Genomic DNA, 144,179 nt, shown 5'->3' with positions numbered 1-144,179 from the left:
CTGTGGGATTTGTGGGAACAGGGTTATAATGAGCTGTCGGGAGTGGGAGAAGAAGGAAAAGGATGAAAATGAGATGAGGCCCGGAGCAGAAGTAAGATCCTGAATAATGATGTGTTTTGTCTCTCTCTCTCTCTTCTGTCTCACCTCTGTGTTTGAGGAGCGGAGATGAAAAAAAAAATGGAGGTGAAAAAAAAAAGAGACAGCTGCCACGGCTGAATGTGGAAAATCTGCGCCATCCTTGCGCGCATACTGTGGCATTTATGAGATGAAATGAATCTCGTCAAATTAGCGCTCCAAAGAGGATCAAGTCAAATTACGCTGCGATTCGGCTCAAAGGCCAACTGTGTGTGTTTTCCCCCTATACGGACACAAGGAGCCGCAGGGAGCCAGTTACGACTGCACGCCAGCATTGGGCAAAAAAACCCGACAACAATCCGTTAAAGAAATCCCACATGAAGAAGCCAAGAAATGACAAATTTATGGTTAAATGGAATAAATGTTGATGCCAAACGTGTGGTTCCAGCAGCTTTAGAAGTTATAGTTTGCACCTTAGATAAGAAAGCTGCCAGCGGATTAAGAAAGTGGTAAATTGCCCGCGTGGATCACGGCCGTTCACCGGCTGGTTCCTAACCTTGGCTGTCCCTGCCGGCGTCGGCGGTGGCTCCGGTAGTGTTCTGGGCGTCGTTGAGGTACTTCAACGCGGCGGGCGGGATCCTCCAGTCCAGAGCCTGGAGTCGCTCCTGAACGGCGGCGTCCTGCAGGATCTCCATCTGCCTCGCCAGCAGACGCTCCAGCTGCATCTGATGGGACACATGAGATATGACCCTTTTATTAAAAACTGTCTCAAAACTGATTTGACTCGACTCAGATGTGAAAATTGGCATCGGCATCGTTTTCAATGTTTACGGTATCTGGTTGGAAAAGATTGACTCTTATATACATTATTAAAAATTACTTTTACGAATTAACAGCATCCAACTAATCCGGTTAGTGAGCATTAACGTTGAGAAGGAACGGAGGTAGTAGACTGGCAGTTGACACGTCAATTTTTTATCCAAACTGGAGCCGAAATGTTCAGGAATTAAAGACAGCGTTGACGTCTGGTCATTGTCAGCCTGCACAGTCGCTGTCAGTTCAAATTTTTATGGGATGTTTAGAAGGCGGGCGGTGTGAACGCAGCCATGAAATCTCTTCTTCTCCCGAATGCGATTTTCTGGGAATCGCATCGGAATGACAAGTGTAACTGCAGCCACGGGAAACGCCAAGCGATCAGCCCGAATGCACAAGGCATATGTTCGCCGTGCACAAAGAAGTCAAGGGGGCAAACGCACACACACAGTCAACGTGGATGTGTTTTCTGGGTAATGAGTTATCATAAAGCTCTCCTCCCACACTCTGACTCTAATTGGGAACAAGCCGCAGCAGCATGGAAACCAATAAAGACCATTAACTGGGATCAAACTGGATCCTGCTGCCGCAAACACCTGCCGACATGGAAATATGTCGCCGTGGCTGCTAATGAGGAACCTTTCAACTCCACAGCTGAGGAGCATTTGTCTGAGCGTTGAATCAAAACTGTGTGTTTTGCCTCTGATTGTCATCGCTCTGCATCGGAACACCTTATCACAGCTAAGAGATGACGTTTGATGCTTAAATTACTCGTGGGAAACAAAAGAAATTAGGGGAAAATTCTATTCTTGACCTTGAAAACAGTGGTGTGACAAAAGGGGGCGTGCCAGTACAGCCAGTTCTGTAGTTGAAAACTTTAGTGGAAAGACAGTGTGCTAATGAGCATATCCATAACGTCATTGCGTTGTATTTACATTGTCAGCTGGTTCCCGCCCTTCATCTGTTTCCTTCTATGCTGCACGTAAACGCCCCCGATGATCTCACAGTGGGGAAACTTCCAAAATCGACTGGCCGACCAATCGTGTACCTTCAGTCAGTTTTTATAAATATTCCCATGCTCGTTCACACCTTTTTTGCTTTGTGCAGCCTTGATGGAAGTATGAATCAGCTTTGTGTCTGCTTCAGCTCATAGCGTACCACTAGATCATAGCAACACCTACTGTCGTTAAAGAAAACACACTGTATGTCCTGGATGACATTTACAGCGATAAGGAAAACAGCTGTTTCAAAGATTCCAAACCATGGTGTTTTTGCACGCTCCTACAGCTCGCCGCTGACGACCTGAATCGCAGCTGTGGGTCCAACAGTTTGGGGTTTTTTATTGCGTCCGTCCGCTCACCTGCAGATTCCGCCCAACGGTCTCCTCTCCTTTCAACTTAGCGCAGGCCAGCTGCTCCCTCAGCATCTCCTGTCTCATGTGGATGGCCTGCAGCGCCTCCTGGATATCGAAGAAGTTCTCCTGCGGGTGTGGAAAAGACAAGAGGAAACGTGGTGTTATATTTCATATAAAGGTGAAGTCAAAGGGTTCAGGGTTGTTTTTTTTTTTTTACAATATTCAATTTATTTTTCTAATAAAATAACTGACAAACAAACTGGGTTTTTGGGGGAGTTTTGTTTCTGCAGTTTCCTTCAAGTGAATTTGAACCCTTCAGGGTTTCAGGGTTGTGTTAGTGGGCAGGTGTCGGTTCATCTGCAGCTCTTTGTCGTGGTTACAATCCCCGCAGAGATCGCAGCCGCCACATGTTCTCAATCACCGGTTTACAAACTAAGAGAAGCCATTCAGAGCTCAAAGACAACTCTCAGCCAAGTGTGTCAGAAGATGAACAGCGGGAGATCACACTGTGCTCTGTTCATTCATGTTTCTGGACCGCGTCTTTACATTTCAGACTTTTTTTCAGTGCTGAAAATCAACCATCAGTAAATGCTTCGGATATTTGCACGGCATTGTTATGAGCAGCCCAAAGTGCACGAGGTCGAAGATTACACGGCAAAGACTTGTGTATATGTAACCAAACGCAGCATTTCACATCGGATTCATAAATCACGGTATACACGTATAAAGGCTTAAATTCTGATGTAGAAATCCCAAAACCATTTGTGTAGTTTTTGTCACCATTTCACATCTTTATTCTGATCGTTGACCGTACTGTACCTCTGTTTTTATCCTTTTTGGCGACGGCTCGTCTCTGTCTCCACAGCGAGACCTGCAGAGAAACATCAGGGGATACACTCTATCAACTCATACACAACAACTCAAGAGGACCACTTTGTATCTTTGATGTAAATGACACATGACCTGCCCCAATAAAAAAAGACACTCGTGGGACAGATCGGTTCACCCATATGGAGAAGTTTGAGAGAAAAATTACGTCAAACAGACAGTGTGTGCACTGTATCTCTTACTTGCTGGTGCGGTAGGTGTATTTGTAGGTGACTTCTCTGGAAATCTGCCGGGCGAGTCCGAACAGCTCGTCTCGACGCGTCAGCAGAGCCATGTCCCTCATACAGAGCTGAGCCGCGGCCTCGTTCACTGTCAGCTACACATCACACACACACAGGAGAGGATTTAGCCCAGGAAAAACACACTGAGGACAAATTCATACTACAAGAACTTCAGTAAAAAGTATGTTTCATCAACCTCGTGCAGCGTCAGGTGTTTGCCGTCCCTCCTCTTGGAGTCAAAGCGTCCGTAGATGGCGCTGTATTTACGGATCTCCTCCTCCCTGCGCGGGTCATCGTCGCCCATTTCGAAGATGTGTCCAATCATCTTTGCTAACTTTTTGTTGTTCTTTAGTTGCTCTTTGACCTCGGCCAGGTCTGTTTTGGGGAGTCCCGGCGCCATCCTGTCCACGCACTCCAGGACCGACTGGACGGCCGCGGCATCCAGAGCCTCCAGAGCGTCTCTGGGTGAGGACGGGGAGCCGAGGTCGGACGGCGACAGGCTGTGCTCGCTGTCGTTGCTGTGGCCCGACCAGAACCGCGCCTCGCTGCTGCCCTGCAGGGGCGACCCGGCCGACACCTTGTCCCGCGCCACGTCCAGCTTACCCGGATCTGAGCAGGCGGCCGCGACCGCTTTGGGCATCTTAACACTGGCCGTGTTGGCTCGGTCCTGAGCGCCGAGCAGTGTGGGCGAGCCCTCGGGCAGCTTGTAGACGGGGATGCTGCAGACGGGCAGCGAGGTGAGCGGCTGGTTGAAGATAGCCGGGTTGGTGACCCAGTCGCGCAGCGCCTTCTGCAGGCGGCGCACATGCAGTGGCTTGCTGGCCATGCCGACGAGGGCCATGATCTCCAGGAACTCCTCCTCGCCGGCCTCGCACAGCTGCTGCACGTCGTCGCCGCCCTGCTGGATGAAAGCCTCGTAGTAGTACAGCAGGTTCGCTCGCTGCAGGATCCTGTAGAGCTGCAGCTCGCCCAGGGTCCTCGGCAACACCGCCGCCATACCTGAAGCAGGTACACACATTTTTAATTTATTTAAAGGAATATTCTGACATTTTAGAAAAGGAGCTCATTTATAGTTTCATGCTGAGGGTTACTACTCTCCTGTGTGCACAGTGCTTTGTGGCCACTCTCATGCACAGACATGAGAGTGGCCACAAAGCACTGTGCACACAGGACTCCCACTCCAAGATGATCATATCTGAATTTTTTTTACTGTTACGAAACAATATGAAAAGCCTAACAAAACTTAGAATGTAACTTCGCCCCAGAAATTATATCGGTACTGTGCACACTATTCAGGAGCAAGAAAAGTGCAGAACATTTTTTGCCTGACGAGATGTTCTGCAAAAGATTTTTGCTTTGCCCCTACTTTAGAAATATATCTTTTTTTGTTTTGAATGTGTAAAGGTAAAAATATCCATGTGTGGAATAATCACACAGAATGAGACTATGCAGGTGAATGATTAACGTTGACTGCAGAACTGCCAATTATAGGGCTAATTCAGTCCTTCTTCTACTTGACCTACAATTGAGGGAAGATATTTCTTCCAGTGATTTAATTTCATTAGCTGCTTGAATGCACACAGTGATAAAATGCAGAAAAGGTGGGATTTTTATAACTGAGAATTTAAGGCGTCAATACACGTATGGTATTCCACATCAGCAGACCCCTTTTTTCTGTTCCGGACGATTTGGAGTCTATGGCCCTGAAAGCCCCTCAGATTGGTATTTATCTTTCAAAGCCACGTTGTCTATAATATAAGCAGCAGCAGCGGAGAATCTGAGAGAGGCTTGTTTCGGGAACTCTTCCTATGTGCAATGCGAGGCCCGGCGGAAGCCCCGGCTAACAGAGGAGTGGCAGTCAGCAGGCCTTGGGTTGCTGGGAGGACCACATGCCTCTCTCCACCCCTGCAGGATGTGTAGGTGGTGGGCTCGCCTCGCCCAGAATAGGCCCAGAGAGCCTCGGCGCAGGGAGCCAGGCAGGCCTCGACTCAGCCTCGGTGAGCCGCGAAAAAAAAAAGGCAAACGAAACAGTGACAGAGAGGAGACGGTGACTAAAAATCACTAAATTACCATAAACTTCAAATACTACTACTGCGTTTACAACCAACTTACCCTGTTGCTGATGCTCATAGCGATTTTGTTGTTGCACTGATCTGCAAGCAGCAACTATCACATATTGTCAGCGTACGTCGCAATGTCAGTTGCAGTCGTTTGCTATATCCATAATATCAGATCAACCTCTTTATCAAACGCTCTTTTCAATATTTTCCTTCAAAAAAACAAGGTTGAATCATTCTGTTGAACTGCTGACCTCTTACCTACAAAGGGCTTGTGAGAATTTAATTTAATTATTTTTTTTTTTCTCAAATTCACCATCCCCATCTCGACCTAAAGGAGCAAACCACACGGCGACACAAGAGATGAGTCACTTGGCAAACCTGTGATCTCATCCAGAACAGCTCAACCTGCCGAATTTTCCATCTACGTCTACGTCAGCCGGTGTCTTGTTTACAACAAACCAGAGCGAGAGCAGTGACAAGAGAAAATGGTCACCGGCAAAGTCGGTGCGGGAAAATAAAATCGCGCGCAAAAGGAGAGGAAGATCATCATGCGCCGCGCAACGTCCAACACATCCGAAAACGAATGTAAAAAGTGACATTTGACATTCAGACACAAATTATTGGGGAAATTCGGTCTGAAACTAATTCCCCAATTTGAAAAACAAACCACACTACTGTTGTGAACATGTAGTGACACTTTCCACAATTTATCCTGCGAACTTAATAAACTCAATATTATACCTCGATGTACACACAACATTTAGTCTCTGCAGAGACTGTCTCTCAAAGTTTTGACAGAGTCAGAAGTTTTGCACCACGAGGTGTAAAGAACACCGGACAAGATCAACATACAGATATGTCAGCGATACAGTACAGTACCTCTATATTGTGGATGGTATACCGAATTAATGTTTGTCTGCACATTCTTTATTAATGAATTGATGAGAGACGTGAAACCTCTACTGTGAAACTAAGGGCACAAAAAGGTGAGAGAGCCAGGTAGACGCACCGATGTCAGTGTCGATTAGTGAGATTCTTGGGATGTAGGGTTTTCTTTTTTTGCGTAGAGAAGTAGAGAAAACAGCGCACACCTTCGGAAAATCTTTTCTCCAAAGCATTCGTGGCGCTGCATGTGCAAGAAGGCTACAGAAGTAGTAGCCTGAATTGAGTGAAAAAAGGACGCTTAGGTGAGAAGCTTAAATTATTTAAAACTCAAGTTTCTTATTCATTGTCAGATGATGCTGACAATGCATGAAGTTTATTTGTATGTTCAACTTTCTGTAAACTATGCAGAGTATTAATAATGCATCAAGTGCTGCAGAGGACAGAGAGAGATGTTTCATACTCAAGAGTTGCTCAGTGTGAAAACGAAGCTCTCGGCTTGCTGCCCTCTATGATCCGTGAAGTTTTCAGAAACTTTTATCGACTTTGCTGCTGCTTGAGGCAAACGTTACTCATCTAAGACGTTAAAACTGAGCAGTGATGCTTCCTACAATCGTCAGGAATGTACACGACCTTCTGTCATTGTTCCACTATGCGGCGTGCAACATACACAACAAACGAAAAGAAACGAGAAGATGTGAAACCTGAAAAGAAACTACGATATCTCCTCTGAATGTGTCAGAGTCACTCGTCAATCAGTGATATCTCTCAGAGCATCTTCGCTTACGATGCTTTAGAAAGTTTCTAAGATCTCAGCCTAAAAGATGCTTTTGGTATACGCGGTTTCGGCCAATCGCTGCGCAGACACCTCCGATTGCCAGATTGCCCATTTCCTAAAGGTGAAAAAGTTTGCCTCCTCAATTCTTAAGTGTGCGACGGTTTCAGACGCCGTCGGGACGCTCTCAGATTGACGTTTATCGTGCAATCTGACAGGCCTCGGAATTGATTGTGTACAGTCCGAGGTACATCTTCCGAGACTTCAAAGGACACATTTTGTACAGTGTAAATCTGCGAGATCATAGTTGAGGTGCATTTAGCTGGTGGGATATTCTGATAATGAATTAGTCATTTTCAGGCAAAAATTACAAGTACTCCCTTCAATGTGAGGATTTGATGCTTTTTCTTTATGACAGATGTTTATAAATTGAGTAACCTTGGGATCTGAACTGAAACAAACAATGCAAATATGTCACACACTTATTAATAATGAAAAATACTTGGCAGATGAGACAACAGCGAGAGAACTTGTTAGTCGCAGCCCGGCGTATGACAAACGAACTGAACAACTATATTTAGCTGCAATTTAAACGTAGACGGCTGTACTGTAGTACTGTGCGTGTGTAGCAGGTAGAATTGTCCATCAACTGCCAAGACAAACCTCTGTCTGGAGAATTAAAAAAAAAACTGGCAGCAGCAGCAGATATCTGAGACACTGGTCAATTTTACTAAACTGTTGTTGTTTTTTTGGTCTTTAAGAGAAAAAAAATGGCTTCAATCATGCTCTTTGTGTGTGTGTGTGTGTGTGTGTGTGTGTGGGTGTGTGTGTGTGTGTTAGTTCATCATCCATCTGCACAAACTGATATCTAACAGCCTGCCTTCTTACTCCAGTTTTATCCTCACAGAAGTGAGTGTGTGTGTGTGTGTGTGTGTGTGTGAGTGTGTGTGTGTGTGTGTGTGTGTGTGTGTGCTTGTGTGGGTGTCCTGGGTGTAATAGGCGGTTGTGAATGGCAGACTCTAAATGAAACCCTGCTTCACAAAGCGAGTTGAGCAAGTTCAGCTTTTCACCTGGAGAAGCAGGGCCTGCATGCGTTGGCACAATGGCACCAATAGCGGGCACACACACACACACACACACATTCACTGACGCATACACACACACAGACATTCATGTGCACACACACACATTTAAAGGGTGAAGTGTTTTCCAGGTGAATTTCCACACAGGGTTATCTCAGCCCTCCTTAAGGAAAAGAAATTGAGGAATACTGTGATTCAAAGGGAATTTTCCAGTTTCTCGGAGCACAACAGTAATGTTGTTAATCATCACAGTGACCTGGCAACCATGATTTCATACAGCATATGAGTATGTGTGTGTGTGTGTGTGTGCATGCGTGTTTGCGCGTGCTTACAACATGACATTTGACGAGTAGCTTCTGCTGAGAAATGTCCTCACAGAACTTGAGAATATATGAACATGAACGATCCGACCGGCACCGCTGACATAGACACACAAGTGAAAAAAATTATATCACAATTCCTTGGTGTTAAACAATGAAACCCTCCGTGGTACTTTAACACATATAATATTGATATAATATACATGTATCATGCACAGGAGGGGCTAGAATATATTTCTACAGTGGGCATCACTGTCTGTTTACGCGGCTCAGTGATAAGTGATGTAATATTCCTTTAAGGTATTTTTTTTTGTCTACTGTCTTGGCTAGTATAGTTCATGTCTTATTCATAAAACATCCATAAATCCTGCACAGGAGTGACGATGGTTTCTGCTTCACGGTATTTTCAAGTGGTTATTCCCGCATAGAGACTTACAGTGTGTCCATGCTGCTCAGCAGTGAGTTAATAATGGCATGTGGCGCGTTGAGCTATTTTTAAACAAGATTTAATATTTCTTTCAGGTATTTCCACCTCTTAAAAGGATGCCAGTGCTATTCAAACAGAGGCAGAGTCTGCACATGGTGAATACAATGAGAGTTTTAGCGCATAAGTGATTCCTATAATATTCTTGTATCAGCATCTGCTGGATTCATGATCTTTGCGAAAACATGACTTTTATGGACAAAAGGCATCATGATCATCATCAGCAGCAGCAGCAGCAGGTAACGTGCAGTATTAAATCTGAGTCTGATTTGGCCTACCTGGTGAGTGTTTGGCCCCCTTTGGCTCGCCCTGGTCCGGCTCCTCTTTATTCTCTGTTGTCTGTCTCCTTCTCCTTCTTCCTCGCAGTTTATCCCGGGGGTCGACTTGAGGTCCCACAGCGAGAACCGGGCGCGCGTCAAATTAAAAATTAAAAAAAAAAATAAGGAAAGAAATCTGGGAAGTGAAGTAATTCAAAATGAAGAAATAAATCAAATTCCAAGATGCGAAAAGGAAGAAGCCAAAGAGCGCTCGCTTGTCTCTGCGTGCTCACACCGGGCGACACCTCCTCTCCTCTCCCTTCTCTTTCTGGAAAAACTTTTTCTCTTTCTCCTGTCGTTGAGAGAAGAAAAAGGCGCAGAGTATCGGTGAGAAGACTCTGACCTTCGTGCGTCTTCGGTGCGTCTTCCCCCCCACCCCCCCACAAGTGTGTGTGTGTGTGTGTGTGTGTGTGTTGCTGCGTGTGTGCCCGCGTCTACTCAGTGCGTGTGTGCGCTTGTGAGTGTGTGTGAGTGTTTGAGTCCTCCTCTCCACTCCCCCTCTACGAGTCACCGCCGCCAATGCACACGCAGCCGCGCACGCACCTTCCGCCAGACGTGACAAAATAAAAGCACTGGCCTTGAGCGCGCAGAGGAAGGTTTTGGGAATCCCCCGTATTTTATCCACAGAGTTTAAATATTCAATTTTGTAATCATACTGTGAAAATGAATCACACAATGTTGTTTTTTTCTACTACATTCTACTTGGACCGCAACATTAAAGGTACGTTCTCCTTGGCACTTCTTGGTTGTGTGTTCGGACTGTGGGTCCAAAACACGTTCACCGTCGCAAGTTTGCCACCAACAACAATGCCAAGACTGAAATGCATAAAAAAAATGATTAAAAGGTGCAGAGATATATTGCAGAGATATTGTAATTAGAATTACTGCATTAATAACTCTACAAATACAAATGCAATATCATCAGTATAAGTACTTGTTTCTGCAGATGATATATGTATATTACTCCAGCAATATTATTGCTGATGCATTCACATGTTGGTGGAGGGAGGACGTCTTGGCGGACATTTAAATCTTTAATGCTTAATGATCATCATATGTTGAAGTAGTTGTTTGTTGAAGCGGAGTCAAAAACGAAAACGCCGCATTTGGTTTGCAATGAACCTTTACTTGCTAATTGAATATTTCCGTTCAACATAATATTTCAAAACTGCACTGGGACTACTTTTTCTCACTTTAAACTTACCTTTATTAGACGTTCAGATTAAAGGTCAAACGCTTTTATTTTGTCCACACGTCACTGTCTGCCGCGTGCTCGCCGCGCGCAGCTTGACGCGCCAGCAGAAATAAAGTGGGATATTCCGCGCGGTTGCCACAGAGCCTCCTTCTCTCTCTCTCCCTCTCTCTCTCTCTCGCCCACGCTGCTCCCTGCGTGACGCAAATCCGCGCGTGGGCGGACACACGGGGCGTGGGAGGCTTTCTGCACGGAATACCAAACACAGGCAGGTTCAACACCCACAGAGACACAGCAGTTTGCACACTCCATGTTCTCAAACTCAATAATTATTGTGGATCGCATTTCATTATTTGATCCCCGCAATATTATTCAGTATAGATGTTGACACGGAGTTTTACAAGTTATATCAGATTTAAAACTTTGTTTTTTTTGCGTTGACCCCGCTTTCATCTTTATCCATACAATGTACTTTTCATATCTGTCAAATGTGAATATTTAAGAAATATAACTATATTTTGCATGTACAATGTTTTGAGATGTCTTTTTTCTTCATGAACAATGTATATGTGTATATACAGTATGTATGTGTGCAATATACCTGTAAAATATTATGGAATATAAGCACAATGCATATATACATATGTATGTGTGCAAACAATTAATATGTGTGTTGATAACTATATTCATTAATATTTTGTTTGTACAATGTCTCCATGTGTATTGTCTTATTGTAAAATGTGTGCATGTTTGCTGACAACATTCAATGTTAGCAAATTTCTTCATATAAATATAATTCATATCAATACGTTGTTTATTGGGAGATATATTTTGTGTACAATGGGGCCACGTGAATATTTCCATCATCTAAAAATGTGCAGATTAAGCCTACCTAGCCTACCTCAGAGTGAACAATAGCATATGTCTCAATATAAATCCATTTTATATGTATATATTTTCTTTTAAAAATATGCTTTTGTGTACAGTGTGGTGTCTGAATTTGCATATTTTTTATATGTAAAATGCTTTTAATGGTACATATATGTTTTACACAAGTCAATCCAATATATTCAAAATATTTTTTTAAATTGTGTTTCCGGGTATATATTTCATATGCACAATCTTTTTGTATGTGTATTTGTCATTATACTTTTATAGTTTGCTCTAAAGGAAATTCAGTTAAAACTTCCGAGTCCATTTTTACAAGAAGAACCTTTCAAATGAAAAAAGAAAAAAAGAAATCCAACATAGCCCCAACATCTGATAACAGCGATGACCAGAGTTTCCCCTAACACTTTCAAACATTTTGCTTTCATGTTTCAAGGATGTCTGCATCACACTACGAATATGACAAAGCAGTATGCGGCACTTATGACCGAGTGGTATCCGTACACGCAGCTCTGGTCACGCGCGGGTCTGTAGAGTCGAGTGCATCACTGAAACGGGGGCCTGGATGCAAATTCTCTATTCAGATGTCACACGTTTACAATGTGACAGGGCACGCAACAAGTTTCCAGCACGGGGACATGGGAGGCGGGGAGGCCTCCGCACAGCGAGTGACCCAGTAATATTTATCGGAATATATGTATATATGAATCAGTGGATTCAAATATAGTTGTTTTTTACCACTACAACTCCCACTTACACTATAACAAATATGACTGCTAGTACTGGTACAAAGACATACAACCGTTTCAATTACTACAGGTTTTACTCACACTTCAACAACCTCAGTACATCTTTTAGTCAGGATGTTACTACAACTACTGCTAGTGCAGATACTGCTATTATTATATCTGGCAAGTACGAAGACATAGATTTACAGATGTTACTACTATCAGTGCTACTACTAATTGTACTTCTGATACTAGTAGTGCTGGTACCAATTCCACCGTACTACAGTACTTATATCACTACTTATAATGGCACTGCAACCACTAGTACTACTGGTACAATGTTTATTACCATTGTTACAATTACGACTACAGTTACAGTTACTACTAACACTACTAATAATACCACTAGTACTGCTACTACTTGTATTAACTACTAGTATTTTATAGTTACACTCATGTCTTTGTTGCACACCATGGCCTTTGATCTACTTATATATATATAATATAATATTATATTACAATGCTACTACTATGCAGTGAGGTTAGTCAGTGTGCTTAGGGCAAACACACACTCACATCTGGCTGAAACTTTAATTTACATGTAAGATGAAGCCCAGAGGACTAAATGGTTCTGTCCTGGCTCGCTTGCTGCTGAGCGACGCCCTCGGCGCTCGTCAGAGCCGCCGGCGGCTCGAAAATCAAATCTCCACGCGATCACTTCCACTCTGCTCGATTCCCCATCAATGAGCTATTTTGGGGAATTAGGCCAGCTGCCACCAGTGCAGCACCGCGGGGACGGAACCAGAGCGGCTTTTGTCAAACCCCCCGCCCCGAAGAAACCATGCGCCCACCACCGACATCCACCTCCACTGCCTACAGACCCCCAGAACACAGCAGCAATAAACTGAAAAAATCACAACACGATAAAACAAGTACAAATCAATCCCGGGCACTGCAGCTCCTTTTATGTGTCTTCAAAAGCCCAAATGATGAGAAAACTAGTATTTGGAGAGTGTGCATCTCTGCGTTTGTCTGTGTCTGTGTGTGTGTCTGTGTGGGGGAGGACGGGGTGGAACTGCTTTTCTGATCCTCTAATTAATTTCAGAAGGAGACTAAAACAAATATCAAAGGAAAACTGCAGATTATGTGAAAAATATTAAAATCCTACAGGAATATTATGATGATGATGCCCAAGAGTAAAAAAGAGCACAAAAATCCAACATATAAACTTAAAGTACAACACATGTTATAGATATAGGTATAAGGGTTAATAAGGGGGATGAATATGAGGTAATAATACCTTACAGGTTATTATACAAAGGTATTAGGTGGCTGCAAATTTAGATAAATTAAAAATACACCCAACCTATTTTTGCATTACAACTTCAGACATTGGAGGCATCACAGTCAAAAATGAAGGATGCTGCTGTTGCTCATTGACTGAGTTGTACCATTAACTTTCACTTTGAAACTTCATATGTTGGAGTATGAAGTAGCTAATGAAAGAGGATCGGTCTACAGGCAGCGGTATCACATTGTCACAAATGTAGGTTTTATGAGGAAGCAAATGTCAAAGTGTTTATTTTAGCTCCAACGTTAAGTTCAGTTTCTCTGTTTTGAGGTGGAAATGAAATTTGCGCTCTGACTTTAAGCCGTCACAGATGATAAGTCCTTGAAAGACTGCGGGTGAACCCTTGAGAGTTCGCACATCACCACGTTCGTTCTGGTGGCAAGCGATCTGCCGTCGAAGACCGTGTCATATGGTTGACGGCTCTGGGAAAAGCTCATAAAGGAAGTTGCAGCCCGAGCTGACACGGTTATGTCACATCGTGTACGTCTGAGGTCAACGGCGAACTTTCACGCGACCGTCTGCCGTGTGATGTATTTTCCAAACGCGCACATGAGAGCAGGTAGCAGGTAGGATTCCAGTCCGCCCACCTTCAGTCCATAAATCTGCGTCTGCCTGCTGCGCGCGTGTGTGTGCGTGTGTTATTATGCAGATATGACCTTGGATGGATCAGCCTCCGAGCAGACGGGGATCAAATCAGATTCTGAAAGAAACAGGGAGGAGAAGGAGTATCAGCTCAATGTCTCTCTTTTGTTTTTGATCTCCCTCCTCCCCTACCTCACCCCCACTTCCCTCTTCTCCTCTCACCTACACACACACACACACACACACACACACACACACACACACACACTGTACTCACTAACTAACAACAAGAACCAAACAAGAGCAAATTAGAATGAGAGCGCCGGCAGGAAATAGGATGTCCACCCACACTCTGAGGTAGGTCGACACCCAGGCTGCGTGTTCCCACAAGTTCCAGTTTACCCAATTTTTTTACACCGCTGCCCTGTTTCTTAACATGCCTACTGCTTCTTTTTTTCTAGACAGTAGTTCATTCGCGAGTTTATTTAAGTCGGCTCGTGTTCATCGGCCACTATCGCATCATGTCCAGTAAATATAAGGCTACAGCCTGGCTCAGTGTAAAGGTAAGGTTAGGAACATAAACTCCAGTGAGCCTCTAGGCTTTGGTTTTTGAGTTTCTGTACAAGCACCTATGATGCATAATGATATGGAAGTATTGTGCATATTTTCAAATAACCCATTTTGGACATATTAAGGTTTTGCACCCCTCTACGTGAATGTCTCAGCAATTTAACATATCTGTGTCATGTCTGAACAAGCACCCTGGTCAATTTTCCATAAAAATGTTTGTAAGCTTTGTCCTGTTATTCCAATTGGACCAACTAAATTTTCAAGGTCTCACTGGTACCTTAGACAAGAACGCCCCACCAGTGTGTCGCAGTTTCAGTCCCACTGACTCGCAGTGTCTAATACACACACCTGCCATATGGGTTAATAACAATTAAAGTGAAAGATGCAGGTTTCCAAAGGTTTCCCACAAACACTTCACTCATCTGTCAATTTAGTCCTAAATATATATATAGATATTTTTTAAAAACAAAGGAAGAGCCACAAGGTTTTCGCATGACATCTGCAATCTGCTTAATGCCATCCTGTCAATCATTCTCAAAGAGTAGGCGTCACTCTTTAGTTATTTATTTATATGTGTGCCCCCCCCCTCACCCAACCTCACACACATACACACACACACGTCATATTTCACTATTCAGTACAGTAGACGCCTGTTCGTTTAATCTCTGCAGCGGCTCGCTTCTGTCTCTACTTCTTCTTCTCCTTCTCCCATTCCCTGCAACCCCCCCCCCCCCCCCCCCCCCCCCCCCCCCCCCCTCTCGACCCCCAGCCCCCCCGGTGTAGAAACACATTTCAATGACACGCCCACGCCTGGGCCTGTCAGCCCCTCGCCCTGTCATAGCGCCCACGCTGCTCTGCTCCCCTTCTCCCCATCTCCCCATCTCCCTCCCATCTGTCTCCTCCCCTCCCCTCCCCTCTCCCACCAACCCACATCCTCAACACTTTGCGCTCTAAAAAAGCAGCTCTTTTCATCCAACTTCCTCTTTTGGAGGAAGAAAAAAAAGAAAGGAAAAAAGAGAGGAGGAACAACAGAGCGGCATGATTCAGTCTCCAGGCGGTGGTAGTGCTTGTCATGGAGTGTCCCTTTTCATTTGGAGGGAATATGGGTTACAGCATGGCTGCGATGCCAAAAACAACAGTTAAAACATTTCAGTAATCTCATAAAAAAAACCCAGCAAACACTCCTTTCGTCGTCTGGAGTTTGGTGACTCCCATTGTCTACTCCACCCAGTGTTGTGTTGCCGTTTTGGGTGGCAGATGCATTTTGGTCTGGCGTGGATGTGACTTCACGAGAGGGAAAATAAATGCTGTGAAATCAAAAAAAGAAAAAAGATCTGGAAAGAAGGCAGGTTTTCTTTCTATAAAGAAAAGCAAACAACATATTTGTTTTTGAGTTTACGATGCCGTATGAGGCCACAGCTTGTGTGTATTGGGAAAATTTGTGTGTGTGCGTGTGTGTGTGCGAACGTGCAGGGCTAAAGCTGGTGTTTTTGCACAGGCTCTGTCTTACTTTGTGTCTGTTGAGAAAGTGTGGGATGGTATGAGCGGCTTATGTCTGACTGAACACGTGTGTGCCTGCGTGGGCGGGGACTGTGCATAGGGGCGATATGTGTGTGTGTGTGTGTGTGTGTGTGTGTGTGTGTGTCTTTGCACACAGTACACTCGCGTGGGCTTTTTGGGCAAGGATGTGTGTGGGCGTCGTGTGTGTAGGCGGAGGTTATGTGACATACAGATAGAGACTGCAGTGTTCCTGCAGTGTGTTTATGTGTGTGAAACTTTTACTGCAGAGTCTCAAAAAACTCCAGAAAGAGCTATAGGGGCCCCGGCTGCCTGCAAATGTGCCAGTGTGGAAATCTGCAGCCTTCACACACATCCACCACCGCTAAAAGTTAAAATCACCTCCATGAAGATGTGGGCACTAAGAAAACCTGTTACGCATACCAGTAAGTGCAAGGAACGGACACATTACGGTCAGGAGGAGGGACCGTGAATTGTGAAATTTAATTTTCCATTGATAAAAACAATGTTATTTTGTGTTTCCTCACAAGTCAAATGATTTGAGGATGGTACACAAACTTTTCTCTGTTTTAAATCATTGACAATGAAACAACTTTGATCACAGGAACCTTTTTTGAGGAGAATTATTAATTGATCAAGAGAAAATAAAAACACAAATCCAAAAGGAATATTTTTCTGTTTGACTATTTTGCGAGCGTTCAAAAACGACAGCTCCCATGAGACCGATGTGAATTCATTGTTACGCTACGACCTGAGTTTAGCATAACTCATTGTAGGTATTTGAATCTTTTCAGAAAGACCCATCACACTAAAATATGCACTAACATTTACTAAGGATATGACTGACTAACTACATGTAAAGCTGCGGCTTCAAAATTAATAAAAAGTTTGACTGAGTCCTTCAAACGTCTCATTTTACCCGCGCGTAATCGCAGCGTGCGTGACACATGGTGAAAGTGACTCATCCTCTAAAGTGGGCTCAGCTAACTCTGGCAGAGGTGGTTGTGGTGACATAGACTGAACTGTAGTTGAAAGGTTAAACTTGCCATTGTGTCCAACGACAACTAAGTTGAACTCAAGTCTGAATCACTCCTGTTCTCTCAGTGTTTCTGAATAAATAAATAAAAAATCTGCTCAAGGCAGTGGCGGAAGACGGCGTAGGTGGGGCTGTTCGTACCATAAGAAACCATCCCGATACAATTTAACAATGTATAGGAATAGATTTCTACTGGATGATTATAATGGATGATGAGAAAACGTAATCTTTGCATTTGTTTGAGCTTTGATCTGCTTTACAAATGATTTCCTCTGCTGAGAAAACAGGGGATTCAGACCCAAAAAGAAGTGGGCCAGGCTTCATACAGCGCGTGCGGTGGAGATTTTACAGCTCTTGAAATGCTACAGCATATGCGCTACACCTTTAAAGCTTGAGTGGGAAGCCCTGTAGCTCCCCGCTGACAGGCCATGGGCTGACGTGGAGGGGATTTGCCCATTTTGGACACGTATGGGCCTCTGCGACCCCTCGCCGCCCACGGCATCTTCGCCCCGAGAGGGCTGCTGACTTCTGACGTGTCTGCCTTCGCCAGGCAAAGGCTGACGCTCCCCTCCGCCACGACCACACACTCTGCAGTCAGAGAGAAACCGTCCCAGCCTTAGATGTGGTGTGTGTCTGTGCGTGACAACATTTTTTTTTTAAAAACCCGCCTCATCTCTGAAGGTGTGATTAATCTGTTAAATGTATTGAATTCAAGGCGGCTGAGGAAAGGTCACGACCGCCTATCAGATCGCCCTCATCATCGCGGGCCGCAAAGCTCGTATGTGACAAGAGATTAACAAAACATGTGGGAGAGGCAGGAGGAGAAAAAACTGTTGGAAATGATGAAACAATGCGAGATACAAGGGTGTGAGCAAAGTTGAGGCAAGCTTTGAAGTGGAGCCACAAATTTTGCATGATTATTGCTGTTAAGTTTTTGATCTCGAGCCAGCAGGCACGAAAAACAACAGCAGCTTGGGATTAGTCCCCCCCCACCCCCCCCACTCACACGCCTACCTTGCCAGCATAAGTCCCTGACTCAATTAGAAAAAAACCTCTGCAACTTAGGGCTCCTCACGCACAAGTAACCCACGTCGGCCTGCCCACGTCCCTGCAGCGCATCGCAACCGGCATCGCTTTAATCGCCGCGCACAATGAATGCACAGGGATTTGTCTTGGTGACATTAACGGTGAGACGTGCTGACGGCTAATGTACACACTGATAAGACAGAAGTGCCGAGACAACGGGGCCAAACACACAGAGGAAATAAAGACTTATACTTTTAATTAAATATCAGGTGTCATCCAGCCTTGTGTGGAGACACTGCAGAAGGGTGACCGTCGACTGGTCTTTGCACACATGCCTCTTTCTTTGTCCGTATTTTATCTGACAACTAATGCTCCGTTTAAAGGCAGTGGTGTGACTTGAGACTGAAAGACATTCTGGTTCCACGGGAACATTTTAAAGTCCCATGATGGCCTGATTGATGTTTCAGAGGCTTTTCAAAAAACAACAAAAAACAAAACAAAACCTATTAATGCCCCGAATTACAGCTATTTTGCACCGATGCAACTCTGCCTCCTAAAAAAGTATATTTAGTTCTGCATCGTCGACCCGACTGCAACACAAGGCACAAGCCAATATTGGATGATTCCGCAAAATCCTGGACAATGATCAAAGCCGATCTTACATCCAATGCCAATGTCCCAAAAAACCTGAGCTACAAGGATTTACCAAATATGTCTTGGGGAAAACGTAAGGGTTGCCACAATTATTAGTAACGTTTGCCGCTTTTACTGCCACTTCCTTGTACAACACAGAAGTTACAGGGAGGTGCTCCAGGTAATTGGCGGACGTAAAAAAACGCAGCATTTATACCCAAGACGTGGAGACTTTGTGACCTGTTTCCTGTATCTGGGTTCGTCCGAAGAATGCAGCGTTGTTTGACCTTGGGGCGAAAGGCCAACGTGTTTATACATGTTCTGAATGACAGCAGTCGCTAAGATGGGGTGATGAATCGTTCAAACGGGGGGGGGGGGGGACTTTCACATAGTCCTTGCTTGAAAGCATTCATAGTGTTCACTTGACAAGAAGTACAGTAGTCACGCAGAGGCCAACAAAAGAGAGCTGGATGAAGCCGACGGGTTGTTATTCGACCACATCACGTTGTCTGAGGCTGATCACATTCACAGATTGAAGGGCAGATGACGAGCACCATCCCTAACACCTAATATGCAAAGCATTTATTACACATAATTTCACGACAGCAAAAATGCTTGGTTAGTGAACACTTGTTCAATAAAAACACTTATGGTCTATAAAAATGTTTTTTGTGGGAGACATGACAGACTGAGGCAAGGCGCGAGCTCTTTCGATCTGAAAATATCACTACTGGCCTTGAAACAAATCAATAGACAAACAACAATAAGAGGACTATTTCTGACATTTCACTGTCTAGGAATTATTTGAAACTAATATAAACACCTTTTGGCAAATCATGTGTAAATAAAGAGCAAGAAATGGGCAAAGTGCTTTCTAGAAGTTTCAACACTTTCATTTTTAAACTCCATGGGGATCGAAACCCTGGCAATACAGTTTTGTACCCACTGAACCGTCTGTTCCAGGTGAACTTTATTATTATTATTATAATTTTTTCACTTCTTATTTCCAAAGAAATTCCGTGCCCAGCATAGTGTTGGCCAGTGCTTCCTGGTTTATGTGAGCGATGCAGGAAGGGAATGCAAAAATGCACACGTCAGTAACAATCTCTTATTAGAAGTAGACCTGAGTCAGACTAGCCAGCAGTTAAAAGTTATGACTTTATGACGTTAAATTGTGATGTTGGTTGATCCATCAGCTGAAGCTCAGTCTCCATAAAAGCCTCAGATGAAATGTCCACACTGGTAAATGTAGTTTTGCGCTTGAAACTCAAACAACTCAAAAAGATTTGTGCAGTTCACGTATTGACACATTTATTTAGCGTTTATCAGCAGAACACAAACATGTATTACACACTGTCATGTAGTTATAATTTCTTATAAGGACATTTAATGTAGCGATGCCGTCAGGTGCAAGTGGTTGCACTACAGTGTCAAACCATATTACCAGTTGCTCTCACCCCTATCGTCACCACAGCAACAGATGCAGGTTAACTAAACACATGCAGACGATGTGAAGACAAGTGTAATCAGAAATGTGTGAATTATATTCTCCTGACGTCTGAGCACTGTAAAGGTCTAAAGCGTCCTTCACTGATGATTACCTGTTTTAAATGTGTTTATCACGAGCCAGCAGATGTTTCCTCTCCGCCAGCGTAGATCGTCAGTGTGGATTGTATTTCCATAATCTCCATTTCTTTTAACCTCGTGACGTGTTTCTTTGAGAAACCTTTTTCCTGTTTTGAGAAGATAAGTAAAACGTAGCTGACGTCTTGATCACAATCACGTTGTTACGACACTGTATTCGTTATTTGCTCAATGATCTACATCGACCCGTGGATACCCGATGCTTTAAAATGAATACACTTAAAAAAAACGGAAATGTTCATCCTGTTCTCCATCATGGTCGTTCCGTCATTTGAGCTTGACAGTACCTGGAACTCTCAAATGACATCACCAAAATAATCCATCTACTCCTGCAGTGTATTAATTGGAATTAATAATTCATTTTAATAATTTATTTTATTTTAATAAATTAAAATGTTTGTCTCTATGAACCAAGTCTGAATATGCTTAGTCGATAGAATTGACGATTATACCTAATGTTTAAATATGTTTGTGGGAAATCCTGTTTAAATTTACAAATTTTGATGGAAACATTCCTAATTCTTATGTTGTTGAAGCTTCCATCTTTGAAACCCAGTGACGGAATCAATTTTCTTTGGGATTTCAGCTTCAATAAATGAAAGTGACAATAGCGGTAAAACTCACGTATTACCCCCTTTTGTGCTGTCAAATTGCCCTTCTTTGTCTCATTGAGAAACCCAACTGCTTGTGAATGATGCTTCCTTCAGCGGGAGGTAAGTCAAAGTAAAAAGAGCTCTGCCCTTTCTTTCTGTGATGCTTAAAGTTCAGCTAAAGTGCAGCTCTCTTGCCGTGCCGGCCCTGCAGGCTGCAGGGGCCAGAGGAGGGCCCAGGCGGGGCCAGACCGGGCTGCTGGGCTGCTGGCCGCCCACGGAGAGGCCTGGCTGGGTGGGCGTCATCTATGGAGCGATTGATCCCAGCCAGGACAAAAAGTCTCCCTGTTGTCCTGCTTGACCAGCAGCGGCAGATAAAACTGTTTTCAGAGTCAATGCAGCAATGTTATACTACACTACACTTCTAGTACACTATATTAAAATACTCACGACTGCTGCTACTTCACTGGCTCAGGATCGGATGGAGCAAACAGTTAGTGCAGGATCACTACTCATTTCTTACGACTACTCTGACCAGCAGCGCTACTACGGCACCTGTAATAATACTCATTCAAATGTTTTAAACTTAATAATCCACTAGTTCTACCAAATGAATTGATCATAACTATTACATGAAAATAATAAAGAACTACTCCCTCTTTTATAACAACCCAGGCAACTAAAAAAAGTGAAACTATTACTAAATGCAGTGATCCTACTGCAGTTGTTTGTGCAATTAATGTGTACTGGCATTATCACAGTTGTACTAATACTTCATCCCAACTTGTCTCATTTTAATTACTCTACTACTTACAAATTTACAAATGCTACTTGTACTTTACTTGAGTATAACTATCATACACTACTTCACACTTCAGTGGTATATTTTTTTCTACATTTATTTCACAGCTTTGGTGACTAGGAGAAAAATATTTTAAACACAAACATCCCGTTGATATTAACTAAGCTGTTTTTGATATTATATATCAAGCTATTTTAAGAATAAACTTCCGGATTGTAAATAAAATAGTTTAACATAAGCTATATTCAATAGTGAAATGGTAAAGTTTTGAAAGTGCCACTCGGCAAACAGTCGTCATGATTCATGATTCTATAACTTAACTCCTGGATGAAGTCGCCGCAGGTGTTTAAGGTAAAAGTCAACGGGTTATTATGAGGAGGCACAGCAGAAACATGGCTGCTGTAGACGTCCACTTTGTTCCAGGTTAACATTATTAAAACGCAAGTCCGTATTTGAAGCCTCTTATTCCCACTGAAGTAGTACCTTCCTCCATATAATACTGTTGAGATCGAAGCTTTAAAAAAGAACAGTAACCCAGGAAGTCAAGGCAGAATCTTCCTCTGGCCATGGAACAATTGTGGAGTGATATGTAAATACATAAACTCGACTAGCATCAGCAGTTTCCATGAATTGATGCCATTGTGTGAGACAACTGTGGAAAATATCAAGTACAAACGCAGACAGGCAAGGTACATTTTGTGTAGAGTGCTGTAGTACGACTTTGGTTTCACGCCAGTCTTTCTCCTTTGAAGTCCAGGCAGCCGTAGTGCTGCTGCTGCTGGTGGTGGCGGTGTGGGGGGATCCGCCACTGTGGGTTCGTTGTGGAGGTGTATGCCTGGAGAGGGGGAAAGGTCACAGCTACAGAACACACACATCTTTTATACTTTTTTAAATATGTATAACAGCTGAGCCACATCAGGCTGAGCGGTTTATCAGCTGCTAAGGAAGACAAAAGGAGAGAAAAAAAGTACCTGTAGTTTTTGGTGGCGTGGGTTTGACGCAGACTTTTGAGCATTGAGGGAGTTTTGGAGTTTTTGCTTGAAACATGTTAGAGAAACAAAAGTTAGTGGAAGGTTGCAGTTTGGATTCTATTAGTAATAGAATATGTAGGTTTATCTTGTAACATTAACTAGAGTTATCTTATAAATATATTCAATTGTTCTGTCTATTTATCAATCTATATATCTATCTATCTATCGATCTATCGATCTATCTATCTATCTATATATCCATCTACCGATTGGCGTTACACATCATAAAATATAAAACCGCAAGACAAATATGTAAGGACACAGTTGATCATCTGAAACAGTACTGTATTTGAAATGCACATGACTTAAAAATGGTAAGCAGGGCTCTTGAACAAAATCTTTCTTAATTCATGTTTTAAGTGTAAGACATCAAAACAACAATGGTTTTCTTATTACCTACACTTGAGAGTTGCAGCTCCGGCGAAGCTCTGCCCGGCTGCTTCAAAATATAGTTTTTTTCCCCCACAAAATACAGGGAAGTCTTCTGAGATAGGTGAATTTGTGCTGAAACATTGAAAAATCCCACTGGGCACCAAGACCGTGAGACGGATGCAATATTAATAGTTTTTTTTTCTCTCTACAAACTTATGTGAATCATACCCAAAATGCTGCAATGAAGGCAACAAATACAAAATATGATTCCTGATTGAATATAAACATCATTTGTTTTGTTTTTTTCACTCATCATAGAAGATAGATAGATACTAACTTCACAAACGAGCCCGGAATTTTTTTTTCACTAAATCTGCTCGATTTGCGTGGGACAAATACAATTTGACATCATTTGTGGGGTTGTAGCTAGTCCTTGCCGCTTCAAGCTGGTGAGACACGATGGGAAGTTTCTCCTCGATCGCCGAACCAGAACGTGAGAAACTCTGAATAAAATCTGTGGCGGGACATAGGCCGGGCAGTCGCAGAGCGATGCTTCGTTTAAATACTTCTCGACGAGGTGTGGCTGCAAGTCACATCATGTAACTCCCTGCACATTGCTACACTACAATTTGGGTTGTGTTTTTGTCAATTTTATCCATAATTTCTATAGTCACCAACCAAAATAGCACTGACTAAATAAAACTATACCCAGAAGCACAAAAAAACACATGATCCAAGTAGTAATAAACTGGACTTATCCTTTAAATGCTTGATAAGTGACTTGAAGTGAGATCGAGTTGATAAACGCCGTTGTTGTATTTAAACTGCAGCAGGATAAAAGGCTTTCCACATGTTCATGGAACGTAAAAAAGATGAGGTTAATGTACCTGAAAGCTGAAATAAACATTCCTCCTCGATGATAATGCGTTCCCACGGAGGTGAGAACCGTCCTCTCCCGTCTGACGGCAGCATCTGCTGGAGGTCGCAGGAGTCAATGCACCTGGGAGCATGAGGATTCTGGTGTAATTAGTCTGGTTAGTGACACTTCGCTTCTCTGTAGTGCTGCGTCCTCATCTGAATGGTAATTATCATGATAACCCATCACCAACCACATCACAGCCTTCAGCTGGTCAGCTCTCCTTGATTTTTAATGATTCATAATTGCATGTCCACTATAAGACAGTCTGGTCTCTAATCTACATTCTGAGGTATAGTACATGATACAAAAAAATAATAAATCTATTGATTTATCCATTATGCCAATCTATCTAGTGTTGTTTTTTATTTCGTTTTATGTGACCTTCAGCCGTTATTTCTTCACAGGTGTTTTTTTTTTTTCATGATCACATAACGGTGATCGATATAGAATGGGAAAGCAAATACACTCGCCGCAAACTCTAATATGTTTAAGGTGTAAAAACATCACCAGCCAAACGCCGGTAACCTCCCATCCTGCCGAGACTGTTTTCGCTTTTTCCGAGATCACACTTGGCTGGTGAAACGTTCTGGCAAAATTTGGAAGGCGCCATCCATTGTGGCCGGCGGATGCAAATGTTCATTCCTTCCCTTGATAATGATGCATGTCAACTCCAAATGTGATTACACAAACAGAATGGCATGCAACACGCTTGTAATGTGCTTAAGATGTATTAAAATACATTACCATGTCTGCACACTGTGAAATATGCAAGGCCCTATGGGGAACCTTTAAGGTTTCTCAGACTAAAAACCACAGGGGGACCCGGGGTGATTCCTTGAGGAACCCTGGGATTAAAGTTTTTTTGTTTTTTTCAACAAAAGGTCATTTGAGACATTTGGGACATGTTAGAGATCGTCCTGGTGAGGAAGGAGATCATTAGCAGGGGTTTAGTTATTGAATGAAGGAATAAACCACAATTATTTTTAGCACAAATGTTTACGCAACAAGAATTACAAAAAAAAAAACACTAAATGGTAAAAGCAAGTGGGAAAAAAATATGTTCTGCAAAAGTAAATACAAGTGTGGGGATTATTTTTATTTTCAATCATGCTTCAGTTTGTGAGCAACTATAGTCCCAGGAATACATAAAACATTTTGGACTGTACACTTACTCTCCATGTGGTCAAGTGGAACACCTGCGGTGAGGAACACCACGATGAAGCATGGACATCATTCACCCCTTCATCCCTGCAATGGAAAAAATAGTCTCAGTTAACAGTTGAACAAATATGGATCATGAATTCACAATCAGGTCATTGTCGAATGGAGCTGGGAACAGGTGCACGTGGACAGGTATCAGTCTGCATCATTCTCACTTCTCCTGTGTAAACAGAGGCTGCATGAACACAGCCGGTGCAGTGATGCCAGACCGACCGTGACAGCTGTCTGCTCTGATATGTCTTAGCCTGCTGCACTCGTTCACGCTGCCGCTGCTCTCTGCACAGATGTTAATATTACTGTAACATCAAACAGGAAGCGCCGTGGTTGGGAGTGAAAACCAGATCAATGGATTTTTATTATATGACCCGTTGTTTCACATAACACATTTATTTAAGGAGTAAGGTTATTATTTAGCCTGTAAATTGATTGAGAGGTTGGTGGCTTAGCTCCTCGGCTAGACAAAAAATTTGGGGAAAAGTGTCAGATGCATTTATAGGTTTCAGTTTTCTGTATGCAGAAACGCAACCAGTCTTTGGTGTGTCATGACTAAGGATGCACCCTGACTATGTAGAAATATAAGAGGAATAACAAAAAGGAAACCTGTTAAGTGTAACTTGTTACTCTTGCAGGCTGTTTTTAGTGTCAAACAGTTAAAATAAAAATCCACATATGTGTTTTAAAACAGGCACACATTTCTTGAACTAAAAGGAGCACGAGAGGCAGCCAATGTGATGCATCGTTTTCCTGCCAATAACCCAACTCTGTGGTCTTTTAGTCTGACTCACACTTGACTCAGGTGGTCCCGTTCGCGGCGCCGCAGGAGGTCTGACCGGTGTCTGCTGAGTTACACTTCGCAGTTTCATCATGTAGCTCGGTGGTTTCCAGCAGTTCGCCTCCGAGGGCCAAGAGTCGGCAAGATCCTGTAACAACACTGAGAGGCCCCAATCAGCCAAAACCACACGATGGTAGTCTGTGGCATTGGCTATATATAGTTATTATATGTTAAAACTAAGCACTGTTTAGCATTTATTATCTATATCTATCTTTATTATTTCTGAAGAGTTTTATAAGCTGAAAGATATTAGATACTGTGTATTGTGTTTTTTATTGATGATTCTGATCTCTTTTGGACTCATTGTGTTTATATTGTATTGTAGAAGTAATTAACACATTATTTAAATAAGTATATTTTTTCACCCACAACTTTATTGCAGGCAATTTCGCAATGATTTTGAAATAGCATGCCGACCATCACTATTAGAAAAAAACTAATACTACATATTTAGATATGATGAATCAAATCACTGTAAGCACTAAACAAATCTGATGAGGGGGTCACAACTGGGCCTTGCTTGATTTTAGGGGTGACAAGGCAAAAGGCTTGGGGACCACTGACAAGAGAAGGTCAATTTGAAATGCACGGTTAAATATAGAAAAGCGGAAACAAGACACAAGAGAGGTTGTGGAAAATTTTGTCTGTGACCTCAAAAATAATAATGATATTCTGGTCAATAGCCAACACTCGCTGCCAATAAGCAGGATGGATCCATTACGAGCGGAGCAGGAGAAAAAAATGACTCATTTTCAGCCCTAAGACTTCTAATAATCCCCACCGGCGCGATAAACTGAGGTTCTGATCCAAGGGAAACAAGTTAGTTCTTCTGATCGACAAACAAGCCCGATACGGCAGACACAAAACACATTACACGCTCTTCCACAGTGAGAAAAAAAGTCAGTCAAGAGCTGAGGTGTGTTTTTTGTGTGTGTGCAACCAGCGCTTTCTTCATCTTGGTCGGTTGGATGGTTTTGTGTTCTCGTTGCATCACAAAAAAAGGCTGCACCCTTAAAAATGAGGCTATGCAAATAGAATCAATTGATTCCACATGCAAAAGGTCGGACAACCCTCGTCATCTACTGCACATTAGATGTATTCATTTTTCTATTTTTTTTTCTATTTTTACATGACATGGTACTGATGATTCTGGCGATGTGCGTCTCACACTGTCTCTTGAAAAGCCTGGAGTAAAAACCCTTCACATGTTTGTATATATAGATAATTTAGATAATTTTTTGGGGGGGGTTATTAACCAGCATGCTAATGTAGAAAAAGAAATGCTGCGCACAAGCTGTCTGCTTTTTCTAAACTCAAATCAGACAGCCTTGTTAATCCCCTGAAATCAACACTGCTGTCTTCTTTGCTTGATGGCTGCATTATCAGCCGATGGGATTTCTCTGGACCTCAATTTGGGAACTAGATCAGATTCGACATCTAAATACTGCTCGGATACTTTTCCAACACCGAGTCGAGGAAACGGGCGACACAAACATAAAAAAAAAAAACAGAGTCTGGCAGTACCAAAGGTTCCTTAAGCGCATTTGTATTTGCTTTCTTGCAGAAGCTCAGGAGCTTGAGGCATGGGATTTATGATTGCAGCTTTGAGTCTTGCCTTTGACTTGAATGAGTTGAGTGGTTGGTAACACACCTTATTTTGCTTTTCAGGATTTTTTTTTTATTGGGGTAGCAAATTGTTTTGGGCTGGGTGCTGTTACAGAATGAAATCCGCACCAAAGTGGTTCCTGAAGAAAGGTTCCTGTGTTGAAAAAGCAATGTAGGACAGAAATATAAGAGTCGCCTGTTGGGCCAGTGAGTCCATCGGGTATATTTTACCCCCCCTGGGTAATATGGACACTTTGCTTAGGTCCAAAAACGGCCCTGATCTCTCAAGAGTCGGCACGGTCGCCTCCACAGGGCATCCGGCTTGTAGCAACGTTACAGCAGGGACGTAAAAGAGGCAAAAAAAAAAAAAGGATTAACATCACACTCAGGCTTTACAATATTGATGGTAATTGGGTCCTATTAACAAAATGGTCTCTGAATGACGCTGTGTTGTGTTTTGGCACTCATGAGATATTAACAACAGATTTGATTACTTTTAATGGACGGTTATATGTGGAGGTTGAGGGCAAAAGTGTATATCCATGCCGTATAGTTGACCAATGTCTTTTCAGGCGCAAAGCTTTTTTGCATCACTTCTAGAAACAGTGATTTTTAACGCACAATGCATTCAACACAATGTATTATAAAAGATATTTTTTAAAATGCGTCTACAATCAGCTGAATGATAAAGTAACTGTCAAAGTATCGTATAACCATATAACTGTCCTGCCAAAAGTGCCCACAACCAAGACACGATGCAACGATTCACACAACAGCGCAACTCTCATTGTTCCAGTAATTGGAAATGTCCGCAGGTTCAGCGCTGCAGTAATTCCCTGCAATTTTCCCGAGACACATCTGAGAGCGAAAGCCCCGTCTCGACCTGACCCCTCTGTGTCATTAAAAGTGAAATATGAAGTGTTGTTCTGCGTTCAATGGTCATGACACCTTCGACAGAACACGGCACTATTACCCTGTTCATTATTAAGGCAAAGACTTAAACAACAACAACAACAACAGCCATCAGCGGCAGAGGGGCTGTTGAAATGTCTCCACGGATCTCAGACAGGCTGAGCGTGCCAAGATGGATTTGATTTTATTATCTTTATTTATTTTTTCTCTTTTCTTTCTTTTTTTTATTAGGACAGCACAAGCCTGCTTTTTGAGGAAGCCTATTACTGTCCTCCCACACACACCCATCAGTAGCATGCGCACCACGACCTCAGTAACCTTCCACTCTCACACGCACACACGCACACACTGAAATTCTCACAACACTACTGCCATCAAGTGGCTACTTTTAAACATGCTGCAGCATGAACACAGGTTGGATCATCCACTTAATGTAATTAAAATATCCAGGTACTTTTACTTTTCGTTTTATGCTACTTTATGCTTCTATTAGATTAAGGTTTAAGCATAAACTACTTTTTTAACTTATCATAAGTAGCTTTGGACAAAAGCATCTGCTTAATGAATGTAATGTAAGTACTTATCACTGCACTTTATTAATTACATTTTTACACTTGAAAAATGTACTTTAAAACAATGCCCTCTGGAATACTTTGCTCGAATGTCCTATATTCAAAAAGTCATTCAAGTAAAGTACAGCAGTGTAACCAGTAAAATGTCCTCAAGTGTGAAGAAGAACTATATAGATTATAAATATATGATGTTATATTAATACAAATTATAACTAAGTCATAAGTAACTATGCACATTTACTTAAGTACTGTACTCGAGTAAAAACGGTTCCATTTATGGCAACGTATTATTAAATGCATTAAAGTACAATAATACAATGATAGTCATAAGTAATATAATTGTTCTGAATAGCAATGTCTTCTGCGTGATTATACATTTATTTTAACGCAAATACTTAAGTTATTTTTTTTAACTTAAATCTGAAAACTTACTCAATGACTCTTCACTAATGATAACGCTTTAAATTCAATATGTTTGAAGGTTTTTGGCAGACAATAAATACATTTGAAACGTTTTGAATCCATCATTAACTTAATTTGTAGGATTTAAGGTTAATCAAAAGAATATTAAATGTATTTCAATCGTACAAATGATTGATAGTCGTAAAACGCAGATATTCCAGTCAATTTGGGCTACAGTTAAGGACAGCACAGATTCATTACTCAACAAAATGTTTAATAATATTTTTCAAGCAATATGAGAAGGATTACACAGATACTGCATCCAAGCGCTGAAACTGGTCTTCATGACTCCACCACAGAGAAAGAAAAACAGGCCAGGAAAAAAAAAACCCTCCTGTCATTAATATTACAGTCAACGGAATGTGTTCATTCCTCAAGCTTTCCTACACAGAAAACTCATTAAACACTGAATACTGAAAATTGTTTGGCATGAATCAAAAACACCCAACCCAGATATAGTGCATGTCGGCTATTGGCAGTTTAAATACAAATGCAGTGGAATCGACCTTTAAAAAAAAATCCCTCAGTATTGTGTGATGAAAGCGGCAGATCTTTCTGTACAGTAAGAGTGCGTTACAGTAAAGGGATCCCTGCTGGACATATCGTAGTAATAAGTTAAGACAACAATTACAACAAAGAGGCTTACAGCAGGTTTAAAAGAGGCACTTCTTCATCAGTGTGCTCCGCAGAAAAGTCTACAAATATAGAGCATCAGACGTCATCATCTCGGACGGCAGATCGTCCTCTGCTTGATAGAGAAAAAAACACAGTTTTGAAAGAAGGGATGAAATCTGAAACAAGAGGGTCGGACGGCTTTCTCAAGCAGATCCACTTGTTCCACCAGTGTCGTGTTTTGGGCCAAGGGTGGAACTATGATGGAATACCATAGTTTAGCTGCTGCGAACAACAATAATGTCTTGATTATCCATGATTCAAGTTTTTCACCAATATCCACACCCCGAGATGATGATCATCCAAGTTGCTGTATGAAATGCCTCAAAAAAAAAGATTGAACATCCTCGGGCGGCACATCCACTGTCGCTACAAGCCAAGTTTTTTTGTTTGTTTGTTTTTTGGGTGTGTAACGTCTCCTGGAAGTTGCAATTACACACAAAAACATTTTACAAGTAACATTACGGTAAATGGCAGAAAATATTTTATAAATTACATTTAGGACATGAGGATACTGAATTTTGAAGTATTTTCAACACCTGCAGGAGGCAGGCACATCTGCATTTTGAACTTGACACGGACAGAGTATGCCTATATTTGTTTTTCAGTAAGTAAGCACAATTAATCTTTGTTGTTTCATCTCGTATCGAGAACTCAAATGTACAAATATTTGATAAATTAAAAGTTTTAAACTATGAATTCTGCTGCTGCTTCAACTGGTTTAACACAGGGTGGCTTTTAATTGTGAAAAGGCCACAGGATCGTTCATGCTGGTTTGCTGTTGATATAAAAATGGTCTGTGGTTTTACAAAAGATTGGGAAGCTCTGCATCACAACACATGAAAAAAAAATGTTTAAAACCTCTAGAACATTATCATTTCTATCCTAATGAAACCCATTAAATTCTTCATGATTTTTTGACGAATTAAGTTTGTCATCACCATTCCGTCAGATTTCATCACTTTCTAGTTACAGAATAACTTATCGAGAGGCATATTCTTCACACTTGAAGGTTTTTTTCCCCCCACACTCCTCCAGTAAAGGGCAGTCAGTTGTAATATAGAGTTGCACAGAGCTCTAAGGTGTGTTGGATTTGCTCGCCTCTGAGGGGCAAATGCATCCAAACGCACAAACCAAACCAAAGTCCACACTGCAAAAACAATCCATTAAAACAAGTCTGACACTTAAGACCATTTTAAAAAAAGAGAAGCTAAATTAATTCTAGAGCTACAATATTTCCATCTTGATTCTGGACATTACTGCTTCATGACCCATATGGAATCATTTTAGAAAGTAACTGACGTAAATGAAGCACACCGGCGAATTTTCAGACTGAATTTGAGATGAAGCAACTTGTTATGAAGGTTATTTTTGCAGTACAAAAACACACCAAATTTAAAAGTTGGTGTGCAAATTAAAAAGTTTCAGACTGTGTTTCTGGCTGTGAGGGATGGGTCTTCTCGGGGCCCTTCCCTGTCCGAGGATGGGTGCGTTTGGTCATTGTCGGGTTGGGCAATGTGCGCTTCTGAGGTGGCCGGAGGCGAGTCTGCGCCGCCATCGCTTGAATTTTCCTGTGACGTCTCAGCCGACGCCCGCTCATCAGGTACCTGGCAACAAGAGGAACAAACAGTGATGGCGGTTTAACAAGAGGCCATTTTGCTTTTGCATCAGATGTTTACAAGAACACCATCTGGCCCAGTTCAGCGCAGTCTTTTATTATTAATTATATTCATATTTCCTAAAAGCTGCCTATTAACCAGGCACAAACTGATCTAGCTGCATGGGAAAACTTGCTAACTAACTAGCCAGGAAAATGAAAAACATCAAGACGCTTGTTTTAACACTATCTCGCTTGCTTCTAATACATTTATCAAAAAGGATACTAGGTAGAGAACAAAGACCAATCCTGACTATACCAAGTTTAATCTAGTCATAGTCAAAATAGTCATGAATGTCTAAATTCATTGGCTGGACTGACCTGCATGAATCTTGAAACATCTGTAGCCTCACTCGTCTCCTCCTTGTACGTTACTTATGGTCTTGGTCACACAATGTTTCCCTTTAGCAAAACCACATATATAAATATATATGATCTCCTTGGGACGATGATGAATATTGACCAACTGGCTACGAAGAGGACCAGCCGGTCTCACATCTCCGAAAACAGGGGAGCAAATATAAAACGGGCCTTATTTTGGTACATTGAGTAAATATGAAGTACGTGAGATTCAAGGTTAATCTAGTGACACAATAATGTTGTGTGAAACAACACGGACTAACAAAAGGCCTTAAGAGCAAAACTAAGGACTCGCGTAGTGGACCAGTGTGAGATGTATACATGCAAGCAGAAAAAAATCTCTCACAAGGAGTTTAAAGATGAAATGATCTCAGTGAGTCCATTAAGTAAAAATATCTCATTTATATTCCTGCTCGCAAAGCTTGGTTAAAAATAGATTCCAGGCACAAAGCAGGGGGACGCTGCTGTTGTCTGTCTGATAATAAGAAGCAGTATAATTAAGAATAAAGTCGTTTTTGTCTATTTTTTTATTTGATGGGACGACTTCTGTCTTTGACATTTATCAGGCTGCGAACAAACCAAAATAAATCTGACCCTGACTTTATTTTAAGTCACTGACTCCTCTGCATTGTGTGTGGAACTATATGTTTTTCCGAACAGCAGAATTTTGTTTGCATTCCATTCACCTTCCTTTGGATTTCAACCCTATTTATAGATTATTAATCTTTTAAATTACTGGTCTATTCATGTGTAAATAGACTCCACCAAGGAGGTGATGGAACTGTCCATTTGTTTGTTTGTCAGCAAGATTACTCAAAAAAAGTTTCCATGAAACTTGGAAGGATGAGACAGAGGCCAAGACAGGACGCATTACATTTAGGTGTGGATCCGGACAAACGGGTCGATCAAGGAATTTAAAATTTATTTCTTTACCACTACAAAACCTGGTGTAGGTGTATTATGACATTTTTTAACTGATTTCTCAAGCAATAACTCAAATCTGGATCTTGCAGATGTGAATGAGGTTTCACAAGGGGGCTGTTGGGCCTTGGTGCAGGTGTGCCCACCAATGAGAGCCATTCTAGTTATTTAAAGGTATCACACAAAAGGAAATTTAAAACTTTAAAATAAATGTATGTTCTCACAGAGCAAGATTATGATACTGAATAAACTGCAATGAATTTTCTAAGAAATGTACAACAGTACGATTTTTACACTTCGGTGGAGGTCACTTGATAAAATGAGTCTCATTGCTGGTATTGAAGTTTTTGAGATTTCTGTAGTCATTCTGAGACGCTGGATAAACGTCCCTGACCTCAGCCAGAAGGGAGGCTGGTGACATCACCGGGGAGTAATTCAGGCACGCAGCTCACCTGACGTCACGATTCATGCGTGGGAGTTTTCACAATCACAGAGAGACGTATGCATGCACGGACACACCCACATACCACACACACACACACACACACACACACACACATGCGGTAGTTTTCCACCGACCTTTGCACGCAACAATGTCTCACCTTCCTTCAGCCGGTGAGGGGAGGAAACGTCAGAGGGTTGAGATTAGTGAGAGATTAGTGAAAAGTAAAGGAACAGTTCCCACACAGTCATACAGCCGACACAACACACGTTACTGTGATATGACATCTATCGTTATTTCTATTCCCAGGGACTACACGCAAGACTCGCACCTTAAAGCATGAACTACAATCTAAAATGTTAAGTCTTATCAACAATTTATTCTGAAAATCTCTTCTGAGTCAGTCAGATCAATCCCAAAGACCCAAACAGCATACTTGAGGAGATTAAAAAAGAGAGAAGAGTAAGAAATCTTTTTGTCATTATTTAAACTGAATATGTTTGGCTGCTGGACTGTTGGACAGAGCATGACATCACACAACGTCATCTTCAGCTCTGAACTTTTTCTGTAATTTGGACTGAAAAAAAACAAAAAAAACAAAAAAAACTAATAATGAAGAAAAGCTTAGTACAATAATCACGTTCTCTTCCTGTTTTAATTGAGCTGCTGGTTCAAGATCCAAAGTTCTGAACATGATGATTGATGACCCCACTGATGACCCCGCTGATGACTCCGCGCGACCTTTAGAGCTGTCAGAGCTGCGACGTCACGTCTGTGTTTGTTTCACGAGACCATAAGTCCAAACTCAAACATATTCAATCCACAGATGTTTCAGGCAGAGAAAAGCAGCAAATCCTCATGTGAGACACTCGAGCCAGAGAATGTTTGATGTGTTTGTATTTTAATCCATTGCCTTTGTTTCTAATTTTAAATTTCTATTTTTAATTTTTACTCTGCTTTTATATTTAATGCAAACCAGTTTGACTACAACTGTCCACTGAAGCATTTTGAATTTTCTTTAAAAAAAAGGAAACTAATAACAGGATATATTATGTGTTTGAACGTAAACATGGAATCCTTTTGATGGCTGCATTGAACATTATTTGAATCGTAGCTTTGTTCACCTGTAGCGGGCCGGCCTCCGGTGGCGGTCCGCCGCTCCTCGTGAGGGTCATCATCTCTTTGATCTGGACGATGGCGAAGGCGATGGTGACCCAGGGGGCTCCGGAGAGCACCCAGGCCGGCCGGGTCACGTCCTCCTGATCCTCCTGGTGCTTGGTCTTCTTGACGGGTAAGGTGGCGGCATGGCGACCCGGGGCGGGGCTGCCGAATTCGTTCTGGCTCTGCACCAGGTCGATGGTGGCGATGGGCACCGGGCTGGAGGGGACTGGGATGTTCTCTGCTAACATCTTGTCCTCTGAGAAAAAAAAACCCCAAAAGGACGTTACAATGGAAAAAAAAAAGTTTTTCAAACTTAAATACCAGATTTTATAAAGTGAAAACTTTATTTGCACAAAGGAAAAACATCGGGTTTCCCCACCTTTCCCCTCAGTCTCTCCGGTCAAACACTGGATGAAGGAGAATATGAGGAGGATGACGAGGGAGGCCATGCCAATTCCTCGGAACGTCGCTGCGGCACCTGCAAAGCAAACAGTGAAACTATAATTGCTACAAGAATTACTGTCAGCATTAGGTGGGACCCCACATTATGATTTGAGCTCCTGTGTGTTAATGTGTTGGCAAAAACCACTGTTGTGTCGTACCAAAGTAATTGACGAACACTCCTCCCACCATGGCTCCACAGCCGCGGCCCAGGCCCAGGTGAAGGCCCTGCAGGATTCCCTGCGCCGACGTCCTCAGTGCAGGCGGGACCGCGGCGCTCAGGTAGGAGATGCACGCGGCCCAGACGGAGGCGTGGGACACACCTGGAGGGACACGCAAGGGGACAGATGTGGGTCACAGCTGGGAGAGGGTGACACCCAGAGCTACTCTCTGTGCTCAAATTTGGAGTTTGACTTAGAGTTAGATGCATTCAACATTCTGTGGCATCTGGAGAGAGCATGCAGGAGGCAAGACATGGCGATAATTCCACGTTGCGTTTTCACATACAGTCCCTCCGCAAAAACGCCCGGACTTCAGTGCATGTCTGCAAGCAGCTTAATTGTTTTACCTGGCTGGCTTTATGTGACATTGAGACTAAAGTTGAGACTCTGAACTAGTTTTCACTTGTTTGTCCTGGGAGTGTTTACCAGTGTTTTCTCAGGGCGGACATCTCAAACATATAGACTCATACAGTAGCTGTAACCAATCATGTCAACACAAACGGCTCACGATCCACTTCCGCTTCTATTATACTATCTTTTCAAGTCAAATTGTGTTTTTGGTTTTCATTTGTCCACTAATAATGTGTATTCAAATGCAGTGTATAACTTGTTCTGGCGTTTCAATTCCCATGTGATTATCAGACTATTTATATTCATAAAATTGATCTTTTGGAAAAATGAAGTTCGGCAGATCTTTACTTATGTCAAACTAGTTAGATTTTTGCATCACTGTGTTGTCTTGATTCTACTAACACAAAGATTGTTTGTGCATGTGGAAAAAAAATAAAAATGTCTTCCTGACATAACTTATAGTGATAATTTATTTTACAGGTCTGACAATTTCCTAAAATTTGACTGCATGCTTTGTTAATTTTTAGTCATCACTTGCTCTGAAATATTGAAAAGTATAAATATTTGAAATTTCTGTGGTTTTGTTCTGTTTGACATGTAAATGAATCTGAATATGTCATCTTAATCTCTGGGAATTCATAACAGGCGCATTCCTCCTTTTTCTGACACGTTATGGACAAAACCTTTAATATGGATCATGATCGTGGCAACTTTAAATAATCATCTTGATCGTGGCAACTTTAAATAATCATCTTATTGTGATTAAGTAGTCTGTGTTCACTTTGAGTTTTCTCCAGGGATTAAATTGATCCTAAACACGCCCCTCTCGATTAATACAAACAGATTATATCTTCCTGTACTCACACCTCCTTCAGCGCGGTCAAACTGAGCTTCAGCTCTTTCACTGCACTGTTTGACTTCATTAACGAGCATCCTGTACAAGCTCAAAGTTCACTTGAGTTCCTTTCTGAGCTTCCTCTTGGTGTCAGGGTTTGAAGTGGGGCTCCTGTTGCTTCCCACCAGCCGTCACATCTAGCCTCACTGCTGTCCGTTAGGCCGCAGGAGGAAAAAGGCCATCTGATAACCGCCCTGTTAAACAAACACGCCCGAGTTTCCGTCCTGTCCCCTGGGTCCTAGCTTTTCATAAAAAAAACATCCCTGCTGACTGAGAAACAAGAGGACGTTACCTTGAAGGACCTCCATGGGCAGCACAGTCCAGGCGTTCTGCAAATAGGAGATGTACAGGTAGCGAGCCGTGTTGCAGGCCAGGCCGATGTACAGCACTCTGTGGGGGGCAGAGACAGAGGAAGAGAAGGAGGAGGTGGAGGGGAAGGGGGAGGGGGACAGGTTGTTAATATACTGAATTACATTGTTTTCTCTAAATCACTGACACTGACAATCAATGACTTTCTTGATGATTTGTATTGTATAAATCAGAAAAAAAGGCCAAACAATTCTGATCTGAAATGTCCAAATTCCAAAGTAATTCCCATGAACTTTTATTTTGCATTATTTGCAATACCAAAAGTAAAAAAAATAGGTGAAATATCAAATAAATGACATTTTGAATTATTCCATTCACAGATTGTGTGTGTGTATAGTTTTCCCGGACTCATTGTTTCTGCTCCGTATCGAGAGGCTGCTCTTTTCTGCCGCTGCCAGTGATTTAAACAAACACACACTTAAACTTTTGAGCATCAGTTCATGAGAGATCAAATGAGGTGAAAACACATGGCAATGAGTTTGGTTGTGAGTCTACAATCAATGAATCGAGTCGTTGATTGGACTCATGATCAATAAAAACGACTGAAGGAGTCCAGGACAAACTGGCTGAAGTTGACGCTGAGAACGGAGCAGACAAACCTGAATCTGAACTTGACACACCTGCAGTCATGTCACTTGTTCAACAGACAGGATCGTTTGAGAAGCACAAACACACATAGACACGCACACACACGGTCAGAAGATACATTAACTGTTTGTAGTTTGAAGTGACAGCTCAGGATGTCTCACTGAAAACATGAATCATTTTAAAATATACAACAGCTTATTTACCGCCATCATTTAGTCTCTCAGCTCGTGTTGGCTGCTCTGACAAGTTGTCTTCACAGACAGACAGACATACAGACGGACACACAGACAGTCGCGACATGGCCCTGCACATTTAGGCGACCGATACCTTGGTGCGGCTAGTTGTACCTGTGTTTTGGAGATTTTGGACTGACAGTGTTTCATTGAGCGGAAACAATGTGTCCGATTTTCACAAATACTCATTTACATTTTGGCGGATTTTGGCAAATTTGTGACAAGACCTTGGCAAAGGATATTTCATGTTTTATCCACAGCAGAACCAATGAGGGCTGAGTGCCTCACTTGTCTGCTGCTTTGCACCTTTGTTTCCACTTTGTTTACTTGCAAAACCCGAGTGTGTGACCCTCAGGGCACAGCAATGTGTGCGCTAGGTTGTGGGCTGTGGTGAACCTGGCTAAACCCTCATAAAAGAGGAAAAACACGACTGGAGATAATGAATGCCTGATTGCATGTTAAAAAAAAAAATGCTGAAGACGACACAATGAGATGACATCATCAGAAGAACTCAAGTCATAGCATGGTTGAAAACAGGACGGCAATATGACGTGTTTTTTTTTGTCTCTGCAGTCAAAGTTTCATTGGCTCCTTTTGAACGTTATGAATAATTTTTTATAATTCAACAATTGTGAATAAAAACAGGAGGTTGGAAACATAATTTATGATACCACCCCTGTCTGAAGTCTCTATGCTGCACATGCACACACACAATAAGCTGATCAGAAACCTAGTAAAGTTAATGCACGGTTAATAAACTGCATTGAGTTGCACAGATCAGGTTTTTCTAATCCCCTGCCCCCCCCCCTGACAGGGTCGCAGAGCGGGACTGTTAACCTGCAGCCTGCTCTTGTTCAGAATTTCCAGTAAACAGGAAATGTGTTCGTCGCACATACTCACACGCTGATGACTCTACGACGTGAAGAAGATACAGTGTGAGATTAACCTCAGTGAACTGTGAGCTTCAACAGTTTCAGTGTCTAACGGTAAGTGCTGCAGCTTCATTCAAATACTCTGTGAGTCAGTGATTAGAATTACCAGCAGGGCGCGTGATGCAGGGAAGCGTTGCTTTTTAAATCTTTTGACAAACTCCGCGTCCTCTCCCTTCAACTTCCCCCTCAAGAGTTGTTTCAGACTCAACAGCAGCAACGTATTGTGTGCCCGGCGCTGATGTTCGGCCCAGAGCTGCCCGTCATCTAACACCACGCTCTCAAATGTCCCTGCTGTCTGCGAGGTCCGGCCCCGACATTCACTCCGACAGTAAAGCCTTAGCATCAATGACGCCATTGTCCGCCGCCGGGTCACTGCAGAGGAGGTTCAATTGTTCAACTGGCAGCAGTTGATGACCACAGACTTATTTCTGTGGTGAATGAACACTATATGTATATGCCATGTTAGGCTGGCGTCATATAAAGCTGCAGCAGGAAAGAAAAATCCTCAGAGTCAGCTGTGCTAACATCCTCATACATGTTTGTGTGTGATATGATAGGAAACAAACCAAGCTGTGCGTATGTGGCGATGTCTCACCTGACATGTCCGACCAGCTCGATGAACTTGTGGCTGGTGAAATAGGCGGCGAGCTCGGAGACGTGGCTCAGGACGGAGCAGACGCCAAACAGCGTGGTCGTGCCCTTCAGGTCCTCCAGGTGCCAGTAGAGGAAGGTGAAGACAAAGCCGTAACCGAAGCCCATGAACCATGCGACGAACAGCACGGAGCTGTAGCGCACGCTGCAGAGGAGCCGCAGGAGGTCGCTGTAGTGGAACTCCTGGGCGACGTCGGACTCCGCCGTCTGCTCCACCACGCCCTCTGAGAGCTCCTGCTGGTAGTCGCCGCCTTTCTCGAAGTAGAACTGAGTGGCGACGAGAAACGCCAGGCCCATGAGCACGCCGAAGACGATGAAGGCGATCTGGTAGTTGTGCAGTCGGAAGTCGGGCAAGATGCAGCCAAGGCCGTCGATCACGACCGTGACGTGCGTGTGGTCAATCCAGATGCCCACCAGCAGCATGGCCAGGCCCCAGCCCAGCGAGCCCCACATCCGCTGCAGGCCGTAGCGGTCGCGGGCTTTGCCGAGGTACTGGAGGGTGACGGTGTCCACGATGGTGACGGCCGGGGCGCTGAAGAACTCGCCCACGATGATGACGAGCAGGATGAGCAGAAAGATCTTCTCCACCTGGTCCTGGTTGTAGACGATCTGGTACTTCTTGGCGCTGGTCGCAGCAGCAGCAGTGGTGGTCATGGTGGTGGTGGGCAGGGTGGTATTTGGTGTGAGCTGGGTGATGTTAGCCTGCCGGAAGGGTGGCGACGTCGCGTTGGAGTCGCCGCTTCGTTTGGCCCTGTGGAGCACGCTGATGTCCAGGAGTTCAGGAAGCCCAGGGAAGTCTAGAAAGCTTCGGCGACGCCGGGTGTGGTTGGTGGAATTGCCTTGATGTGTGGCGTTACTGGGAGAGAATGTTGTCATCGCAGGCGGCGTCACCGGAGCGGCGTCCGTTGCCACGCATTTCACCTCAGCCGGTTTGACAAAGCCGATGCCGCAGTTGAACATCAACCAGCAGAGCACGGAGAACAGCAGTAAGGCCTTGCCCTTCTTGAAGCGGTCAGCCACCACGCCCCAGAACGGGGCGCTGCAGAACTCGATGAAATATCGGATGCCGACGAGCAGCCCGCTGCGGCCGGCCGACATGCCCAGCTGCTTGTAGTACACGGCAAGCAGAGGGTGCAGCGAGCCGTAGGCGGCATAGAAGAAGAAGTAGAAGACCTTGGAGACAAGCAGGTGGCTGTTGACGCGCAGGCACATCCTCTCGCAGCAACCTATGGTGTCGGGCTGCGGGGGGGCCATCTCGTCCGCGGCGGGCACGGGCGTGTCGCCGGCATCCGCCTGCTGCTCCGCGGAGAGGGTGTTGAACGACTCCGCCAACACATACTTCCTCTTCTGCTCCTCCTCATCGTCCGTCAGGATGGCAATCTTGTCATCGGCTGGCATATCTGGACGAATAAGAAAATGAGGGTTGAGCGGATGCAGACGGAGAGATGGCACGAAGCAAGCAATAAGCAAATGATAATGAAATGACCCTTCAGTCTGGAAACCAACTTGTATAATGTTAGAAAAGTAGTGCTGAATATGTTTAGAAAGAAATCCTCTGCAGGAAAACACGAATACCTCTCCAAGTCTGACATTAATCATGAAACCAATAATTTTATAAACTGATATTTCTACAGATTATCATTTACTGAGCTCTAAATATTGCACGCAGCCATTTTTGTTCAGAAGAGTGATTAACAGGTTCCCGTTGTCATCTTATCGATTTAATAACTGATGCATATGAATTATTAAATCTACGATCCACTGTTGATACTGATAGTAGACACAACCACATCTTATAATCATTAGATTGATCAATAGAAACTCTCAATATTATATTGGCATTTTATAGCTGTTTTGAGTCGTTATAATAAAGTTTGATTGCTTCCTCTGTGTTAGCGAGTGAGTGAGTGAGTGAGTGTGTGTGGTGTGTGTGTGTGGTGTGTGTGTGTGTGTGTGTGTGTGTGTGTGTGTGTGTATGTGTGTGTGTGTGACCCTGGGTGGGACTCTTCGAGGGTCGTGGAAAAGTACCCAGAGCTCCATTTTGATACCCTGCCCCTTATGGCATGAGGTCATGGAACCCGATCATTTTCGGTCAGGGCAGCAGGAGGTCCCCCGGACCCCGCTTCAGAAACCGTCTGTCAGTCACTCACTGACGCGCCTATGCGGAAGTACTTCACATCTCTGAATGGAGCAGCTGTTCGCTATCGACGTATATAACAAGCCAAACTCCGCGCATTTAAAGGTGAATGTAAGGAAATGAGCTCAAATGTGGCTGCTAGTCAAAATAAACCGGTGAAACTGAACAGAGGAGTTGTGGTTTTCTTCCATGTGGCCTCAATTAAACTTACACATAATAATAATAATTTAAAAAAAACACTCAACGTCAAATGAAAACACGACATTTAAAGACGAAGCGTATCAATTGACTCACCTGCTCAGGTCAACGCTCCCATCAAACTGTGACTGCGCAGTTTCTCCTGAATTTCTCTCTTCGTTCGCACATTGTTGTTTTTTTCACTCAAAACCCTCTCATAATAATATATTTTATCAAGTAGATAACGGTCGCGTTAGACAGATGAACATAAACAGTTCATGTTTTTTAATTTTATAAGTAGGAATTTAAAGAGTTTCACCAGCTCCTGGTCCCTTTGTATTGAGAACAACAGAGGCTCGTTGAACCGGAGATCCCACCTGTCCTGAGACTGACATCAGCCGATAGCTCATCTTCCGCTCACAGACTTCAAAATAAAAGTCTGCCATATTATATCAGCCGTTATTATATAGTGTTATATTGTATTGTATCGATTAGCGGCCATGGACAAGAAACAAATGGGATAATTCCTCAGCTGACATCAATATTTAAAAATGACACAACAAAAATGTTTTGTTTTTTTTAACACGAGAGCTTAAATAAACCACTGTATGTATCATTCTCTTTCAAACAAAGTATGCACTTCAATCTCTTGTGTATGTAGACTCATTTATTACAGACGTGGAGGTGATCAAGTTTCAATTAAAAAATAGAGAAAATAAATAAAAGTTAATTATGTTAATGGCTATTTTGGTTTTGGACTTTTGTTAAGATACGACATTTTCTCGTGTAGTGTCTTTTTGTCCATATATGGAATAAGAGGGGAATATGGGCTTACTTCTCTTCCTTTGGAATGTTATGCAAGGGGTCTTTCAAGGACCCTTACCACTCCTTTACTTGGCCTTGAAAGTTACACGTCTCACATAGCATAACTTGATTCGACACTCTCCAAGCTCTGCAGGGCTTGAATCGATGCTGGTCTTTTTGTAATAAACCTTTATATACAATCAAGACGGTGTCGGCGGACTTCTCTTCAATACATCTTCACATCATCGCTACTTAGTATACAACACTCGGCTCATTTGACTCAATTTAGTTAATCACACAACCATAACACCAATTATCATGAAATAAATTGTATAACAATTACATATTCATTCGAGCCCTGTATTTTTGTTTTTGTTTTGTAGGTTAATGCTGCCATGCTTTTATTTTGTCGACATCCGGTTAGGTATTCAGTGGTAAAGCCAGCCACATGGACTCTGGGCGACTCCGTCTAAAAATCTCCAGTGTGTCAATTAAAGGGGAAACTCACATTGATCCCAGTGAAAACGTTCATAAACACTCCACTTATTCATTTCAAACAGACACAGGTTGAGTGTTAAAAAAATAATATAAATCACCATAAAGAAAATAAAACCTTGAGATATCCGAAGACGTTTCCCTACAGTGATATGACAGGGCTAATATAATAATGTGTAAGACTGCATGACAACTACTATCATGATTTACTTTACGAATTAATTCCAAATAATGTTTTGACAATGGAACTTCCTGGAAAGCATCATAAAGATATTTGACCAGGACATAAACCCCGCCCGTCTGGTGCATCACGAAAACTAAATCAAATGTCATAAAAGAAATGATCAGTGCAGGAAAGTGTTCTCTCCACCAGGAGGCACTGCAGACTTATTTGTAAAACAGCAGATGTGTTTTCTGTCACAAACAAACACAACATACACTTAAATGTCCAAATTAATGTTGTTTTTTTCCCAAACTCAGAGTCACATCAGGGACATTAACAACAAACGACCACAGCTTTAACTTGATCGCAACCATTTACATAAAAACTAATATTTGTCATTCCAAAAGTTTCATGAGAAAAATGCTGACAAAACAACACTAACAAAAAGGAGAGGAAAACAGTGAACTGTGACACGACGACCCGCCTCAGTAGTCCGACTCATCCGACAGCTCTCCCTGCTGTGTCCAGTGCTTGCCCCTCTTCTTCTTCTTCCTCTTCCTCTCGCCCATCAGCATGGCGGCCAGCAAGGTGATCACCACTGTGACGGTGATGACGAGCACTGTGACCGTCTCGGCGATGCACAGCTCCGCGTCCACGTCCATCAGCCGGTGGTCCTCGAGGACGGGCGGCGCCTTGCACGTCAGGTTGTGGTAGTCATCCAGGAAGAGCCGCTGGATGCTGCGTAGCTTCCGGAAGAGCCTCTGCATGTCGCACTCGCAGTTCCAGGGGTTCCCCTCCAGCAGGATGTGGGTGCTGTAGGTGTGGACGCTCTGGAACGTCTTGAAGTTGAGCGTGGACAGCTCGTTGCCGGCCAGGTCGAGCAGAGTCATGCTGACCAGCGGCTTGAACACGGACTCCTCCATCTCGCCGATGCGGTTCCTGGCCAGGTTGAGGACCTCCAGCGAGCGCAGCATGGAGAAGACGCCGCTCCGCAGGGACGCGAGCCGGTTGTCCTCCAGGTGGAGCTGCCGCAGCGCGCTCATGGAGGAGAACGACCTCACCTGGATGGCGTGGATGGCGTTGCCCGTCAGGTTCAGCCTCTGGAGGCCGTCCAGATGCAGGAAGCTTTGGCCGTCCAGCTTGGCCAGGCGGTTGTGGGCGAGCCGCAGCTCCCGCAGCGACGCCAGGCCGGCGGAGAAGCCCTCGGTCAGGGCGGCGATGCGGTTCCAGCTCAGGTCCAGCTTCTGCAGGAACTCCAGGCGCGAGAAGCCGCCGTCCGCCACCGCGCTGATGCTGTTGTTCTGCAGCAGGAGGACGCGCAGTCTGCGGCTCTCGCCGAAGGAGCGCGCGGGGACGGCGGAGATGTGGTTGTCGGACAGGTCGAGGAGCTCCGTGCCGGCGGCCACTCGGCGGGGCAGCTGCGTGAAGCGTGCCCGGGAGCAGATGGCGAACTTGAGGTCGCCGCTGCAGTCGCAGCCCAGCTCGCACCGGCCGCCGCGCGTCCTGCAAGACGCCTCCGCCGCCACGAGCAGGAGGAGCACGAGCTGCTCCATGACTCCGACGGCTGTTCCTGAGGGAAAAAAAGCCAGAGAGCGGCGTTGCATCTTGTCCGACAGCAGCGAAATATGCCTGCACCTCAATGATTTGATTATTTCACAACTTGATGAGGCGCTTTCAAAGGTGCAGATCCAAAGAAAGTTTAGGGGGTAACTTTTGGGGTAATGTCTTCAGGGCCCAACTCTCCACTTGGATACTTTCTGAAGTTAAATTATATCGTCTCAAAAAGGTTCAATGTGGAATACTAACAGCATTTCTCTTCTATGACTTCTTGGCACTTCTACAATGTCTAGTCACGACCAAATGTCGCAGGGCGTTTTTGTTGGTTTTAGGTTTTAATAGGGCTGAAGAGCAATCCAGTGATTAACTATAAAAAACAAAACAAACAAAAAAAGACTAAAGAACAGAGAAGCATGAGGAAAAAACAACTAAATAAAACCTGCACTCACGACACATTTAGAGAAGCATTTCACACAAACAGCTCTGTTGAACAACACAACGTCCAAAACGTAAACCGTCTGATACTCCCGAGCGGCCTCATCCCTTGTTTTAACGTGTCATGTTTGTTTTTTCTTTTCTTTCCCCTCTTACCAATAGCTGTCTCCTCCTGCGTCTGCTCACCTGCCGACAGTCGTCACTGCGCAGCCTGGCAGCAGGTGGGGGGGGGGGGGGGGGGGCAGGACGTCGAAGACAGAGTGATGGAAAGAGACACAGAGGAGGGAGGAGAGGGGAGGGGGGAGGGGGAGGGGGGGGCAGGACGTCGAAGACAGAGTGATGGAAAGAGACACAGAGGAGGGAGGAGAGGGGAGAGGGAGGGAGGGGGGGGCAGGACGTCGAAGACAGAGTGATGGAAAGAGACACAGAGGAGGGAGGAGAGAGGAGAGGGAGGGAGGGGGGGGGGGGCAGGACGTCGAAGACAGAGTGATGGAAAGAGACACAGAGGAGGGAGGAGGAGGGGGGGGCTCGTCAATTATTCACCACGCAGCACAGCACCGTGTTGTGCTGCGGGGGGGGGCAGCTTTGAGAGAGATTTGGTGCCAAACTGGGCCACAGAGCTGAGAATTAGAAGGTCGCGACAGATTTGATTGATTGCAGGCAGGCAGTGGTAAGCTGAGAAGTTTCCCCCCCAGGTTTATTTATAGATATTCATATTTAATCTCCACTCCAAGTTTTTTTTTTGTTTTTTTTCCTGTGTTACATTATCATGACCAGGATTAGTATTATGTGGCATGAAAGGGTTGAATTCGAAGAAAAATTGTGTCATTCCATTATTGTCATGTGTGTATGCACAACATACTTTCTTTTATTTACTCCAACACCATAGACGATAAAAAAGTCAAATTAAAAGCAATTTGTCACGGTGCTCTGTTTAAGATACAAAAAGATGATTATTCCCATACAACTTGATATTATTCATATAAGTATACTCTATGTTATCACACATTTTTCTATAGCATTATTAAATAGACTAACATACATTTATAAATACATTACGTGTTATTGAGAATTGTTTGCGGGGGCTATGTTTTTAATATTAATAGTTATGTTTGTGATAGTTACCATGGTATCATTTTAATTAATTACATTTTTAAAGTCTGTACTCGAACAACATACTGACAATTTCTACATTATTTTCTTTTCTGTGTTTTCTTATATTGAGTTTGATCCAAAATGTCTTGTAGGAATTTTTTTTAATTTTTTTTTAAAGAAAAGGTAAAAAAATTAAGCTACATTTTGAAAAACAGGGCTTTACTCGACCACGGTGGCTTGTAAGACGCACAGCGGTTCCTACATCTGACAGCCTGACAAGCAACCAGTAAGAGGTCAAAGGTCAGGGCCTGCTCTTGTAGGGTGACTGGTGATTTTCTAGTGATTATGTTGGATTAAGAGCCGGAAGGATAGATATTCAAACGTATCAAAACACAGATGAGTAAGAGAGGAGAAAACGGGAAAAATATTATATTGAAACTTAGGAACGGGTGTAATTCTCAGTCAAGTCTATCAAGAAGTGAACCGCAGCCCAGATGTGCCATTATCTATTCTCATCCGTAGGATGAGGCAGGGATGCATTGGACGGACCATGAGCGGACCTGTGGGCGCAGAGGGAAAGATTACGCTAATGCCGTCCAAATCCGCGGCGCAGATAAACCACTCTGCGTCCGCCGCCATCGATTAATTGAGGACCCGGAGCTCGTAGCCCAGGTTGTTCTGTGAATCTGTGAGTCAAATATTTCAGGGCCAGGTTATTTTATTTATCTATTAGCCTGGTGTTTAGTTCTGCACTTCTCAGAGATCACCCGTCAGTGGGACCAGCAGGGCCGTGGCCTCCTCCTCGTCTTCGTCTCTGTGGGAGTTTTTTTCTGATGAGTTGGTCTCAGACGCCTTTTTCCTTTTTCCTGTTCAGTCGATAGAGACAAATAAACACCGCTATTTACTCGTCTTTCGTCCATCACAACCTGACACCACTGACTTTTTGTGCATTACAGAACAGTTTTGTCGGTGCAGACAGCGCTGCCGGTGATGGTACAGTAGCCCTTCCTCTCACAGATATTGGGTGACGGCAGGGATCCAGTTTCACAGCGGCCCCTTTTTCGACTTGACCCCGATAATTGTGCAGAACAAGAGCAGCAGCTGGAAACGACTTCAGTTACATTCCCCACTGTACTGTACACTTTACATGATTATTGCAGGAGTTTCCACTGTGAACAGGATCCAGTGTTAGGTAAAAAGAAAAAAAAGCTTCAACATCCTCATAATGTTGACTTTCCAGAATAAGGAAGCAGACGTGTTTGCCTGACACTTATTCTTCTCGTACTCTTACACTTCTACTCACAGTTACACTAACTACTCGACTTGTTGTGTCACCTCTACGTCTTTTGGCCCTCATACAGTAGCATCTGCAGGTGGTTGGTCCATGACGCAGATGTGTCCAGCTGAGGGCGGGGGGTGTGTGTGTGTGTCCCCTCCGCCCCCCGTCAGGCTATCAGAGAGCAGGGGGATTACAGTAAGACAGAGACCCTGACAGTGAAGCACATGAAAGCTGCTCCGGTCTCAACGAAGACGCTAATCGTTAATCCCCTGTGGATGAGGATTACATCCATGTTCTGCTGCTGCTGCTGAGGAGAACATTAAAGTCCAGATCACTTTGCCTCTTTTATTGATTTCCTTGGTGTTTTCCTTTCATATTCCCTGTCACATTTCTGACTTTCTGCATTTGGAATTTTTATTCTTGTGTTTCAGATAGATTTACACTGACTGAGATCATCGGTACTTAACATTAGATTGACTCATTTGGCAGATATGTTTTCCCAAAGCAATTCACAATAAGGGTGATGCACATTGTTTTTTATTAAATGACCATTCGTCGTCTCTTCATGCAGCAACCTTCAGTTATACATTGATAAACTCGAATATCCGCATACAACTACACTATAGTGTGCTTATAAAATTGTATATCCTGCTTTTAAAGTCAATTGTAACACATTCCCTCAAAACAAAAACAAAAACAACTATGCACTTACATGTAAAACTTGAATTTTAAAAAAGTGTCTTATTTTTTTTAAATCAAAACGAGTTAGTATGTGGTTTGCAATCCTTTTTGTCTTTATCTATTAATGTGATGTTCATGCTGATATCCCCCGATTTCATATATGAGTATGTCTCACCATTCAGAGCGCAGTGAGCGGCAGTGAGCAGGTGATGGTGAGGCGTCATCCGTCAGGTGCATTCAGCATCTCCAACTGTAGTTTCTACTGTCGGCCAGCAGGGGGCGAAACAGGCCTGTTTGGAAAGAGAAGAGGACCAAGGTTAGCTCAAGAACAGTAGGTGGAAGTACTGCTATAATGTAGAAGTATCATTTATTTATTCATTAACATTGCATTTTAAAACACGTTAAAACTGTATTTTATTAACAGTTATATTACTGTCTTAAATGCCCTTTTAAACTTCAAACTTGCTTTTGTCTTTTAAATTCAGTGATTCTAGTCTGTATTTAGTAGCAGTACTGAAGTAGTACTATCAAAATGAAAAGGATTTAATAATCTAAAACAGAAATAACACTCCTGGAAAGTGTAAGAGGCTTTTTGAACACAGAAGACCAATAGATGGGTTAGAAATATCAACGACGGCTAAATGTAAGCTCAATAAATTGTAAACCTCTGTGATTATAATCTTACAGACTTCAGTTGATAGCTAGTCAAATATGTCTTAGGTAGTTCACGCAGTATTCGGACCCGGCTTAGGAAAAAAAAATAGAAGAGTGTGACTTTATTCTCGAAATTGGAAAGGAATACATCTTCCTCCTTGAATTGTTTTCCTATGCCTGGTCTTAAAACTCTTCGTACGTTTTATTTGGAGTAATCTGGACTAAGAAATTATGGCCATGGCTTTGCTAATAAGTGAGAACATTCACATTCCCTGAGAGAACAGAGAGCAGGACGACTGGCAGCACCGCGAGCCGCCAGTCGTCCTGCTCTCTGTTACTCGCACCTCGGCCCAATAAAGTCAGTTCTTATTTCATTACAGTTGACATGAAGCGTCTTTACAGAGCAGCGCCGTTATTGTAGTAAACTGTGTGGGTTTTTAAAAGCAGACCTGTCGGTGTGTGTGTGTGTGTGTGTAAGTGTGTGTGTGTGTGTGTGTGTAAACTCGGGCACGGTACGTGTGAATGTGTGCGTTGCACTGTGTTAAGAGGTGCTGATGAGTGCGACAGCGCAACGGCTTGTCCTCGCCCCCTCCCCAGATCCAACGTGGCATCTCGGACTCGCTGACTGTAAGACACTCGGCGAGGTCCCAGAGGTCACGGGAACAAAGAGAGGGACGGCGGGAACAAGATTGTCCCTGTCAGGACCTGATCATTTCATTAACACCATTATTAACAACCAGACTGTTACGGGACAGCATATATTTCTGAATATGTATTTCTACAAAATAAGTTACTTCAAAGTAACTTTTTACATGCATTCAAAAATAGGTGAAAGGTCCCTTGAATTGACTTTACTATATTTTATTGTCATACTATAAAAATTGCAATATAGATGTTTTTACCCAAACTTTTTTTCTTAGTGCAATAATCAATATAAACATTATGAATCAAAATGATCAAATATTCTTAATTTTTCTCTAAATGCATTTATGATGCGTTTACTTAAGAATATGTTTTACTTAGTTTAAACAGCATTTCAATCAGCATTTCAATCGTTTGTCAATTTGTATGAAAACTAATGTATCAATTCTAATGAAACAGTTAAACATGTACCAAGTTTAAAAAAAAGGTTGAAAGTTTAAAAATGTAAGTAAGACACAAAGGAGATAAAATAGAAAAAACAACAAATTAAATAAAACAGCAATACAATAATGCATGTGGAAGAAGATGAATATTAAAAAGAAGAAATGCTTCAAGCAAGAAAGAATCAGATTCCACCATATGAGACATCTAATTCAGGCAATTGGTTTCAATATAAATATTTTGTTAAATGTACAAATCAAATCTTAAAACCAGAATGTAAATCACATCTAAACTCTTAAGTCCTGACTTCCAGTCCACCACAGTACGAAGTCTCTGCTCCAGACTCCTGACTGAGTGTGAAACCCATTCCTCTGAATAAACATCATCACTGCTGTCTTTATCATCATCGTCACCCTCACTGGGAGTGTTAGTGCTGTCATCTCCATCATCACCATCATCAACATCAGCATCATAGTTATCATTTTATCTTATATTTAACAAATGATAACCTCAAATTAAGAAACACAAACAAACAAAAAAGTCTTGCAGATTTTTGTAGAAATAGAAATCCTGTTAGGAAATATTCAGGCCTTAATTGCCTCAAGGGGGAAGACTCAGAGGAGCCGGGTAGTACTGCAGCTACCGCTATCACTACTGCAAGATCTACTGCTGGTATGAACTCCTGCTACGAGTTGTAGTAGAGTTACTTCTACACGTACTGCAGGAACTACCACTACGGGTACTACAGTTACATCATGAAGATGGCGGTAAGACTACTTAAAGTACTACTACTACTACTGGTATTACTATTGCTCTGTGAACTTTCACACTCTGATGGACGTGAAACCTGTCGTCTGCAGGGTTTAAGTATTTCCTGTGTGACCTTTGACCTCCGTGTGTGTGTGTGTGTGTGTGTGTGTGTGCAAAATAGAGCTTCCAAAGCCACAGTCGATAAAGAAAACACCTCCAGGGAAACTGGGAAAAGAAGGGTGTCTGTGTGTGTTTTGGTTGAGTGTGTATTCCAACTCAGTCACTCAGTCACACACACACACACACACACACACACACACACACACACACACACGCACACACACACAGAAAGTCTCCAGCGGTCTCTGGTTGTCAGTGTGGATCCATCAGACCAACAGGGGGGAGGCCGTGACCTCCAAACCAACACCACTCACTTCTCCACCTCCGCCTCCTCCATCTCCTCTGTCCTCTCCGTTCTTCCCTTCCTTTACGTCTCGATCTTTTCCTCCTCCCTTCCTCTCCCGTCTTCCTCTTAATCATCCATCTCCTCTTACATTCGTTCTCTTCTCAGAGTAGAGGAAAAGGTCAGCGAGGTTCTGATTCATGTACAAATATTTATACGAGCACAACCGGAGGAGGAAGCGTAAACATTTTTTAAAAAAGTGGTGGAAACACTGGTACTGCGACTGCAACAGCCTCTGTACTGCCACTGCTGCACTGACACTCTGCTGCCACTACTCTACTAAATCTATTACTGTATTTCTACAACTGCTAAGAAAGGCACTTCTGCTATTAATGCAACTAAAAGCCCCTTGTGAGCAGTGCTGTCTCATGTACTACAGCTCAACTAGTATCTAGTACAAAAACCACAACTGCTTTTTCCTTCTCTTCATCATTACTCCCTCGATTTTTCCTCTTCCTCCTCTCCTTGAACCCCCTGATAGTTTTTTTTTCAGTATCTAGGTCAAGGTTATTTTTACACACACACACACGCACACACACATACAAACAGGATTTTTGGTGGCTCAGTGTGCGATAGCCCCTTGAGATGTCAGAGCTTTTAGGTCAGGCAGATGTGTGAGCTAAAAACCAGCAACAGGACAACAAAAAAATATTTATCTTTATCATTATTATTCATCATATACATCATCTCGTCAAAGTTGACACATCAACCAACCAGAAGTTAATAGATATTCTATTAATAATTAAAATATTATGTTTCAAGAGTGTGTTCACCTGATGGTCCCATGAAGGATTCAGCCAAAGGCTTCAGTTGTTAGGGAAAAGATAGGCTCTGTGAAATGCTGCTTTCTGATTGACTGGCAGGTGTCTGTTCAAATTGTTACAAAGAGATCAGGGCACCTTTTTCTTATCATTTCTTATTATCTTTTTTTTACAACTAAAAAAAAGATGAAAAAGAATTAAATTTGAATACGTTTGTTTGGAAAAGTCAATCAGACGAGCAGGAAGTGAAGTGAATCGGCAGAACATATGATTGTCGTCTGTAGTTGTGGCATTAATATATGATGACATATCCGCCCACTTCGTCTGCTGGGGTTGACAAAACAAATGCGCTGATCCAACCTGTTTTGCCATATTGACATGGGAGTGGTGTGTGTTTGTGTGAGATTGAATGTGGGGGTGAAAGGTCAAACCGTGCGGGTGAATGTGCTCAGTGAAGTGTCACGGCTGAAGATGCAGAGGAACATTTTTCTGTCAAACAAAATCAGAACAGAGAGTAAACACGTGTTTACAGTGTATACCATCAATATGTTGTACTGTATGTTTTATATATATTTAAAAAACATATCTGCAACCATAAAGGCTAATGCCAAGGCTCATATCTGCAGATATTATCTGCCAAGTGATATATGGGTCGAGTTCTAGTAAACATCAGAGACGTACTGTACTTACAGGAGGGACTGAGTCCTGTCACCAGGTCAGTTCATATTATACTGTTAATATGTGCTCACTACCATTTTGATCACTTGAATTTTTATGACACGTGTAACCCACGTGAGTCCTCCGGAAGATGTTAACGTAATGTTCATGATGTTTATCTGAAGCCTCACAGTTTGGCGAGTGTTTCATGGAGCCGTCAGTCAAACCTCTGGTCCCACACAAAAACTCTCATCAGAGGTTTGACCCGAGCGTCACGCTGAGGTCGAAGCCTGCAGGCTGCTCCCTGTAAAGGTCAGGACATTCAATCGCAGCGTCCCGCAGATGCACACGCACACACACACACACACACTCACACGTCCTCTGGAGGTTTTGTGACCTTTTAGCTCGCTGTGAGTCGACTTCGACCACCTGCAACTTCTGAACTTCGATTTTAGGAAACAGACGAAAACTCTTGAGCTAACACTGTCCAGCTATCAGGGAGGATTTGATCCATTTCGACAGACCATCCATTGGAAAATAGAGTAGTTAGGGTCTCTGATTTTTCAGCTGCAAAATATATGGAAGCCAATTAAATACTGACGCCTGTACGTCCAGCTGAGAAAAGACATTTTCTACAAAAACGACACTCCTCAGAGTGACGTGTTGCCAGAGTTGTCTGGATCCTGTGGAACTTATTTCCCTCACATTTAAAATTAGTCCTAAAATGCACCATTTATGCAGTTTAAATAATTCTGGCTCGGGTATGTAAGTGATCCACTGAGTCCTCAACATCAATTTATTGGGATTCAAATCAAGTAAAAAGCTACTTTACAACAAACAAATGTGAATTTACATTTATATTTATATTAGTGAGTAAGATATGAAGCTTTCTTATTGTATCGGCATAACCTTCCTTTTTTGGGTCAACATAAACATTTGATGAATGGTTATAACATACTGATGTAGCTGTCATAGGAGGCGTTTGAATTGGTAAAATTCTTTGTTTTAATGAGTGAATATGATGCGTCTTTAATCAGAGTTGTGTGTGTGTGAGTGTGTGTGAGCAGCCTGCTGGGAGTCAGAGCTCAGATCTGGGTTACCGTGACAGCAGGGGGGGGGTGGAGGTGGAGGTTGTGTGGGGGTGTTTGCTGCCTAAAAGCCTCCCCTGCCTGTTAACAGCGGCCATTAGCTCTCTGATTAAACCTTGATGGCAGCTTACACTGCGCTGTGGTCGGCTGTCGGGACATTTCTGTGTCACCCAGCGGCAGAGACAATACGGTGGCGATAAATTAAAGAAAATCCGGAGGTTTATCGTCAGGGCGTGGTCACACCATAGTCAACACAAAATACTGAATGTGAGCAGACCAAAGCGCCCTTTTTATCTGTTTCAAACCTCAAATGTTATTGTCAATCTTGAATTCCTGTCCAATTTCATTATTTCAAGTTTGCTTATTCATGTTTTATTGTCGGTTTTATTGTCTCTTTTATTGTTAAGTGCTACCACAAATAAAGCTCATGTTCATTATTCATTGTTGCCTCTCACAGAGCTTTTCCCCTCACTAAGATGTGAGTGTTTGTGTTTTACCTTGATGCAGGAGGAAGTGCAGAAGTATCTGCCTGTCGGGGTGGAGGTAATGCACATCGACAGCCCGACGGGTGGAGACGGGGTGTGGGCAGAGACAGAGAGAGATCAGTTTTTCCTGCTGCAGCTCTGCATATGGACCAATAGAGAGAAGAAAAAAGAGGGGAGGGGGGAAAAAATCAATCTGTCAGCGATCAATCAGAGCTTCAGTGGCTCTGATCAGTGATTAATATCGAGGTAAAAATTCACATTTAGTTGTAGATTGTTGTGATTTCAAAATATCAGAATTCACTTCTTGATCTTTTAATAGACAAATTAAAGGATTTCATATGACTTAGCAAAAGCAAAAACCTAAACAGCTATTTGTCGAGTTACAAAATTAGATCAATCAGAGCTTCAGTGGCTCTGATCATTGATTAATATCGAGGTGAAAATTCACATTAAGTTGTAGATTGTTGTGATTTCAAAATATCAGAATTCACTTCTTGATCTTTTAATAGACAAATTAAAGAATTTCATATGACTTAGCAAAAGCAAAAACCTAAACAGCTATTTGTCGAGTTACAAAATTAGTGAAAGGCATTATTGGAAAGGGAGGATGAATTAGACAGAATTATAACAAGACAGCAAATCACAGAAAACACCATAATACTTAGCGGCAACATCAGAATTACTACTTTAACTTGTCGTTTAAAAAACAGCTAACTTACTGTATATATGATGCATAGAATAAAAAAAAAAAGACAAGCTCTCAGGTTTTCACAAAATTACATTTCTATGCATCATATTTAAGTTAGAGGGTGTCGTCCTGAGCGGTTCGAAAACAGGTCAGCAGCTCGGCACTCGCCAGCAGAAACAGCACCGTGTCCGCATTTTTCCATCAGGGAAAATAAGGCCTGAGTGGTTATAGATGGCCACTAAATATTTCATATCTTTTTTTTCAATGCAGCAAGAGCGCCACACAACCACACCGGCTCCTGATCAGGTGTGTTAAATATCGGACACACAGGACGCTTACGGCGAATGCAGCACAGACACGGTGTGTCAGTGTGTCAGTGTTCAGCAGTCAACATGGGTCTGATTAAAAACATGTTGACAAAGGATAAGTTTTGACCAATTTGGCATGACGTCATAGCACTGCAAAACCTCTTGGGTTGTGCTATTATCATTTTATGTTGACTATGTATGACATGATGCCAGTTTAGGCATATTTAGGTCCACGTATGTCAGCGATAACATGCCTTTGCTTCAGGCGAGAGGATGTAAGCATAGCGGTCAAGGTCACCGGACACGTGTACATGCTACAGTAGGAGAACTTACACGCCTCCTTGGTGATACAAGTCCTTAAAAGAAACTAGTCAAACTTTATATGTTACAATCTATGTTTTAGTCTACGGTGTGGCATGTTGCTCCGTTCACGGCCGAGCGTTCTCGCAGCATGCAGAGACAGCATTGATCCAGCGCTGTGATAAACTGTCTTTGAACTATGCTTCATCCGTTTCACGTGAGTGAATTAATTCGATCTTCCTCATTAAGACGAATCTCCTCATTCATCTCGAGAATGAACTCTGACCATCAGGTTGGAATGGATATTTATCGGAAGATTGGTTTCTTCGGGTCATGACTGTGACATTATTTCTCTGACTTTAACCGAGTAGCTCATAGTTTAAAATCCAAAACCTAACAGGACTTTAATCATAATCCTTTTGTCATGGTTTTGAAAGGCTGAAATTAGCTGCGGTGAATTCATTTGTACCACTGATGAGATTTTTAAGAAATCCTGATTTGAAATTTTGTTGATTTTACACTTTCATGGATTTGTAATGAATATATTCTAACACACTGCTCCCTGTATTTAATGGACCAGTAAAGCACATTGAGTTTACTTGTCAAAAAATGTCCAACAATGAAAGAGTGGCACAACTTGCTCCTCAGATTTTGTCAATTCAATTTCATCTTTTGCATTAATATAATACATGATCAATTATAGCCCAGAAGATCTGAAAAAGCACTAAATTAGTAATCGTGACTCATTTCAGGTGTGTATCGGCTGTTCAAGGTTGAAAAACAGGACGTGTGGGATGAGAAGAACTTAATGTGACGTTTTAGTTTTGGCCTTTCGCCATCGAAAGAAGTGAATCCAGCACCATTATTAAAGGCGAGAGAAAACACAGAGTCATCCTCCTTCTGGTTTTCTAGGGAGCACTTGCAATGCGGTGAATTATCTCAATGACCAACGAAACAATACAATTTTTTTTTGTGCTCTCGGCTGCGTCTTCGTCATGCCTCCGTGAGGCTCGAACTCTCCCGGCGGGGCCCCTCGCAAGGGGGCGGCCTGTGGCGACGGGTGGGTGACGCAGCGGCCCAGGGAGGCTTAAGTGGGACACACAACATCTTGCTTGGATGATTGATCACGTCACAAGTGGACAAAGTTAACCGGCTGAGGACCGCAGGAGAAGAAAAACTCTCATAAAAGATTCCGGGGGAGGGTCATTAAAGATGTAGAGTTGGCAGCAGACAGTGTTCTGCACTCGGGGAGGAGAAGCCTTGTACGTGGCAGCTCTCTGGCTACTTGTTCTGTTTCTTTAAAAAATCAAAACATTCATTTTAATATTAGGAGGATGATTAAAATTCATTTCTGTCACCTCTTGTCTCGTCAGGGGTTAATTTCCTGGCTTCTTAAATTTAAAAAAAATCCTGCCTCTGGCTTTTTTTTTAAATAATTCATTCTGATTATAAATCTGAGCCGGAGCTGAAGGTGGTAAATTACTTAATATGTAGGTGGAGAGGAGGTGAAACGGTTTCATGGCACAAAGGAAACAAAATGGATTCCTCCTTGACCTCTTTTCCTCTCACAAGGATGAGGGAGGTTTGATTCTTAACACTGTTAATCCCTCTTGAGCGGAGAGTGGACGCTGTGTGAAACCTCGTTTTTGTATTCTGAATTAACCGAAACCTGCTAATCAACATGAGGTTTGAGAACCATTTCAGGAGAAATTTATATATATGTATGTTTTTTTAAATCACTTTATGTCCCTGCTGTCAGGCAGTAATGGCTCGCCTCCGGTATCAGTGTGTTTGTTTTTCTTTCGTGTGTGTGAGTTCACACATCTGCTGGTGCAAAAAGCACGAGAACGGATGGGTGGAAATGGACAGTAGCGCTGTGTGTGTGTGTGTGTGTGTGTTTGTGAGAGGGGAGATTTCAGTCACAGCAGCTAAAAGCATCCTGAGGTTGTTGGTGGCGTGTGTCACTTCTGTGTTTAACCTCTCTGAGGTCCCACAATGCAACGGCTGACTTGATTTTATCATTCTCATCTAAGACTGAGTGTGTGCGTGCTAATTGGAGTATCTCTCCATCTCTCCCTCATTCATGTCTCTTCTGTTGTCCTCCTCATTTATGTCTGGTTTGTCCCCATATTTTGTTCATGTGGAGCTGTCATTCAATACAAAATCATGAGGAAATAGACTTGAGAGGAGTTCTTTCAATCAGAGTAAACTGTTGTCCTGTCTCCTCTTTAATGATGTGCAACAAACACTGGCCGCATCTGTAGAGTAGGTAATGAATCTATCTGAATGAATGAATCCCAGTTCTTATTTTCTTACCTAACTTTCCTGTGTCAAGAGCTCAGGAGGCAATGTCTGTGCACTACCTGAAGGGATGGATGGGGGGGATGGGAAACAGGTGAGCAGGTCTGGTGATGGAGATGGAGAAGGGGGTACTACACTGACGCCTGGTGGGCAGGTGAGGAATGACAAGGGTCTGAAAAGACAAGAGGAAGTCAGCACGGACAAAGAAGATCCAAGAGAAAAAGAGGAGACAGCTGAGGGTGTTTGCACAAAATCCTTTATTTCCAGGATCCACGAGCACATTTCGACACACGGCTCGAAAGACAAACTGCATATTTTTATTTTATTTTAAAAGTTCCACTTACATACGACTACGACTTTCAGTGAGAAAAGTAGCAAAATAAAGTCTGTGTGCCTTTTTAAAAAGATTGAACGACTACCGGAGAGTTGGTTTCAAAGTTCAGTTCAATTTAAACTCTGACAAAATGGCTAGTAACATAAATATAAAGCAATGAATTCACTTTTTTGTAAAGGTAATCTGTGGACAAAGTGGATTTCAAAGATATACTTCAGGAGAAAGATTTTTCTCCCGTCACGTGTTTTGAAATATACTGTTTTCTTCAGTTAAAGATCAAAGGTGAGTCTGGGCTCACCGTTATGGCACCATTTTCTTTTGAGCTAAAGTGACAAACTGCCTTTAAACATGACATAAAGATAAAACACGCGACTCTCGGGAACAATATTCACACAACACACAGAGTTGTAAAATGCTTTTTTTCCCCTACAAGACTACTTCCAGTGCGGGAGAGAGTTTGTAAGAGCGGTGAGTTAAACGTAGTGCTTGAAACAACATCGATAGAAAACAGTTACTGTATATACATATACATACACACAAACACACACACACACACAATCTCACACACACTTTTTCTTTTAAGTGGCTGGAAAATGATTGTCTCCTTATAATGTTTCCGTCATACAGCATTTGATCCCACGGCTTGTTTTAAATAATGTGTTTTTTTTATAATAAAAGCCAGTTTACCAAAAAAAGCAACGAATAAAGAAAGAAAAACAAACAGGAGGCAATATCTTTAAATGCATTTCGTCGTTGAGAAGCCACCGATAACAACAACACTATTTCTGTAGTGAAATAAAAGCTTTCGTTTTTGAAACACCTCTTACAGTTTCACCCTAAGACATTCAACAATGGAGCAACTGCAGACACGCGTGTGTTTACATGTTTCTCATTTGGTTTTGAGTCGGTGCTAAATGCTGTCCAGTCCCTCGTCAGCACTCCGGCTTCTGGGAGTGAAGCCCCTCCTTCTTTTAGATGTGAGTAATACAACATTCATGTCATATCAGAAAATGAGCTAATTCATATGGTAAAAATATGAGGTGAAAAATCAGCCAGAAACGATAGAACGATAACCTTTTGTAAATGTAAACTATTTTCTAACTCCTTAATTGATTTTTTTGGCTCTGACAAAGTATGAGCATTTAATTTAGGTACAAAAAAGGTTTTAATGTGAGCAAATTGTTGTCCTGAATTCTGATATAAGAGGCTCACAAGATAACTGGTGAGACGTTTGTGTGCACACGTTCACAGTTGGACGTTAGAATGTCTCAGTTAAGTTGTTTGAATGTTATGCAGTGACCATTGCAGTATCCTTACGGAATAATGTTAATTATTAATAAATCAATAATTTCCGAGAGAGAGTAATTCCAGCTATTATCTAAAGTTAATCTGACATGACATGAAGGCAACATCAGTTTTCATATCCAACTGAGGGCAGTGGGAGTCAAAAATGTTACTAAAGACCAGTGTTTGTTGTCTGTCCCAGTTTCAGTTTCCTTACGGTTCATAAAAGTTAAAAAAATATCTCGTCTGCAGCCTGGTGGACATCTTTCTTTATCTCAGAGCACACAGTGTTTCCATTGAAGCATCTTTTCTGTCTGTAACACGCTGTTAAGTCTTGATGGTTTTCCACACATTCCCATAATGGCCAAGATATATGAAAATTATAAGAACAAAACAGATATAAAAATGTTTTTTATCAATGTTAATCTTCCCTCCATTTGAGTGCAGCTATTTTCTCAGTCATTGAATGATAAGAATTTTCGTGATTACAGGAAAACAAAACTCAAGAAACACTATCATGCATTTCCTCTTTCCCCTTCAGTTTGTAGTCTATTATTTACAATTAGGTCCTTGAAAGATTACTGTGTGCACGTAATGACATGACTGCGGGAGAAAGTAAGCGGTAGTCCGACAGGGGCCGCAGCCGCCGGGACAAGGCATTAACGGGAGATTTTCACACTGTCTCCGGTCAGGAAACAAAACAAAAAAATGCTATTTTGTTCGATTTCTGTGCCACCGAGGGACAAATCAGATCCTGTCTGATTATGTCTGTCACATACATGTTAGTGCACAACATCATTTGTAAACCTCAAACAGGCTAAAATGCAGCATTAGGATAAATGTTAAGTTGCCAAAAAAGCAGCAGCAATTCAAAAACTAAAAAATTAAAACTTTAAACTGCTTTCCCTCTTCTGATTTTAACCTTTTTTTTTTTTTACAATTAGTTTAAATCTCATCTCAACAATATGAACGATAAGAATGAAATGCTGTTTTTGTTGAAAGTAAAGCACCGGGACATACTGTACATACTACTACTTCTAGATGACAAATGGACACAATTACTGTGAATTTAAAATCTCCAGTTTGGTGGTTTATGCATGTTTCAGCACCTGCAGGTGATTTTTTAAAGCACACTACAATTTAACATAAAACATAAAGTTATTTTTTGAAGCCTCGGAAACCTGAAGGAAAATAATTATTAAAACGCAAAGTGTGCTTTAAGAAATGGTCAGCAGGAATGTGAAATAGTAAATATGAAAGTGAGTACCAGTGAGTATATTTCAATAGTCCAGTGCTGGAAACTCTGCTTTCTATCATGTCAAATGGCACTAAAATTGTTTTAACTGGTTGATTGCATATCATGGCTCGACTTTATCGAGTTTTTCCAAGTGATTTGAGCATCAACACTTTTCCAGAGTTACATTGTCTCCTCTTTTTTTCCGTAATTTTCTCTTCAGGACATTATACGGTGTATGTACAGATCAGATGGTGATGAGTTTTGTCTTCCAATCAGGTTTATGTTCACGTGAGTCGTCTGATTTGTGGTAAATGAAAACAAATCTCGTCCAAACATGGAAACAAAACTCCCAGTGAGCCCACAACTCAGCAATATTAAAATACGAAAACTCATCATACCAATCTTCAGGTTATCCTGAGACATCGAGAGAGATGCTAGGCAAGAGAAACTGATATAAAGTCCATCCTCTTCTTTTTCTATCCTATAACCGTTTCAGTTTAGTTTCTGCTCTTGTCTATTTTTTCCTCCTGTACCTTCTCTTTTAGCCTCATCTGATACTCATCCATCTTCCCTTCAGAGGAAAAATCCAGATTTCTGCGGGTCCTGCAGAGCGGCGAGTCCCTCAGGGCACGAGACAGGGAGGTCGTCCTGCGCCACTCCATTTCCATTGGGCATCAGACAAGTCTTGATGTACGCTGCGTTGGAGGCACTGAGGAGGCAGCCGTTCTCCATCTGAAAAAAAAAGAAAAGCAGTGGGGTCATGAATGAAAATTATACTCGCGTAATTGTATTTGATCTTTTTTAGTTTAGTTAGTTGTTCTATAACTGCCGACAGCTTTCTATTATGATCTTCTATTTTCCCACATGGCGCCAAATCTGGAAACTTCTCCGCCCACAACAGCTGACCAATCCATCCGGGAGCGGCTGAAAAGTCTGCAGGCCGTGTGCATTCAAGATTAAGCATCGAGGATTAGCATAGCATGCTGGTCCCTGCTTAGCATTAGTCATACATGTCAGTGAGTAATAAGCCATGTTTATAGTGTCTCTTTTTTCTCCCGGCAACTATCACTATGACTGACCTCTCTGCTCTCTAGCTTTATTGATTAGCTCTGAACAAGCTATTGATTAATTGTAAAACATTTTTGCATTTCTAGTTATTTGTGTTAGTTTCAAATAAAATGAATGGTTTCTTTGCCTCAGCTATTCGGGTCATCTCTTGTTAATTGTCACAGTTAATGAGTCTCCATGATAATAAATATGAATATAAATAGTCAAAAGATGAATCGATAATGGAAATAATCTTTAGTCGTAGCCCAAGTACTGATGTATATTCAGTTTTAGACACTTGTCCATGACAGTATCCATTTTTTTTTTGATTGTAATAGTTTTTCTGCACTGCACCTTTAAACAGATGACAGTAGATTATTTTATGTACGGAATGCAGGCCATCAAAGGAAAGACAATCAAACTGCAGAAGAATCCTGCCCCTATGTCAGCTCTGAAAAGTCTCTCTCTCCGCGTCGCCCGCCTGCCTCCCTCCCTCCCTCCATGTCCTGTGTTCGCAGCATAAGGTGATGATGACAGTCAAATTGTAGGTCAGCACTGCTCATGCTTGACTGCCCGGGCCTGCCAGTATTTTTCTTTCAGCGACAGTCGCTGACCCTGAAGAATAACAGTGGACGCTGAATCGGGCGGGGATGAATGGATGCCTGCCGGGGTCGGCCATCTCTCTGGGCCGACCGCGGCCCGTCCCGACCTTATTCTATCCATTATTGTGCTATTTCTCACTACTGCCTCTTTGCTATTCTGTCCTCTCTCACTCTTTCTCTCTCTCTGGCCCATTCTATGGTGTTGAATTATATCTCCTTTGTATGTTTGTTTTTCCCTCAAAACATCAGCGATGCTTTTCATAATTTGTGCATTTTTCCTCTTATGGCATCAGTGCCACCCCTGTCAACGTAGGGTCATGGAAGACAGTAACAATATCACGATGGGAACTTCTCTGGAGCGACAACTATGCGTCTCTTTGTACTCCACAGTCCTAACTGCTCTGCCATTGCTGGACGTGTTTTTTGTTGGTCTTTAACAATGAATTTTTGTTTCCCCCTGAACCTTTGCAGTCTTAATAAGCAAACCAAATGTTGTTGGGGGCTTCCAATTTTGGAGTGGGTAAAAAAGGAAGGAACACCCTCCTTGGACTCAAGTTGAGATCAAGGAGACCAAGGAAATTACTTCCAGAAAGAAGTAGATAGAGGATTGCTAGAAAGGCAAATAATATAATTTAAAACTTAAAATTGCAAAACTACTTAGCAAACATAATCCTTAACCACCATAGAACCTTTAGAACTGATAAAATCCCCCAGTACTCACTGAATGAGATTCTAGTCGACTATTTTCTCAGGCTGTGTTGCTCTGACCCATCTTCCTCTTATCTTATTTACATGGCTTGTCCGGTCGCATCATCACAGTTTACACTGAGCCCCATGCCAGCCCAGGGCCTCGGTGTGTGTGCTGACACAGAAAAAACTATCTATTTTCATGACAGTGAAAGAGAACAGCGCAGGGGGTCGAAGGGTCAGGTTTGTAGATTCCGCAGCCCTCGGTTTGTTGACGTACAACGATATCTGAGAGCAACACAGACCCGAGGCCTCGCCGGTGGGCACCAATCAAAAGGTCTGGCTCACAGATCACACAGTTTTGAGCAGAGTTGGCAGCTTGAGTTGTTGTGAGATGGCAAGATAGAAAAGAGAAGGACAGAGCAGGACTGACATACGACAGAAGATGGGAGAGGGATTCAGTTTCAGGATGACTGCTGCTCACCTACAGCTGGGCATGCGGCGTGTCAAATATAACTATCTGTTTCATAAAATTTATTTCAGTAAATGGACGATTGAACCAAAGAGGTATTTAAATGCTTGATATATTTAAATGTATTGAAGATAAGTTATGATATCCATAACTTCAAGGCCCTTAAAACTCAATTAGCTTCTTAATATGGTGTGGATGATGTCAAATTTACCAATATTTGAATCAAAATCTACTGACTCTCGCTATAAATGTGCTGAGTTTTTCAGTGTGCCTATAAGGATGTTCATAACCAAACACAAAGCAATTTTTTGTTGCGTTACCCGTGCAGTTTCGACAGTTTCTGCATCATCTAACATTTCCCCGGTCTCTCACCTTGCTATGAGCCGCATCCTCTGCACCGCTGAAGATGCTGTAGGCCTCTAAAGACGGCAGGCTGTGCTGCGGCGACGACAGGCCCAGTAACTGCTCGAGGTCAAGCACAGAGCTCTGGCTGGGACACGGCGGCAAACAAGACGGCGGAATCTGAGTCTGCTGCAATATCTGCTGGTGTTTCTGGTGACCCTGCAGCTGGTAGGGCCTCTGGTAGTGACAGACATCCGGCATGGTGACACCGTTCAGTAGTGTGCCGCCTGCATATGGCACGTTTGAGATGCTATAACCCGTGTGGTTGACCTCCGTGTTTGGTGGAATGGCTGCATGTCCGTTTGGGTGTAAGACGTAAGATCTGCTCGTCGCCAGTTCAAGCTGATTCTGGAAACCAGGCGATGAAGCCCTCTGGCTGTTTTCCAGCTGGTGGTGGACTGAGTGCTGGTCCTGGTGGAGCTGCCACTGTTGACTCAATTCCAGAAGTGAGTGGAGGTGTTTGTGTTCACTGTTCAACTGCGAGGCTTTGAGTACAGTGTGTGGGTGGTGATGGGCGTGGCTGCTGGGGTGATGGAGGTTCTCTGCCGTGACCGTCAAGTGACTGTTAGGAATGCCAGGTGAAACGCTGGTGTCCGCAGCTCGAGGCTGGGACTGGATCTGTCCCGGTTGAGATTTCACCAGCTCACTTGCACGGACGTGCTGCTGCATCTTTTGCGACAGCTGGACGATGGGCTGCCTGCTGCTGTTGGGAAGAGCCGGAGGGACAACAGTGGTCAAACATGCCGGCTGGGAGACGCCCGGCACCGAGTCTGCATTCGGTGGATGGCCTGAAAGTCCAAATCCACCTCTGTTCCCTTGTTCCTCTCCGTCGGTGCCGCTCTCCAGGGAGTCGTGAATGTAGGAGAGGATCTCATTGTTGGTGAGAAGGTCGCTGAGGGTAGGGATGTGGTTGGTGTCCAGCTCCACCTGGATCATCCTCTCGTCCAGCAGCAGGAGCTCCAAGTCCTCGGCGTTCAGGCCCAGATTCTCCAGAGCGCTGAAGAGCTCACTGTTGGAGCACGTCTCGTCACCGTCCAGAGACAGGGAGTCCAGTGTGGACAGCAGTGGGTCAAAACTGGATGTTTTACTGTTGCATCTTCCCGTCTCCCCATTAGATACAATATGCCAGCTGTCGGCACCAAATAAACTGCTAAAACCGCCGGTCTCGCTTTGCTGCTCGCTAATAAGGCTGCTCTGGTGGGACATTTGAGGCTCTGTGTTCGGTTGGCAGACGTACACGGACTCATCCTGACTCATCAGTGCTCCCAGCAGGGACTTCGGGTCCAGGTCGTCCGCGGAGCTCTTGTCCAGTTTGCCCTTTTTGGACTTGCTGCCTTTGGCTTTTCCCTGGAAGGAATCCGGGAAGCCGTGCAACGGATGCCCGGTCTGGTATAGCAGCGCCTCTCCTGTGGCGAAGGTAAAAGGAAGGTGCATAGATCGCTTGGTCAGGTGTTCCCCTCCTTCCTCATCCCTGCGGAAGCAAAGGTTACAGATTCGAAATTAATAAGATAAATAAAGTAAAAACTCAAAAAACAAGCCAGAATCATTGTTCACTCACACCAAAGGCCTCTGGGTGGCAATGATGTAGTCTGGCTTTCCGTTCTTGTAGACGAGCCGGGCGTTAGCCTGGACCCACTTCCACTGGTTGTCCTTGGTGAGCAGCCTGAAGACGGTAAGGCCGCTCTCGCCTGTCTTTATCACTGGAATCACATTGGACGAGACATTGGAGGCTCTGTGTCACTGCTGTTTATGTTCTGCGTGCCCCGCAGTGTGCACACACTCACGCCGCAATTGCTCACTGGGGCTTTCTGTTGTGACGGACGCTTCGTGTTCACTTTGGCTACATGCACATGTTACAATACCTGTTTGCACACTCTCATGCAACCCAACACACACACACACATACACCATGCCATCCTTCTAAATCCCTCATCTCCAAGCTCAGTGTTGTGTCTGTGTGTGTAATTGTGGTGCAGGTCGTGTTTCTGTGTTGTCTTGTTTCTGAACGAGCGCGAAACTCAGTCTCAATTCTCCTCATAGAAAGACTGTAAGTTAAACTACTATAGCACAACTGCCACCAACCAGTCACGGCTGTGATATGGTAAATATTACGAGTGACAATGTTTTAAAAATTTCCTTGGTGGACACAGATGTACATATTCTGGACAGGGACGCTACTGACCCCACATAAACCCTGCTTGGTGTGTGTGTGTGTGTGTGTGTGTGTGTGTGTGTGTGTGTGTGTGTGTGTGTGTGTGAATGTACCAGTGAATTTAGGGGCCAATATGCATCTGCAACTGTACAGATTGAACAACAGTGAGTATTATATGTACAAGAAATCGGATTTAAAGTCTGTTACAGCAAAATCTTTCAAAAGGCATTGTGTGCTTTTTTCATCATGTGGCTTCTGTTGTTGTCCGTGTATGCCTGTGCCGAACCTGCCCTCCCATCTGTGCGAGCATTAGAGCGTGCCGAATATGTATGTATTTCTACATTATATGTTTCCAAATGCATATGCATGTATTCCCGTATCTGTATGCATGACTACATGCAGTGTATGTGTATGTGTATGTGTGTGTGTGTGTGTGTGTGTGTGTGTGTGTGTGTGTCTGTATATGTGTTGTTGTGTGGCTGAGTGTGTCTGGTAGCAGTGATGCGGGAGTTGAGGGCACCATGGTTACGACTAACCGGGTCATCCGGTACACAAGCTAAGTAGGACACTTGACTCTCGCTCGGAGATTTCCCTGCATCAACAACAGACACACACAGCCTTTGTTTGTTTGTATGTCGCATGTGTTACAAATGTTCTGTGGAGCCAAACATGAGACGGGGCTCAATACTATTTAAATCTGACTATACACTGATCATGTCTGAGATATTAAAACACCAGTTAGTTGGAGGAATCTCATTAAAATTCCCTCTGGAGCCAAGTTACAGCCTTGCCTTCATATCTCTGGTGAACTAAAACAATATAATACACTAATTTAAATAAAATTTGATTCAGAGTAGGACTTTCATTTTTGCCTTTTTGAGTTTGTTATGTCTTTTTTACTTTGTGGTAAACTGAGGAAAATGATGATGAAAAGTCATGTTAGCAAAAAACAGGTGAAACTGTGTAAATAGAAAAAAATATATATACAAAATAAACATTTATATTGTAGATGCATATTTAAAAGGGGAAATACAAAAACTTAGGCAGGAAAAACAAAAGCTAAGGCAGAAGGTTTTTGCTCAGTGTCTCAGAAAAAATTATTTGGGATTAAATTAAAGGAGGGGTAGGTGATTTCGAAAACCGCCGCAAAATCCGACTCGCTTCCTTCAGACCTCCATCCCAAGCCCCGCCCCCCTCAACACATAAACGCGCACCGCTGCCTCAGTCTGAGTCGGAGGAGGAAGACCCGTGGCTTATTCACAAGTAAGAAAACACTGGACATTATCTTAATATAAACGTAAACAATGAACGTGGATGATGTCGGTGGGCACATTTGTCAAGCTAACATGTCAGTGTTGGGAAATCTCATTGAAAATAGAGTTCTGATACAGTAACTTGTTGCTGGCTAGTCAGCAACAGGCTGCCGCAGGCGAAGCTAAAACATAAACACGGTTAGCAGTTCTACACAGACAACAATTGTTTTGAGATTATATTTTTAAACTTCAGCACATTTCAGCCATATTGTGACGATGAGACAGCTGCAGCACCTTCACAGCTTTTTTTCTGTTACTGTCTGTGACACAATGGAGGTGGATGTTGTACAGGACAACATGTTGTTTAGCACGTCAGAGCTTCCACGATGAGTGTTGTTCGCTAAGACTGAGTTTACTCCAGACTCTGTTCAATGTATCTCATCATACATCGAATCATTTATCATGTATCTGATCTAATCATGTGTTGCTGTACAGGCCAGAACTCGAGGACTGAGCTTGGAGCAGTGACGTGACACGAGCCTGCTGCTTCACTTACTGCACCTCACATCAGCAGGTGCTGCTCCACCGGGCCGTCCCGTTGCAGGTCTACTTGTGTCTGCCAGAACTGCCCTCAGACGTGGAAAGAAAGTGCTGTGGGCAACTTCATGACCCCCGTGTCCAGGCTGCCACATATGGAGGTTTACATTTTGCACATACAGTATTTTGTGCAATAAGGCCTTTTTCTTATACTCTCAGCATAAACAATCCAACGATTACATTTACCTCTTCACAAGCTGCACAAATAATTAGAACACAATGTGTTATGACACCTGTTTATTTTTTTGGAACATCATACAATATACCAAATATATATTATAATATTAGCATAAACAACATATGTACAACAATGAAGATACTGTCTGCACAGGGTTTCCTAGCTCTAGTGTCAAAGCTGGTCTGTCGGCTGACGGGTCAGGGTGTGCTGTCGTCGACTCTGAGGCAGTGGTCCTGTAGAAAGAATATCACAATCAACATTACTGTAAAAGACTGACAAAACTACAGCAGCATTATCTGCAGTGACAAACACAGTTTTTTGTGTCACCTTTTGTGGGAGCCAAGTATAATTGATACCAGCCACTCTTTCATATATATTTGTGTAATGACTTTGTTTAGATAAATATTGAAGATCATAACAAGTAGTTCTGAGGTTCAGAATCTGTAGGGAAAAAAATGAAAACAACCCACCTGGCATAAATGTTTACACTTTGGAATTTTTTACAACATTGCCATATGGATGTTAAAGTAGCTTTTGTACACAACAAAGTTACCACTTCATGCTCAACCTACAGTATCATGAGCCGACTCGCCTGGTCCTCTGCTGACCTGCTTCTCTAGCTGTTGACGGGGATCGTCTGGTCTCAGTGTTCTGGTCCGTGGCAGACAACCTCCAGGTCCTGGACTTCTTCATGTACAACTTGCTGTACCTGGTATAAGAGAAAGGAGGTCAACTAAGTGAAATATTCATATTACCTTACATTGAACAGTACTTTTCATTTCATTTCCTGCCCGTCGTCCGGACCATAGTCTGGGAGCAGGGAGACGGTTTCTCTAGGGCCCAAGGTCTGCATCGCTCCAGGACCTGCCCCTAATGCCCGGCGTTGCAGCATTTATTATTGCACACAGACTGCAACATGCACATCAACTGCTACTACAAGCACCCCCCCCCCCCCCCCCCCCCCCCACACACACACACGCGTAACGCTACGTCCCGTTCAGAGCGAATATAGATAAACAATCAAATGACATTTGCTCATAACAACAGTGACGACACCCGGCGAACACGCAGGCAGCTTTAGCTGTAGATACACACAAGCTAAGGTAGCGTTAGCTTACTTTTACACACACAAGCTTCCCAACAGTTCTGTTGGTTACACAGTTCGAGAACATAAACCGCTTTCACCAAATGAAGCAGAAAATTACCTTTCACCCTCTTCTCCTCCCGGATTTGACGCCAGCGGTGAAGAGCCACGCGATGTTTACTCTGTTCACTCCTCCTGTAGTCTCCAACCTCTTTGTGTCCGTAGCCGTCTCCACTGCTCTTTCTGTTGCGACCGGGAGCTGTTGTAGGCACTTTCTCTGCCGTTCTACAACTCTTTTTTTCTTGAGTTCAGTGCAGCAACTCGTCTGCTACCGGGCGATGGCGACCGGCAGCGGCAACCGGCAGCTCCGGTTGTTTGCCGACGCCGTGCAGGAGACTGGTCACGCGCCCGACTGTGTGGTGAACGAGCGGAGTGTGCGCAGGTAGGAGAAAGCAGGTTCATCCAATCACTCTCTCCGGTCAGAACTTTTCTATTTGTCGTATTTTTTACAGTCCTGCCGCAGATGAGGGATTGTTTTCGTTTCAGTGTCGGATCATTCAATGTATTCATCGCTATCGGTTTGTTACGAGGGTTTCAAGTAATATGACAGAAAGTGCTTCTCACAAAAAACGCCTACCCTACCTTTAAATTACTGACCTGATTTTAGCTGCGGTACATTTTTGTTTTAAAGAAAATGCTATATTTGTAGGTATCTGTCATAAAAAGTACAGTAGCAGAAGCTTTGCTGCCCTGCACAAGAGTGCCTTGGTAGGCTTTATATTGGACGATCAATCCATATTAAAATTTCAGTCCTTTTGCACCAGCGACCTTTCGGTTTCAGTTGGATTTGCTAACTGTGAAATTCACTGTGACATGAACCGTGCAGACGGCAAACAGCTGTGACTTACTTCGTACGTGATTCTCGGCACAGTACAGCATGTCGGCGGCGTGGATGAACTGGTAGCCTGAACCTCGAACTCTCAGCTCCGCCTCCGTGTAGCCAAGAACTATTTTACCCCTTAAAAAACACAGTGGATACACACATGAATTTAACACCCGTGCACACACCCAGACATGAACTACATAACTAGGAATTTTGAGAAGTAATTACTTTGCGTCACAGGCCATGGGTGTGAAATCAAGCTTGTGCTTGGTCCTGAAGATCATGTTCCTTGTTCTGATTTCCAGGATGGCTGGGGGCTGGACGGGCGTGGCGATGGCGAAGAGAGCGAGCTGATGTGGCGCACCATCCTCGTCGTCACACAGCCGATGGCTCTGACCGTGGAGGAACTTCAACCGACCCTGGATGTTCAACGCCTGGAAGGACGGATAAGACTTCACGTCAGTAAATCTGTGACATTGATTGGGGGTTATTTGCGTCATCACAGTGAACAAATAATAAGAGAAGGACGACAATCTCTGATCCCTGAATTTCTTTTCTCCCTGTTTAGCCCATATTTATCGTCAACACACTGGGTCCATTGTTTTTCTTTATAAAAATCCCCTCCCACTCTTCTTCCTCTGACCACATGACTTATTGTACTGTATATACACAACTTAAACACAGCATTTAAGAGACTGGGACTTGTGGTGATTTTGTGGGGGTTTTCTTCTACACTGGTTAAAGAGAAAGACAGTTTTTCTTAGAAATTGGCAGGAAAGGGTGACACAACGGTCACGAATCAACATTGACGAAGTAAAATAAAAATTTGAACCAGCTATGATGATGATGTACTGATTTTTTCTGTCTTATTTTTGTTGTAATTGATTCAGTCTATGTTTTCAGAGCCAGCCTAGAATGTAAGAGCTGACTGTTCAGAAACCTTGGGGTTTCAAGTTGCGTGCAGTTTGGGATCAACAACCACCAGCAGCCAAAAAACACCTAAAAGAATTCTCTCCTGTCTGCCTCTCGCCCTGTGGCATCTCGTTTAAAGACCCACCTTCTTCTTCTGTTAGCTCTGGTTAATTGACTTTGGTGGGTTTAAGAGCCTGCAGCCATGGTGTCAGGAATCTAGCCCCGAATAGCAGGAGGGATTACGAAAAAACAAAGCCATAGCGACCAGTGGACACAAGTACCGACCTGGCTTACTGCTCACGCAAACGCAAACGTACTGGGAGGGAATACTGGGAGATGCGGATTTGCAGCCATCCGTGGGCCCTGCTGGAGTGTCCTCCAGCAAGAAGTTCCAGACCTTGACCGCCGGTGCAGCATCATGTGTATGGCCCTTGAAGTGCCTTGCTCATGGGGGGACCAACCCCTATTTTCTTTTCCTGGGCAGGTTTTAGGGTTTTGCGCTGTCACTGAACCACGGCATTTTTTTTTTCCATCTGCAGCTAATTGTCTTAGTTGGAGCAGACGTGGCCGATCTGGAGCTACAGACCCTGACTAACAAGTTTTCCCTTCTTCCCTCGTCTCCTCCAAGCGATGGGGATTAAGACCTTTTTCCCCACGACCCTGAGGCTCTCTTAAGGCGGATTACAAGAGTAAATGGTGGCTTCTGATCCCGGAGGGACTCTGAGGTGGCACGCCATACTGCTGGCAGCACCAACAGGCCCCAAAACACTAAAAAAACACTAATATGGACTCATTTTTACCACTTTATTTGATAAGAAGTATCTACAGAGTCAATTTCAATCATCAACATTATTTTGGAATACAACTAAACTCTATAATCGTGGTGGTTATGTCAGATTACACAACTAATATGTCTGTTTGAAAATCCCAAACAGACATGTTTTGAACAGGTGCTGCAGTAGTGATTTTAAAATTAATCAATTTTTAAGTTCCTGTTTATATGTGATAATAGGTCAGCAGACATTACATGATACATAAATATGAATAAAAAACCTTCCTTTACGGTTTTTAGGAAACAAATGTATCTTAATTCTTACCAAGAAGCCAGAAGAGTTGTCCAGCAGGCAGCGGAAGCGGCAGATGAAGCCTCTCTCCAGAAAAGAGGAGTTCTCGGGTGGAAGCTGGTCAGGGTTGTAGCTCACCAAGAAAGGAGAGGACGACGACTCACCATCTGAGGATATCAAATATTTCATTTTATGGTTATTTTATTATGATATATTTACAGTAAAAGTGTGTGTGTGTTTGTGTGTGTATGCTTGTACAGTTTGTTTGTCTCGTCAACTGTTGACCCTTACCTAATTCAAGATGACACGTGTGTGTATTTTTATGTGTGTACAGCATGTACAGTACAGTGTGAGCATGTGAGTTTGTTTTTGCTGCTGATGTGTCTGCTGCTGCGTCGCATATATGTTTGCGCGCTGCGTTGGTAATCGTGCACATGAGTGTGAGTGAGTGGGTGAACTGTAACATTTAGATCATGTCTCAGGGTCCCGCAGTTAAAGGTCACCTCTCTCTATGACCTGGGTTTACAGTAGATTTTACAGAAGGGCACAAGGCTTTTAATCTGTAACGCATCTATTTACAGAACATGAGTTTTTAGGGAATTCTCACATAAATAAGACGATTATGGGACACTAAGATCTTCCACTCTATACTGGAAGATAATAGTTCCACAATTCCAAAACAAACAACGCGTCTCAATTAAAATTGCCATAAAATTAAGACTAAGGACACATTCATTACATATAAATTATAATTAATCAATGAGTTCCAAAAACAATAATTAATGCCTTTCATGGCATTTGTGACATCCTCTATCATTCTCATATGTTTTACACTTTACCACTGGAGCGTTATTTACAGTTTCGTGTCAGTTTAGCACAATTCCGACCTCACATCACAGACGCAGCGTAGAGATGCTGCCGAAGTGAACTGGGTCTGTCTGCAGGAAAACCGACCTGTTGTGGGATCCGTGGGGGGTCCCGGGCCAGCAGGGGGGTTGAGGGCCCAGTGTAGGTTCCTCCTGAACTCCTGCTGGTCTTCAGTGTGGATCAGCTCAAACACACTCTGATGCATCACATCAGTCTGGCAGGAGGACAACACACAGGGAACAAGAGTTCAGGATACTAGTTTCTCTTTATTTCATTATCCTGTATTTAACCAGGAAGGTCCCGTTCTCTTCTGCCAGGGAGTCCTGGTCAAATAACAGGTATTTTTAATACAGTATAGTACACAATTAGCATAGATTAATTCGGAAAAACCCACAGCACTTAAAATTAAATACTAGAGAAATCATACCACCCAATTTGAAAACTCTAGGGCGCAATGTGAGACGAATGTGCGTAAAGGTGGGATGTTTCGTCGGGGGGATTACTGTCAGCCTGCTACCCTCGGGGGCTGCGTTTGATTCCGTTTGCCTTGAAGTGGAGCCAAGAGAAATCAAGTGTCGCTAAACGTTTCATTCAAACAGCTGAAACAGTGCCAAAGACCTGCCGTGACCCCGATGTCAAGGCCCAGCCTGACCCCCCCGGCCGAGGACAGGCCTGGAAGCGCCTCCCCGCCGTGGGAGGGCTCAAAATCACCAGCGAGGAATTTGGACAGGCAGAAGTGTTGGGTGAAGTACATTTCAAACAGAGGATGAAAAATTAAAAACAGGAGCTCTCATTAACACTATTTATGCTTGAGGCAAACCAGCTGGGTGCAAACTCCAGCAACGGTTGTTTTAAGCAAATATAAGAAACATCCCGGGAGGGATAGAGGAGAGCTTTGTTTAGCTCGCACAAGACCCTGAGATAATTTAACAACTGCCGTGACCTCTTTTGAAAACGACTGGACTTTCACATCCTTTTTCTCATTCGAAACTTCTAATTTAATTAAAGTTTCATCATCTAATGTCTTGATTCTTGTTTTCAGTGACGGAGGAAAAACTACAAAACCCTCCACACGTGTCACCACAAATCCTGTCACTCCTCTTCTCTTGCTTTCTCTCGGCATCCCGCTGCGCGGTGTCATTTCCGAACACTCCTCTTCAGCTTCACCAAAGATATAGGTGTGTTTGATTAATGAATGCTGATGCGCCTCAGTTGGACGAGGAAATGAGGGGTGAGAGGTGACGGTCACACCCTTGACTTGCGACGATAGAGCCTGTGTGTTTTTGTGTATGTGTGAAGGAACAAAAAAAAAAAGATGTGTGAATGTGTCGGAGCACAGTATGTCGGTGTGGGGTGTGTTATTGCGTCTGTGTTTAGATGGTGCGTCAATGTGCGTTAGTGTGTGTGTGTGTGTCGGAGAAACAGTCAGGCAGACTTTGGATAATTTGATAATTACATTCTCCAAATTGAGATTAGACTGGAGGCTACGCTGCTTTGTTGTGGAGCCAATTGGATTAAACACCTCTCTCCATTTGTGCGTTTGTTTCAGTCCACTGGGCACCGAGGACGACGAGTTCGCTTTTGGCATCCCTGCGCTCGTTAACCCCACCTCGCCTCGGAGACACCTGCCTCGCAAGAGCCGCCCCTCTGCGGCCTAAAATAATTCCCCATAATCCAAAACATATTTAGTCTAACTACTACGACAGTGAGACTATAAATGGACACATATGTCCACAACCATTGATTAGGTTTGTTCACTGATCGGAAATAAGTTCTAGCAAACTTGACGGTTCTTTTCGGGGTTGAGATACGCAACGTACATTTACAACAAGTCTAAGAAAATCTCCAGGAGGTTTTTACCTGATGGAATCCAAGGTAATCCTGGATGGTGTGGGAGCAGAAGAAGATGGTTCCCTCTGCCGTCACCACGAGGACAAAGCCGTTCAGGGCCTGCAGAGAGTAGACAGACTGTTTGTTTTGTTTGAGGGAAATAAGGATTTGCGTCACATTTTATCAGGAATGTCCCCTCACGAGAAAACATTAGACAAATAGAGACGTTCCGATACGGCTGAAAATGTCGGATTGGCTTTTAAAACAGGAAAGAAATAGACGAAATGAGCCAGGAGAAAGGAGAAAAAAAAATGTTTAAAAGAGGGATACAAATTTTCCCCGAGATGGAGAGAGGAAAGCGGGGGAAGAGGAGGTGTAACGCTGCAGCCGGAGAGTATACGTTCAGTTCAACGAGAAGTCACGCGGAAGAGGGAGGAGGGATGGGGATGAGAAGGAGGTCGACAATGTATGACTAACACCTCCATCATCGCTCCTCTTCCTCCTCCCCTCTTGTTTTCCTCGGAGGCCCTCAGGGCCTGGTGGGGAGGTGATGACACTGAGTCCCGCCGCTGCGATGAGTCACAGCGGCATCCTGCCAGCATCCGCCCCACACCTCGCCGCTGATGATGATGCTGATGATGATAATGATGGTGACCTCCGTCGGAACACAGAACAGCCGCGTGTTCCCATACACTCTGCGGGATTTTTTCCACGTGCGGGGCTCGCGGCGGAATTCCTTACGTTTCATATCGCCGCTGTCGGGTCAAAAACTTTGCATTCCCATTTGAACCCCGTTTTCAAAATCCATTACACAATGTCAAAAATGCATAAGCATCAGGCCTGAAACAAGACAGTTTCTCTTAGCTGCTGAATAATTCACATTTTAAGGGGGTTGGGGTCTCACTCATCGGCGCGAAGGGGGAAGAAACAAAACGGACTTCTTTCAACAAAACCTGAATTTTGCTTGTTCTCTGTTCTGCTTTTTGTGAAATGCTAAATACGCATACACACACAAATGAGCATACACACACCCACATATACATTCATAACCTCCTCTTGACTTATCATGCAGTGATGTGTTTGAACAGTCACATTTATTTCTGGGTTGACAGAAGTTCCTATTTACAGTGGGCCCCAAAAACATGAATGAATGAAACTTGGATGTCAACGTCCACGTCAGCTATTCATTCATATCATTCACAGTCGCACTGATATAAAACATGTATGACCTGGAACAGTTATCCACCCAAATTACTTTCATCGGTATTTATAATTGCAAATATAATACTTTGGGGTTTTAGGCAATTGGATTGGACAAAACCAGACATCCTAAAGACATCCCCTTTGGGAAATGATTAATGATTGGCTGACATTTTAAAATCTAAACCATGAATTAATTAAGTATAGAGTTGGTAGTAGATAAATCAATAATGAAGATAAAATGACTAATGGCCTGAGGTTTTGTATTTGCAGTCTTGGCCAATTTTTGTTTCAAGTTTTTAGCCCGGTAAGTTCGACGAAATAACCACGCAAAACAAGATTCACATTTTTATCAACAGACCTTTAGTTTTGTTGTTGAATTAAAAAAAAAATGATGCCTGAAAAAGTCCACATGATCACATTATTCTTGGATTAAAGATTAAAGATTTAAAAACTGCCAAAAAAAGGTGTAAGTCTATTGCAAGTAGCCATACCCTGAACTGTCAAACACACACACACATACACGAACACTATACGCAGAGGGCAGTGGAATACATGCACTGTGTTTATAAATATTTACTGTAGACTCCTCTGTCTGCAGAAAACACATCACACTCTCTCGCTCTCATGTTTGGCCAACCTCTCTCTCTCGCTCTCTCTCCAGAGAGAGAGAGTGTTTGTGTGTGTGTGTGTGTGTGTGTGTGTGTATGAGAGCAGTGATGTATGTTGTCTCTGCAAGTGTGTTACCAAACAGAAAACATGTCTATGATTAGCATAACGGAAACATTCCTCTAAAAATATTGTGACTCAAATCAGCTGCTCGTTATGTTTCCTTTCCCTGTTTCTTCACGAAGCAGCAAAGGTCATCGTGTTTCAGTCTGACCTCGCAGACACACACACACACACACACACACACACACACACACACACACACACACACACACACACACACACACACACACACACACACAGCGCCCCCCTTCAATAATAAATGTGTTCACCGGCTCTGTATAATTCATAGGCCGCTGTCTGTAATGGAATAGAGCAGCTGAAGTCAGGAAGCTGCTGCCGCCCTCCACAACGACACATCTTTGATTCTGCACTGCTGTGGCAACCCATTTGCTCCTCGGGGATCAATGCATTTTAATCAATAAACTGATTCAGGTCATAAAAAAATAAATACAATGTACATTTACTTTTACTTTTACACAGTGGCTGCATTCAATAACTAATTCTTAACGTATGCACTGCAGCGACTAAGTCAGCGGCATGCTCTGTGAACACCTCATAGTATCTGACAAGTGGTTCTGCACGTTTCTTTCATTTTTAAAAACGCTGTTGTTCGAGGTGACAATGGAGGATGAGAAAACTGACGCATCTGCACATTCAGGCCTCAACTGTTACCTGGAGCTGTGTTCAGCAACAGATCAGTGTCACAGGGTTCAAGCTTGTTGAAAAATTAAAAAGACAGAGACATGTCAAGGAATCAACTGTCTACTCTTCTGCAGGGAGAGAGCAAATACAGTACATGAACATACATGTATGGTCATTATTAATCATAGTTGAATTAACAGTAGTTCTGTTTTAATAAGAAGAGCGTGGACTCAAACTCTTCCCTCTCTCTGGCTCAGAACTGGAAGGTCATCCTACCAAACACTTTATCCACATACAAATATATCCATTTAAAAAAAAAATATATATATATATATATTCATTAACTGTTAGCCCTGCATGCTTGCCCAACAGGTAGCATTCGCGGCGGGCTTCGACTGCCTTCGTCTCACCCACCTGCAGCAGCAGCTCCCCCTCAGGTACGGGCCGGTCCGCAGACGCCGCCATCTTGCCGTCGCCGCTTCGATCGCTGCTCTTGCCCTTGCCATTGGACAGCTGGTTCTTCAGCGCCACTGCAGAAGGGGAAGCAAGGAGGACGGGTTAGTGATGGGAGGTGAAGTATCACCAACTGTCGGTCCAACATAAAGGTCAGAAAGTGTCATCTTTGCTGTTGCATCCTGTGGCAACTTATAGAGGTCAATCAAGGACACTGATTTGAGCATATTGAAAGAGGGAGAGCATTTTCAGGAGAAATATAATATACGTTTTCAAGGGAGTAACACCTTTATAGAGAGTGACACAGGGGGGAAAGATGGAGTAACACCCCTAAAGGTGAGAGGAGGGATGTGGTTTTGGGAAAGGCAAAGACAGAGAATAACAAGATGCAAAATAGAAAAAACTAAACTGGAGAGATTTGAACAGATGTCTTGTGTTTCACTTCATTGGTTTTCAAATAAACAGACACTGCTGTTTCAATGCGCTCCAAGTGACCAAAACATTTTCTGTACAGCCAGGCAGACAGAACTGGGGGGGCCGATCTCTGCGAGCCCCGAGACAAAAAACAAGAGAGGTCGGCTGTGTGCCTCTGACCCGCGGGACAAAATCTACGTGAGTGGGGTCGAGTCTGCAAGAAAACAAAGAGCTTTTTCTGGAGCAGCCCCGCGCTGACGTTAATGGAACGGGAAACCTCAGACAATGCAGAGGCCGAAGGTTCGACTGGTTAAACTGCTTCTTCTGATCTTGACCCAAATTCCACGCGGGGATCAATAAAGCGCCAACACACCTCTCCATTATTGTGTATGTCATCTTTTGTCCATTGGCGAGAACATTTTTATTTGCACAGCAGCTTTCGGGGAGCAGACGACACAATGTTTCGGAATAAAAATAATTGAAATCAATGTGTTTCACCCTGTGTGGTGTGTCTGTCATGAACAGGTTGTTGGTTAATTTGCAGTGGTGATGTTAGGGTCCGTGGTTTATTCGATTTCTCCACCTGCCCATGGACTGAAGATGGAAATTTGCTCATGAATAAATCCAGTACAGAGCATCTTTCCTCTCTTTATTTGAGATTAATGTATTTTGTCCCGACTATAGGTTAAGGGCCACCGCCAGACACAAATGGGGCACAGGCGCCATCTTTGAACATGACTGTTAATAGCTAATAGGTCTTAAAAGGAATGATGCAGATTGGAAAATAGCCAGGAGTCATGAAAATGATGCATCATTTGTGGTAAATGCAATTCAAAACAAACACGCCCACCAGTACTGTTCCTCACCTCGTTGTAGTTTGTGACTGCTGCGAGCCGAAACTCGGGCTCAAACTAGCTGTGTTGGTGTCAGCGCTCAGTGTAGTGGAAGCATCTCAAGGCCAAAAGGGAGAAGCAGAACAACCATGTCGACTATTAATAATTAAGTGACGGGAGGGGCGGGCGTCTCTTTTTGCACCCTGACGTCATGACCAGGAGCCGGGGGCAAGCAAAAACACCCTGAGGCGCCGGAGAGGAGGACGGGGGTGGGGGCATGTGTTGGTACAACGGAAGACAAGGAGGACAACGACAGCCGATAAAAACATCACAACAGACACTCTTCAGCCCTCTGAGTCACTTCGCAGAGGAAACACAAAAGGAAAAGCCAGAGAGAGTCCACATTTGGAGGAGGGAACTTGATTCATACCATCAACCAAACTCAATTGGAGTGACGGCAGTTTCGCCCACCGACCACAGACCTGTGTCGCTACAGAACGGCAGGTTTGTTACTCATGTTTCCACAAGCCGGTCCGGCGGTGGCCGCTGATTAAAACAAGCCGCCCCTCGGCGGCGAGTGTCTCCTGCAGTCTCGTTCGTCTGCTGAGGCGCGATGGCACAAATGGTGACTCGTCTAATCCCAGCATCTCATATCTGCCCACCGCCCCCGTGTTTAAAAAAGGTTTGTGACCGAAATTAATTTTTCAAAAGGTTGGGCCGAGTGCAGCGGGCGGTGGCTTACGGGGGGAGGGCGACCTCCCCGGTTGACAACATCATCCACTGAGGGGGACTGTTGGTGGGTGTTGGGCTATTAGGAGATTTCTGTTAAATATTGATGAGTTTGTTTTTAATTATCTTTAGACAGTACATCTGTGTCAATCTATGCGCTGCACTGCCACTGGCAAGTACTGTTTATGAAGTGGAGAAGAAAAATAAGTGATTTCTGGTAGAGCAGCGTTAGCCAGTGAAAATGTCGGCAATTTGTCAATATTTCACGCTGGTCCTACAAGTAAAAACGGCAACGTGAACAATATTGCTGATTCATACTGTTACTGTGAAAGATACACACGCACACACACGCACACACACACACTCACACACACACACACACACACACACACACACACACACACACACACACACACACACACACACTGACTGTCTCCAACATGGTTATAAACAACAAGGAAGCAGCATGTGACAGTGATGAAGAACAATAGAACGTACAGTGCTGCGGTGTTACATAAGTAAGCCCTAATCTGCCCTAAGCACTTGGCAGATGGATTTACATATGAGACAGATGTGTACGAACACACACAAACACACACACACGCTGGAATTGCATTATTGCAGCTACTGTGGTTGGAGAACGTGAAACATATAAATAGCTGCCACCTGAATAAAGTTCACATTTCAGATGAAGTTGATGTGGTGCAGCTGCGTCGTGCAACCAAGGATAGTGGAGTCAAAAGTCGTGACAGCTCAACCGTGGCCTTCGTCCTGTTTTTACCAGGCGACCTGGACGCAGCACACACGTACAACAACGTCTCGACCTCCACACGAACCTTTCTCCTGCATTTGCTGCTTCATGAGGTGGAACCAAGTCTGATACGATAAGGAAAAGACAACTTCAAGTTTGGGGGAAGTTGAAAAGTTCATTTTTTTCCACTGTACTAAACTTCTGCATGTGTTGGTCAATCAGAAACACATTTCAAAAGGTTAAAGGTCATCTTAAAGTTTCAAAGAGCTTGTGAAAAGTGAAGGAAGGGAACCCTGCCAGAAACTTATTCTGTCCAGTGACCTCTGACCCGACAACTTTTCACAAATGAGTCCTTCGGTCTAAATTTATAATAAAACCACCTGCAGCCTCGCAGTGACTGGAGGTTATTAACCTGCACGCTGCATAAAAAAATACAGTTTTAACAAATAAAACTTAACATAGCAGATTGCGAGGGGGGATTATATCAACACACACACACACACACAAACACACACACACACACACATACACACGGTACCTCTGTCCTACCTCGGATGGCACCAAGACCAAGCGCCAACGGTAGCCAAGATTAATTCTGAGCACTTGACTTCTGTACTAGTTACCAATGTGGAGAAAAAACTAAATGGTTGCAGGAGTCAAAAGTTAAAAAGTGGGTGCCTGTCTCCCCCCTCCCCTCTTCAGAAGGCCTGTAAAACAGCCGCGAGTGGATTATCCCCTTGTGTTTTTATTCTCAGGGGCTTTTCATCTCCCCCTCCTCCTCCTCCCGCCTTCTTGCTGCTCTCTCGCCGGTGACGCTGCCGTCTCCTCAGACCTGCATTACCGTGCGGACAAGTGTCGCCCCATGGCCACGGGGCGAGAGGAGGCTGACCTACAATGCGGTATGGTTGTATTGAGACATCATAATAAGAGGGAGAGGAAGGAGGGGGGCGGGGGGGCGTCCAGGGTGCAAGCACTTAAGAGATGGATGTGTTGACCTGTTTCTGCAGCGGTCAGCGGGTGACACAGGTGTGATGTGTTTTGAATCACGTCAGTAAGAGTCGTTGTCTCGCATGGGCTGCTTTTCGGACAATAGTCCATCAGTAAATTACAGTCATTAATTAAAATATGTTCAGCTCATTGGACATATCTCCTATGATTTTGAACAGAAAACATGGTGAAGAAGCGAAACTGACATTTTCACAGTCTCTGCTCCTTGTTGTGGCGTATACCTGTGCTTTCCGAAAGATATAAATCAATGCCAACTCTCCGCAGCCGAAAAAACCCCCCGCCTTTTCTCAACCACCCTGTTCACCATGGCCTCCAGAAACTCTCCCTGACCTTGTCTTACTTTCTACTCAAAACCGCTCCACCGCCCGTCTGTTTTTCTGTTTTTTCAGCAGGCGCGGGAAAAAGGGGGCGAGCAGCTGTTGTTTTTTTCAAGACCACAGAATGTCTCCATCTCATTCTCAAGATTCATCATCTTCCGTCACCACTTTTAAAAGTCTCATTGGAGTTTTTCAAGTAGATCGGTCGGCAGCCGTCGCGTTTTTTCCTACCTGAGAAGAAGTTCTTGGTGCGCAGGAAGCTGACGCTGAGCCTCAGGATAGACAGCTTATCCAGGCTTGAGATGACGTCTTCCGCGAAGGGGAGCAGGCCGGCGAGCCGGTCCAGCTCCGAGTTCAGGCGGTCACGGTGGCGTTTGGACGGGTTGGACTTGGCGCCTTCAGCAGGGGTCGGTTTGACCCTGAATATGTGGGGAACACTGGAATATTTAACTTCTTTATCATGTGAACATTGATAACCAATTTGGATTATCAATTGATTTTCTGGGGGCCAATGCCGATACCGATATTAGGGAGTAAACATTTTCCAATATCGATATATTAACCGATATCTATAACATAACCTTTTTTTCAGCTTGGTAAAAATAATCATAGTTAATCGTATCCATTATGACACATATTTATATCATGTGTGATATTAATCAGTGCCCGGGTCGATATTACAGCAGGCTTATACTAACTATTGTCCAGCATCATGACACAATATCCTTACATATTATTTATTGGAATAGGTGTGAATGTGAGGCAGATATCTGTGTTTGTAGATGTACAGAGTTTATTTTGTGGGGAGTCAACATCGGAATCCGACTCAAAAATACTGTATAAGTCTAGGTCTTATAATCCATTATGTCGGTCCTTTAAGATGTTCAACCGACGATATCTCCAGTAAATCAAAGCTATTATTCAGTCTGTAATAACTGAGTGAATATAATAATTCCTGTAACGCTTAAAAAAAATGTTTAAGAACCCTACTTAGCATCGAAACAAATCTAATATATAATATAATTAAATATCAATACATATTTGAACACCCTTTAATGTAGGTATAAGTATATAACGACATTATATATAATACATATTTTAACACCCTTTAATGTAGTAAGTAGTAGATATAAGACACACACACACATATGCAGTATCCATATATACACACACCTGTGTGTGTGTGTGTCCACAGGAGGACTTACAGCTGTTTATTCTCACCAACTAACAACGACATTATTATGTGATGCGGCCTCTTATTTCCGTGTTGACATGACGCCTGTGGCTGCAGTGAGAGTGGAGTGTGATCATATCTCAATGATCTGACAACTAAACAACAGCACTTTCACTTCCTCCTGAAAGCACCGTCGAGCGAACGACTCACCCCTTCTGCGCCGGTTTCCTCCTCTTCCTCCCGGCATACATGTTGTTGTTGTTGTTGTTGTTGTTGTTGTTGTTGATGGTGTACTTATCCCCAGCTCAGCCGGAGGACGGCGGGATCCTGCGGAAACCAGCGGCTCTCCCGGTGCGGCGGGTCGTCGGAGGCATGTGACTCATCCGCGCTCCTCCGCCGACGGACGGGACGAACTTCCGACCCCCCGAAGCCCCGCTTCGCGTGTTCTTTTGTCCCCCCCCCCTAGCCGCCCAGGCTCACGTGTAGAGAACAGCCGCGCGCTCGCTTGAAAAGCTTCGCGGACGTCCGACGCCGCGGCTAAAGATAGACGACGCACTGCTTGAGCCCCCCCCCGCTGTCGCGGACTACTGTACCGTCACGGCGGGGCGGCTGTCGCGCTCTCTCGCGCCGGTGCCCCCGTCCATGGTGCCGAGGTTCCGTTTAAACTTTTATTTATTAGTATTTCCACCGACACCGTGGAGTGAAAACCTGTTCAAGTTGAGCTCCCCGTCCCCCTCTCTCTCTCTCTCTCTCTCTCTCTCTCTCCTCTCCTCCCGCAGCAGCTCGGCGCGACCAGCGCGCGCTTGCAGTGCACGTGCAGTAGTGGCACTGATTTGTCGACGGGAGCGCGCGGCGGGTCAAAGGTGACAGTGACAGTGACAGGAGACGGTTCCAGTCGAAGTAGAGGTTGAAATGTACTCAATAATACTAAAAGTATAATTACGTTGCACTTGTAGTCGCCTCACTATTCTACTTCACACCTCCTCACCTTTGACGGTACATTTTGTCACATAAACATTGCAGTCGGATCTCCAAAACTGCATCGGTCGGAGCGAATCTGTACGATCTCCTCTGCTAATGAATTACATTCACTCAGCTGATATAGTCACTTACTGTAAAAAAAAAAAAATCAATTATCAGCTCTTTATAAAAAAAGCAGTACAACTGGAAACATGTTGACAAGCTACAACATCGTGTACTGCATACTACTTTTTAGATATTAGATAGATTTTCTTTTTTATAAACTGTCACAACATCACGCTTTATTCAACCAACTTTACGTTCTATGTAATAAAGCATATCGGGGGAAAAAGAAAGACAATACAAGACAACGTGTAATCCTCCCTGGCCCAGTTTGGCCCTGTAGTGAAAACCATTAAAGGCTTAACTGGGAGCAGATTGTCAAACAGGAACAGATGTATTACAAGGGAACCACGTGGAGGAGCTGCAGTGACCCAAAACAGACTTAGGCTGACACCTAGTGGACGCTGGAGAACACTGGACTGCTAAAAAAAAAACTTCCAACACTGGCTATGAACTGTAAAATATGTTACATCTACACTTTCATCTTGTTTTATTTACACCAAGAGAGTGAGACAAAGAAATTGGAAAATATGATTGCCAAATTTTAAGAAATTCCCTCAAGGCATTCCTTAGATACTGCATTCACAAGAGCAGGATGGAAGGACAGAGTGAAGTACATATTTAAAAAAGAAAAGAAATACAATCAATAAACTGCCGAGTCATTCTGAAAAAAAAGTCACTGAAACCGCAGCAGTGTGTGTGATCTGATCACCTTTAATATGGCGAGCATGGACATATTGACTCAAACATTCATATACTTGTTAGAGGCAAAATATTGAAGGCAAATCCACGAGATATAATAAGTTGAAAAGTTACCAAAAAAAACCAATACATCATAAAGAGGGGTTACACATTTATATGCTGTGCAGACAATGTACAAAAAAAATTATAGTTGTGAGTCGGGTTAAGCCAATATGATATTAAAATACACATTATATGGCAATACATACTGTTTTTTGACGGAAAACAATTTTTAAGAAGACAAATATAGATATTTATATACAGGTACACAAAGATACTGCATTTTGGAGCCTTGAATTTGAAAAAAAATGTGTAATAAGCACAATGGCTTTTGTCTCATTTAAAATCTAGAAGCAAGCAACAATATATTTATATTTCTGTATGCAGAATATTTCTGTGAGAGAATAAGCTCTGACTGTAAGAAAGTACTGAAAGTACTACAGAACGAGAGAAGAGAGGGGACGCTTAGGTGACGAAAAGTCGCACACCTTGGAAATTGAACGCTTCATTTAGTCTTTGAGTCTTAAATATTCGGCCTCACTCTCTACGGCAAAGACGCTCAGTTATTTTTGATAGGGCTTTTCGCCAATCTCCAAATTTTGGGGGGATTTTCTGTGGCTTTATTACAATTTCCACTATTTTATAGCTGCTTTGGCTCAGTCTCTCCACAATCACAATTCTCACCTGACTGTATTCTTACTTTCAAATACAAAACATAAAACATCCAAATCATCACGTGCTCATTACTCGCTCTGCCGCAGGACATTTCTCCCCATTTTTTTATTGAAAATGTGAAAATATATTGAGTTCCGGTCCTAGAGGTGTAAATTAATCGTGGTTTATGTTTTTTAGAGGGAATTCTCACTTTATGCCATTTAAATAAGCGATAATCCTCGAGAAAATAACCAATGCAGATTTTGCATTGTTGTTTGGCATAACGCAGCATCTAGCCTGTACGTCAAAATGTGGTGCTGAGCACAAAAATGAGCCAAAGCGATTGTAAAACACCGCAACTCAATCGACCTCCTCTTCTTTCAATGCAGCAAGTGCTTTACACTACATTACCCAGAATGACGTTGTGCTGTGCTCTGATTTGTCCCTTTGGTATCCTTGAGAATAAGGAGTCACAAAATGGCTTTAAAGACTTATTTTTGGTATTTAAGTCAAGTATTCAAGTTCGTTCGTCACCGCCATGCAGCACTGCAATCTGCTGCGAATGATTCATTGCAAATAAGTGTTCTTTAATAAAGGTTCATAAGTGCTAAAAAGAAAAAAGAAAAAGTGACACAAAGCTTGCTTAGAAAAAAAACAGATTTTACGGCTCAGTACTGGATGAAGCAACTTTCCTTTTCAGTCTAAGTGCTGAGTCGTGATTTTTTTTTAAAGATCAACAGACGATCAAAAAGATCTCATCTAAAAGGGCACTTTAAGGTTTTTTTTTGTTGTTGTTTTTTCTGACTTGCCAAGTGTTTTTTTCCATTTTTTTCCTCCTTTAAAATATACAATAGCTGCCTGTAACTGTTTTACTTCTGCGTTTTTCGCTGCCGCGCATTCAGCGATGTTCCTGGTCTGAGCCAGAACGCCGATATACATAAACCACAATATAGAGAAAGAGAAAGAGAGAAAGACGAAGAGAACGGAAATCCGTTATTTCGTTTGAGTCCACTATCACAATCAAGTATCTTGATAAAAACGTGGTCTTTCATTTTCAGGTTCAGTTATGAAAAAGGAATCCTGGTTTAGGCAGGAGGAACGTTTTTTGTGAAATAGAATATTGTTAAAATAGAGAGCTACTATTCCTTTAAATTGTGCTCTAAGACATAGGGTGTGTGAATTACTTTCTCTTCAGTATGCTTTGGCAAAACTTAAAGGGAATAGTGCAATACATCTTTAAGAAACTGGCTCGGTGAAAGTTAAGGCAAGGGGCGAGTTTTACACTTCGGTTCCGTTCGTTTTATCGAATAGGAATTTCCCACCACACTCCTTTTTTTCTGCTTGTGTTCGCGATGGAGATGTTTTTAAAAATGGCAACAGACTGTCCCTTTAAAGTTTCAAACGGGTCTGTCGGTGTAAGGCACGGTCTCAATCGGTTTTCCCCCTGTAACAGGAAAACAACAACACAGAAATATTAAAGGAAAGGAAAGAAAAGAAGAAGAAACTGACTCTGTGAAAAAGCTCTGCCTGTTTGTTTTTTAAATCTGTAAATGATGCACTAAGTAGCAGCTTTATTTAACTCAATCCTCGTGTTTATATCTTTAAAAAAAAGGATCTGTTAGTAGGATGATGCTGTGATTTTGTTGTGCGTTTCTTTTTCTTTTATATATATATATATGTGTGTGTGTGTGTGTGTGTGTGTGTGTGTGTGTATATATATATATATATACCCTGTCTGCAAAGCAAATCTCCCCTAGTAGGACAGTAAAAGTGTTGAAATGAACTCAATCAAGACGCAATTTCAAAAGGACAAAAACAACAAAACAAAACAAAAACAAAAGCAGACACATTTCATCCGTCTGACAGCTCAGGGTAGAAAACAGGAGATTTCCAGGGAGGAGGCGCATCGGAGACGGCAGAGGGTCGACGGGAGGTCGTCTGAGCATTCTTTTTTTTTTTTTTTTACTTTCACTCGGGTAGACGCAACGTTTTGGGATGTTCTCATCCGCCGTGTCCCGAGACAGCGTGGCTCGGAGACCCCAAACCAACCATCCAAGTCTTTTCTCATCAAAATGTCAGATTAACAATTTATCTCAGATTTTCGTGGCTTTAGTCCAAGTTTATCTTTCAGAGTGTCATGGGTTCGTCGCTGCCCCCTTGTGGCCAGAGGAGAAACACCAACCACCACTCGAGCAGGCTCATCCCTCCACCACCCCCAACTGGGGTGCCAGGTGCGCTTTTGATCTCTTTTTAAAAAAAAAAATATTTTAAACTTGATCATGATTGAAGGAAAAAACCAAATCACTGATTTAAATTATCCATTTTTTCTTGTGGTACAGTCCAATCAGGTCCAAGAAAAGGATTACATTCTTCTTTGACGTCCAGCTTTGACAAAAACTAAACAAAGTGACAAGATGATTTCTTGAGACTTCTCTTCCTCGACCGCAAACCAGCCGTCCTTGGCCAAACTTGGGATTTTTAAAGCTTTCATCACAGTTTTTCCAAATTGGGAAAAAAAAAGAGAGAGAGGGAGGGGCATCCTGTTTTCACTCCTCATCCTTTTTTACTGTTCTTCAGTCTGTTCCATTTCTTGTTTAGAGACGAGAGTCTTCTGTGTCCTTTGAAACTGGCGTTTTCCAAGCTCTCAGAGTCGGGGGTCCCTCCGCCTTCCAGACGCCGCGGCGGCTCGTTCCTATTTGTTCTCCGAGTAGTATGCGGTCTCGTCTGGCAGCGAGGGGAAGGGGAAGCCTTCGTTCCCGATGACTGGATGGTTGTTGATCTGTGGGTAAAAAAAGACTGGTTAGGAGATGTGGCTTTACGGAGATTTATTTCTTTATCTGTCACAAATAACTGGGGACAATCTCCAAACAACTTTAATTTCAAAATACCAAAACTTAACTGGTCTAATAATCACAACCACCCGTGTTCAAATGTGAAAGCCCCCATTCAAGAGTCCAACTAATGGTCGCCTTTCGAGGTCGAACCTGTACTGGTTTTCAATCTCTTACGGCAACTTTAAAGGGTCAATCTGTTCATGGAGTTCATATTTCTTTCTTAATGTCTTTCTTATTAACAATCCAAAGAAAAGACAACCATGCTGCTGCACCAAATGCTCACAAGAGCACCAAAAGTTGATATAACCAAACGCTGCTGAAAATATTTAGGACTGTTTTAGCTGCTTTAGGAAATGAAACTATAGAAGACATATGACCTCAGTGGGAATCACTAGGTTTGTAGGTAAGAGCAGGAAGTATTTTATCCTTTTTTTATCCTTATCTTTCCAAAGTCAAATGCAAACTTAGCAGGGCTCAAACCTTGTACTTACAAATAAAACAAATGTGAATATACTTTTATTTCTCTTTTTTTTTTTTTTTACCTCTGTCTGTTCAGTAAAGTTAAGATACTGCTGTTGTTGCACCAGCAGGCCGTTCAGGTCGAGGCCGCCGGTCGTTTGGCATGACAGCACCGCCTCATCGGGATTCGGTATCGCCGACATCCCCTGCACCGACCGTCCTCCGGGAAGACCCTGATAGAAGCAGGAGGGCTTGGAGATTATCCGGTTGCTGACGGCTGTGTTCATTTGCTTGCGGCAGGGCACCTGGCTCAGTTGCAAACCATTTACATGCACAGAGGACGTGGCGTTGCCGAACATACAACTGCTGGAGGTCGCCAGAGGCGGCGGCGGCTCCAGGGCTTGCTGGGCAGGAAATGGTATGGCGGGAGTCTCTGGAGTCCAGAACATTGGCCTGCCGTTGACAGTGGTTTGAGGTGCAACGGCTCCGGGTGGAGGATTCCTCTGAAGTCCTGCCATTTGGTTGAGGCGGGAGCCAGACATTACCTGCTGCTGCTGCTCCAGTGGCCAAGACTGTCTCTGGTTCTCATTGTTCTGTGTCTGAAGTGGAATGTGGCCCTGTAAGTAGCTCGACGACGGGGGATCTGCGATAAACCCGGATTGGTTTGAAATATTCTGGGTGTACGTTTGGACAAAGTTGTTGACTTGGTTTGAGTTGGGGACAGATGAGCTCCACCGGTTCCCCTGGAAGGTGAACACGGGATTTAACTTCCTTTCTGCGCTCTGGTCCTGGAGGCCGATCGGCAGGCTGGGCATCCTCATCTGAACCTGGTTCTGCATTTGGATGGCGTTAAGCTGATTGGTTGGCCTGAACGCTCCAAGGTTGTTTTCCTTGGCAGTGACTGGTAAGGTCCTCGGGTCATTCTGTGTTTGAGGGCAAGAGTCTGTCAGGGAGGGGTTGAAGGTCACCGGTGTGTCAATGTTGCAAAGGCCGACAGAGGCGGGGAGCAGTTGACTGGAGATCTGCTGAAGCGTGGGACCATTCAAAGCAGGGGAACTCAACTGAGGGAGATCCATGTGGGTCAGTTTCATCGTTTCCAGGACTGCCGTCGGTTGACCATTCATCATCTGGCCTATGTTTGGTATCAGCTGGTTCTGGGGCTCCAGGGGCCAGCCGAAGCTCTGTTCCGCGGCTTGGTCGAGGCCCTGGCTCTGGAGGTCCAAAGTGGAGAGCGGGGCCGGCACGTCGTCCAGCTGATCTGGCAGTTTGAGCCCACCCTCCTTTTGGAGCTGCTCCTCCACGAAAGACAGTATGTCGTTGCTGAGAATGTCGTTCAGGTCTTCGCTCACGTCTGAGGTGTTGGTGCTCATCCTTAGCAGCGTCGTCTCCCAGCTCTTGAGCTCATCGGGCTCGATGTCCAGGGAGTCAACGACGTTACCATCCCCGAGGATCTGCTGCAGGGTCTCCATCATGTCCTGCACCATGGCCTCTGATTTGATCAGATTCCCCACGGGTTTGGGCGAGGGGTTCTGCCACACGTCCCCTGGCACGTTGACCATGGCGTGGGTGTCCTCGAAGGCGGCGTCGTTGAGGGAGTTGATCGTGTTGGTGTTGTGTTCACAGTAGACGGACTGGTCTTGGCGCAGCATGCAGCCCAGGAGGGAGTTGGGGCTGACGGAGACGTCGTCCATCTTCCTCTGCTTCGGCGTGGAGCACGCGTCGGGGATGTCGACGGTCGGGGTTGTGTCGTACAGCAACGCCTCTCCAGTGGTGAAGTTGAACGGCAGCTGCAGGCGCCGGAGATGTAGCTGTTCCTCTCCTTCTTCATTTCTATAGGAAAAAGACAGGAAGAGGGTTTTCTTTCTTTTGTTTCTATAAATTCAAGCAATATGTTTTTCGTTAATCAGTTAGTTGCTTAAAAGGAAATTATCTTTAACTCAAATTTGCAAGTCATTTTTAGGAATCAGTATTCACTAATTCCAGCTTGTCACAGGTGTGTTTCTTATGTTTTATATCATTATTATCATGATAATATTGATGGAAATAATAATCAGTTTCAACCTGTTACCTAATTTGGTAACACTTTGGCATTGATAAGAGGGTTAGGGTTAGGGTTAGCCCTAACCCTAACCCAAATCAACAGCTAGAACTATAAAGTTTCCCTACTGAAAATGAAAATAATCATTTTGCAACAAATTTTATCTGTCGCTTTTGTCAAAATTGCTCATGAGAAGCTGTTGCAAGCAAATATTTGAGTTGGACCCCTTTTTTTTATTGACCAACTAACCAACTAATTGAAAAATTCTAAAGCAAAAAATTGTGACATTTAGAGTAAAATAGCAATAAAAGGATTTCATCGACTACATACATACAATAAAAAAGTGCTTCATATGAAAACGAAATGGCTTTACAATACAGTATAAAATTATAAAAGCAGATAGCTACGCTCCAAGCTCTCCGGGTAGTGAACTTGCAGGATACTTACGTCAGCGCTCTCTGTCGCGCTATGATGAAGTCGGGTTTCCCTCCTTTGAAGATCAGCCTGGCGTTGGCTTGGACCCAGAGCCACATCCCAGTTTTTCTCAGGAGCCTGAAGACGGTGAAGCCGCTTTCGCCAGTTTTTATCACTGGACAGGACACAGATACAGTCAGACATATTGTACTTCTCTATCAGCTTTAAAGCAGCACTTGTCCGGTTTAGAGATATATATATATATCTTTAAACCAGACATGTTGACAGCAGGTTGAAACGTTTAAAAAGGCAGCTTCCTCAGGTGCCTACTTCTCAAGTGGTTGTCGGCGCAGTACATCATGTCTGCAGCGTGGATGAAGTGGTAGCCAGAGCCCCTGGTGCAGAGCTCGGTGTCGCTGTAGCCCAGAACCACCCTCCCTCTGTGGGAAAGAAATAACACACACAAAACATTAATATGAGTGATTGCGACCAGCGGCTTGGATTCTTCAATGATCGTGCCTGTATTAACAATCGATCGATCGCTTGTGATGGTTTTATGATGTCTGTTTTATAAGATATTGAAAGACAGAGGTTAATTCCTTCTCCAGTCTGAATTCGTGGGATACTTTAGATCATTTGAGGTGAAATCCCTGGGTGTTCACCTGGTGTCGGTGCCCATGGGCGTAAAGTCAAGCTTGTGTTTGGTCTGGAAAATGAGCGTCTTGGTGCGGATCTCCAGGATGGACGGCGGCTGCAGCGGCGTGGCGATGGAGAACAGAGCGAGCTGCGGCGGGACCAGCGTCCCGTTGTCCGACACCTTGTTATGACCGTGGAGGAACTTCAGGCGGCCTCTGAAGTTCAGAGCCTGGAAGACAGACAGCTCAAGTTTTACACGCAAACAAGAGGCGAAGGATAGAGATTTGCATGTTTCTACATCAGGGATCAAAAACAATTTCCCAGAACTCTCATGAACCTCCCGCAGCTAGATTGGTTTATAGTCTCGGGTAGTCTAAACTGAACAGATCCTGAGTTTTATTAATGAAACAATCAGATATTTGTACATTTATCCATTTATTCACATATGTCACAAGCAGCATTTTCTGTGAGCTACAGCTGCAGGATGAGTTACCAGGAAGCCGGAGGAGTTGTCGAGCAGGCAGCGGAATCGGCAGCAGAAGTTTCTCTCCAGGAAAGAGGAGTTTTCCGGAGGGATGGCCTGGGGGTCGTAGGTAATCATGCTGCTGCTGATCTCCGCAGAGTTCTGATCACCTGTAATCACGATGACACTGTTTATGAACCCCCGTGGTGACAACCCGTGTGGTCTTTGCTCTCACTGCCAGCAGAGAGTTCACTTACTGGGACTGTCCGCAGTGCCGTTGGACTTGCAGAGATTGGGCTTGAGGGCGAAGTGGAGCTGTCGTCTGAACAGGGCTCGGTCGTCCGTGTGGATTAACTCAAACACACTCTGATGGACGACGTCCGACTGGAAACGGGAGAAAAAAACAACATGCTGAGCTGAATCTAAGTCCATGAATCTATATTAAGTAAAAATCTCCTTTATTTATCAAAATCGACAGCATCATAATCAAAGAGATTTGTCCTTTTCTTGAGCAATCAATGAATTTTACACCAGAAAAATGTCATAGTGGAATCACAGCCGTTATGTGTGTGTTGGCACAACTGGTTTGGACTGGCCCTCCTCCAGCTCAGCCCTCATTTTGGTGGCAAGCTATATCCCTGCCGATGTTTGTGCTGGCGAGCTGCGTTCAAGGCCGACGATGCGGGTGTCAATATCGCTGCGGTTTGAACAATGCCCCCCGGTGGATGAAGGCCACTGATTTTAAGGGAGGGGGGAAAACACAGCGGCGTCGTTGTGCTCGAGGAGCGAGGTGCTGAGCGAGCTGCGCCTCTCTCGTTACTCAACCGTCGACAAACAAACGCGGAGAGACAAAACCCACGTTTGTCAGCGGTGCTCTGTCGAGTTCAAAACAACCCTGAAGTCAGGATTTGTGAGCACAAAAGGGTTTAGCTTTTATTTTATTTTTCTAAGCACTGGAGAGACAGAATGAAGTGCGGCGAATCCCTCCTCTCCGAGTTATTTTCATGCTTCAGCTCCTTGAAACTTTACATCTTCAAATCGGTTTCATCTAAAGCTTCCCCACGTCGTTCCTCTTTTTATATACAGTTTTTTTATCTCTTGCAGGATCGGTCCTGTCTGCTCTTTATCTCCGGGCTCGTTTCTTCTTTTCTCGGCTCTATAGCTGTGTTTGGGAGCTGCTCTATAAATAAAATTTGGAATCTTGGGCATTCAAAACAAAACGTTTCCTTACCTGATTAGCATCCTGACTTCAGATTGTGTCGTGAAAAAGCTGCGTGTGTGCATGTTGTTGTTTTTTTCTTTAGTACATGCACTCTCCCCAGGCAAAGTAAGTAGCTGTGACACAGTGGGATTATTTCAAAGAACCATGCCAGTTTTTTTTTTTTTTTTGTTAGATGTTTTAGCCCCTTAAACTCCATCTTGTGTAAACTTAACATAACTTCACAGTGTTTATGTTGCTGACCAATGCTTTCAGTTCTTTTCTGTTTACCCTGTTGTGTACGTTTGATTATTTTTGTAATCTAGGTTTGAATTTCTGATGAATTATCGGCGGATGTCCTTAGTGTAACCATGGAACTGATGGGAGGGGGTGGGGGCAGTCACAGCTTTGTAACTACATGTGACAAAAAACAAAATGTTCACCGCGATAGATTCGAATCTCGACTTTTTAAGTGCACAAACATGAAGTGAAACCGACGGCTTGTGAGATGGGATGAAACCTGTGCACCGTTATGATCCTTTAAAGGATGTTTTATGAGGACCACCAGAGTTCAGGAGGTCAATGAAGCAGAAACAGACAGCGAAGAGTTATTTCTGTGCCCAGGCTCAGGTCGGATTTGATCATTTCTGGGAAGGATCATTTCTGCCCAACAGGAAGGGGCGGAAAAAAGCTGATCTGCAGATTATACTTCTTCTCACTTGGCACTATAATTGACTCATTTTCTATACAAAAAAGCATAAAACTCCTTCTAAAGCACAGGTCAAATCTGAAGACTAACTGAACACTGCATAAACTCTCTTAGACCTTTTTTCTTCTCTGTAACATTGAGGACGAAACACAGACTTAACAGCGGCAGTAGACAACCCCTCACATCACAAAAGAACACCCCAGTGTCCCATGCTCTCGTACGTCCGGTGTCATTTGTGCCGACGTGCTTTTTACCTGATGGAAGCCGAGGAAGTCCTGGATGGTGGGGGACGTGTAGAAGATGTACCCCTCGGCCGTCACCGCCAACACGAAGCCGTTGAGTGCCTGCAAACCGGGGGAAAAAACTGTTATTTTCATATCTACAGCTGCCTTTTCATCCTTTTTCATCCTCCCGTTTATCAAGTGCAATTATAAACACAGAACATTTTAAGCCAATTTACTTTAACTTCTTCTATGAAGACATATTTTAAATTATTCATTATGTTATTTATGATTCAGCATGTTTATACAGCAGGAGAACCTATTGTTGTTGACAAATACATGAATAATCACAGCAGATTGCAGTTATTATTAACCAGTTATTACATGTTTTGCCACTAATTTTATTCTTTAATAGTGTTGGTAAATCATCAAATTGAAAGACACCAGTCAATGATGTTTTGTGTTCAGCCAAAGTCCAAAAAGAATGAAGCCATTTCATTTGGAAAAGAAAAATGTTTGACTCATTTAATTGTAATAAAAGGCTCATATTTTATAACCGACTGCAAAAATAAGGTCAATACGCCGCTCATAACCTTCATTTATTCTGTTCATATTTTGTATGTCTGCCTTAAATTTGATGATGTCAGAAATCGATCCTGCTGTTCATCAAAGACGATTCTTGTATGCTTTGAAATATTCCACAGGTCTCCAGTCAGGAGACACTTGACCAGGTCCTGGTTTTTAATTTTGTCCTTCTTTAAAAACACTTTTTGTGTTTAGGATCATTGTCGTGTTGGAAAAAACTCCTTGAGACGGGCAGTCGTCTTTTCATTCAATATTCGGCTATGCAATCTTGCGCTCAGAGTAAGTGCCAATCTATAAATGCCATCGAATCCCATATCAGCACACTCCCACAGCCCTGTGGTCGTCAGGGCTGGGAACACACAAAACACGCTGGAGCTCGTCCGATCCAAGCGCATTTCCTTTCGGTTCCATCTGACCAGAGGATGTTCTGCCAGCTTTCATCAGGGCTGATTTTCATGCTCTCTCTCTGCAGAGTTTAGTATCGGGGGTTTCGTGCAGCGTTGAGTTTTTTTTGCTTGTGATTGGCAGCGCGGCTCGTCCTTCATCCACCATCCTCTGCTACAGCTGCGTTTCAGATCGTGTCCTTGCGCCAAATGAGGCCCTCTTGATAGCTCCCATCTTCGGGATGTCTCACAGTCGTACCACGGCTTTACCGTGTAAAGCCATGTTGCATTAGACGAAAAAACCCCGGCCACCTCGATCACATGTAACCTGACGTTTGTTGCAGAGGTCCCAGGCACACTTTTCACTATTTTCACTCTTTTTGTTTTTGTTTCACAGTACAACAAACGCATCTGAGGTGTTACCTGGAGCAGCAGTTCTCCCTCGGAGAAGCCGACTCCGTCGATGGAGGTCACCTGGGAGGTGAAGATCGAGGACAAGGGCGAGGTTGAGGTGGTCGTGGCGGACGGAGTCAGCGTGTTCTGGACGTTGCCGCCGAACATCAGGCTCCCCTCACTCGTCCAGCTGGAGCCGTTCTGGCCTTTCTTCATGGTGGCTGGAGGCAAAAAAACAAAGGAACCCTGTTACACGTTTTTAATACCCAGAAGAAGGAGTTTGCCCGAGGCAGCAGCGAGGTATGCATTATCATCAGCATCACAATTTTGGCCCAATTCAATATTTATTTGACTTTCTGTTGTTTTATATTGTTTTCAAATTTCAAACACACATTTCCAATTCGCATGCTCCGTCCAAAAACAAGAAAAACAGGAACTGAAAGTAATTTAAGAAGCGACTTTTACGTGTCTCCACCCGGCGTTGGGTGTCTGCAGCACCAACTCGACAAACAGCTGATTTTACTCTACATTTTCTCACAAAAATATCTGTCGAAATGCAAAGTGTGAAGTGAGAAAAACACAAAGAGGAACAGCACATCGCCGCCCTTTTTTTCCCCATCAGGGTGGAGCTGCCTGATGTTTCCTGTCGCCCTTACGACACTGTCGCTGAACTCTTCCTCCTTTTTCCTTTTCCTCCTCCTGCACTTATCAGGCACCTCTTATCACTGAGAGCAGCAGCAGCAGCAGCAAAACGAGAGAGAAGGGGGGTGTCTCCACAGCAGCCGAAAATATCCTCTAAGAGAGGAAGCAGGTGGATTTGAGTGGTGGAAAACAGAGCAACTGATGACAGACTGATGAGGAGGAGGACGGACGCATTGATGGAGCCAAAATTGGTGACCGATGATTCACCCAAATATCAAAATGTATCTGATTTTATTTTTGTTGTGCCTTTCTTGTACCTTTCCAGGATTACAGAGAAAAGCTAAATAATTCTTAGTTGACTCTTTGGTAAGAAGTCAAAGGTACGAGTTATTTTTAGGTATTTTATTAAACACCGTAAATGAACGGAGTGGAAATCAAACCCTCAAACTGCCCGCAAGAGAAGGAAAAAACTGTGTAGCTGTGTGATGGTTTCGAAAGCTGCTAGATAAGACCTCAAGTTATATTCTACAGATGTTACGATTCTGATATCAGTATCAGAAATGCCTCCAATCCGAAAATGCGGGAAAAATAAGCAAATCTTTGAACCAATCCAATGCCACTTCTTTAAATTGGTCCCACCCAGATAAAACAGCAATCTCAAGCATTCCATATTGCCGAAAATCACTTCTTCTTTGCCGCCTTAAAAATGGTACTTGCCAGTGTCAGTACAGCGTAACTGCTGTTGTGGAGCGGTGAAGAAGAAGTGAATGTCGGTAATGTAGTGTTAGGCCAAACCTAGAGAAAAACGTAGCATTCCGTATTATAACATTGTTTCTGCTTCATGTTGGCCAAGATGTGAAATCCGACCTACATGTCAAATTGTTCATATCATATTTTTTTCATTCAGTACTTCCCAGCTGTATACAACAACAATATAAAAAAACTATTATTAATTGAAGTAATGTGACCTGAATAAATGGTAGAAAAATATCATTCTTGCAAAAAAAATTTGCACCAAAACCACTGCATGAGGATTGGACTGACAGTTACAAACTTTGGACTGTGGGAAACTAACCGATGAATGGAGAAGATAATCAGTAGATTAATATTTACAGCAACAATAATTACTTGGAGCCCTACACACTATGAAGTCAAGCTTTAAACTATCTAACTAGTCTGACACACACACACACACACACACACACGCACACACACACAGAGTGGATGGAGGCTGGCTCAGCCCAGGCTAAACAAGGATAACCACAAAATTACCCGTTAGCCTTGCGTTTTTTTGTCCTGCGGAGCGAACACACCGGGGTGGCGGTGATTTTGTTAGACGAGACTGCGTGTGAAGTAGTCTAACGGAGGAAACTTGATCGATCCGGATCAAGCTGGTTTTTATAACAGAAGAGTTTTTTCACTCATCAACGCGATCGAAACTGGACGAAAACTGTCAGTTCATAACCTATAACCACAGATGCGTTGTTTCCTGTAGTGAAGTTTTTCTTCTTTCGGTAAACTCACTGAGCATGTGTTATTAATAGCAACGTGACTTTATTTAATCACCATGTATAAAACAAACCAGGAGAACCAGTTGAAAGTGCTGGTGTGTATTTTTATCATTTAAGAATTTTAATTAATTGTATTTACAATGAAAAATGAGTTGGGATGAGTTGTTCTATTTTTGCAGAAAAACACTGAAACAAAAGTTGAATCCTTCTCTAATAATATTCAAAAAGTGATCATCATCGCTGAGATTTGTGAGATTTTTTTACGTGACGACAGGATAAAAGAAACAGATGCGTAGAAAGTTTGCAAAAAATTCCATTCAAAAAAAGACAGAACACTAGAAGATCTGTTGTTTTTCAGACGGACCGGTTTCTGCAGGCGACATGGTCATTCGTTGAAATTTTTAGTGACAAGGATTTTTTTCATTTATTATTTATTTGAGGTTTGGTGCCTTTATAGACAGATGTGAAACATCGACTTCAAGTGAGAAGTATAATGTTTGAGGATAAAACCCACTGTTTTGAAACCATAACGATTCAGAAAGCCTTTTGAGAATCTGTCATTTCTAATCTCACATGATCAATGAGGTATTTGTTGTAGCTCAAGTCTTAAACTGTTCCGCTGTTTCTGCTCACTTTGCAGTGAAAAAAATCTTTTCTTTCTCATGTTTTGGTCACATATTGATTGTGACCAAAACACTTTCAGGAGTCTCGACACAAATCAAGCGTACCCTCTCAACCTCACGTGAACTCGCAGCCCAGGCTGAGCAACTTGACTTTGAATACCCCGATAATGACTGTGAAGCCTCAGCGCTGCTGCGAGTGTTGGCATGCTGCACACCCCGAGGGTTTTATATAGGCTAGGAACTGCAGATGTTTTATATATAGCAGGACAGAAAGAACATTTAAAGCTGGTCCTGTTGCGCCTTTTCTCGGTTGCTTTGTCAAGCAAATCTCTAAAATGTTAACAGGAGTTTAGGGGCTGCAACTAATAATTATTCTCTCAGTTATTCTGTTTTGTTTTGACTATAAAAATCTCAGGGGGAAAAAAGCAAGCAGGGCTGAAAATAGAGAGAGAAGTTAGAGAAAAAACAAAACAGAGAAATAATGCCATGTGCGATATCTCCAAGCCGATGATGAGGTCTTTAATTTCAACTTGTTTATTCAGATCAAGATATTCATTTTACTGTCACGTACGACGAGAACAGCAGGATATCTTCACATTTGAGAAGCAGAAACCGGAACATATTTGGCATTTAAACAAATAATCCGCTATCACAATAGCCTATCGGTTCATCCACTTATCATTGTAGTTATAATTAGCTGGCTGGGGCGCTTAACACAAAATTGACTGTAAAAATTAGCCTACTGTTATAACGTGACATGTCATGTTGGTAGCTAAGCTGTGTATACTTGACTTTTTGGCCGTCTAACCCCTGACCCCAAACAAAAAGCAGCCACACCGACCACTTCTTTGACACTGTCAACTGGTAAATTGAATAAGTTACAGCTTGCCGTGTGAAGACACAGGGATTTCTACAGCCCTCAATCTCTCACAAGCAGCTGGTACCAATGAATGTTTGATATATTTTGCTTGAAAAACCCACTAAATGATTCATATGTCATGATGTCACTAAATGTTTTTGTCATATGACCAGCTGATTTCAGACCTAAAAGCAAATTATATCTTTTTATTTTACATATTTTCTTTTAAGAGAGACATCAAATGACGTGGTTTGCGGTTAAAGGAATGGTTTCGCATTTTTGGGAACTGTTTTTTCTAACTATTCCTTTCGTGACATTGCGTCACATGAAAACAACAACCACATAAGCTGGTTATATTTGATCCAAAAAATCATGGTATATGGACATGGGGTCAGAGCCATAATCGTACCAAGACAGACAGGAACATGCAAAGCGAGGAAGAAACTAAACCAGAAGGGTCGGTTTCACACATTGAAGCAGAAAAGAAGGAAATGTAGCGCCGTGGTTAAAACTGGACACGCGCTTAAAATCTCCCTCCTGTGTGAGGACGACCAGGTGGTAATACGATTTCAAAAAGCTAACATTTACAGAAAGTCTGATATCAAAGGACGAGTTCCCGGGCCGTGCCAGGATATGCAAATGCTGCGGGCCTTCGACCAACGTTACCAACCAAACTTATTTGGTACCCAAAAGAAACACACACACACACACACACACACACACACACACACACACACACACACACACACACACACACACACACACACACACACACACACACACACACACACACACACACACACACACACACACACACACACACACACACACCACAAGATGCTGGATTGATCATAAAAATATTAAGGGGAACACGTAATCTGAGATATAGAACAGTTGGTACAAAGAGCCTAGGGAGAGAGAGTCTGGATGGAGTCTGCTTTGCCAATAGAAAAAATTGGTCTTTGGTAAGACGCATAAATCCACAGTTAAACAGACAGAAAGCAAAAAATTTTTTTTATTACATTAAGATGCCCTGTTGTGCTGATTAACACCGCTGTCTGTTTTCTTTAGTTTTGATTAATGGTGCTGCATACCGCTCACATTCCCGAATCTGGGTATCACCGGTTCCACACATGTTGGCGGACGGCCACTGGGAAAGCTTAAACTCGAGAAATCCTATTACCGATGCAGCAACAGTGAGTAAAGGGACATAAAAGGGAGCCAAAAAAAGGAGATTTAATGATGATTAGAAGATTGAAAGATGAGAAAATATAGGTCATTTAAGAACATATATGGATACCACTACAACTGAAACAACTGATAACAGAGTGGCATGATCTCTAGATGCGTAACCGCATCTTTAAACATTTTATGACGATCAACATTATGCTGACTGCGACTACTGTAGTGTACCCATTTTGTGTTAAAATACCTGGCATCTTCTCCTCAGAAATGAGAGCAATTTTTTCATAAATAAAAAAAAAATCAGCAAAATACAAAAAACAAGTTGAGGATTATTTACCTTTTAACAATCCATGATACTGAATTTAAGGAAATTCAGTAAACAATGAATGAAAACCTACATTAATTGGCACTCTCTTTTGTTTTTTTGGACTGAAACTTTTACCATTAAGATTTTCGATGTATAAAATGTAAGAAATTCTTCTCCACAACACAACTGTTATTTCCTCGGCATAAAAAAACATATCTGCTTTGAATTATCTACATATGTTATGTATATTGTATATTATTATTTTGTCTGATTCATTCTTTGAGAAAACACAAGCACCAACACATGCATATCTGCATTATTAGCCAGATCTTCCCTCATATGCTGCACACGTGTTTCATGGCTAATATTAGACACAGACACAAAATATAAAAGGTTTTAGAAATCTGCTCACAAAATGATGATCGTTCACATGTAGATAAGAGATTAAATAAAACCTCACGCACTTTGAGTTGTGTTTACGTGTACCTGCTTCGTGTTAAAACACACTTCTCATTTTTAATCCCATGCTCCTTCGCACTCTCTCCCTCTCTCCCCTTCTCCTCGCAGGATATAGTATCAATATAATATCTTGCTTGTAACCACATCAAAGCAAGATATTATATTGTAATGATCCAGTCTACTGCAGGCTGGAAAAGATATTCTAGAATTTGGTGAATTGAATTTAAAAAACTTCTTTTTTTCAAGGCTTTTAAGAAAATGTTCCCCTGTAAAACACCTGAGGAAAGGCGTTGGAGTTTCATTTATTATAGTATTTTCAGTTGATGTCTGACTCCAAATGTATTTTTTCTTACTTATCAATCCTTCGAGCTCGACCTCCATTACTGAGATTCACTCATTACACCGTCCTCTCTGACTGGAGCTGTGCCGAGCAGTGAAATCACCTGGCGCAGCGTTGTGCAGCGACACCTGGTTCGACATCGCTTCTGTAATCTGACTGCACACAAAAATGTATTTGTGATCTAGGAATGGCAGACGAAGCTTATGCAGAATCACCTCACAGGAATATCATTTCTCGGCAGATGACACAATTTAAACACCCGCCACCTGAGGAAAGAGTGACATGCACGGCAATAAAATGTGATGTAGTCCAAACAGAAACTGTGCGGGATCAAACTTGTGCTCTTTGTTAACTAAATGAGACACTTAAATACGGTTTGCAGGACTGGATAACGATTATAAGTGCAAATATAAAAACATTTGTCCATATTCACACACAAACAACATGTGGTGTATATGTGGATTGTTAACAAATATTGAGTTGAGATATATGTTAGCCAAGACTAGACACATGAATTTTCAAGAGTGTACGTCTTTGTCTTTGGTTTCACTGTTGCTTTTGTGTGGTTTTGGTGTAATAGTGTGAAGGGGAGTGGGGTGAAGGGGAGTGGGGTGGGGGTATGTACGGGCATGCCCAGAGTTAGGGCCTCTGACGCACATTCGTATACACTCATAGCCGGAGGCGATCTAGCTCAGTGGTTCAGCATCTCAGTGCAGCAACAATGAGATATTTTAGTACCGAGAGGAGCGGGGTGAGAAAGAAGTTTGATCAAGATAAGGCAGAAGAAATGAAAGAGGCGTGGGAGGTATGAATAGAGAAAGTCCTGAACAAAGAGAGAAAGAGGAGTGAGTCCAAGGACGAGAGACAAAAAAAAAAAAGACAAATAAGAAGACAGATGAAACAAGACCACAAACCTTAGGGGAGGGGGGAAACTGAAGAAAAAATACCAAACAAACTGACTTTCAAAGATTCAAATACGAAGAAAACACAAATTAATCTGAAAAAGTACCCAGACAAAAACTACATAAACAAAGAAAGAAAACCTGAGAGGACCGCCGTATGTGCCCTGAGGGACACCGAGGCTCTGTTTTCTGACAAGGTTAAAGAAAGAAAAAAACACTTAATTTACCCCCTTCTACCCCAAAACGCTGAGGTTTTAACAGGGAACAGCTGACTCCTACCAACCGCCAGAGCCCTCATAAAACCGGAGAAATCCCTAAAACCACCACAGCCCCCCCTCCCACCTCTTCTTCTCCTATGGCTTTACAATGAAGAAGGGGGCCCTAAAGCGCTCAGGCCGCCTCCTCGCCGGCTTCATTCAGAGACTGTTCGCTGATCAAAAACGTTTCTGCGTAGTACCAACAAGTTGCGGTGTGTTCAATGCTCTTGTGGTTCTATACTGCACTTTAACAGTGCTCAGATGGCCTAACAGTAACTTTACAGGGTTGTAAAGGAGCTAAAAGTTCTCTACTGTACGACTGCTTCTTACATATGACCTCAATGTGAGTATTTTTAGTGTTTAGGTCACAAGTACAAATATTAATTGGCTCACAGTGAGCTGGTTATCTTTTACATTGTCACCTTTCACCCAGGGGGGAAATGGAAAGTTTGAATGTGAAATTAATCTGACGATTAATTGCTGATGAAAGACAAAAAAAATCACTAGTTTCCATTGTGTACTTTCTATAGTTCCATTTTGTGGGTAAGGACAAAAAGAGAAGTGCACTTGTTGACCCCGTAATCAGACCCACAGTACATGAAATCATTTTAGGCTGGTGAGAGCCATCAACCCACTACCTCCCCATCGTTTCCCTCTCTTTCTATCATATTTGGGAACAAACCCCCCCCCCCCCCACCCAATCCCTGCATATCCCAACACCAGCTCTGAAGCACTTTGTGGTTTCTCTCGACTTTGAAACCCAAGAGCTGAATGGAGTCATTGTTCTTCTTCGTTTTGGACGGTAGGGTGGAGGAGGAGAGGGGGGTGGGGTGTGTGTGTGTGTGTGTGTGTGTGTGTGTGTGTGTGTGTGTGTGTGTGTGTGTGCAGTGGGGGAGGGGTGGGGGTGACAGGAGATCAGCATCACCGACACTCATACTCTCTCTCTCTCTCTCTCTCTTTCTCCTTTTCAATTCTCAGTAATGCTCGCTCGCTCTCCCTCTCTCTGTGATCCTCTCGCTGCACGTTTGGACATGAGCGGCGAGAGGACTTTGCAGAAGCACAAAAAAAGAACTTGTCTGCTTCGGAAATCGAACAGGAGGGTTTCAGATTCAGCGTTCGCTCAGACTTCTTCTCCGTTCGGTCTCTCCGGCTTTAAATCTTCTCTGCGTTTTTAACATGTATCATCTGTTGTCTCTTGCGTGTAGTTTCCTGTTATTCTGGTGTCCCTTTGAGCAGTGATATTTTGTTAAATTTGGTGCGCACACACACACACACACACAAACATACACACACCGTCCACACCCACGTAAACACCAAAAGAAATAAATTACATTATTGAGACTGTTAAAGGCATAATAGGATATTGCCATGGACGTTTCTTTCCTGTTTTCTGATGTATTATTGCCTAATTGAAGAATTGACAAATATTATCACTTGCAGCTCTATTTGTAATTCATCCATACAACCACTGTGACCATTTATTATCAAGCCTTGAAGACATAAAAGGTCAGTGATTAGGTAAAACCTGATGAAAAGTTACTTTGCCTGAAGGTTTATTTTTACCTGTTTAGTGTATTGATTCTGTCATGGTTGTTGCCAGATTCACCAGAAAGCTCGGCCATTTTCTTAACTGACTTACTCTTGTGTAACGAAATCTCATATTGGCAGAAGAATTACCATTGAATGCATTTCATCACAGACTTTTTAAGGGCGAAAGTGTTATACAGGCATATGAGATTTTGGATTGCTTTTAGGAATGAAAAGTGCTATAAAAATGAAATGTGCTATTATTATTATGAATATTATTATTATTATTATTATTATTATTTGAAGCTAGAAAAAAAAGAGACTGTGATCAAACAGGAGACAACAGAAGTAATCTTTAGCCCTGAAACTTGGAGACCTCCACTCTTTACGTTGTTCATGTTGAAAACTGGTAATTAAAAATCTAAAAGTTTTTAATGTATTTTTCTTTGAGGTATCCATCCCTCTTCACTTAATTAGTCTGCCGTCACAGACACCTGATAAGTCATCTAGAGGCCTCGATTCCTGCTGCGAGACTAATCTTCCTCATCTCGTTTTGTTCTCTTCCTGCAAAGTTGTTGTTACTGCGACTTCCTGGTAACCACAACTATTTCAAAGATTGGTCACGCCCAAACGGTGAACCCACAAAAAAAAATGGTAAACAACCCATCCCCACCCACGAGAGACTGTATCAAAAGAACTATCACAGGTGATGAGGGGATTCAGGCCTGAAAAGGCACACTGTTAAAACTGTTAATTTATTGAGGTAGCTAGAATCACCGCCTTGTGGTTTTATGCTCAGCACCTGAGCATTTTTGAGCAGTGCCTAAACCGAATAAACAAAAAAAAAACTATACTGACAAACTCTATAGGTGCAAAAACTCACGAAAAATGTGAACGATGATGTCAGGACGTAACAGTCACTTCAGTTTGGAAAACATCTGTAATGATAAAGGTCCAACGTGTGAAAATGTGTGACGCTTGAACGGCTCAAACTCAAGCTGGGCCTCACAATGTCATAACACACACACACACACACACCCTTTGTACATACAATCAGGGACAAGCAGGTTCAGTCACAGATGTGCTGTATGCGTCTAGGAAAAGGTCATGCTCTTAAAAACACAAGCCCACACACAACTCAAACACACACACACACACCTCCTGCCCTTAACCTGCTCTTCCTACGGCAACGCTGACCTCTGACCCCTTGCATGTTGCGATAAGGCTGCGTCTGGAGGAGACGTCTCGACGTTTACATTCCTCCGTCTAAACAGCAGGTCGCTCTCGGGTGATACTGTACACGACCCACCACACCCTCACGCACACACACACACACGCGCGCACACACACGTGGATAATACCAATCACTCATCAAATGGAGAGCAACTTGAGGAGTTCATCTGCAGAACACGGGGAGAAAAATAACGTCTGTCTTTCATTTAGTCAAATGTGGACAAAAAAATACCATCACACTGAGGAAGTGTGTCACTCAAGCTTGAGATCATGCTCAAATATCTAATTCTACACGGATGATAAACATGATTCTGGATGATGTTTTAAGAAAAAGAAATTGAAAAAAATCTGCACAAGGATAAAAATAAATATCTTGCTGTTGGTCGAATAAAAGACATCTCCGGCTGTGAGACATTATAACGAGCAGATTTGACTGTTTTCAGGATTTTGATTAATCCTTTGATAGAGAAAATAAACAGAAGATTAATAGATAATGAGAATAATCGTGAGTTGTTCTTACAGACCAGCACATGCACATTATCTTAAGTATCTTAACAACATAAAAAAGTGGTGGACTGTAAGAGTCTGTGTGAGTGGCAGAAATAACTCAATTATAGAAATTATTATTATTATGTTAAATGTATTATCAAAGCAAATTGTCAACAATCAGAACATGAAGAACAAGCAGATTATGTTGTCCTGCTTCATAACAGAAAGCAGTTTTTATCTTCAGTCGCCAACGCGTCTACTTTATCGCTGTGAATCTTCCGGAAATGTTACAGAAAGTTTTTCCAGGTGACTGGCAGGAAAAGCTACAGAAAAATGTTTCTGGAGCAATACCATCACAGGTAGGCGTCTCATCATTCAGCTTTTATTCCACAAAATCTATCCAGATAACATCTCGATGCCTTTGAGCAAAGGAGTGAACCCAGTAGCTGACTGCTCAAGACTGTGGGGGGATTTTCTTTGTGGAATGATAGAAAAGCTTGTTTTGTCCTCCTGCAAACTGATCAGTGATATGAAAATAAAACACACTGCTGGATATTTCTGCGCTTGCAGATAATCTCGAGCAGAAAACCCGTTGGGATCTAATCAATGTTTCACTTGTAAAAGAAAGTAAAGGTTTAAAAATAGATAATGAGAGCAATGAAATGGTTCAGAGAGGCATTTAAACTCAGAAAAACAGCCAAAAGGCAGAATGTTAATCCACACCCAGAGAGAAAGAGAAAGAGAAAGAAAGAAAGAAAGAAAGAAAGAGAGAGAAAAAGAGAGAGAGAAAGTCTAATGCTAAGGAAGGTAGTTTCTTTAACACAACAGATGGAAATACGGCCAATTTGCTGTAGCAAATGTGTGTAATACACACACACACACACACACACCCATGCACACACACACAATCTCACACACATACACACACACAGAGAGAGAGCCTTGCGTGCAAACTTTCAACCCCTGGCATCCTGAGCTGAGAAATGAGAGGAAGGAGGCCGGCGGAGGAAAAGACAAGGAGAGGGAAAACATTCTGCATGATTATTGTGTGAACAAGCACACGCACACACACACACAGACACACACGGCAACGGCTTGCCAAAGCGCCTTGATATGCCTTTACTGGCTTTTGAAAGGTTTGCATGATTACATGTTCTCCAATTTAGAACTGCTAAATGTCATTATACAGTAGATACTGACGAGGGGGGAGGAGAGGGTGGGGGCAGGGGCTGATGGAAGGTGGCAGGAGGATGGAGATGGAAACAGAACAGTGGTAAAAAGGAGGATTTGTTAAAGGGGGGGGGCAGCAGGAGATGGGGGGAAGAGGATGATGGAAACAAGAGAGAGGTAGAGTGAGGTGGAAGGGGGAGGAAGGGTGGGGGTGGAGATTGGGGTAGGGGTTGAGAGGCGTTGAGCAACAGCCAGTAATCTGTAATGGAGTTTGAAGCATAATGTTGCTCAGGAGCTCTTATCGCTGTCGTGCCATGGACCCATTGAGGACAGGAAGCCACCCCCCCCCCCCCCCACACACACACACACACACACAGAGTAATTAAGCTGGAAGTAGGAGACAAGGTTATCTTCAAATAAACAAGTGGCCATCTGCACCAAACCTGGTGCTGATCCTGGTTTAGAAAATGTACGAATTCAAGGTACAGCTTCGCCACTGTCGGGTTTTTATCTAATTAGCAGACAATCTGAAAGTTCTCCGCCTTCTCCTCCTCTTTCCTAACCACACTCCTTCCTCAAACTCAGAAACCGTGAAACCTCCGTCCAAACCCACCTCTGGAGAGGAAAAAAAATTTCAAAAATGAAAATCGTCCCAAAAAAACGGCAAAGAATTGGCCAGAAATAACAATAAGCTCATGCCCGGAATTTGCAGGAGGCAAAATATCAGCCTCCCACTTAACCTCAGTTCATTAGTTTCCCCCTACAGCGATTTGTCTTGATCCGAAAACATGGTGACAACTTCAAGTGTTACTGGAGCAGATTCTGACAGTGGTATTATTGCCAGTGGCGGCTGCATTGTTGACCCAGTAAAGCCTCATTAGCTAACTTTTTATTTATTGCCATTATGAAAAACTGAATACAGAGGTGGGATCTGTGCAGGGGAATTTCAAACAGTTTGCGCGCTGATTACTAACGAGTTTCGTTCTTATTCATCTCGTTATCAGAAGTTTGAGCGGCTCGACGTGGATGATTTTATCTTCATCACGTCGGCAACTTTTTTCCACTGAGAAGTATCTCTGTAAACACCTGAAAAGCAACTGTGTGTCCTCTCCTGAATGAATATTATTCATTGAATTTCAGGTTCAGTTTTCCTCGGAGCTGAAAATACCTGATCCATCTGAATACCAGTCAGTCAACCAGTCAGCAAAATAACTACAACAATAACTAGTCAGTAAACCAGCTATTCAGTCAGTGAACCAATAAGTAAACTAAAGGGCAGTAAACCAGTTACCAAATCCATATATCAGTCAGTGAACCAGTCAGTCAGTACCTGGCAGACCCCCGAGCCCAGCGCGCTGTCTGGTTGTAACCCTGAAAACTGACTGACAGGCACTCTCAACAGCAGACGAGCTTGGCAGGCAGCCAGTGGAGTTGCATGTCAAGAGTTTATTTAGACAAGAGAGAGAGAGAGAGAGAGAGAGAGAGAGAGAGAGAGAGCATTGGGGGGGGGGGGGTGCGGGCTGCGGTTGGGGGTATTGGGGTGGGGGTGGCAGGCTGTTCAACGATGTTTTGCTCAAACCTGAGAGAAGTGAGAGCGGAGGTCTCACTCCCTTCAGGAACTGAATGAACAAAACCGAACCGACGGAGCTAATGGGTGTAGACTGTAGGTTCAGTACAGGCCTGCCACTGGTAGCGTGTGACATGCACCGTTCTCCTGCATTTCCACTGCCTGTCGGTTAGAGTTTTCAAAACCCCCTTTTGCTACGGGAAAGAACAACAACAACCGAGCTGCAACCCACTCCTTGAAAAGGGCACGTTTATGGCAAATAACTAATTCAAACTAAACCCATGGGAAAGTTTTACATTCCAACACAGATCGGTTGAACATGAACTGCCTAAAATTATTTTTTTAGTTCGACCCATGTCGCATCCACTCATGTGATTGGGGGCGGGGTTTATGGCTTACATCATAGCGGGTGAGGTGTTTTGGCAGCGCTGACACAGTCTGGATATGCAAGAATAACCTTGTATAAACTGTGTGTGAGTGTATGTGTGTAAAAACACACACGCAAACTCACTCACACACTTAGAAATATAAGTAATGTACAAACACGTGCATGCTGGTGCACATAACGATGAATACAAAAGGGAAAAAAACATATGATACATGCAGATGTGTGTATAAACACACTGTAAAAATTTGCATTTGTGAAGACGAATGCATATTTTTCCACGTGCATACTGTGAGTGAACATGCACAAAATGTACCTACAATAGAAAAGCACACACATAGGTACACACACCCAAGACATGAAAGATGTGTTCCTGGCAGACGGGTGTGCGTGTGTGTGTGCGTGTGTGTGTGTGTGTGTGTGTGTGTGTGTGTGTGTGTGTGTGTGTTTGTCTGTGTGTGTGTCTGTCTACTTAAAATTTAAACATTATCAGTTTGATCAGAAGAGTTGGCTGGATCTAATCTGTTTTCTGCAGAGATAGACAGAGAGAGAGAGAGAGAGAGTGTGTGTATGTCTGTGTGTGTGTGTGTGTGGTGTGTGTGTGTTTGTGTGTGTGTTTGAGCGATAGGCTTCCTCTACCAAATATTCTCTCTTTTCTTTCACTCATTTGATCTCTCTCTCTCCACCATATTCTCACCCTGCATCAAATCTTCATATTTCAAAAGCTGGTAACAAATTCATTATTTAAGTGAATCATGAAGAAAGCAATCACTTGAATCAAATAAGTCGGGCTGCACAGATTTATAAAGTAGGTTTTTACCAAGCCCAAAAAACACAGAACTCGGCAGGGTGATGTTACGAGGCCACAGATTCATTTTGAGACCAACAATTTCAATTATTTCAATTTCATGTAGGGCTGAATGATTTATTGCATTTGCGATTTTCTAATCGCAAGGGATGTGATTACACAGATCATGTGATACGCGAGGGAGTGGAGCGCTCAGTGAAAGAAAAAACAGCAGTCAAGCTGCACTTTAACCTGCTTGCGCAATGGCCACAAGCTCGACAGCGCAGTCAGAAAACGATTCAGCGGAGACTTTAGTGTCGAAGAGGACCGCCACGTCAGTTGTGTGGAAGTTCTTTGGTTTTAAAAAGGAGGATGCTGCGCAGTGTCAGGTACCGTAGCAACTTCACGGGGCAACACCACCAACCTGTATCAGCGCTTGACACAGCGCCACAGCCACCGCCACCACCGCAGTTGTTTGCCATGCCGCGGTGTACGGCCAACAACCAGTGACAGTAGTGATGAACACAGAGAGTTTGAGACTGTTGCTCCGTATGAAAATGTCTCACGTGGCACCGTGAGGTGACCAACACCACGACTATTCCCTCGTTAAAGAGACGGACTGTTAACAGAGAGAGAGCTCTCTCCCCTTCTCCTCTTCAACACATTTCGATATTTTCCCCAAATCGTTGAGCCATAATTTCATGTCTGAGATATAGACATACTACAATACCCATGCGCTAAGAATTACAGCCATGAAACGGTAAATAAAAACACATCTCCATATCCCCCATACCGATGTCGCCATCTTGCGCTATTGACGTCTTTTGTGCAGTCGTGATCTCAATGTTGAGGCGCCGCATGGAGGTCTCGCAAACGCACACTGAGCGCTTGCCAATCGCGAGTCAGTCTCAGCTGTCAATTATTACTTTTCACCATGTTTTTACAGCATCAACTAACCAATTAAAACCAAACTTATCAGAATCATCAACACCAACATTAGCAGAAACCATCTTTGAGAAAAATCTAACTAACGTAGTAGTTAGTTCCTGCGTCAAGGCTTCACCTTCAACTTTCATCGAAGAACCAGACATTATCTGACAATACATATACATTGCCTGAAATTTGACACCCGACAGGAGTTCAGCATGTAAATGCAGTTTTCACTTCATGGTTTTGTGCGACTTAAATTAGAGAAATTGCTGTAAATGTCTTGCAGCTATTTCAGCTGCAGCTGAGGGTAAACTGATCTTAAAAGGTTCCCACAGAATCTAACCTATAAATTCACATCGGAAAGTGCACATCAGACGCCACTTGACACAGTTGGATTCATTTACATATCAAATGCACTCGCGTCTAATTCAACCGCTGTGAATATGCCGTTTCGCAGAAGCTTTCCTGGTATCTGCGAGGCCTGTTCTGAAATCTGGCGTCATTCGTACAAAGAGTGAATCAGAGGAAAACCCAGCCGACCTCAGCGGCTTCCTGCCTCATATCGGTGGTGGGCAGTGAAACCCCGTGGAGCTTCCGTACAATGACATCAAGGACGCAGTGATTCAACCGCCCACCCCCATCAGCTTTCACCTGAGCAGCACCCAGGAGTCTTTTTGGTGGACTGAGGATGGAAGACTAAGACTGAGTTAAGAAGAATTCCTGAACTGGATAGCTTTGAAATGTCCTGCATGATTGATTTTATTTGTATTTTGAATCTGTAAATTTGAGTTTAATGTCAGGTTATGTGACGATTGTCCCATTTAAACCCTTGGTTCAATGATTTGAACAGAACAAAAATAGTTGTTTTAAATAGAGCTGAGGCTAAACTGAGTTTCAAAAAAAGAAAATTCAATGCATCATGGCAGTGAGCGGAGCCAGGTTTGGTTAACAACACTGCAGCCCACGCCTTTAAAAAACCCTCAACAGAACCAGTTTCTTTTCACAGGTGATGCCACGTGTTGCTTGTGCCACAAGGCGGAAGTGGTGGCACATGGCTGCCACTGTGGTGAAACCATGGGTGAAACACACTCTCATAAACACACACACACACACACACACACACACACTCAGAGATACTATATCGTAGTGCGGCTGGAACACAAACAGTTTTAGATATCGCACCATTTTTCCCTTTGCCTTAAGGCAAAAATACAACCGTATAGACAAACGTACACCTGTCCTGCGCTCTAAAATTCACAACTTCCTCACATATCAGAGTCGAATGATAGCTCTTTATCATATTCATGAAGAGGTTGTTATTTACAGTCGTTCTGTGTGTCTTAAAACCAGTTATTTTTTCTCAAATCCTGCTTAATCAAGTCTGAAGTACTGGAGGGAAATACCAAAACCCAATAAAACCTCATCGCTTCCTCTTTTATTTCTGCTCGAGGCAGAATACTGAACATTTGGTTTCCAAAAACCCGACGAATTTTGGACAAATCATATTACACAAAAACAAAACAGCAATAAACGTGTCTATAGCCCATTAATGAACAGCTTAAACTGAGCCAGAGTCATTGTGTCAAAGAAGGCAGGGATGATTTGAGTCAGTGTATTGCTCTTTAAGAGCAAAGTAAGTGAGTAAAGGAGGCTTTTTGGAGATCCAAGAGAAGTTTCCCGACGCAGAAACACTGGAGTGTCAAGTGAGAACCTCTAGCTCTGAGCAGGGGGAGCAATCAGCTGCCGGACAGCAGAGAGGAAACACCAGACTGATTACAGATCAGCGTTGTGCGTCTGGTGTCTGCTCTCCGCAGCCTCCCACACAATCAAATCCAGACTGAGCATCTGCACAGCTGTGAATTACATGGAAATAAGATACGCTCGGTCAATATTGGTCTTCTTATTAAATATTCGATACCGTCCACCTCGGGTCACAGCTGGAGAAATGCAGGCTGGAAAAAAACTGAAACGAGACCTTTGATTTTTTTGAGCTTGTATTTACGCAATAGTATAGTAATTTGTTTTCTGTAAAATAACGACATCTCAGATTTTCCGCAGGATTTAGTCACTTAGACCTTTAACAGCCTGACTCTGTTTTAGTTTAAGGGAACACTGAATACTACTTTTGAAAATCAGTGAAGCATATGCGATGACTGCAGCTTCAAGACAAACAAAACGTTGCCGGTATAAGCCTTCGATAATCCCGCTTAATCGCAGCAGATTGTCATCATTTTCTAAACACGTTCACTTCCAGAAACAGAGCAGGCTTGCAGCAGACGTGCTGCATGCTCTTTTTTCTGATACCACTAAACTTCATCTGTCTTCAGCCTGCAAGGCAATTTCCAAAGCCCCCTTCACATATGACCCATAAATCTTTACAGTGTTTCCCCTATTGACATTGTTCCCCCAGTCTCTTATTTTGAATTTTTGGCTCTTTCTTTCACATTCAACACACAGCGAGCATGGCTGTGTAAATGGTTTACCAGGGCGCACATGACAGCTGACACCAAATGTTTCTTGTTTCTGAACCTTAAAGAAAGGTTGAAGACGCAGAAGTAACAATTCTTTTTGGAAAAGCCTCTAAAACTTGAAAAGATGGATCACAATCATCTAAACGAAGTGCTCTGGTAATTTGCTGTCGATCGAAAAGCTCCCCTGGAAATTTGTCAAAGTTGATGTAAAGTAACTGAGGTGTGTTTCAATTTCATGATGAAAGTACCAAAGAGAACTAGTTTGTGTTCACACACGACAGATCAAAATCTGTTCTCACTCTATAATAAAATGTTTGTTGCTACAACTTAATTTCTTTGTTCTTCAAATGCTTATTATCCAAATCCAACACACCGCACAGTGAGGTTTAAGAGTGAACGCGAAATATCAACCTCGCGTGCCGATCGGTGAGGTTGCTGCTTTAGCCACCTCACGGTGAATTCTCACACAGACACATGTGGAGCGCTGCAGTACATGTGAGGAAAACCCCACAGCGTTTCAATGTAACAGAGGTGAATGCCGCCAAACGAGCTGGGTGGGTTTGTTCCAGCACGTCTGCAGGAATTTTACTCAAGTAATAGTACTCGGTGACTCGCTACCACTGTGACTATCGTTGCTGTTGATGCTGCTTGATGCGATGTCCCGCGCACTTTTCCTCACAAAGTTACAGAATGAAATAAACCGAAAATTCCAGCAGCATCTCCAAAAAAAAACAGCAGCAATTTTTGAAAAAAACTGCCAATGAGCAAAGCACGGATTATTTTGAAACTTTTATCAAAGTGTTACCTGTGGCAGTGGAGTGCAAGAGGGTCATCAGACATGAAAGAGAGAGAGAGAGAAAACATGTGTCATTAGTGGAAACTAAAGAGTGAAGCGCCTTCAAAATGATCACACTCAAGGGTTTATCTTCAAAGGTCACGTACGGTTTGTTAAAAGGCAGCAACATAAGAAACAGAGGTTGCCAAGAGAAATCAGATTACTCAGTTGTGGAAACTGTTAGTTTCAGGTTTTTTATTGTTTAAATTCTTGTAAGATTTCCTTTCATCCCGTGCGGCCGTGTGATACTTCCCCTGTCTAGAGCCTTCTCAGACAGAAATCAGGTGTCTGTTATCCTCTACGTAAACAAGAGATCCTCGCTGAAATGACGTAACAAGGTTACTTTAGTGCATGTAAACCCGGAGTAGGAGGGTTGTAGCTGGCTTTTTTTGAGACATGAATGACAGATTTAAACTGGAAAAACGTCTGTTCTTCCATAATGGGGGACACGGTTTGCCCTCCGAATTCAATGCAACTTTTTGAGCGATTTCCCAGAAAATCCACAAAAGGAGAGAAAGTGCAAAGGGATGGGGTGTCTTTTCCATCCACGACTGTGCCGCGAAGGAGCGGCAGTCGAAGCTCAAACAAGGGGGAATCAACGTGAAAACCTGCTGATATGACATTTCCATCTAATGCTTCATTCATTCACTCTGTCTGTCATTTTCAGAGTGTCTTCCTCTCCACCCGTCAGGTACAGGAAAGAAAAAAAACAACCTCAAAATCTCTTTTTCATCGTACGCATGTTCTGTATCTCCTTATTCCGGCTTTTCATTGAAGCTGTCGTTTACACTTTCCAGAAGAATCCTTACATCTTATCACAAAATCTTATTCGATACAAAGTGAAGGAGACTGAACTCTGTGAGCCCAGGAATCTGATTCCTAACCGCCATCTGAAGAGCGAAGACACCTTTTCTGCCAAACTACCAGCAGACATTAAAATACAAAAGGCCCCGAAGCTCTTCACTCCAAACAGCATTACTCAGATGACAGAATAGAGATGTTTTCTTGGATTTACAGCGCTTTGGAATGAGACCCGTCCAACGTAAACTCCCGGCTCGGCCTCGCCATGGAGCTCTCCCTAACCCAAACAGTCCAAAGTGGGACCGGAGGCGAGCCGCTCAGTCCCTCAGACGGAGTGGCAGAGCCTCTGTATGGCATCGGTGCAGAATTGGGCTTAGGAAATCATAAGCCGAGCGTGACTCCATGTCAGTAAACACTGATGGTTGAAAGGAAGAGAGCCCTGCATTTTGGCCTGGGATCGCATGGGAACATTGGAGGAAAGCTTGTTTTCCATCAGCAAGTCGCAAGCCTTTGGAGATCGTCGTGTTTTTGTTTTTTTCCAGCCAAACCGGCGTCACCGCCCTCCACGTCACGCCGACCACAACGGAAAGAAGTCTCTGAGACTTCACCGGGCCATTGTCCACTGCTTGGGATTGACATATCAGTCCACCACAAGCTCTTTGTTTTACATCACATGAGCTGCAGTTGACAAGTTTCATTACCTGTTTCACCCAAAACCCAAAGATATTCAGTTTACAATCCCATAAAATACAGAAAAACAAAAATGACAGTGAAGCGACCGCTTGTAACAGACTCGCCTTAAAGGATGTTTTGGCTTGGTTTTTATTTGTAAATGTCGACCACTGGGGGAGAAAAAACTATTTCATGGCTTGAACAATACTTGGTATAGTGCATGTTACACAGTCCCGCCCACTGTCTGATTGGCAGGTGGTCTCTAGTGCAGCTACAGGAAGGAGAGCGGCATTAACTCCTCCTTCCGTCGTCCCCCCTCCCTGCAAGTTTGTCTCAGCTGTTTCTGCCGCTTTCACTCCGTCTGCATTCATTCATGTGAATTCCCCCTCTGGCCCCGTTTTCCTTCAGCTTCACACACACACACTGTTTTTTTTTTTACTCCATCACTCTCTCTCTCTATCTCTCTTCGCTTTTATCTTTCTGGTCTGTAGTGAAAGAAAATCACTGGTTTCCAGTTTGCAACATGATTATTATTAGTAGTAGTAGAGCTCCACCAATATAGATTTTTGGGGGGCTAATTTTGTAAAGATATAATTTTACTTCCTAATTTACTTAATAATTAGTTTATCATTAAAAATAAATAATCATCTATTTTCTGAAATCTTATCGATTAGAAAAAGGAACAATTTATCGATCGACAGATACATAATTAGTTTTGAACCCAAAAAGCAATAATTCTCAATTTCAGTTAATGGTCAACAGTGTTAAACACTCGAAGATTTTGCATTGTGACTTTATTTCTTCTGGACCTTTTCAGTTAATAAGCTCCAGATAGGAATTCTATTTGAATAATCTCTTCAAAACATTGTCGTGTCTATCTATTAAATGTTGTCACCAAGCAATGTAGCTTTTCCTTTAGCAGAGTTTTCACTGTATGGGATGTTTAAGCTAGAATCAACAAAAAATTTTGAATTACAGTATGGTAAGTATTATACTGCCTCTTTCTCAGGAAATGTATCAAAATGCGCGATTCAATTTATAAAACAGCAAATATGTGACTGGTTTGTTTAGTTTTTGGGGTGCAATATCTCTCAACACATGAGCCAAGAATCTAATATGAGACACTTGATCTGTTGGTCTGAGCGGGGTATCTGTCACCTTCCCTTCCAGAGTCGCGGGCCAGGGCGACAGGTTTTATTTGTCGATCCCAACAGGCTCTTAAAAATACACAACACGTTGCTAAAAATATTTTCGGCGCACTCATGGACGCTGATCGCTCCAAGAGCTCCGTCAGCTGGTGCCACATGAAGCCCAACAGGAAACACATGATGAGCTACCTTTAAACAGTTGGAGGGGGGCGGGGGGTGACTGGTTTATGTGTGTGTAATTGCCCCGCAGCTTGTGTGCACGCACAGCTGCTCCGCAGACGGTTTATTGTTGGTGAGTTGAGGTCACGTCGACTAATTCCTGATTGAATCCAGGCTTTTCCTAATGTGCAGCGAAAAAAATCGCCCACCTGTAGTAGGTTTGTTATCTATGTTCGAGCCTACGAATACAGTGTTTCTGCTAATTCGAACCGGCTGAAGTGGCCCTAAATCGAGACGCAAAGTCTCGTACAGCTCCAGCCTCTGACCTCTGACCTCCACGTGAAAGAGGAGACAGATATTCACGTGAATATGTAAGCCCAGTTCAGTTGGAGGTGCAGCACACTGTATATTAAAGAGAAGGACATCCACATGAAATGTGGAATTGTCTGGTGATATCAACAGATTTTTAAAATTTAAAAAGAAAAACTGAATTTTTAAGCCTTCACTTGCTTTGTGCACCTCTTATTTTCAACTACTTTTTCTGCAGTGTCATGAATTGAATATTGAGTTTTTTCACGGTCAGTGGTAATTTGAGTCATGTTTAGTGTCCTGCTGGGCCACTGAAGGGTTAAAGCCGCCCTCTACAGTGTGAAAAGAGATTACACAAACCGAGTCATTGTTTTGCCGTTTGGGGCCAACGGCGAGGACGGACAGTTTGTCGACATGTCTGAACCGGCTGGAAGGAGGCGCCGGCTCCACTTTCATCTGCGCGATTTAAGTATGTAAACAAGAGGTGCAGAGCTGCGAACAAACACCGGAGGAGGAGAAATCTACCTGTGTTGACCAAAACACTGAAGATGCAAAGCCACGGGGAGCTAATGATTATGTTCATTATTGTTATTTGGTTTGTATTATTGGTTTGTATGCCGACAATGTCCTCCCTTGATCGCTTCGTCTCTGCAGAGTTCACCATAATGTAGACCAAGAAAAATGGCAGGAAATGGATGCACAGATTATCTAAGAATTGAAGAGAAAATAAACCTTATACTTTCCAAGACTTTCCAGGACTTGCAGATACCCCGATACCCCCAAAACTCTTTTAAACATGTCTGTCCATAAAACAGAGAGCACAGATTTACACATTTGAATGTCTTCTTTTGTTTAATTGACAATCCAAGCCCTGCAAAGATTACTATCATAAGGGACGAATAAAGCCTGCACATATTAACATCTTTATATTGAAATAAATCAATATATTTGTGTAAAATTGCTCAGTAACTTGCCATTCTTATGAGCAAATATTTCTTTTTCTTTCAATTTGAAACAAACAAATCCATTCATCCATCATTTATTTATTATACCGCTTTATCCATGAGGCAAGACTGTGATTTTCTTCTTGTTTAGATATGATGAACAGAGTACTTGAAGTAATCATAAAGTGGCTTTATAGGATCATTCACTTCACTGTAAAGGGCGTTAATAGTTTTTGTTGCTTTTATTAATTATAACCCGCTGATGTGATGTGTTGATTTTATGTGCCAGGGTGAATCCGGCAGCAACACTGCAATGCATACTGCTGGGATTATCTACTGTAAACCATCACACACACACACACACACACAGACACACACACACACACAACACAGGTATTAATGTAGCAGCTGTGGAGGTGTGTGTGTGTGTGTGTGTGTGTGTGCGTTTTGCGAGAGAGGTGTCAATTTCCTGGCTGAGTATTTGGATCGAACTGCTTCGGAAGTATGCACACACACACACACACACACACACACACACACACACACACACACACACACACACACACACACACACACACACACACACACACACACACACACACACACACACACACACACACACACACACACACACACACACACACACACACACACACACACACACACACACACACACACACACACACACACACTTGTCACCAGTGAACTGAGCAGCAACAGTTGGTGCCACAGTCAAGGCCGGCTGTCAGCTCACACTGCTGATGGTGTTACCACAAAGCTGCTCTTGGTGGAGGAGAACGCTCTTGACTCACCGCTACTGAGGAAACAGAGACACACTTTTGACATTTGTTGAATCATTTCAAGTCATAAAATCACTGCTCTCTTTTAAAGTGGGAAAGTCTGCATACATTTTTAGACTTGTGTGTTCCACACCAATGTTCCACACCAAGGATGACGAGTCTCGACTTGCTCCCACTGTACAAAAATGACGCAAAAGGTCTGCGCAGTGGGGATCGCAGAGTGGAGCCGCAGTATCGCGGTCCCACTGTAACTCGCACTCCACCCATAGCGAGTCACTCTCAGCTGTCAATCATGATTTTAGACTGAAATGATTAGTCCATTTGATCGATTCGTTGACAAATATTGTGATAATCCAATAATCCTTTGGTTGAAGCTTATTCAGCTCGAGGATTTTCATTGTTTTCTACCGTTGTAAACTGAAGCATTTACTAGGTTTTAGACTGATGGTCGGACAAAACAAGACATTTGAAGACGTTTGAAGACATCACCTTAGAGTCCGGTATGAAGGTGATGGACGCTTTTGAAAAAAAACTAAATGTCCATGACAGGCCAAGGCCTCGACAAGTGGTTATTGGTGGTCTGTTACAGACCGTGACACCCAGTCCTACTCACGACGCTGTGGCTTTCCAATGAGCTCAGCCCGGGCCTAACATAAACCAATGACACCGCAGCTGAGAAATGTCAACTGACATCTCTGGGCAGATTCAAGTGCTGAATATCAGCAGGTTGTGTTAATGAGGAACTGTGAAAACATGAAGTCATCGATGAGGCTGAAAACGCTTTAAAAGCACACAAAAAAACCCAGAAAAACAAGTGAAAACAGATTCAGTTCAAAGTTAAACTACCGAGCTGAAGGATGAATACTGCAGGCTGGGAGTTGTGAAACTGCATGATGTCAAATGTCTCGGAGGAGATTTCACAAGACGGCTTCCTTAGTGTTTAATAAGATAAAAGCCACGCCGAGTCCTCCCGCCATCTCTCTGCTCTGGACTACTTTTCTTTTCTATACATTTATTCCTTCTGTGATCTGGCCCCCGATCACAGCCGATGACGAGACGGAGTGCGGCAAAAACATGACAAAACCAACAAAAATGAGGAAAGAAAAAAAGGGACGCAGGCTTGGCCGAACAGGCATTTTACTTTAAACCATCTTGCCTTCCTTTGTGGCACACATCCCTATCAATTACACAACTTTGATTTCAGAGATTAAAAATATTCCCAGAAACGACGCAGGGACAGCTGGGAAAGATACACGGGGGTGGGGTGGGGGGGGGTTCTGTTCCAACAGGCTTCATGTGTCGCCAAAGAAAAGAGAAGAAACAGAAAATAAACGAACGAAAAACACTGGGGCAAGACGATAAAAGGATGTGGCGCGATGTAAACTGCAGATTACATTAGCGTAGCTCATCATCGGTGTCACCTGCCTTGTAGCAGATCGTATTTCCTGTTGCCGTCGCTGACATACATTGGCCTGTGCTGAAAAAACCTGATATGCACAGACCACGGCAGGAGACGTGGGATGAGTGAGTGACTGAGAAATGAAGAGCTGATGAGTTCCAGCGAGTTTAACTTTTGTTGCTGGTGGGTTTATAGCATCGCACCTGTTGACTTTACTCACTACTCGCGGGAGGATAAGAGTTGGATCAGGACTCAAAGCTAAGACAATAAGCTGTTCATAATAGATTTATGAGTCTATCACTAACAGTATTTAACTAATAGTATGTATGGTTGCGTGCCCTTTTTAAACTGAGAAGAAAACAATAACTGTTACTAAAACTAAAATCTATCCGTTCCAAAATAAAATGTAGCTTTTTTTGTACGACACTCCATTATTTCACTTTTTTCTCCATCTCAAATGATGGAAGAGGAGAGGTTTGATAACTTGTCACTAGGGAAATATTATTTTGTCAAACAGACAAAGTCAAGTTCCTGGAGCAGCAAAAAATCGATACTAAGGTGATAAATGTTTCTCCTTGCTTTTCCCAGGCCGGACTTGAATCTATAATTCGAGTTTCGTTGAGTCACTGGAAGGTATCACGTTGTTTCTGAGCAGCAGTTCTCGGGTTCCCACTGCACCAAACTGTCTTTTGGCAGCTACTTGATTCCTTAATTACCCGCACATAGTTGCCTCGCTGCCTATGTAAACTCTCATTCATGGGGAGGAGGGGGCGGGGCCAAGAGGCTGCCAGTAATTTTCCACCATAAAGATTCAAACCAAACTCACTTCCCTGTTATTAAAACAACGCTACAGCTCCAGACGTGCAGCGTGTGCAGGGGGAGTCCCAGACCTCAACAGCAGCACCGACGAGACTCTCCACATCCCCCGTTTGCTCAACAGTCACTGCTGATTGGCAGATTAATGCCGGTTACTTGTGAGTAGGAGGCATAGTTGTGTGATGAATCTCTCCACATACTCAGGATTCGTTTACCCCAGGACAGAAGAGAGATTGCAGGGATGGGGAGATGTGTCGTAGAGCAGACGCAACAGGTGGACAGAGCAAACAATGTTAAAAGGGGGCTTAAACATGACAAAGTCGAACACCCGCAGATCAGCGGCTGTCGGTTTTCTACTCATGGTGCGGTAGGATTTACAGTTGCGGGGAGACTTGAGGGGTAGATATGGCGGCCAGCAAAAAGAACCAAAACGCAGATGGGGAAAAACAGGTGGCAACCTCCGACAGCTGCCGTGTTCCTCCTGTACATGAGGAGGAATCAAGACTTTGAGGAACAAAAGCCCAATTCGCTGGCCGCCATATCTACCCCGTGCTTATTAAATTACGTTATCAGCATTTCATGAATGATCTGCAAGGTTTTCTATGCTGTGCTAGATTTTAGACTAAGGGCTTCCTTCCTTGCTTGAAGCATAAAAACATGCTTCAGTCTGCATTAAAGCATGTATAGCACAAAAACGACTAAAGAAATGCAGAAGAAATGCTTCCTGTGTAAAAAAAAAACAACGACTTTAAGTCCGTGATTCCCTTGTTATCCTTTTATACAGAGGATTCTCTGAGGCCCCAAAGTGGTAAAAGTATCTGACGTTCAACAAGAAAACTCCAAAAACAAGAGAAAAGTCAGACGAACTAAACACACTTTGATGTAGCGTATCTCTTTAATCATATTTTCATCCCCAACATTTATCTTGAGACCCCTATTGGCTCTCGATTCCCATGTTGTAAACCTAATTCAATTCCGTGTCATCCAGGTCCAGTTACATTTAGTGAAAACAGCTGGTGGTTGCGTGGAGAAACACTCAGGGAGGAGGAGGAGGAGGAGGAACCGTGTTCATATTCAGAGAGAACAAAAATTGATCAGCTACAGTAAAAGCCGAATGTACCTGCTGTGATGTGAAAGCTGCGAGAGACAACATATGACAGGAGACTTCTCTTTAGTGAAGCACCGCTTCAAGATGGAGTGCGGAAATAAAAAAAAAACATCAACATTGCCTAAAAAGGCATCTTTTTCCGCCATTAACATCTAAGACAGTGACAGCGTAAATCCCATCAGATCAAAGATCCTGTAATCTTGAACAAAAACGTTAACTAGCAAAGAGGTATGCTGACACCGACAGGACAATGAACATGTACTGGCTGAAAGGTTTTCCCCTAGACCGAGGAGAATGCATAAAAACTCGAACTTCCCTTGTTACTTAAATAACTGTCATTATCTTAATTTTTGTCATTGTTGGACGGCGTCTCCGTCAAATCGGCTGGAGCTTCTCGTTCCGTGAGGGATGTCCGCAAACAGCTCGCCAATTATCTAATGAAAGGGGACGCTAATTTTGAGCGACACATTTGGGTCGATAAAGAGGAAGTGAAGTCAGGAAGCAGCTTGTTCCTCTGAGGAAAATGAGATCATGACAACTCAGTAACTGTATCCTGACATTGGAAATATCTGAGCCACCACTCTCTCTCTAAACAAAAAGGGTTCTGAGTAATAACATAGGGCCATTGACAAGCTCCGAACTACGTGAGAATACGTTGAGGAGCCATAATGCACCTTTACCTCTTTGTCCAGTGGCCGTGCCTCTTGAATCACAATGGACCAGAGAGAGTAAAGACTTTACAAAGAGGCCTTCGTGAACTGGACAGACATTCCTTACTCAAGTCTTAATTGGTCATACCACTCCACGTAACATTTTTATCGTTACATGTCTATTTCTTTTCCATCTTCCCGTTTCTTGTAGTAGCCACAATAGCTAAACCCACAGCGAGGCTAATTCACATTCAGTTGGACTCAGAGACAAGTTTCATGGAAGTTTTTTGGAGGGGAAAAGTTTATTTGTATGTATATATTTGTTCGTTTGCTTTAGGAGGCTCACGCATGCTTGAGTCATGTTGCTTGAGATTAGGACGCAGGTTGGAAAGCACTGGAATTCCCCTTTAAAGCACCTGTTAGATACTCGTAACTAAATGCAGATGATATGGTGTTTTACCAGCAGCTGATTGTATGATGAGTGTAACCCGACACGACCCAATTGTCATTGATTCATCTAAGAGTTGTCTATCTGCATGACTGTGAATGCATCGGCAAACACAATGAAATGCAACAAATTATGGAGATCTACAGCTACATGCACAAGGGACCAGGAGCCCAGAGTGTCAGCTGGTTTTTCACTCCGACGAACCACCGCAGCATTAATTAACATAAACATGCTGTGCTGCTGTCGTCTTTGATAGGAAAGAAATCCTGCAGACTCTTGGCTATAAAAGGTCAATGGGATCCCAAATGTTCGGTTTTGATTTTTAAAATTTGTTTTTTATAATCCCCTCCTGGCAACGTTTGCTTGATCTCTGTTCAACTAGGACATATCTTTCCTCATGCTGTGCGCTCGCGACAGAATTGCAACTGAAAAAGAGCAACCACAAGCCCTGAGCACATCACGTCCTGTACTTCTTCTTTAAATAACAACGGCTGTCTCTTCTGCTCGTCCGAGCCCATGTTCAGCCCCGACTGGCCCCCAGGGCTGTGGCTGGATCAGAGGTTAGCAGACACCTTTCTCTCTCCGCCACAACTTCGCCCCGGGCGCTTCCTCCCACCCTGACTTCCTCTGACAAACACAACTTCCTATAAGACACAGAGGAGAGATTAGTCAACGTGTTTTACAGGTTTCCCCTGATTAACTGACAAGCACGTGGAGCTCAAAGTCGGGTTCCAGGCAGAGCTGCATGCCAGGCCGTAGTGCTAACCAATGTGATTTTATATGATGCACAAGTGTCTTCTTTAAAGCATTATTAACTGCGCTGTGTGTGCAAAAGTTGTCTTGGCTTACCGAGAGGACAGAAAGCCCCTGCAGGGTTCACATTTGTTGAGGTGTATTGTGAAAGGCGCTCTATGGTTTGGAGTTGAAAATGACTCACAGTAACGTAGATAAACAGTTGAAAACAATGCTCTGATGCCCTTTGGCCACACTGCGATCCTATGTTTACGTTGAAGCTCCCCAAAGCTGCAGAAAAACTGCTGACGTGACCTTCTCAGGCTTGATTCTCTTCCCGATTTAACTGCATTTAGCATTTTAAAGCAAAATGTCAGAACTTCAGGGTAAAAAAATCTGTGTTAAATAACAAACCTTCAACCATCGAGAGCAGAAAGAACTCACTGCATTTCAGCAAACTTCCATTTTAGCATGTTTTCATTCACGTTTCAGCTCGTCCTGTCCATCAAAAGGCGTGTTGACGCCTCGTTCCCATCGTGCATTAACAAAAGCATGTCTCCTTTCAGGTGAAACAAATTATTCATCACTCTTTGTTTGCCACTGGGATGTTTTGGTTGAGGTTGGTGGGGACGGCTGAGCGAGACACCGATGCAAATCCCTGATTTTCATAGTATAGATAAAAATCTCAACGAGGCTCAGCAGCAACATCTCTGGTTTGAACGGACAACAGAGGCGGAGACATGATGACAAACTAAAGCAGGTCTGTCAGGTGATGAACACAGATTTACTCGTAAAAAAAAGTATCGGAGTAAGCCTTTAGTAGCCGATGGAGAGTGGACAGATGAAAGAGACTAAGGTTGTTTGAGTGTTTGCCAGGTTTATGACTGTTCTCTGCATGAGGAATAGAGCTCAGCACAGAAATAACATTGTGGCCTGAAAACAAAGCACGGCTAACGCTAACACATGATGTCACTGATAGGACAAAAGGATACTGTGTTTTAAAAGAGTCATCATAAAACACGTGATTGATTAATGATGTCTGACAGGCACAGGCATGTCCTGAATCTCTCTGGTCTGACGAAATACACACTTGTAGCCACAACGGGAGTTGTATACGTTTTTTATATCAGCAGACATAAACACTAATACAGATATTTTTAATGAGCTAAAGGATTAATCAGTCGGGTTTTATAAAATAAAAAATAAATAAAAAATGCACCTTATAAACATCAGTATGCAGTTCGCCTAGCTTAGAATGAAGACATGAAATGCTCCTTCCTCTCTTGACTCCAGGCATTTAACATGTCACCACTTGCAGGGTCCCGGGCAACCCCCAGCCCTGGAAGCAGTGCAGGTAATGAACTGAAATAATCATTAAGTAAATCAATCTGATGTTCAAGCTCTAGAAAGAGATAAAAGAATTTATGATTTTAATCCCATCGCAGCCATCACCAAGAGAAGCCAGAGTTTACGTTTAAAGTAAATTACAGTGAAGCAGCTAATACACAAACTAGTGTATGAAGCAGCACCGGCACAAACACACAAACACACACACACACACACACACACACACACACACACACACACACACACACACACACACACACACACACACACACACACACACACACACACACACACACACACACACACACACACACACACACACACACACACACACACACACACACACACACACACACACAGGTCTTCCCCAGATGCCTGGACAGGTTTCTACACGACCGCCCGTCTACAGTATTTTGACTGCGATCCACCATCCAGACCGTCTGCAGGTCCGATGCTATCACCATGTATTGACACACCAGAGACGTCCCAGGACGTCTTCCAGGACTCGGTCACAGCGCGACCCCAAAACAAAGACATTTTCCCCTTCTCTTGTACACAATAACATTATTTCTGATCTCTGTCTTATTTTCGTCACATGTCCCATTAGGACTATACCAGCTACTAGAACATGGACTGCATATAGACGTGACATAACATTTGCACAAATTAGCGGTGTTAAGAAATGGTTACCTCGTGCTTTCTCCTTTCTGTTGTATTTTACTCTGTGTTGACAGAACCGGTTCGTGTCGGTGTTTTAAAGGACTCTCTGTTGGTCTTTGTCTTTCCTGCCAGTACAAATATTGATGCTCATACTTCACTGATACAACCCAGTTCCCCATCTCTCTATTCTTAATCCTTCATCGAAGGAAAAGGGGACACGTGTTGTTTTTACTAGAAAACAAGTCTTGGTAGTAAACACTGAAGAAAGCAGAAATCAGAGTCTGTAGTTTTAACACTAATAAAGGAGAATAAAATTTAAGTTCAATAGCGAAACTAAAAATCTGCACCAATATTTTGTCAATATTCCAGGAGTTCCATAACCTGCATGAATCCTGTGATTTGAGACAAAAATAACCTTCTTTTTTTCTCCCCTTTCTCCGACCAAAATCTCAGTCTTGCAGTTGTGCAGCAGCACTTGGTTCAGCCTCGCTCTGCCTCGGGACATAGGCAGGTCCCACCAAACACCGTTAAAACCCAGCATCTGTTTTCCTGGCGGTGGTTACCCGGCTCAGGGCTCCTGCCAAACAGTGAATCTGCAGCCGAACTTGCTTGGGTTTTGGAACTGCTGATATGTTCTTTTGTGATTCTGTGTCTGTGTGCGTGCGTAACATGTCATTGTGCATTGTCAGTGTGTGTGTGTGTGTGTGTGTGTGTGTGTGTGTGTGTGTGTGTGTGTGTGTGTGTGTGTGTGTGTGTGAAACCTCAGCAACAACCACAACAGTGAACGGCAACACCGGTTTCTGTCTGTCGACGCCTGGAATCAGCCTGCCAGGCAAACGGCAGGAAAGAGGCATAAGAGGGGAAGACGGTGATGCCGTGAAGGGACAAACGTTTTCAGAATTAGAGTCGACACTCCCCAAGATTCTTCGCTAGTACGCATAAAAAATATTTCACTTGCAGTCTAGAAGACTTTTATTAGCTTAGTGAGCAGTAGAAACAAACTCAAAGATCACTTACTGGGCTTTTCTTGAGACTGGACACAACTGAGTGGAGATTTGTTTTGACGAGATTTAACCTAAAAGCTCTACAGAGTCTACAGTATCCCTTACAGCACGGTGACCTGTTGACCTTTGCAGGTCAGAGGTCGGGGCTGTGGGTTTGGGGGGACTCACGGGGTTCAGATAGAGGAACCGCAGATGCAGCAGGTTTAATCTGGTGGGAATATTGACTGAGGCCTGAAACTGTCCGCTGGAAACACATCTGGTAAATGCATGAAGGAGGAGGAGGAGGGGTGTGTGTGTTTGTAGATAGGGGGGTTGGTTGCGGGGGGGCAAGAAAGCACTGTATGAAACAAAGAAAAAAAGCAAGTGTGTGTGTACATACATGCATACATGCTTGTGAGCTTGTGTATTTTTCCCCAAGGCCCGGGCAGAGGAGTGGGAAGTTCGGCTGAGCTATTATAAGACCACAAATTATGGCTCGGCGCAGCCAGAGAGCTCCTCTTCTGGGGCCCCATCAGACTTCGCTCCGAAATCCAAACACATCCACTACTGGAAAAAGTGTCACAAGCTCAAAATTCATGCACTCTGGGTTTTTCAATAGGCACTTCATCAGAGACAACTATTTTTGCGGGCAAATATTTCAGTGACACACAAAAAAGGATCCTTAACAGCCTCCTTTGTCTGAAAAATCGCTTCGCAACATAAAGCATTTGTTTGATGTTCAAGTGCAGCCAGTTTTTGTGAAATGCATCCCCCCTGCACATCCTCCCCTGCAAATGAATGAAGAGTGAAACATTTGAGAAAAGAAAGCCAGAATATTTTTCAGCTCAGTGACTATTTCTTGATAAATTACATTGTTCTTTTTCCCATTTTCTTCTCTCTCGTCAACCACTGCCCTCTCGCTTTTACTACTTTTAATTTACTAGGGTCACATGCAAAGAAGGGAGCAAAACACCCAGGCTAGTCGTTTGTTTCTCTTTGTAGGCGTTTGACTTCTTTTTCTGGACATGTTGTTCTTTGTAGTTGTTTTTGGAGCATTTTTGTGTCTCTTTGTGGGCCCTTTTTGTCTTTTTGAGGCAGTTTCGAATGTCTTAGAAGTCATTTTGCATCTAGTTGCATTTATATGAGGCCATTTTGTGTCCCATTCTTGTCATTTAGGGTCACTTTGAGGTCTTTTCGATCACAGTCACTTTGAACACAGGCTCTGGCCCAGGGGCCCCCTGAAAGTGTGGGCTCCTTGACCTGTGCTCAGAGGGCCCATTTAGTAATCCATCCATAGTTTTGGTATGCGCCTTTATATAAAAGCATATGAACGATAATATAGCAAATGTATGGTTTTAAAATGTATATTTTTTTCTACGTTTATTCAGACCACAGATAACTTTCTTGGTCAAAGCGAAGCAAAGAAGGAGGAAAGGAAGAAAGGAAGAGGCCGAGACCCAGACAGAGACACTGGGGATATAAACAGGGCCGTGTCTGAAGACGAGGGAGGTCTGGTTCAGAAAATGCTCATGACGTTGTTGAACAATGCCAGTGTTGTGAGCGTCAGCCCTGGGATCAGACCTCCAGGCGTTTCCCAGCGGCCTCTCAGCCCCGTTCCGCGGCCCAGCCATGGGGCAAGAGATGGGGGACGAGAGGACGGACACAGAGCGCTCCTTTCTCAGCCACATCCTGCTGCGCCGACATGCCGGCCTGGCCTTCCCATGAGTCTCTACACTCCCAGGTCATCTTTGTTCACTGACAGGCATGCTGGGAACTCCACCGATCGGACAGACTGGGACTGGTGTGTTTGGTAACGCCACAATCACAATGAGGGATTCACCGAGGGCCGCAGACACACAGTCGGTCTGTTTTTGGATCTGTGAATGTCATTATTTTTTGGTATCAGCAGACAAATGATGTCACTCCTCTTTCCCCACGGCTGAAGACCAAAATGGCCCATAATGCAACATGGGACCAAAATAGAGAAGCTGATCCAGTGTTTTATGTAGGCAGAGATTTTGTACTTGTGTTGAGAACATTTAACATTTTAGAGTTTTTGCTTCTCCTCAGTTTCACTCAGTCAAATTTCATTCTGACCTTGGCTTCAGATCATCTGTTTAGCAGGGGGAATTATATCGCCATCAAGAAAATGATTGTCCTGAAAATCAACAAAATATCTTGGATTTAATTTGTGGTCATCGTTGCGCTGCGAAAGAAAATTACGCCTCTAAATCTCAGACTGGCTTGGGTGTTTTCCCTCGTGGGGAAATCTACTATATTGGAATTAGGATGTGGGCAGCAGGGCGAGTCATTTGGTGAGGGCCAATTATTAAAAGACAGCTGTGCAACTTTAACACAGTCACGTCTTCAATCATGCATTCTGCTGCGTTACTGTTGCATCACTGGTTTTAGATGAAAAAAGGTTTGGGGCTTTTCAAATTAAACCAATTATGTTTTCATCTTCATCTCTCTTTTTACTCGCAATGAAAGGGTTTTGTGATCAAAACCTTTTATCCCTCAATCACATCGGCACAACATATTTTAGTGCTACAATCAATCAGAATGTCTGAAGAATTATATCTCCATACATTCACAGGGGTTTGATCAAAAGCTTGGTAGCTTTGGCAGGTGTCAATCAATACCCTTAGATGTCTTATTGTACTCTAAACCTCAAGGTAGCTTGTTGATTTTTTATTTATTTATTGACGTCTTTATCACATTAGATAAATGACAGTGGAGGAAACACGTAGTTGTTGGCAAACACCATGTTTTCTCACTCTTAGACGTCTTGTGGTTCCTCCGAATTCCTCATGTGCAATAACCTAATTGAGAAACTCGTGCTGTCGTAAGCATTAGAATTGCACAGAAGCAGCACAGTGCAGCATCGCTGGCCCGTCTGTGCTTTGGGAAATGACAAAAAGCAGTGTAGATGCAGTGTTTTGGTTCTCAGCGACGAGCCTTTTTAGATCATTGTCCGACTTTTCTTTTTTCTTTTTTTGGAACTTCAAGCTATGAATCAACATGTACATTTCAGGGTTTTTCTGCATGTTTGTACTTCTGCTTGGAAAAGATGCTTATTTTCCCAGATGGCAAGGATGGAAAAGCTCAGTCGGCGCTCAAGAGCTAAGAATATCAAAGCCACTTCCTGTCGTGTTGCTGCCCGGCCTGGTTCTCCTAAACATGATCTTACAGAAGATCACCCATGTTCTCTCAACAATCAAAGAAAAAAATTGTGATTGTATGGATGCACAGGAGAAGCCATGATATTTTCACAATCGATCAATCCTTTGGTTTCTGAACTGGGGTCCAAGGATGTTCAAGGATCTGTCGGGGGGGATGTGGGAGATCCTTTATCCAAGACGATCGGGACACAAACACTCACTTAAGGCTGAGAAGACGATTTTGATTCAACATAAAGACTCGACTTGAGCAGCTGTATTGTATCAGTATTACCTTGTAAACATGATTTTATGGACTTTATGTCCTCTTTATTGTTTGCACTATTATTTTTACCCTCTCCCCTTGTGCTTTAATCATGGGGTGCCCTCTGCACTTTTAATGATAGCCTGACTTTAATGTCTCCTTTTTATTTGTCTTTTCGAGTACTTTCATGTTTAATGTAATACAATAAATAATGTCTATTAATACAAAGATAGAAGATACACAAAGTGAAAAATAATGGACATAGGTTATGAGAAAAATGTTCTCGAAAAGACTTCACGACCAAGGTACAGAGCCTGACAAAGTTGGTGAAACTATTGTATAAACAACAAACAGGAATCGTGAGAAGATTCCATGAGATTAAGGGATGACTGGTTTCGGTTTTCACTCCATTAGGGATTTGGGGATTCATTGAAGCGGTGGACAAGGCAACCTGTCATTACAGAAAACCTCATCATTAATGAGGACTATTTTAATACTTAAGATAATCACATGCGGCAAAATGCACTTTAAGTGAAGTCTGATGCGTGCACTAAAAGTTAACGTTAAAAAGAAACCTTTGAAGGAGCGAGGAAAAGGTAAAAATCGGGGGACCTTTCAGCGTGTGTGTTGGAGAGTTTCATAAATGGATAAAGCCCTTAGTTGTCCTGGTGCAGGTCTGTCGTGCAAACAACCCCCCCCCCCCTACTGTAACAACACACTGGAGTCCTGCAACGTTTGTTTGAGCTGGAGGGGGGTGGTGGAGAAGGCGTAGGGTGGCGAGCCGAGGAGGAAAGGGTTGAACAGTCGAAGGAAAAGGGGCCCCGGGGTGCTGCAGGGGCCACCGCAGGAAACGGACGTGGCTCGTCGGGAGGGGAGGGTGACGGATCGGTGGCCAAGAAATGTGTGGAGGAAGAAGTGTTTGTATGTGTGTGTTCTCAATGGCTATTATGAAAACTCTGATCTCGGTTTACCTTTGTGCGTTTTTTTTTGTTTTTGTTGCTAACATATTGCTTACAGGCGCGTTACAAGACACTGAAAACAGCCCGTCTCCTCATCTGTTCTCCTTATTAATAAATCTGTCCTCAACCTGTCATCCCTTAATAACTGCAATAAATGATCTATGATGCCAGCGTTGCAGTCTAAAAAACAAATTAGTAGCTACTCTGCTAAGTTGTACACATCTGCGGCGTATGTGTCAACATGGATTTCACAAGATAAGCACACGTTGGATGACTGTGACGGGTGGGATTATCACACAAAACATTGGAACCCTTGTCAAAATAAAATTTAAAAAATGGTGACACAGGGATGTAACTCGCACCTTCTCATCTCCTTTCAAAATAAGAGCGCTGAGTGGGGCTGCTGGAGCCAGAGTAGCTTGGAAGTAACCGGACTCCCGGCGCATTTGATCGGCTGACACTAGGCGGCCGACGCGGCCAAATAATTGATGAATCCAAAGCAATGGGCTCTGACGTCTGTTTTCTCTGGCAGCGGCGCGAGTCTGTTGGAAAAAGACAGCCCGACATTCCCCTTTGTTTTGAGGAGACCCCGTTACGAACACACTGTTTCTACAGAGATCACACATCAAAGAGGCAAGAAGTTGGGTTATAGGCTTTAACGTGCCTGCAGGGGGCTGATAGGGATGTAAGTCAGTCACTGATTATTCGCAAAAGATTCCTGGCTCACTTTGAAGGCCTCAAAGCCATTAACGTGCAAACTGGAGCGGCTTTATTATTCCATTATTTGGTGATATATGGCCTCCTCACCAGACGTTCTCTCGGGAGAATTTATTGTCCGTGTCCACTGCAGCTTGAGTTGACTTCAAATTTGTGGTTCACCAATATTCAGAGCAATATTCAGAACTGTTTTTCAGCTGAATCTTTAGTTCATAGTGAGTTTCAGCTTGTAGATTATCTGTCCAGACACAAATTTCGCTTTCGCAGCATTGTTTTACAAGCACATCGAACAGCATCCGCGAGAGCAACAGCGCAGGGCTCAGTTTAAGACTCCACAATATTCCATTTTCATACACACAAGACAAAGTGACGACTGTCGACTGGCAATCGTCTCATCGATTAGCAGAGAAACTATTTTCGGACAAACACAAACAACTCATGTGTACCATACAAACACGCACTGAGAACACCCATGTGTACAGTGTATTAGCATTTTGACCTACAGCACAGAACAGGTGCACACTGATATGTTTACACACACACACACACACACACGTTCCTCTAGCCCCGTGGGGACAGTCATTAACATAATGCATTCCCTAGCCCCGAACAGTAACAAGGGCTGGGCGATATGGCTGAAAACTGTATCACGATATAAGTGTTTCATATCGGTCGATATCGATAATTATTGATAATTCTTATGACCTAAGAAACACAAACACGAGCCAATGACATGGCACAACCAAACATGATACTGTTACATGATTGGCTATTAGGCGTGTCACTCCATACGTTGCTAGGTGCCAGAGGACGAGGCCGCTAGCTAGCGGCCGGCGTAGCTAGACTCTTTGCTCCGGTTTCTTCCAACGAGAAAAAAAAATTATCGAAACTTTCTATCAAACTCATTTTCTATTGATATTGATTACGTGTCTATTGCGATACATATCGTTATCGTTTTATCGCCCAGCCCTAACCATAACCATAACCTAATTACAACCTGGACCCTAAAGCCAAGCCTTAACCCTCATGTGGCAGTCTGTGCCCATGGCGACTCGAGCCTCTGTGGGTTAAAGTGCATTCAGGTTATGTTCCCCACCGGGACAGATGAACAAGTACAGTGTGTGTGCAGATCATCACCCTGGCAACATTAACAGAGAAGTGCCTCGCCTCCTTCCATTCCACTTCACACCTCCTGTTGCTGAGGAGGCCGGCTCCAAATATACGGTAACCCAGAAAGGGCCAAATTTCATAGTCCTGCACGGATATAACCTCACAGCTAGTGACACCACACACACACACACACACACACACACACACACACACACACACACACACACACACACACACACACACACACACACACACACACACACACACACACACACACACACACACACACACACACACACACACACACACACACACACACACACACACACACACCCATGTCCATACTGTAAATAGGAACCTCATCTTTAAGGCTATCTGGGTCTAATTGCCACTAGTTTCAAAAGAGATCGCAGAACAATGTGAGGAAGCTGAAATAACCTTTCTGAGCTCTTACTGTTATAAACATCGGAAACCACAGATGGACACGTGGGCAAGTCTTCCCAGTTCCGACACTCACCGTTGAAGAAGCTCTTGACCTTCAGGTACCCAACGCTGAGGCGGAGGACGGACAGCTTGTCCAGCCGAGCCCGGACCTCTTCGGTGAAGGGCAGCAGGCTGGTGAGTTTGTCCAGCTCGCCGTTGAGCCGGTCGCGGTGGCGTTTGGACGGGTTGGACTTGGCGCCATCAGGGGGTGGAGGTTTGGGTCTGCGGGCACAGGGAAAAGACGACAACATTAAAACACAGCAGTGATATTGATGGACAGGCTGGTGACTGAAGCTTTAAAAAAAAAAAAACATCTACAAGGAGAGAAAAACTTATATGGTACAGTTGTTTATGTCACAGCTGCTGGATGTTGAGAGGAAAAAAAATTCGCTGAGTAAAACAACAACAAAGATCGGACCACCTCGACTCCCCAGAGGCAGAGATGCCTAAACTCCATCCACCGTTGCCATGGGAACCAGGTGAGCAGCCTGAAGGACTTGTTTATCACCTGTGTGCTACACTCTGCTCTGTCAGGAGGAAAACCTGAGACATCGGCTGTAACAGTTGTAACGGCTGTCACAACTGTTACGGATTTTCTGGATCTGAACGGCTGGAGCACAGTGTGTGAACCGTGTTTACAAATTTACTGAGAGAGAGAGACAGGAAATGGACAGTTTCCTTCCTAAATCAGTTTTCCACCATTTCAAGCGTCACATTTATTCACACAAAAACATGAAACTGAAGCGTAAAAAGATCAAATTATTTTGCCTGCAACATCCTGCTGACTTTAAAGAACCTTTTTTTTCAAAAATGTCCAAACCGTCTACTTTACTGGGATAATAGGGATGAAATAAAACTCTGGTCTCTGTCTGACCCCAGAGACAGAAAACAGGCAGGAAAACTTCACAGGATGTTGGATTCTCTTAGCACATTTTATTGTTTCATTTGTTTCATGTTAATGTGAAAACAGTCATGTATCACTGTGCTTCATCAGTCTGCGTTTCAATCTGTAGGGATTTTACAGATGCAGCTCTTTAGCAATTTATCTTCATTCATTATTCAACATTTATCATTTTCAATTTTCAAACTGTTATTTTAACAAATGAAGGTGATGGGAAAATATTCTGGGGCTTCAATGAAGTTGTAAACCAAAAGATATTCAATTTACTGGATGACAAAGGAAACACTTTTCAGAATATTTTTGACATTCATCCTTGAAATTGATAGACACGATTAATCAGATTTGTTTTTCTTTAAGTACTGATGCTAACTTCAGTAATTGCAGTTGGCTGTGGTCGTTTGGTGGTCTGGTAAATCAGGCAAACTTGGCAGCCTAGTTAAACATTTAAATCCTAATTAAATCATACAGGAGTACCAGTAAGAGTTTTAGTGTTACTAATACGATAAACTACATGTATTCATAAAGGCCTTAAGACACCCATCTCTTGCTATCAGCGGCTTCAGTCTAATCAAATTGGTTTCCATATCTGCCTAAGTACGGTAGCATGTGTTCTTCAAGAAAATTCCTCACACTGGTTTGATGAGACAATACATTTTTGTTTTTTGTTTTTTTTAACTTGTGTAATGTGGTAGATAAACCCCGACCGCTCGGGCCGCGGCCGCTGGTCGACGTCGCCGGGACAGATGAAGCTCGGCAGCGGGTCCGCGTCTGTAACTGAACTCCGGTGACCGGCGGTAAACCCGGCGGCTTTTCGTCTCTAACTCAAACCAGACCTTCGCCGCACAGAGGGGCTTTTCTTTTTCCCAGGGAAGGTGTGAAGCTTTGGTACATCGAACCAGGAGATGCGGCTGGCAGGTTTTGGGTCCCCTGAGCTTCACTGTGATTTTCACTTTCGTACTTTTTTGACAGTTTTAGTCTGATTTCTGCCCACCGAGGGTCAGTCTGTCACTTAATTTTCCTCTTTTTCCCCCCCAGATTCAAGGACAACGTTTGATGTTGATGTTTGTACTATTCCATATAAGCACAGACAACTGGTCCCATCTTTCGTTAGTCAGTCGAGTTCGTCAGAGAGCTGATACAAGAATAGAAACAGGTTGTTTAACGATTCTTATCAGTGTCACACACACAAAAAATCTGAGACACAAGTAGTCATTACTTCTTCTTCTTCCCGTCTGAAGAAAGCACACGGAGGGTAAAACCAATATCTAACACATGCAGCTACGCCTCCTGTCAGCTAAAAGACGAACCAAAGCAACGCTCTTGCACCACCATTGCCCTTAAAAGAGGCATGGAGGCTATTCCACATTAGTGGTGCCCAAAATGTGCAGCCTGGAACAAGAGACCAACGACCAAAATGCCCACAATTCCCTTTCCTCGGTTGCTTCAATGTTGGTGATGTAATAACCAACTTTTCTTGTTGCGTTTGTTGAACATCTCTCGAGGAATCTTTTAGCACGGTTTCTGGTCCGGAGACACAATGTGAAATAGCTCACGGTTTATTCACCTTGTGCCTTGATGTGTAACAACCAGTCTGGTAAGAAAGGAAGGTGATCCACCGGCCCGGTCAGGGACATTTGTCTCTGGAGGTGTTACGGGTGAAGTGTTCTCAAAAAAAGGTCAAAATAAACGCGGTCAAGATGGACTGGCAGGACTGGAGTTAAAACTTCCACACAGCGCAGAACACACAGATTCTTATAATGCTGGTGAGCTTCTACAATTGTTCACAGCAGACAGTCACGAGGGGAAAAGGTTGTGAACTGAATGGCTGAACTGCAAACGGCAACATCGATGTGTAAAATAGTGGACGGAGCCTCCCTCCTTCCCACCCTCCTGTAAGTAAGACATCTGCTTCCAATAATACTCCAGAACCTCGACATATCTGAAATCAAGTCGAGATGGCTATCGCCGCATTCCTGACGGCACAACTCCCTGCAAGAACAATGAGCGGCCAGTGTTGTTGCTTCTCGCTTTATCTGCTCAATCTGTCCTGGAAGGGGCGTGTATATACGAGCGCGCGTGTGTGTGTGTGTATGAGCAAGTGTGTTTGAGAGAGCGAGTGAGTGTGGAGGAGATGTGTTGGACTTGAAGAAACACTCCCCCTGCGTTAACACAAAGGCACTTTGTCTCCGACGGGGAAACGACACCTTAGTGGAACAAAAGAAGCTAAATACGATTTTGGCATCGGCTGCCTGCCGGAGTTATGATACAGGAAAAAAAAAAAGAGAGAGACGAGTGTGGCAGCTCCACCGATACCGAGTCGAGTCAATACTCTGCAGGTTTGAAGTTGATCTAGAGCTGAATGGTTAGTCAATTATACAATTAGTTGATCAACAAAAAAAGATACTCTAATAACTTAGTCAAACATTTCTCAAGCAGACTCTGAGCAGCAGAATAAAGGGTAACAAATAAAACCACATCTTCATTTACATTCGGCTTCACAAACACAGGATATGAATGATTGATTGCCCCTTAATAAAGCGTAATAAACATGGTATGACGGTTTTGTTGCACATAGATAAGGCTTGGGAGATACCATGTGAGAACTCTGTGGGTATGTGAGTCCAACAGTTAAACGTCTGGGCTACAGAAAGGTTCCTTCACGGTAATGTGACCATGGTGGCACCATCTGTTGTTCATAAAAGTTTCTTTCCCTTCCATTATCAGATTCATTTCTGTCTGCCCGAACCATCAGGGAAATTAAACGGCGATGGCAGCGATGGGATCCAGAGTATCCTCCTGTAAAAAAAATTAAAATTCTGGAGACTGAGTTTATGGACAAAACAACCAGATAAGTGAAACTGCTTTCGGCTAATTCAGTTATATCCCTGACAGATGAGGTATTTCATTACTTTGATGCAAACGACTAGTAAAGCCCAGATGAAAATAAAGATATGGTTGGTGACATGATACTAAAATATATATAAGATACTACATAGTGTGTCAAAATCCCATATTGCCAATGTATATAATTCGTAATATACAAGTTTTATTTGTGTATACTCTGGGGATTGGAATCAACTCATCCCTGAAAAATGGAATTTACGATGCCCCTCTGAAACTGAAGCTGATAACCAAAACACAGGAATTAAATACAGACAACATTAAACCATAATTTAAAAAACAACTGAGTTTTGTAGCTCAATTGTATCACTGTGTTGTGGCGCTGACCAGTGTCATGACGTCCAGGAAGTGGAAGTTGGGAGACTGATGTCCATCACGTGCTGGTCATAAGAAAAGCAGTGCGTCTCTTTCTGCAGCCCTCAAGATGCATCAGCATGACTTTAGACAAAAATCACATCCACCAAAAACAAAAACAAATGAAAAATTCGGAAAAGCAGTAAGAGCAGTGGCCCGCGCTGTTCGGCCCAGTCTCTTTCATGGAATGCCGTCAAACTGAAATCATCTGGCAAACTGGATATATAAACACACGCATGTGCATCCATGCTCCACATTTCACTGACGGAGCAGAACAGACGACCACTGTGGAAAAAAATTTCCACTTTTTCTTCTTTTACGGTTTGTTTCACTTCATCGTTCTGAACTCGAAAAACTTCGAAACCAGAAACCTTTGATGTCCACCTATCAAAAACAGGGGGAACTAAAGGGAAATTCATGTTTTGACTACAAACTTGTATGAATCATCGCATTTCATATTTCACATTTTATAGGGCCATAAATAAAGAAACTGTAATAAATGTGGTTTGGGCCCATTGCGGCCGAATCCTCATCCACTTCCCAGGATCAGTATTGGCTGAAGAGGATCAGCCTCATCGCTGCAGTTAGTCCAAGATCCTTTAGTTCCGAGTCAAGGGAAATCTTCTGCATCATAAAATAATATATTCTGGACAGTAGTGAGCTCTGGTGAAACATGACAGCGCACAAACTCAGGAACAATCTAAAAAAAACGGTCTCCCCAGATTTTTTTCTTTTTTTTACTGCAATGAGAAAAACCCCTGCAGCCCAAATGGCATTTTCCCCACAGACCATCCCCATAAAAGAGACATCTGTGAGACCTTTGACAGAACACATCTGACTGCAAGAAATGTCAATTATTACTCTTCGTTAACTCAGGACACATTCCCAAAAGCTAGTTTAAAGTGTGTAAAGTCCATCTATAATATTTTTGCCTTAAATGCAGAGCTTAAAACTGACCACCAAGTGCACTGGGACTCTTTTGTGGTCCAGTATCCAGTTCCTGTAATACATCTATTGGTTGCTAGAAATATCTCACACAACCTCAACCCCATCTGACACAACACTTTATTGCCAGTACTCGATTTTTGTGACATTTCTAATTATATAATTTCATTTTTATCAAGTTATCTTCCTTCACCGCCAACTAAAATTGCCTTTTTATAGGTGTGTATTACAGTAACGGGTGAATTTAATGCAGCAGACTTTGTTAAGAACTGTCCGCTTGCCGCTTTCCGTGTCTACTAAACTCATGCTGAATTCTGTCTTTGTGCCGAGGATGGTAAAAACTTTATGGATTGTGCACCGCTATGCCAGCGCACAAGGGTCTGACAAGGGTTAAAAGGTTTGTCCACATACTTTTGGCCATGCATTATATAATTTGGTCTACTTAATGACAAATTTTATGTGTGTTTCGTTACTTGCACTAAGCCGAATAATAGTGAATTGTCTTTCTTTCCTCCTCGCAGATATTACCATAAATTTTACTGTTCTGGTTTCACAATGCAGTGTAAACAAAAAGGTGAACTGCCCCGGGGTAGGCTGCTGTATCACCGCCTCCAGTCCTGCCTGTCGGTTAAACAGACTCTGTCTCACACACACACTCATAACTCACTCACTCCGCTCACCGCATTCACTCCGCTAACACCATTCACCCCCCCACCCTCCATAAAAAAAAGAACCAGAAAAAGAAAGATACATCCCAGAAAGTAACTTTTCCTAAAAACCAAGGCGAGCAAACATGGCAGACTTATGTAACCGTTTGCGTGACACAGAACTATGTTAATTTGAGTCAAGGGAGGGAGGAAAAAAACAACCCCCCAAAAAAACACACAGAGAGACAGAGGGAAAGACAGGAAAAAAGTATGTTGTGGCAGTAGGAGGAGGAGGAGAAAAAAAACAGAGCGAGTCTCAGATTACACCATCCTCCCTCCCTGCCTCCCTCCCTCGTGGAAACATTGCGTGAGAGCGCTCTTGCTCCGCGTCCTGATTATGATTAATGCAGGTAGTACCACACACACTGAAACCACAGTTCTGGCAGGGTTCTGCCGCGGTTCTCTGCTCCAGCCTGTGGTTCTGTGTGTAGCAGTTAACGCTCTGTCTGGCTTGTAAAAGTTAAAAATCACAAACTGGTTAAAAAGAAGAAGAAAGAAAAAATCACAGCGAGGAAGACACAAGAGCAGTTCTTATGTCCTTGGAGTATTCTTCACAGCAAAGGCCTTTAGGATGAAACTATTTCAGCATGGTCCTGTGGAGAACCCCTGAAATGGTTCTTTCCACCACAGGGGAGGTTTTGCAATTAACTATCTATGTGTGGTGCTTTAAAGAACCCCAATAAAGGTTCTTTACAGCGTGACTGGTCTTGGAGGAACCACTGTAGCATTGTGCGTCACACAACCTGCCTAGAAAGTTTAAAAAAGTAAAAGGTACCATGGAGAACCCCTTATAAAGGCTCTTTATGGAAGCACAAAGGGTTTTTAATTGTGTTGCACCTTATAGAACATCTATAGAAGGTTCCTTTTAGCACAATGAAGCCTTTGCAATCAAAGCACCATATTCAGAGCATGACCATGAAGGGTGTAAGATAACAGGTTCAGCGCCATGAAAAGTCTACGAGGAAAAAGGCGCCTGAAATGTTCCTTTGAAGTACCATGGGAGGTCTGAGAGGAACCCATCAGCTTGATGTTTGAGATACAGGATCTGTGCAGCACCATAAAAGGTTTATGCTAGGTATGAGCACCATTAGTCAACTAGAGGAATAAACGTTCCTCGCTTGTCAGCAAGAGAAAAACGAATGGATTAAAATATAGACCATCAATTTTTTTCTCAATTAAAGCTTCAGAAAACCTCACTTTGTAGCACCGTTACCTTTAATAAACAATTTGATGATGGAACCTGCCTAAAAGTTATGAAGATATGAAGACGGAACCGTGACACTAAACCGCTACGAGGGTTCTAAGACAGGCCCTTTGCACACGGGGGCTTTAGAATGCTTCCCTTGACGGTCCTTTACAGCACCACTTGTGGTTTGATCAAAACCACAAAAACGTACAGTGCTATGGAGAACTTTACAGCTGCATTAAAAGATCTGTGAAAGAACATTTGTGCATGGTACATCGGAGAACCAGTCCAAAAGGCTTTGGATAGCAGCATCAAGGGTTAAGAGGAACCACTTCATCTTCATTAATGGTTCTGTACATAGAAAGGACCAGCTTGAGCAGGCTTTTTGTTTTGTCCAGGAACCAACGGAGCCTCTCCTTCCTTTACAGCCCAATTAAAGGTCAGTAGTTTTGCGAACTTTCTAAAAGCATTAAACTTAAAAGCAGCTGAGTGTATAAGTAAGGGGGATCCATCGACAGGGAAAGAGTATAGTTTTCATAATTATGTTTTCATCTGCGTACAATCAAACCTCAAACTAAGATTCCGCTGCGTTTTTGTTGGACGAGAATGAGCCCTTCATATCTGCATCAGGAGTGGGTCCTCTTCCACTGAGCGTGCAACGCTACAGTAGCCCAGAAAGGACAAACTGAACACTGAAAGGGCCTTTTACACATTTTTACATTACCTGAGGGGTACAAGTAGGTTTTGCTACACATTAGGAAAGACAGGGGTCGGAGGGGTTGCAATCTGCAATATCGATGCTAGAAGTTTCTGACTTCCAGGTTCCGTGCTAGTGAGAATTAAAAGTCATGTCAAGGCTTACACTGAGCAAAAAAGAAAAAGAAAAAAATGAATACGCCATTGTGCATTCAACCCTGAGGAAAATGATCTGCGGTTCTCAAATAGTGGTCTGGGGCCCTCCAGGGGACTGTGAGGGCGAATTCAGGGGGGGGGCAACGACGCCATGTACATGTTTATTTAAATCACACAGTAGAAACCATAAGTCTGTGTCGTGATATTGCACACTGTTGACCCTCAAAATCATCATTTTTCAGATCAGCACATTAACTTCTTCGAGGTGGGTTTTTCCTTCGTGGTATAATCAGATATAAAAACAGCAGCAGACGAGAGTTTTCTCGTATTTGGCTCCACGCTGGATGGGCCCTGCATGCTGCCAGTGGGGTTAATTGGACTTCGGCACTTCCCGTTACCTCGGTCTGGTCTGGTAATTGCATAACCACAGCGATGGGGGAGAAAATAGACTTTATGGATGTTCAACTGGGGGGGGGGGCTCTATAGTCTTGCAGAAACACAGAGCGCAACTTGTAAGCCACTGCGCCCGGCTCAGACTGTAATGCACACTGACTGACTGACTGACTGAGCAGTCTGGCGATGTTTGCACAGCTGTAACCACCTACAGAGAAGAAGAAAAAAACTCTAGCAGGTCGAATGGAATAACGCAGGAACGCAGAATAGGAGTGCGGTCGTGAATGCATGACCTTTCTATAGATATATAACACGCTGTGTGTGTGTGTGTGTGTGTGTGTGTGTGTGTGTGTGCGTGTGTGTGTGTGTGTGTCATGGCTCTCACAAAGTCACTCATAGTTTCTACAATGCTGCCTAAGCTGCAAGTATTACAGTCAAATCGCACATGACGGTACAGTCCACGGGGTCACTCGGCACAGAGTGTGTGTGTGTGTGTGTGTGTGTGTGTGTGTGTGTGCGTGCGTGTGTGTGCGTGTGCGTGTGTGTGAATAACCAAGGGGGATACGACTGGAGACTTACATTTTCTGGACGGGCTTCTTTCGCTTCTTCGCCGCGTAGAGCGCCGTGCTCGGCAGCATGGTGACTCCGGAGCGACCCGGAGAGAGGGGGCGGCGGGGTCGGTGGCTTTATCCCCGGGGTTTCTTCGCTTTGTGTGTGTGTGTGGACACGGACACGAACAAGTCCAGACGCGTCCGGAAGACTCGGAATCCCCTCGAGAAACGACTCTCACTCACACACACACACACAAATTAAGAGTAAATGTTGCAGCCGAGGCAGGAAAGACGTATAGAAAAAAACTCGCCTCTTCGGCTCCTGCGCCTGAAAACAACCGACTTGTGTTCTCTCTCGCTACTCCAACCGACAACTGCTCATATTCCCGACGTCCGAATATATTTCCCACAAGCGGCTCGCGACTTTTATACGTTCCAAAGAAAAGAAACGGCACGAAGAGTTCTGCGCGTCGACCGCTTGCGCGTCACCTCGCGTAGTGATTTGGATATGACAGGGCTGCTGCTGCCGCTGCCGCCGCGCGCTCCCGCCCCGCGTGCGCGTGTGTGTGCGCGTGTCACTGCAAGAGAAGAAATATTTAAGGTGGTCCAAATGTGGGCCAACTGCCACCGACACCGCGTACGGGGAATGTCTGGGAAACTGCATTCCAACCGGGAGGACCTTAAGAACACTGTACTCCTATTACAGTAGAGCATTTCATTTAGAGAAATCATATTTATATTGGAACAACAACAACAACAGACGTTATTATTATTATTATTATTATTATTGCAGTTGTTGCTGTAACATAAAATAACTATTGTAATATTCCTGAAATGTATATGTATTTGTGTTTTTATTATCAGATGGCCTATGAAAATTGCCCTTATGTGATGACCGGCTGATCTGAGTCTTTCACAGACAAATTCTGCATTTATGTTTGCTGATACGAACACTTTTATTTTACAGAATAGCCACTGCAGTTAACATTTTTGGATTTTAAAAAAACATTGTTGTTTATTTTCTTATTTCAATGTACTAATTGCAAACCTGGACTATTATGTACATTCTTTATGTTTGTATTCATTATACTTCTATAGTTTTGCAGTTATTATATTTTTATACATATATATATATATATATATATATATATATATATATATATATATATATATATATATATAAATACCAATATATTGATATTGCAACATTTTTACCCATTACGTTTTTAGCTGATGAGGACAACCATATCCACCATTGAAGATTTTGGCATCTGTCTTGGG

General features: G+C 43.2%; 5 protein-coding genes across 14 annotated transcripts in view; all 5 read right to left on the bottom strand.

Moving 5' to 3' along the window:
* LOC118298932 (NGFI-A-binding protein 1-like) overlaps nucleotides 1–9,716 on the bottom strand; it is a 13,641-nt gene extending 3,925 nt beyond the window's left edge. Inside the window, exons 1-6 of one of the 3 annotated variants that reach the window (XR_007031508.1) lie at nucleotides 8,483–8,591; nucleotides 3,548–4,350; nucleotides 3,313–3,446; nucleotides 3,062–3,113; nucleotides 2,249–2,368; nucleotides 632–800 (exon numbers count right to left, since the gene is read on the bottom strand). Coding sequence is in view for 2 of the 3 variants with exons in the window: in XM_047334687.1 (XP_047190643.1) it covers nucleotides 632–800; nucleotides 2,249–2,368; nucleotides 3,062–3,113; nucleotides 3,313–3,446; nucleotides 3,548–4,350; nucleotides 8,483–8,492 (1,288 nt within the window). In the remaining variant the exon portion in view is untranslated. Of the gene's footprint in view, nucleotides 1–631; nucleotides 801–2,248; nucleotides 2,369–3,061; nucleotides 3,114–3,312; nucleotides 3,447–3,547; nucleotides 4,351–8,482; nucleotides 8,592–9,232 lie in introns of those variants that run through there. The other 2 variants (XM_047334692.1, XM_047334687.1) reach the window with 2 other exon arrangements.
* Nucleotides 9,717–13,593: 3,877 nt separating this feature from the next.
* mfsd6a (major facilitator superfamily domain containing 6a) lies at nucleotides 13,594–42,368 on the bottom strand. 7 transcript variants are annotated; one of them, XR_004789720.2, is made up of 11 exons: nucleotides 42,083–42,368; nucleotides 39,596–41,051; nucleotides 37,171–37,268; nucleotides 35,573–35,734; nucleotides 35,350–35,448; nucleotides 34,934–35,226; nucleotides 26,160–26,305; nucleotides 25,326–25,401; nucleotides 23,259–24,234; nucleotides 22,803–22,868; nucleotides 20,090–22,666 (listed from the first exon to the last, which is right to left on the bottom strand). XR_004789720.2 is itself a non-coding variant. In XM_035622133.2 (8 exons), the coding sequence occupies exons 2-8, from the start codon at nucleotides 41,047–41,049 to the stop codon at nucleotides 32,029–32,031; spliced, it is 2,118 nt and encodes a 705-aa protein (XP_035478026.1). In that variant the 5' UTR covers nucleotides 41,050–41,051; nucleotides 42,083–42,368; the 3' UTR covers nucleotides 31,893–32,028. The 7 variants fall into 7 exon arrangements, 2 of the variants coding, with proteins under 2 accessions (XP_035478005.1, XP_035478026.1); XR_004789722.2 differs by having other exon boundaries at nucleotides 23,263–24,234; XR_004789715.2 differs by having other exon boundaries at nucleotides 22,803–23,387; nucleotides 24,122–24,234.
* Nucleotides 42,369–42,913: 545 nt separating this feature from the next.
* On the bottom strand, nucleotides 42,914–45,625 carry LOC118305157 (insulin-like growth factor-binding protein complex acid labile subunit). Its single transcript, XM_035629715.2, is given in 2 exon segments — nucleotides 42,914–43,962; nucleotides 43,964–45,625. Coding segments are annotated over 2 exon segments (1,194 nt in total). The 5' UTR covers nucleotides 45,032–45,625; the 3' UTR covers nucleotides 42,914–43,836.
* An 8,802-nt stretch (nucleotides 45,626–54,427) lies between these two features.
* On the bottom strand, nucleotides 54,428–83,939 carry ahr1b (aryl hydrocarbon receptor 1b). Of its 2 annotated transcripts, XR_007031266.1 has the most exons (13): nucleotides 83,361–83,939; nucleotides 82,208–82,395; nucleotides 77,886–78,001; nucleotides 74,928–75,017; nucleotides 73,155–73,281; nucleotides 72,234–72,367; nucleotides 70,453–70,658; nucleotides 70,250–70,359; nucleotides 65,636–65,777; nucleotides 64,048–65,548; nucleotides 61,401–61,599; nucleotides 58,075–58,184; nucleotides 54,428–54,553 (listed from the first exon to the last, which is right to left on the bottom strand). XR_007031266.1 is itself a non-coding variant. In XM_035629713.2 (11 exons), the coding sequence occupies exons 1-11, from the start codon at nucleotides 83,399–83,401 to the stop codon at nucleotides 61,441–61,443; spliced, it is 2,814 nt and encodes a 937-aa protein (XP_035485606.2). In that variant the 5' UTR covers nucleotides 83,402–83,939; the 3' UTR covers nucleotides 58,251–61,440. The 2 variants fall into 2 exon arrangements, 1 of the variants encoding a protein (XP_035485606.2); XM_035629713.2 differs by lacking the exons at nucleotides 54,428–54,553; nucleotides 58,075–58,184 and having other exon boundaries at nucleotides 58,251–61,599.
* Nucleotides 83,940–84,927: 988 nt separating this feature from the next.
* On the bottom strand, nucleotides 84,928–143,417 carry ahr2 (aryl hydrocarbon receptor 2). The gene is made up of 11 exons (XM_035628595.2): nucleotides 142,927–143,417; nucleotides 134,143–134,330; nucleotides 95,992–96,182; nucleotides 94,634–94,723; nucleotides 92,730–92,856; nucleotides 92,503–92,642; nucleotides 92,036–92,238; nucleotides 91,704–91,813; nucleotides 91,407–91,548; nucleotides 89,005–90,751; nucleotides 84,928–88,407 (listed from the first exon to the last, which is right to left on the bottom strand). The coding sequence occupies exons 1-11, from the start codon at nucleotides 142,983–142,985 to the stop codon at nucleotides 88,321–88,323; spliced, it is 3,084 nt and encodes a 1,027-aa protein (XP_035484488.1). The 5' UTR covers nucleotides 142,986–143,417; the 3' UTR covers nucleotides 84,928–88,320.
* Nucleotides 143,418–144,179: the final 762 nt, after the last annotated feature.

This window comes from Scophthalmus maximus, chromosome 1 (assembly GCF_022379125.1).
Source record: "Scophthalmus maximus strain ysfricsl-2021 chromosome 1, ASM2237912v1, whole genome shotgun sequence".
NCBI classification, from domain to species: domain Eukaryota; kingdom Metazoa; phylum Chordata; class Actinopteri; order Pleuronectiformes; family Scophthalmidae; genus Scophthalmus; species Scophthalmus maximus.
The sequence above is the reverse complement of the archived record's forward strand: the minus strand, read 5'-3'. Positions and strand labels throughout refer to the sequence as shown.

Coding starts and splice junctions, on each gene's coding strand:
- mfsd6a (XM_035622112.2), bottom strand. CDS start 41,049: ATGCCAGCCGATGACAAGATTGCCATCCTGACGGACGATGAGGAGGAG. Junction 37,269..39,595: donor GAGCTGGTCGGACATGTCAG/GTGAGACATCGC, acceptor TGCCCCCCACAG/AGTGCTGTACATCGGCCTGG. Junction 32,037..34,933: donor CGGAGGCCGGCCCGCTACAG/GTGAACAAAGCT, acceptor TCTTGTTGCCAG/GTACCTGATGAGCGGGCGTC.
- ahr1b (XM_035629713.2), bottom strand. CDS start 83,401: ATGTATGCCGGGAGGAAGAGGAGGAAACCGGCGCAGAAGGG. Junction 78,002..82,207: donor CACCAAGAACTTCTTCTCAG/GTAGGAAAAAAC, acceptor CCCCTTCTGCAG/TGGCGCTGAAGAACCAGCTG. Junction 65,549..65,635: donor GCCACCCAGAGGCCTTTGGT/GTGAGTGAACAA, acceptor TTGCTTCCGCAG/GGATGAGGAAGGAGGGGAAC.
- ahr2 (XM_035628595.2), bottom strand. CDS start 142,985: ATGCTGCCGAGCACGGCGCTCTACGCGGCGAAGAAGCGAAAGAAGCCC. Junction 94,724..95,991: donor AGGGAGAACTGCTGCTCCAG/GTAACACCTCAG, acceptor CCCGGTTTGCAG/GCACTCAACGGCTTCGTGTT. Junction 92,239..92,502: donor ACAACTCCTCCGGCTTCCTG/GTAACTCATCCT, acceptor TCTGTCTTCCAG/GCTCTGAACTTCAGAGGCCG.